This window comes from Tyto alba, unplaced genomic scaffold (assembly GCF_018691265.1).
Source record: "Tyto alba isolate M040663 unplaced genomic scaffold, T.alba_DEE_v4.0 Super-Scaffold_7, whole genome shotgun sequence".
NCBI lineage: Eukaryota > Metazoa > Chordata > Aves > Strigiformes > Tytonidae > Tyto > Tyto alba.
Window position 1 is genome coordinate 23,443,017 of NW_024881328.1, and position 121,430 is coordinate 23,564,446.

The window sequence follows — 121,430 nt, forward strand, 5'->3', positions numbered from 1 at the left end:
ACTGAAATTTCTACTCTATAGAGGTAATTTTTTAAATTTACAAATTTTGAATTTTTAGTCATCTAAAATGTTTACTTCTAAATATTATTTGATATTTAAGAAAATTAGTATGTTCTCCTGAGTTGATCATGGAACTAGGAGTTGGAAGGGCAATTTTTAACTGTCATTTGAACATCTGTGACTGATTTTGAGTTCACTCTTGTAAAACTCTGGATAATATTTGTTACCTGTACTTTATACCTGTTGTCATGAGGGCAAATGTCAGCTTATGAATGTGGCAGCAGGAAAAGCTTAGGAGTCATGCAGGTATGATTCAGTTGTTGATTTCTTTGTTAGTAAAGAAGTTATGATCTATGCCATGCAGATATGATTTTAATAACACTCAAAATTATATATGTTGCCTTCCATTCAAAAAGCTTCCTTTCAAATATCAATGCACATAGCTTTGGTTGTAAGAAATATTGTTATTGAAATAAAGATGGTTAATCTGACACATTGAGAAACTGAGACTAAGAGAAAATAAAGATATGTCTGTAACCTAGGAACCAGTGGCAAAAACTACTGGTGGAAAAACAGTACTTTTCCTCTTTTGATATCAGAGTTAAAAAGACATGACTTAAGTCACTCGCCCCCACAATTCCAGAGCAAGGACAACAGCTGGGAAAATGGTTCCTTTTAAGATGAATTGTTCTATGTACTAGCCACAAGCTCCTTTCTCTCAGAGAAAGAAATTCTACAAAATGCTTGACTTGAGCTAATGCATCTGTATTTTTTACTTCACCTTGAACTCTAAATGGCTGTTGTAAATATATCACAACAGTTGGACAGTAACTGTCTGTGAACATATACAATGAATTAAGCAAGCATTTATAATGGATTTTTTCCTCACTCCTGAACTGCAGCCACCATTAGGGTAATGAATAACAAGACAAGATAGAATACTTTATAACTACAGTGAAATGAAAAATAATTTTCCTGATTAATGAGGATATTGTTTAAATATCACATATATCCACTGACTTTAAAAACAGCGGTTAAATTTTGCTCCTACATACATATCTAAATATTTGTTGGAGCTTGCTAGCATTACTGCATACAAAATACTAACAAAAATAATGATGTTTAATTTTTGTCATAGCATTATAAAAAATTAAGATTTAATGGGCTAGACACTGTTTTATATACATAATGCAGAACAAAAACTGCCAAATCATACATGTAGATTTTCTTCAAGAATATCTGAATGTATTCTATTTTCTGTAAAAATAAATGCAAGTCCCCAGCTAAAAACATATATTTAATAATTTATTATAATTAAATTAAATTTAAATTTTATAAAAATATTTTTCTGCAATTATAATGTAGTTGAAGAACATATTTTTTTCAAATTTTTTAATTTTTGCAAAGAAGCAGAGTTTGATTGTAAATTGCTAGAGCTGCATAAGATTCCAGATTACTGTTTCACAAGAAAGTGTGGCATGAGAAGATTTACATCAGTTTTTTTCTTTCTTCCTGTACTCACAGCATGGGGAACAGACTTGGAAACAGGAACACGGACTTGGAAAGGACATCCAGAGATTTAGTCCCACCTGCTTTAGCAGAATCAGTGTACTTAAACATATAATAGCTGTCTAATCTCTTGTTAAAAATATCCAGAAGAGATTCCGGTAGCAAATTTAGGAAAACAAAAATATAAACTGCTTTCTCTGAGACAAACAGGCTCATATCTTATAAAACTTATTCTTACAGAAATGAGAGATTTGACTCCACAGAAAACTGAACGCCAACAGCCATCAAGATCTGTGATGATGATGTATATGGTTAAAATCATTTATTGGATACAAATTTGCCAGCAATAGAGTATCCAATTATACACATGCATACCAGCAAAATACACTTTATTTGCAAGAAATTGTATACTTCTCTCAGACTTTAAAAAACTGAGAGCAGGAGCTGTTTAAATTTCTAACATTACATAATGTGCGTATTTCATTGTCTAGTGGTTTTCTTGAGTCTTAAAATCAGGTGTCATGGGAAAGATGTACATTTACTAAGTCTATAAAAGTTCACACATATATATTCCATATATATTCCAAAGGCTTTACAGAAGGCCTTTTGCAGTTTATTCCATTTTTCTGCCTTAATACAGATGCACGAATGTAATCAAGGGCATTGAATGATGTACTATTCAAACCTTAACAGATGACTTTTGTTCAAAATGGTTTTTTTTGAAACAAACTACTTGCACAGATCAGACTGTTTCACAAGAAAACATAATCCAAAACACTTGTCAAATAGACTAAATAACAGGATATTAATGTGGTCAAATTCTGTTCAAGCAAAGTAGATCAAATTTATCCTGATTTTAAAAACCCCAGCAAACAGGTTAAGACAATAGGATGTGTTTGTCTAGAACACCATCTATAAATAAAACAAAGGAAATCCTGTTTGTTTAGAGTATACAAAATTAAACTAACGTTAGCCCAAAACAAGCAAGTAGATGGGTTTAGCTATTCAAAACATGTTTATTAATGTTATATGTGGTTTGAATTTAAAACTTTTTTCTATTTTTTTTTCATATGAATTCACACAATTCTTGCACATTCTCAGTGACTGATTTTAACATTTTTGAAATGCAATAAAAATCTGAATAAAATTCAAATACAGTTTAGTGGCAACAGTCTTCATTGACAGCCAACCAGATTTTCAAAATAGAAATTTTCTTGCATAAAAACTCTTGCAAGATCCACAGGAAATCCCCTTACAAACATTCCAAATGATACAAGAATTAAACACCACTGTTGGCACATTACCTCTGTGAACAAGGAGGATGAAGTTCTCTCATACTCTGGTAAATATTCAGTCAGAGAAGGGCTACTTCCAGTTTGGACCAAGTCTCTACAGATTCGTTTGGAACATGGAACACATTCCTGTTTTCTTGTCCCTTCTCATAGCATTAGCTCTGCCACTTGTGATATGTTACAGCAGGACGCTTACTATAAACCAGATGGTTGCAGTAATTGTTACAGATTTACTACACCATCTCCTTTCTGCTCAGGTGTTTTACAAATATGGCCTAGGAGCCTGGGTTCTGCTAGTAATAAATACATTTCCAACTATTGACTGCCTTGCAACTTAAGTTAAAAGTAAAGATTTATTTAAGTTAAAAAGGAGGAGGTATTCTGAGAAGATTCTTATATTGAAAACTGCTGTTTATGTGTTTGCTCTATAGTAATTCCATGCAATTTTTCAGACCTTCTTCTAACACATTAGCAAGTTTCTTATTAAAGACCCAAAAAGGAACAAACTTCATATTTATTTACGTTGCTGTCAGTGGTGGAATGGTTCAATGGCACCAGTCTTTATTGAAGACAACTGACTCATGCAGTGAGTCAGTGACTCAACTAATTCTCAAAAGAGTGTAAAACACAAAAAGTTAACTGTTACAGTTAACAGTTACAGAAGAATAAATATTACTTTGTGGTAGGAATAGAAGTCTGGAACCTAGGAATCCTAAATTCTAATCCCTCTAGTCTTGTCGCTTAGTCTTTTTAACTCTCTTACTTAATTTGTAAATAATTATGAAGTACTTGATATAGGTAATTTTTTAACATTTTAAGAATGAGATAATTTGATGTTGCTGGATGAAAAGTGCATTCATTTTTAGTAAAACTTAGTATTTTACTGTGCCTTTGTTCCTATTAATTCTAGTCTAAAATATACTTTAGGATTATGTAAGATACCCCTTTTACTTCCATACAGAAAAATAATTTATATTCTTAATGAAAAGTTAACGAAAGTCCCTGGAAAAAAAGCAAACACTTTCCCTCTCCTTATTTATCCTGTTATCTTTTTGGCTAATAATGCTAACATAATACATACAAAAGGAACTCTGATATCGTCTTAACCAATATTCAAACACAGTCTCCCTTTGATGAATACACAAAACTTCCATAAAGGTTAATGGGAGATAGGTGCAAAAACTGAAGGTAGAATATAGCCTGGCATACAACATATCTGAAAATAGTTCCTTTTGGCTGATCTCTTGGCAGTTTTCATACTTTCTCTTAAAACCATTAGAACTAGTGCAGGTTTTGGTGCATTACAGGGCCCCTTAAGAAGCTCCCATTATCTCCTCTCTTCTTAACCACATAATAGAAAAAAAATGAGAGTACCGTACACAGACTGCACAGAGGAAGGAGAACTTGCCTTGGAATTTTTCAACTGGTAAACCTATTTTCTATAATGCTTAGTAGTGAATCACTCTTAAGTGCTGGACCATTCACTAGTGTATGTGTTTTGTGCCAAAGGTTACCAGATTGCAAAAGTGTTCTCATCTCAGAAAGGACCCATCATTCACCATCACCTTATTTTGACACAACAGAAAAAAAAAAAAAAAAAGTCCATCTAGCAGGAATAGGAACGGGGGGAGAAGGACAGAGAAAAACCTGTATTAGCAATGCAGCAAATTTTCTAAGTGAAAAGCAGACTATTAAATGATACTAGAAAAGTTGTATCTTTACATTATGGGATGAGATCTTCCTGATTATTTCAATTCCAGTAAGTCTGTAAGACTGACTTTTAACTTTCCTGAAATATGAGAAGAAAAGAAAATTAAAATGGACCCTTACTGAAGAAAAGTAGGCCAGCTGGCCTTTTCCCAGTCTCTTGTACTGCTAGAGAGGACAGTGCAGCAGTGGCAGTTACTTGAGGGGGAAACTACCCTTTCCAGCACAGATCTTGGGCTCATGCTCCAGAGCAAGTCACTGTTCTCCAGCAGCACAACAAGGTGACAAAGCAAGGTGAGGGCCCACTTGCCTTTGCTACCTACCCTTCTTCTGATTCAGGCAGTATGGAAGTCTAATGTTTTCCAAAAGACAAAAGTAGAGGCTATTCTGAATCGAATTATATCTTCTTGTGTTTAGCTTGGATCCCATCTGCAGCAGAGACCTGATTTCTCTTTATCATTCTTTTACATGTCTCAGAATAACTTCTTTGATTCTGTTTTGTGGGCACAACTACTGCTAAATCTGGTGTTCACATCTTAACCAAGCTGTGTTCATCCTAGACCCAATGCATAGGATGGGTGCATAAAATCCCCTACAAGCAGTTTTCCCGGACCTAGATACAGAAAGGGTCCAACTCACCATCTTATGTCTCCACATTCTTAGAAACCATTATAAAATTGGGGTTCACTATATCAAAAAATACTGTCACCAGGAAGCTGAGGCTAGATGAAAATACTCACTTGTAAACATCTACAACCAGTACGCTTTCTCAAACCTGTCCTCCCACCATATATATACCTCATGAGCCTTCCAGCTGATGAAAAATGTATCAGATCATTTAAATTTAAACTGCTATTACTTGTGAGATCAATGACTGCTAAAAAATCACAAATGTATTTGTATAGAGTTAGCATTCTGTCAGTGTGTCACTGCTAAACTGACCCTGATAGAGCTATCTGGAAACTATAGCTGTCATTTAGAAAGAAAAAGGGGGGACATCAGTGCTGCAAAAATTATTGTGTTCTAAAATGAAAGACTAATATAAAAAATAATAACATGACCTTCAGCAAATACATGTAGGTTCAGGACCAAGAAATACACGTCAGTGTTGAAGATCAATTACCAAAAATCAATTGTCTAAGTTAATTACAAATGTGAAATATCTGGCTCCTACATTCATAATTTTAAATGTAAACATGAAAAATATTATTGGAAAGCTTCAAATACAAAATTAGTATTTTACAGCCAAACAAGAAGCATATGTAAAACACAGAAATAAAACATATTCCCGTTCTCAGGTGCATACATTATTGTACGTGATATTAGAAAATCCTGGCAAATAAATTCAAAGACGACAGCTGTTTGTGGAAGTTCATTACTATCATCTTCATATTTCCATCTCGGAAGAAAAATGCAACCCCTTCTCTTGCACATCATACAATTTTCTTTGACAGTTTCACTTACAGTTTTTCTGAATGGTAACACCCATACTGTTAGGAAATGCATGGGGGTTATTCAATGATCAGAAGCCATCTAAACAACAGACAGTTTTTCAAATTTTTCTTAAGGTGCAGTAGGAACCCTGACTCACATGCAAGACTACAGAGGAGTAAGTAATCACCACTGATTCCTGCAGCAATTGAAGTTCTCCTGGGAGCTATCCCAGCAAAGTACCAACCAACCTATTCAGTTTATTATACATAACAGGATTGCAGCCTGACAGAGCTTGACTGCAAATGCAGTCTTTTTCCAGTGCCTGTCAGCAGGAGTTCAGAAGATGTACTCACCAGACATAAATGTTTGTAGATCCAGTGATTTTAAATAAATTATTCCAATCTGTAATAGCAGAAAATTTAACCCTCTCTGAGCTGATAGTTATTGCCTCTAAAAATTTCATTTCATAGAGTGTTGTGAAAACATGCTCCCCTTGAACTATACAAGTTGTCCATATTAATTCTGCTTGGGTAAACGCAGTTTTGGAAGATCAGCAGTCTGCGGAATGAAGTACTTCACTGAGATAGTAGTCAGTAGCACTAGCTCAGCAGTTGGGAAAAAAAGGCAGAAAAACTTGTCATGTTTCCACATGATACAAGTGGCAATATACTTATTAATTTAGGACAGCTGGGGAACAGCAAAGTCACCTACTACTGGCTGGCACTTGTATCAAAACGAACTGTGTAACTTCATCCCTGCGTGATGCTCATTGATGCAGCTCGGGTTTGTCACAGCGTTACCCGGCTGGACACACACAGTGAAGCAGTCTGCCAACGTATAACGCCTCATCAACCTGACAAGAGTAGCTCCACTTGCCGACATCCACGCGAAGCGGGTTTGGCGTGGGTGATTTCGTCCCTAGCCTGACGCTCGCAGCAAACCAGGCTTTTATATAGTCTCTCCTCAGGTCACTGAAGCGACCATGGCTACCAGCCCGCCTAGCCAACGGCTGAAACCACACAGTTCTACCAATGCCCGCATCGGGCTGACTCGTTTCACTGCCGTCACGGCGGTGGCTACCGCGGGCCCTCACTCCCCGGGCAGCCAAGCCAGCGGAGAACGCGAAGCCCCGCACAGGCTCCCCACAGGGCCGCCGCCCGCCGCCCCGGGGACGAGTCACCGAGGCGACACCGCCGGGCCCTGCCCTCGCGCTCCTCCCGCCGCGCGAGCCCCCACAGCGGCGCGCGCGCCCCCCCGCCAGCCCACCCCCTGGCACGCGGTGGCGCTCGCTGCCCGGACGCCGCGGCCGTCGCCACTGTTGCCACCCGCTAACCCCCTAAAGACTACAGCTCCCATCACGCAACGCGCGGCCACGCCTCACTCCCGCCGTTGGGGCGCGGAGGGCGCGGCCCACCCAGCGCGGCGCGTTGCATGCTGGGTGTCGTTGTTCTCCAAGTCGTTTTGCCAGCCCTCCGCGGGAGGGGCTTGGCCTCTGACTCAGCTCATCCCCGCGTCAATTCCTTCCAGTCCGCCGCCCCTGACCGTGAGGACGAGCGAGGTGCGGGTGTCTGGGCGTACCTGCGGCCCTGTACAAGGCTTCATCTCCTCCCGCAGTGCCTGTAAGATCCTGCGCGTCGCGCAACGCTTCCGCAGCCGGTTTGGTCCCCGGCGCCCGCCGTAGCCTGCTGCCTGTCAGCTGCCGGCGCCTTTGTGGAGCGGCGGAAGCGGAGCGCGGTGCTGGGGCGGCGGCGGCCGGAGCAGGAGGAGGCCCCGCTGCCAGGTGCGCGGGGGTCCCGCGGCGGCCGAGCTGCGCCTGGCACCGCCGCCCCTCCCGGCGGGGACTCGCCTTCTTTCGGCCTCGCTCTGTGGGGTGAAGGGCGCGGCAGCAGCGGGGGGCTTGGTAGTGCTGCCTTCTGGGCCTTGGGTTGGGGTCTGGGGGCGGTCCTGTCAGGGCGGGGGTGCGCTGCCAGCCCCCTGCCCCGGTACAGGCCCATGGGGGATTCGGGAGGGGCACCCGGTTCGTTCCGCGGTCATACTGAGGTGGGGCGGGGTGGGCGCTGCTCTCCTCGGGGCGGGCTCGGTCTGTGCCGCTTTGCTTCCCTGGCGCGGCGTTGGGAAGGCGGGCGGGGGCAGGAATTCGTGGTGCGGTGACAAAGCGCCGTCCTAGTGCTGTTTTAAAGCGCCACGGGAATGCCATTTGAAAATGCCGACGGTAGATTTAAAAATTTATTTATTAGCACTTAAATGTTTGCAGACAACATGAAGGAATGCGTACATTTACCCCAGTATGCATACTGCTGAGTATATGGGGGTGGTTATACGAAGCTTGCATCACTTTGAATCCTTTTCTGTGCTTAGATGTGATATGCAAACACTTGCAGGTATTAATTTTGAATTACTGAATAGTTATATTACTAATGCTTAATCTAGTATCTTTGTTATCCAACTTAGTGTAAAGGCATTTATAGATCCCTCATCTGTTGTAGGACCATTTCTGCACCTTACTGACTTGGATTTGCCTAAAACCAGTAAAATTCAGCCTTTATTCACTCGGCCCATTCACACAGTTTTTTTCATACCTGTGTTCTAAATCTCTTAAATTCTGAAGTGATTTTTTTTCACCTTTTGTTTATTGCTGATGTTCTTGTCAGTATTTCATTTAATTAGTTATGTAGCAAAGCTTTTTGTAGAATTTTTGTCTTTAAAAGATCCCCCCATTTCTTAGCAGTGTACAAAAAGTTTAGGGAAAAAAAATTGATAATGTACCTATTTTACAGGGTTTTTTGACCATTACACTTGTACATGCTTTACCTTGAAATTTGCAGTAATCCTACTAAATTTTTTAATAAACCCATATTTTGAATCCTACAACTGTGCTTAGAAGGATAGCCTACATAACTGCTGAGTTACAGCATGCAAATATTTAAGCTGTTGAACTGAAAAGTAGAAGACAGATACTGTGTTGGTACCCTTCTGTCTCATAATTGGCTCAATCCCTTTACTATCAAGAACGTATTAAGCAAAAGAAATGTGGAAATAGGAATGTGATTTTTTTTTTAATTATTATTTTAAGACTTTTCACATTTCTGGTGTTAGTAAGCTAGTGTAGTTCCTTTAATTATAGATTATTTCAAGGAAAGCTGCTATCTTAAAAAAAAAAAAAAAACAGAACCAAAAAATCCAGACCAAAACCAAACAGTGGTATGATTTCTGTTGATCAGTGTTTCAGCCATGTCTGACAAAAGTGAACTGAAGGCAGAGTTGGAGCGCAAGAAACAACGATTAGCTCAAATCAGAGAGGAGAAGAAAAGAAAGGAAGAAGAAAGAAAGAAAAAAGAAGTAAGAAGTAGTTTTCTCTTTGAAATTCGACTGTTCTTGCATATGTAACTTGTCCAAAATTTAAGGATGACTTCCTTGGACATTTGCTACGTGTTATCCAGGGAGTGTCTATTTAATGGTTGGTTGCCGATGCAAATGGAGCACTTTCATTTTCTGGTAAGAGCAAACACCTGTTGTTTTTTTTAGAATTATCCATATGGTAAGTTAGATTTTTTTTTTTTTTTTTTAAATCCTACACTTGCATAAAGCTTGGATTTCTAATGCTGTGTGCATGAGACATCATTAATCAAATCACTGTTGAAGTACTGCACAAAAGTTCTGCTTCATGAGTTGTGATGGTGTTATTTAGAGAACTGAAGTGGAGTTCCAAAGATGTCCATATGAATTGTCTGACTGTCAGTATTATTATTGTATGAACAATGTGCTACATTCTTCTGTTCTTTGACTTATCCTGAATTTTGAAATCATGATACTTGTATGTTAGACTTGGTTTGTTAAGTCTTCTGGATTTCTCTCTGCCAAAGTATGTGACAATCAGTGATTTATTACTGCGTTTCTCCTGAATGCAGATTATACCTCACAAATTAAACTTTTGCTGCGATATTTTCGTGGTTTGGTGTACTTTTTCAAGACTTCCATGTGTTTTAGTTGAGATCATGTAGATGTTCTAAATTAGTATATGACTGAAGACTGGGCAGCTGCCTGGTAATTTTTGTTCTTTTTTTTTTTTTGTGAAATCTATCAGATAATAACACAATTCAAAGAAAACTACTTAAATACCTTGTAAATTTGAAGTTACTGCAAAGGGTGTTTTTTTTTTTTTTTAAGACTTTCTATTATTTTTTTTATAAAAACCTGAGGTCCAAAAGAAAGCTATTTCACTAAAGAGTTTGTTGATGGTTGTCTTTTAAAAAATAGCATAAAATGCACACACAGACAATCAGCATTTTTACATCTTACACATTTTCTTAATTGCTACACACTTTATCTTGTGTTCTATGTAGCCAAGTGTCCTAATACTTTCTTTACTAAAGAGCTGTGTCTCTTATTGTCATTCTAATCCTATAGTGTTTTTTTTGACAGTTATCGTATCGACTCTGTCTTTAAAGTACTTTTATAGACAGATATATAATGTGGTGAGGTTTTTTTCAGTTTTTGAATATTACAATGCTTAGCATTAGTGTAAAAAAAGTATTCTTGGTCTTACGAAATGTCAGTCATTTTGGCAAATGAGAACTCACTTTTTGCATGTTATATATATCTTTTAAAGACAGTACCAAAGGTACAAAATTTTAATTACTGTCTGTTTATTTAATCTAGAGAAAGGACCATCAGCATTACTAGTAAATATCTAACCTATATGATAGGTTTCAGTAGTATATAATACCTATGAGATCTCAAAAAATAAATGAAACCGTTTTTAGTACCTGTTAAATGCTATAACTTAATTATTGAATTATTTTTAGACTGATCAGAAGAAAGAAGTTCTTCCTGTACAAGAAGAATCTGATCTTGAAAAGAAGAGGAGAGAAGCTGAAGCATTACTTCAGAGCATGGGGTTGACACCTGAGTCTCCAGTTGGTAGGAACATTAATACTAGTTTGAGATAAATGTTTGAGAGGGGGGTTGTTTGGTTTCTTGGGGCAGGTGGTGGGTTTGGTTTTGGTGGGGATGGGGTTTTTGTTTCTTTTTGTTAGAGTTGTGGTACTTACCTATAACTAGCATGAAAATTCTCTGACTACTATTTTTTGGGTTATACCTGTCTGTCTTTTGTACTATTTTGTCCTGCATGATCTCAGTTATAAATGTCAAACGATGTGCTTCAGTACACATTACTAGTATTATTTTATAAAAGATATATTTTATACTTAGTCGATTATTTGGAGTCTTTTAGTTAAAAATATATAATGTCTTTGCTCTTTTTTTTTTTTTCCCCTGTTTCCCCTGCACATTATTCTTCTGTACCTTTTTTTCCTTAATGCCAAATTTTGATTCTGATATTTTTGTGTGGAGTTAGTGTGTTTCATTTCTGCGTCTTTACACCCTAATTTTCCTCATCTCAACTACCTGACTAACTTTGGAGTAATAGCAAGGCTAAGTATAAAATTTAACTATCATGGATAATGATTTGTATCTGTGCCACTTTTGGATGGGTTAGAATATTAATTGTTGCTTTTTGCCTTTACATAGCCACATATCTCTGGAAGATGACAGTGAACAGGGTGATAATTCAACTCCGCTCTTTGTCTCTAGCTCTGAAATCTAAGGGGCTTAAAACTTACTTTTCAGTTTGGCTCAATGGCAAGGGTCTATTTCACCTGCATTTTCAAATTAATAATAATTTGTTACGGATATAGTGTATCTGTGACTATATCTTCATAATTGCTTTTGCATAGTCCTCGAGTGTTCGAAAGTGAACATGGAATAAGCACCATTATAGCTGCTCCCATTCCACTGGCCCCAGCAGTCATTTTCAGTAGTTTGAACTGCTCTCACAGTTTAGAGTCTGCATTTGGGCTACATTATTAGCACTAGTGTACAGCGCTTTAAGTAATCAGTTCTTACCTATTACAGATTTTGTTCGGCAGACTAATAGTGGAACACTTTCTTGTGTGAGGTTTTGCTAAGACAGCTGATGAGACTCTTGCAGAAATGCTTATGGTGGTGGTTGTTTTTTTAAAATCTGTGAGAGAATCTAAAAGCCACGGAATAGTCCTCAAAACAAATCATTGCACAGACTTAGAGTAGCTGTTCATGAAAAGCTCTTCAGGTGCTAGCGTGTAAGAGGGGGGACACCTCTGCAAGAATTGTGTTTAATTCCATTGAGCATCTACTTAACCACAACCTTCAACATACACAGATTTGCAGGGAATTCATTCAGTTCCCTTTCAGTATACCCAGATTTGATCTGAATCCTAAATCAAGCTAAGATTGGCTAGCTTGTGGTAGCATGCCTGAGACCCAGGCTGGGTCTGCTGACCGGGTGATGGCAAAGTATGATACTACAATGGTTGTATGCCTGAACTGAAGCTAACTTACAGCTGACCAGCTTGGTGTGCAGTTAGCTTGAGCTTACATTGTCGTTGTAGGTGGATAGCTTGAGAGTAGTTTCTTTCATAGAAAATTGTATTAAAAATTCTTAAGACAATTACTGTCCTCTGAACTGCCAGAGAGAGGTAGCTCTCTTATGGGAGAAAGGACCTTAACAATGTAAGTATGGTTTTGATTGATACCTACCATACTCATTATATAAGAAGCCATAAGTTAGCGAGCCAAAATAACTTTCAAGAAGGTATTATAGTTTCATCCTCTGTTGGGGTAGGTGAAATTTTACTTGGTCTTTTCCCAGGACGGTTGGTCTTTAAGTAAGTTTCACTTCGTGCATGGGAAGGCTTCCTCGGAAGCAGCTTGTCCCACAAGAGGGCACTGCAGCATCAGAGCTAGGCCAGGGGCTGACTCAATGGGAACAAGATACGTTTCTGATGTCACCCAGTCAGTTAAGAAAGGGTGACATTAAAATGTCATTGTTTCTGATAATGTGCAAAAATAATGTAGGAATATGAAGGCTTATGGGCATTTCCTTTAGTATAAGTTATTCAGTAGATGGCGATGAATATATATACTCTTCTATGTGCACATATACACCCGTATTTCTATACATATATGTATAAAGTCTGAGTGTGTATATGTATGAATTTATGAAGTATAACTCTAGACCTACATAGAAGTTTCTTCTGTAGGAGGAAGGAATTTTTAATAAACGGAAGTATTCACCACCATTTTGTAAGTTTAGGGTAGAATTTTTGTCAACCAGAGTCATGCCTCTGTTTTGACGTGGGATGGAAGCATTCTTCAGAATTTACAATATACTTGTAATTTCAGGAAATTCTCTAAGAATGTTGCAGACCTAAATTCAGAATTCTCCCTTGCCTGATCACTGACAGAGTAGATACCAATCTATTTGCATAACTTGTGTTCAGTTGGTTAAAGGTTCTTTTTAAGGGTTGCTAAGGAGTAAATATGTTCTATGAATGTTTTGCATATTGCTGAAAAATGAAGCATATAAGGACCTTCAACACACACCTCAATTCTAAAGCATAAACCTAAGTTTCATTAAATAATGAGTTTCACTATTTCTAAAAAGAAAAGTTAAAAGAAATACCGAGATACCTTTGTGTTTGTATGAGCCTGCATGGTATCATTCACTATTATGTATCAATTCCAAAAAACATGTTGCTTTTTAAACGGCAGTTTACAGTCTTTATCTACATGCAGAAAATGAACTGACTTTGACTTTTAAGAAAAAGTTTCAGTAAAACAGTACTAGACTGTCTTTCTTCTGTAAGAAGAAAGGAAACACAAAAATCCCCCAAAACCCAACACTAGAAACTTTTTTGTCATACATAGTATTTATGTTGATTTGATTCAAACTGGAACAAAAAACCCAGTATGCTGTATGACAAAGCTACTTTTTTTAGTCTATGCTTCAGTGATTATATGTTTTGAAACAAAATTACCAGCTAAATACATTCAATGTCTAATTTTCAGGAAAAACTGATGTCAAAGCTATCTTAACTATCTTCCTTTTATGTTTAAGCAACATGATTTAGTGGAAATATACCCTTTGAAGATTGATGCCATCATTTGTCAGAAGTTCAGTTTAAAAATATATTTTCAATTCATTTTCTCTTAAATGTCCTTCCCTCCATGTCTTTTTGTATGCTCCAGATGCACAAATACCAAACAATTGCATGAAAGTCCAGCATGAATTGTTAACATTGTCTTTTCCCCTCTCTTTCTACTGTTCATTTTCATCCATGTATTTTTTGTTTGCCATCACTTTTTTTTTTTGAATCTTCATGTTAAATTAATTTGAAAACATCCTAAGCTGTGCAACCTCTGCGAGTAGTAACAGCGGATACCTGTCTGTTTCACTATTTAGTCCCTCCTCCTACCTCCCCGTCTTCCAAATCTGTGAGTACGCCAAGTGAGGCTGGAAGCCAGGACTCTGGTGATGGTGCTGTTGGATCCAGGTATGATGCTTTCCTTGTCATATTCCTTTGCTTAATACTCATGCTCCGAACAATTAAACTTTAGAAGAAATCAAGGTTAATTACTTGATTGTAATATAATAATATGAGGTTACACTGTTATTGAATCTGTGAACAGTGCCTGTTTTACAGAATTACTTTACTTTTAAATTTTGAAATGCAACTACACTTCCTAATTTGAAATTGCTAGCATTAACGTGGAGTTCTTTAAACTTGCAAGTTTAAAGTAAAATGAGTCTGAATGTCTTGTGGTAATGTTCTTGTAAGCATGAATGTCTTTGGGCAATAGAAAACTGGAAAAGGCCACCTTCAGGGCTCTTCCCAGCTTTTTCTAAAGGAGAGTGTGCATGGATCATAGGCTATTTCTTTTTCCCTTCTATTCTCGTTGGTCTAATAAAAAATACTGTCTACAAACTTTGCCTTGTTTCTGATATAATTTTTTTTTTCCTTACTCAGAATAGTATTTCTCATTATTTCACTTTGCAGCCATCCCTGTAACACAGCTATACCACTCACATTCTCTCATTTGGCCAAAACATAGCACCATGTTAGTACAGCCACAGGGGTTTTTTTCAGTTCCAGTACTTGCCACAGCTATTTGACCATTTTTTTTTTTTTTTGTGCCTGACAGTTTGAGAAATGCTGCTCTAAAGAGTCAGATAAATATTTCTGTTAAACTAGGAATTCAGAGTGGCAATATATGGGTGTTAAGGTGGGAAACTACTTCCAAGGGGTATTTCTACTGTTTCTCATGCTCAGTCTGCAAATAAGAGCAGTGTTTGCCTAATTAACTTTACATATATTTTCTCAGCAAATTAATTTACTGAGTATATATTGTGGTGGAAATTTAGTTAAAGCACAGTTACTAAAGCAGTTATCAGTTACTTCTGTGCTTATATGAGTAGCTGTTTTGGAGAAAGTGTGAACACTTATACTGCTTTGAAACATCTTTTAAAATGACTGCAGTAATATCTTGTATTGTACAGATTTTGCATGCATAACTATATACAATCTTAGTCTGAAAATCTTCAAGATTTTAATGACCTGAACAAAGGCTACAACATGCCTATTTGTAAGTACCAACCATTAAGTTAAAACAGGGAATACATCAGTCAGCAGTTATGAAACCAAACTTTTTTTTTATAACAGAGCCCAGCTGTGATCCTGTGCATAGTTTATTCACTATGCAATTGAAGTTCACCTGTGATGTTGATGAAGAATTAATATAGTTGTTCCTTAACTGAGTAACAAGCAAATTTTAAATTATGTGAGATCTGTGATTGTTGCTTATTAAATTGTCATTTTATATTTAAATTCACTGCCTAGAAGAAAAAAAAATATTTAATTTGAACTTTTTTAAAAAAATATATATGTTCTTTGCTTTCATATGTAATTTAAGTTCAGTATAAAGCAGTATGTATAGGCCACATATCTGTAACTGAACACAATGTTGTGTACTGAATTTATCTCCACCTCATAGGTGTACCATGCTCTCTGACTGTAGATACCTCAGACATAGTAACACAATGTTGTATGCATAAATTTTCTTAGGAAGCCTTGAGAAGATTTGTATCCTAAGCCTCTATAGCTTCATACGTTTATGAACTTTAAAACTAAATCTGTCTCTTGACAATTTCCCAGATGTGGAAGCATAAAAAGGTTGTGGTCTTGAAGGCATGGAGGTATGAATGTATAGCTAAATTGAAGCCTATATAGCCCCTGTTAGAGTCCCCTTGCTCATTCTCTGACCACTGGGTAACATTCTTCTCCCCCCACTAAGCAGTTGTCTATATCCTAGTCTACTTGTACAAGTTTGTACAGCATTCCTACTGTGCACATGCACTTGAATCTGAAAGTTAAGGGGAACAGTTGGACTGTGTGTTATCCCTTAGTGTTATACCTGGCATTTCACGGTGACTTTCATATCAACGTGAGATGTGTTAGAAAGCCCATGTTGTTCCACTATGCTTGATAATCTTAAAACAAATCCTTTCATACTAGTGTTTTATTTCAGTTTGGTTTTTTTTTTTTTTTGTTTGTGGCCATTTGTTCTATGGTCATGCTGCAGCTGTACTTTACAAAGATGATCTACTTTGTTAGTTTAGTATTTTCTCCTCTATGATGCTGAATCTTGCCAGTAACTTCACTTATTTAGTAATTAGTAGAGCAGTGTCCAAGCTGTGTTCCTGCTGTTACTTCCAGCTGTCTTGCTTTATTTTCATCAGTAAAGAGTTTTGGTTCCCAGTTTGATGCTGTTCTTCCTGTCTTTTCCTCAGTTAAGAGTATAAATTCAAGACTGGAAATTAATACAGCTTAATGTTGGTGGATGCTTCATAGATTTAATTCAAATGCAGAAAATACTTTTTTGAGATATAGGAAGAATTAGGAATATGCCTGGATACAGAGATGTTTGGGCATATGTGGAAGAATAGGAACTTCTGTTCACTGAAACTTGTAGATAAATTTATTTAACTTAAGGCATAACAAACATATGGAAAGCAGAAGGAATGGTATTTTACATCCTTTCGATACACATGAAATAGGTGAATTTTATCTCAGAATGTTACCTTTATTTTAAAAGAATATCTCTGAGGAAGATTTAACTGTATATCCTGTACTGCTTGTTGACTTGAGCTGTTTTAAAAGGCAGACTGTTGCTGCTACCAATGCAAGGGTTGTTGAAAGTTAAAAGAATGCTTTGAAAGCAGGAAAGCAACCTCAGTAAGGCTAGGTGTTAAGCAGGCACAGAAGCTGGAACCTTATAAACTCATAGCCATTTCCCCAAGTTCCTCTGAAGTGGGATTGAAAAAGTTGAGAAAATGCTTGACAAGTATGTTGTAAGGCAGCATTTGGATCTATAGATAATTCATCCTTTGCAGAAGTGACGTGAAGGTTGGGATGATGGTGCTTTGGTTTTGCTTTTTTCCGATTTTTTTTTTTTTTTTTTTTTTTTTTTTTTTAAATGCATGATTGAACAGTATATGAGCAATATTCAGCTTGAAGTGTCAGGCAACAAATTAAAATCCAAGTTTAAATCTATTTGGTCAAGAAAAACAGTGGAGACTTAATTACTTTGAGTCTACTTTTTTTTAAACTTTATGGTAAAATGGTATGTTTTCTGATCCACAGAAGATATGGAAATGTTTTAAAGATTTAGGTATTAAGCTACTGCTGTGGATGCAATAGCAGTTATGTAGAATGCTTTGCTAAATATGAAGACAGTGGATTTGTAATTCTTCATTAAACTAGAAGTAATTATTCTTGTAATGCATATTTTCTACAAGAACAAGGTAGTACCTGACACACCCATATTTATGAGGTTTTATGGCATTGCCTGTACACTTTTGAGATCAACTCTGCTTTTAGGAATTCTGCACCTGGTTTATAAGAACATTACCATATATGGGATTGAAATGGAAAATTACCCTTTATTGACTTATAGTAAAATATTACATATTATTTATATTTTTTTATTTGTTACAAAAAAATGAATTAAAAAAATATATAAGAGCATCTAAGAACTTCAGGATGCATGTTCATCTGTTAATCTCTCTTATAAGTTTGTTTTAAAATTCTCCCTAAGCCTGAAAGCAGGCAGTAGACTAAAGGCAAATTTGTGAAGGAGGGATGAAGGCTAAAAATGATGGGAGAAGAAAGATGTATTTCTCCCTTCGTATTTCTTCTGATACAGAAGTGACTTGAAATAGATCTATTCTGTTCATTATTCCACATGTCTTTGAAATGTGTTATTATTATAAAGCCCGCTATTTCAAAGAAATTTAAATATCTTAAATGGAGTTGGCTCTAAATCAGATGACACTTATAAGCCCAAGGCAGTGCTTAACCCATAATTACTGCAATGTCACATCTTGGAAACTCTAGCAGTTGTCTATCCCAGTGGAAATGCATTTTTGCCCCTCTACCAAAAGGCTTATGTGTTGACTCATTTCCTTTACCACTGTGACAGTTTCCTCCACATATTTACTGCTCTAGGCAAGATTGCATTACGTTAACAAATCTGTCTTCCTATGACATGAACAAATCTGAACAGATTTTAAAAGGAATTTTGTTTTTAATGGTTGTTGTCAGTATGTAAACTATTTTTATTTGCCTCTTAAAGGCTACATTTGTTTGCAGGTCTTTAACTTTCAATCTTTAAAATAATTCTTTTCTAAAAGCTCTGAAATCTGTGTTAGCTTTTTAACTTTTGTATTTACTGCATGTATTATTGCACTGAATGTTTGCTGAATTTCCCTTAGCTGATGTTACATTGCTTTGTTTCTTGTGAACAATGAAATAACTATAAGCTTACTGTAACTCTAGCATTTCATAGTGTGTATTTGCTTCACTAATCTCTGGCCTTTTTTGCTAATGCTGCATGATTGTTCAACCTGGGGTATCAGGACGCTGCATTGGGATACTGATCCGTCAGTTCTTCAGCTCCACTCTGATTCCGATCTGGGGTATTGCATAGATTTCTTATATTCCCTCTTTCATGTGCTTACGGATAATAAGTCTGAGATATTATTTTTATTTTAAGATTTGAAGTTGTTGTTAAGAGACTGTTCTGTAAGTAACAGAAATTCACTATCCCTAGACTTAGTGCAGTTTGCTTGCAATGGGAAATTTTTATATTATTTAATACATATAAGATGCATATTGCTAATAACAAAACTTACTTACTCATGTTTTTCTTTGAGTCTCTTTGGCAAAATGTAAAGTTTAAAAAGTCATTTTTTTTAAAATAAAAAGCTTAGAATAATTGTATTTGAAAACAGAGTGGCTCCCATCTTATAAATATGTTTATAAAAGCTGTAGCTCGTCGGAAGCATTTACTAAAACCCATATCGTGCTATAAGAATTATGATTCTGCCCATCAAAACCTTTCAAAAGGGGTTACTTTTTTTTTTCTTTTATCCTTTGAGTGGGGTGGATAATAAACTAAATTTTCTGAAGGTAAACTGTCATTGGATCATTGTAGTATTACTACAATACGTACTGAAATTAGCTTTTATATGAAGTTACAGTGACTGAATTAATGTTGTGTGGTTTTGGGAAGTCATTATGCATTGTAGTTTGATACTGGCTATATCTGCATTTATGGGATCTTCCATAAGATAAAGTCAGAAAGCTCAGAGGTTTTCAGTATCATATTCTGAAGTAATGTATTATGGATAAATGACTTGTCAGTGTGGAGCTTCAGATTTGTCTTGTAGTTCTGCATTCTAAATAGTATCTTAGAGGTAGACAAAAAAGGGCATCAAAGTTAAAAGGACTAGGAAATGCTTTTTCCTTCAGAATAACTAATCTGGTTTTCAAGCTTTAAAATCCTAGAACCATTGCTGTACAAACCTGACTCATGTGAGCAGATCTGTTCCACTGAAAATAGGGATGTGTCATATATGTAGCAGTGTGCTAGTCAACCACAAAGATCAAAACTTTAAAATTATTTTTTATAATCCACATATATATATTTGCACATCTTTCTTTGTGTTGCAGATGTATAAATAGCTGTTGATTTAAAATAATATTTAGAGTAAAATATTAGTCATAATCATGTGACTTCTTCAGAGTTAAGTTTCCACTGGATTTAAGTTTGACTTAACAGTGCTGTGACATGATGACTTGGGTATTATTCTACATAAAATGTGAAGTAATTCATGAAGTTAAATATTTTTTTCTGATTTATCCATTAATTTTATTTAGACGTGGACCTGTTAAACTTGGAATGGCCAAAATTACTCAAGTCGACTTTCCTCCTCGAGAAATTGTTACATATACAAAGGAGACGCAAACACCTGTTGTGACTCAGCCAAAGGAAGGTGAATGGTTAACTAGTTACTACCTAAATTGTTTTTCTTTTCTTTTATTGTAATAATGACTGACTGAATTAGAACCAGCACTTGTGATCTTGAAACTGAGTAAGGTAGAATGAAGGTTGATCTGTGAGATAATTGATATAAATTCTATTATTAAATTTATATAGGTCTTGTTTAGGAGAGTTACTGTCATTCCACATCTTGTTTAATATTACTCTGATTACTAATACATGATATTTTCTCACTCCTAGTAAATGTTCAGTTTAGACACAGAGTTGCTTAATTAGCTGGCAACTGATAAATAAAAGCGTGATATATCTTGCATTTATGATGTTTAAGAATCTACACACAGCTTATTTGAAGGGTGTGTACCTTTACAACAAACAATTAAACCTCGCAGCTTTTTAAGAATTTGAATTTTTATATGTGGAGCTTACACATTGAGTTTTAAAAGAAAGAACTGATTTCTTCATTAACTCATGCAGGTCTTGTTCTCAGCAATTGAACATACGCTTTGTTTCAGTCATGACTTGATGCTTTTCAGAAAATAAATTTTTCCAAAGAAAACGTAGTTGGCTAATAAACTTGCTTTTCAGTGTTGAAACACTTGAATTTAGCTGCAAATGAAAGTACTAATTTTGACCTAGTTTGTATGTAGTTCCACAACAAAATCTCTTAGATCTTCAATATCACTAACTTTGAGTATGTGTCTTTGCTAACAATTTTAGGACCTAATTATACATTCATAATTTTTCATTTTCCTGTTCTTTGGTATGTGAACTTCTGAGTGTTTATGCAAGGAGCTAAAAGCACTTTTTAAAACCTGAAGAGAATACTCAACTGAAATCTTACACTGGTGTTTTCAGAAACTGTATAATTTACCTGAAGGTGTAATACATGTGATGTAGAGTGTGAAGTGTAATGCAAGTGATCCAGAGTTGTTGGTTTTGCTCCAGTCTAATCCATATGCTGCTCTTGCCTGGAGTGTGTCTTGAAGTCACTTTGGCAAGTTTTAACTAGATGCAAATAACACTGTGAAGGAGTTTAAGTGGGGAGAAAAAGGGAGGGCAAAGAAAAGGAGAAATTGCAACAATACTTTCTGTTGAGAAGTTTCTTCCCTTCTTACCTTTGGGTATGCAGTATAAGCGATCGTTGTGTCTTCAGAACACAAACCAGATCCTTCATTATTCAATGAGCCAGAATATCAGAGAACATGCTTTCTCTCTAAACTGTGTTTCTTTCCCATTCTTCATTTTATCTGTATCTCTGCACAGACCCTGTGTTTTGGGGTTTCCTGCTTTCATTTCTCTTATATCCTTACCTTTTCCTTCCTCTAATCTCTTAGTTTTTTTTTTTCCTCTCCTCTGTCAGTTTCACAGTATCTAAAGACTTAGGTCATAGTTTGTGTGCTTGAAAAGTTTTACTTCTGCTGCCTGCTGTCAGTGGAAATTGCCTGGGATCGTATGATCTTGGCTTCACAGTCAGTGGATAGGCTGTAGCTGAGGTTTACGGTAGTGGAGCTAGGAAGATGGGTTATCTGTATTTCTGCATCTACAAGAAAGCTCTCTATATACAGATGTTGTCTCCTGATCTATTCCACCTTAAAAATAATACTGTTTTCTTGAGGGCTGTCATCGTTATTTTAGGTATGTGTACTTCACAAAAGTCACTTACAGATGTTTTGTCATCATTTCTGTGTCGAGGAACTTTTTAAGGTCTTAAGATTGCCTAAATACCTTCATAAGTAAGTTCTCTAGGATTTATGTTGACATCTGAATTAGGACATATGTTTAAAAAAAAAAAAAATCACACTGTCTCCAAAAAGAGGAGTGTCTAGGTGAGATATTTTGATGATGATTCTAATTTTAATTTATCTCAATGATTCTTATTTCTTCTCGCAGTCTGAGTTTTTGTGGCTTATTTAGTGACTATACCGTAAATTAAAGATAATCTTACAAAGTATACTTGAAAGTTGAACTTGCAACTGAATTTACACATACAGATAATGTTCAGTAGCTCCCTTGTACAGCAGCAAGTTGCATCTCAGCTAGGTTAGATCCAGTGTTCACACTTTCTTATAAAACGAGGTAGACTGGTCCTTTCGTATCTTGAGAATTTAAAATGCTGTTAGGGTTGTGCTTCTGAACAAAGGAAAATAGAAGCAGTTTTATTAGATATGCTGTGCAGTCATTCTGCATGTTTAGGTCCACTTGTGCTGTAGGTTGAATTATGCTAACACTGATTTTAAGGAAAAAACAAAGAAAAAAACCCAATAAAGTCCTCTGTGTTCTGCTTCTGTGTGCCACAATAGTTATGTAGTTACATTGTAACCTGAATTGGGAAACAATCAACCTAAAAGTAATCTGTCTGGTGGAACAGATAGGAAGTAGGGGAAAACTAGTTTTAAACTAAAACAGTTAATAATTGTCATGGAAATACTTATGACAACACAAATGAAATGACAGTTACATGGGGGAGACTCATGTCCTCAACTTAAAGCTGGCCTTTGGAGATGTCCATTTTGGGATTCAGTGTAAGAAACAGTTACATGTAAATAATGAGTACCTTTCACCTAAACAGTTTTGGTTTTAAAATGTGAAGATCACTTACCTCAGAAGTTGCTAGAAAAGACTGCATTCAGTAGTTGAGAAATCCAAACCAGGAAAATTTCATAGGTAGAGAAGGGAGGTAAATGAAGTTTGTGTTCATGCTTCTGTATAGTGCAGACATGTACCATCCTAGATAATACTGAGATGTGAAGTAACTCCCTCCCTGCTGTCTTGCAGATGCCAGGCTTATTGGCTGCAACTCCTTTGAGCCAGTGATCCTCTCCATTTGTTATGAAAGAATGACCAATTTGCATGCTGCCCTAGATGCTAGAGCTAGAACATGACAGTGCTAGTGGCACCATAGCCTCTTTGTGCTAAGAAAGAAAGTACCACTGCTGGAATTACAACTTTTCCACATTTCTTCACCTGCACCCCTTTGAAGTGTTGTATCCAAAATAGTAGATAGCCTTGTCTTTCTCTTATGCAATGCCTAGCTCTCAATTTTGAAATGTGACAGCTTCCTTAGGAGGTGGAGGCATTTAGTGTGCTAACAGGTCTCACAACTGCTGTTATTTATTGCAGTACTAATACGTTGATATGACCTTGAAGTATTTGAGAAACTGCCTCTCTTAGGAGGATTGATTCTTTTTATATTGTAAAACAGTAAAATCAGGAGATCTCCTAGAAATTGGTTTCACTCTGATTAGAGATTGTCATCTTTAGAGTGCTACATTTTCATTGTATTCTGAACAGTATGAAATACTAAATTTCCCCATTAATTGAAATTAATAAACATGTCTCATAGTTCTTATAGGAAGATGCCCACATCCAAAGTTAACTTAGAAGGTAAATCTGCAATAATTGTTTTATGGGCCTTTCATATGATAGGTGTAACCTACAGCTGCTCTTTCCTCAACGTCCCATGTATACAAATGACTAAGGATACAGAAAAAAAACGCGGTATGAAATGGTGTTGGGGTGGCAGCCTTGGTGTGCGCGAATTCTTGCTTTGATGAAAATACTGATGCGTGTCTGTTTTCAGTACTTTTTTTTTTTTTCTCCATACACTTTTGTTTTCTTCTTTTCTCCAGAATTTTCAGTAGTGTTAGTCTTCTAACCCTACTGTTTCTGTAGCAGCTGTATTTATTATGTAAAAGAAATTAACTTAAATCATTAAATGGGTCACTGTTTGGAGGAATATAGCAGAAAAAATACGCCTTTTTTTTTTTTTTTTTTTTTTCCCCCCTCTTGTTCCGTTGACACATCCTGTTCCTGTGTTTTGGAGTTTTGTCATTCTGATACAGTAATGATGGCCATCTTTTTTGTTTAGGGACCAAATAAATTTATTTTGGCTTGGTAAGTGTTGTGCCAGACTTAGTGCTGTTCTCCCTTACTTAATAACTAATAAGCTTAAGCTTCTACATCTCTATGCTATTACTACACTTCAGTAACTTTTGTCACCATTATAACATGAACATCCTGTGTTAAGGCTGCTCCATTCCCCAGCATCCTTGTGTTCTGCTATCCCCTTTTCTACTGTCTAAATCCATTTCTCACTTCCTGTGATGCTGTGTATAACACTCCTGCCTGATTCCCTCATTGTCCAATTTTGGTGGATGTGTTTTTTAGCTAGTGTGGTCAACTGGTTATTAGGGCTATTATTTAGCCTCTATTTGGCATGCTTTTTCAGGCAGCAAATTTTCAGATCTACTCTCTGAAAATACATTTGAAACTGTGTTCCCTTCATACACTCATTTATTTCTAGCAGGCAGCAGAAGCAGTTTCAGCAACAGAGATGCAATTCAGATGCAAACTCTGGTATATGTCTTAAGGTTCTGCAGGTTCCATGTTGGCCACCATACCGAGTACTGTAATCATTGGTGCTAAATTTTTTTTTTATCTGTACTTCTTGCAACACTGCTCTCTACTATACCATTTGATCTCTTCCTTTGTGATTTGCTAACATACTCTTCAAATTTGCATGGAAAGAAATTAGTCACCATTACACCAATAAAGATGTGTTATGAGTCCTTGAAATAGTTAATCTAAAAAAAGATGGGCCTGCAGGGCTATATGATTCTGCTTAGCTGTCACAATTAAAGCTTTTCCTGGGCTAACAGGATACTTGTTATTTAGTGCTGCTGTACAACATTGAGCATGTGCAATCCCAACTAACTGTAGACGATATTATTGTATTAGCTCCACTCTTTGAGGAATTATTGTCTGGTAAAGTCTCCAAGACACAGAATGCTTAAGTCAGAATTAAATGGACAAAAATGCTTGATGTTTTCAGAGTTATAACAATTTGGTGCATCGGACTGGCTTCTTGGATGCTGTTACAGCGAATGTAGTATTTTTACACTTTACTGTTTTAAAAAATAATGGACCCTTATATATTCAGGTATTATCCTGTGCATGCCTTAAATGTACGGTGAAATATAGGTGGGAAAACTTGATATGAAGACATTCGGCTTAACAAAAGCCACCCATTTCACAGATGATTTAACTTTGATTAACCTACTCTGCAGCAACAGATTACTCAGACAACTGGAACTTCACTCTATTCTGTTATTGCTAGGTGCAGCCTAATTTACAGCACCACATTTCTTTCTGTCTTGCCAAAATACATCACAATCTTGATGTTAACTCAAAGTAAAAATTCAGTGGCTCATTAAGCCTGTTTCTGGCATTCGTTGACAAGAAATTTGTGGCTATTAAAGTAGCTGCTACTTTCATGCAATCTTTACTGCTTAGTTTGTAACCTTAGATCCCCTGTTTGACTGTCAGAAATAATATGGAGTTAACCCTTAGAATATTCATCAGTATGTTGATGTGACACACAGTCCCATTTCCTGTCTTCCTAGCCCTATGACTTTTCTAAGTCTTAGCAGCCTTTTTTAAATGCAAAATTGTATTTGGTATACTGACAATTGAAGTGGCATAAAATGCTAGTAGGTGCAGTCAATAATGAATAAGGAAGATGAAGTTAGGCGGTGCCTTTAAGGTTTCCAAATTTATGTAGCTGACTTGAAATAAATGCAGTACACCACTGTATCATGGGTTCTTGACTTACTAGATGTAGAGCTTTTTCAGAAATAGTATGTCTAATCTTTCAGTGTTTGCTGGGTAAAATGTTATTGTGGTGCCAATTCCTTGCAAATAACAACACCTGGCCTGTTATTAAATAAATTTAAGATCAAGGAGAGACAGGAGAAGTAATTAAAACAAAAATTTTTTTATCTCTGGTTGTCCAACAGCTTCATACTGCCTCTTTTTGATTGTAAACTTCTGTGAGAAAGCGTCCTAGTTTCAGATAAGAAAGCATCCTAGTTTGGGATAATACGGTCAAGAACTTGTATGTGTTGGGGTTGAGGTTTATTTTTCCAGATCCCTTAATGAGAAAGTTTGCATGTGACTTTTCTTTAGAGGGGTTTTAGATTTATGTAGTTACAGATAAATCGCAGTGAGATGACATGTTCAATTTCATGTCTGATACTTTGAGAATATTAAAATAAGTGCTGTATCCTGCATTTAAATGCAGTACTATCAGCTGGCTGTATACCGTGAAAGTACTATGAAGGAATTTAGATCTCTGTATAATATATGCCATTTATGTTTCAAACATTAAAAGGCAGGAGCAATCAACTATATGATCTTTTGAATAAAATATGTAGATTAGAAGGTCACTTAGCACTAAGGGGTTGACCATCTGCATTTGACAAGAATTTGACTCCTGTCACTGAAAATGGTACTTAGAATCAGTGTAGTATGACTAATGCGGGGTTGGGCTGAAATTTCTAATTTGGGACTTTCAAAGCTAGAATAATGTATCCAGGGTGACCCAAAACCAAATTTCTAAATTTGAAGGCATCATTTAAATGTGCAAGATTGATTGGCAGGATGAACAAGAGGGAGACTTTTATCCAAATGGCTGTAATGTGAATATGGGGTCCTGTATTTGTTGTTCTCAAAATCATGTGTGTTAACTTGCATTGCATTTTTTAATTAATCAGTGTTCACACCTATAGTGATTTGACACTAAGAATTCCATTCTTTAGAGTCACTATAAGTTATACAGTTTTCAGATTACTAGTCCGCTGTACGTGCGAATCTGTCTAAAAAGGAGCAGTGTCTTTCTGTTTCTCTGCATGATTATTTTGCCCAAAAAAGCTTTCATTTTTTTTAAGTAGCACAAAAGCTGTAATTGGCATGCTTTGTAAGGAAGTGTCAATGTGCAAGAGAGTGGAGATCACCAAGAATTCTTTTACGCGTTCTTTCCCCTTTGCACCACCGCCTCCTCAGCAGGGTCACTGAGATCACTAGCTTTTCTTGAAATGGCCATTTTCACTGGCAGGTGCATTATACCCTGTATTTTCAGATTGTTTTTCCATTCTGAATGTTTGGCAGGTTGATTGCTCTGGCTGCATTGACGGAGAAAGGGCTGACAAATGCGGTTGGGCTGGCTGAAAAGACAGTGATTACTGTTTTCCTTTGTGGCTGATTGAGGCCCTTGAAAGGAAAGATTTTAACCTTCACCATTTGGTTCAAAAGTATGAGCATATATTGAAATCATTCATGCCATTTATCCTAGTTCTGTAAACTTGTCAGAACGTAAAAATCGCTCAATTTCAAGTAATGTAGGATTGGCATACGTCATTATCATTTTGATTAAGTTGGAGTTTGTATTATTGTGTGCATTATACAGTGTCATTTAAAGCTTTCTTTCCTGCAGGTACAGTTATATTTTTATTGCCTATACTATGGAGTTAGAAAGATTTTCAGACCTCTTTAAACCTATCACTATGTGTGTGGTTTGGCAGCTGGTATGGCCTACAAGCTGTATTTTGTTTGCAGGGTAAAGGCTTGTCTGTAGACCTCCTGGAGTGCTGGTAATTGCACAGGCTTGCCATTGGGGAAAGACATGATTGGAAGCAGTCAGGCAGAAAAATGTTGTGCCATCCCATTGCCACCTCATAGCTGAGAGACAATCCTAGCAGTACCATCTGGTTGTTGCTATCTAGTCAGCTGGCCTAGCTGCTGGGACCATGGCTTGGCAGCTGGTTCCCATCCCTTGACCACACTTTCTTTCTCTCTCTCTTTTTTTTTTTTTTTTGTGTGGGTGTGTGCATGTGGACTTTTCTTTCCTTTTTTTTTTGTTAGATAACTTTGAACATGGGTCAGGGAGATGGCTGCAACAAACAAGCCTAGTCCCTGTTGAATACTGTCTCATTACTTGTGATGAGGCATGCAGCAGACTCCTGCTGCCATTCCCTTATAAACAGATGACATAGCTGTTTAATCAATAAAAATAGTCTTTTCAGAAGCTTATTCTAGAAAGTGGATGAAGAAAAGCCAGGAAACACATATTCCATAACACTAAGTAATTCAAAGTTATTTTCTGGTTTACAGTATTCAAAGAATAAAATGTAGAAATGCAGAAAGTTCTGTAAAGCTTGTCAGTATTCCTGAACATTAACATTTTATGTTATTCATTGCAATTAGGGAAAACACATTTTGCTGTAAAGTTCTCATTGCCAAACATGATACAGATAATGAGACTTGCATTTAGAATGACAGAAAAAATGTAATCTCCCTGCCATTATCTTTAGCAAAATTTGCCTCTCAGAATAGCAACCTGAAAGCTAATGTAAGCCATCTTCATGCCATGTGAAGACCCATTAAACTCTGATGGTTTCAGATCACAAGTAAGCAGCTGCTCTGTAGACTATTTTAGCCATTTGATTTTTCTTTATTCTGCAGCATTAATGTGTCAGCATATTACACAGAACATGCATCCACCACATGGTTTTGTGTGGAATCATAAATGCTTCTAAGAGAGATTTCCACTTTGGATTCTTTACAATTTCTTATGTGTCTTATTTCAGTTTATACAACTACATAATTCAGTGCAGCTAAAATTCAGGTGTAGACAGTGTTCCAATGATCTTTTGGTTTGAGATAGTGTTATCCTGGGGACTACATTTTACAAATATAACCATTTAAAGCTAAACAATACTATTTTACATCAGCTCCTTTGAGATTCATCTGCAATGTTATTGTTCCTCTTTAAAACATTGACAGTCTCACCATAATGTTTCTCCTTAGATGAGGAAGATGAAGATGATGTGGTTGTACCAAAACCGTTAGTTGAGCCTGAGGAAGAAAAAACATTGAAAAAAGAGGAGGAGGAAGAAGGTACAGTTCACCTCACGACATTCTGAATGTGCTGTAAAGAAAGGCATCAATAAATTTTTAAGCTGAAATTAGTTTGATTTATGTTTTAACAATCATCAAGCAAAACATAAAATTCAAAAATGTTTTTAGGATCTATGGATGTTAGGAAACATTTTCCAACATCATAATAAATAATCTGTTTTTCTTTCTTGGAAAGAATTGGTGTAAGTATGCGGTCCAGAGACTGTATGTATAATTCTTTTCCAGCTGCCCCTCATGAACTTACAGAAGAGGAAAAACAACAGATTTTGCATTCTGAAGAATTTTTAAGTTTCTTTGACCACTCCACAAGGATTGTCGAAAGAGCCCTTTCTGAGCAAATCAACATTTTCTTTGACTACAGTGGAAGAGACTTAGAAGACAAAGAAGGGTAACATGAACATTGAATTACTTTACTGTGAATGTGCAACATTTGTAATTGAAAAAGTGATCTAAGATTAATATCTGCTAATTGCCTTTATAGAGAGATTCAAGCAGGAGCAAAACTGTCGTTAAATAGGCAGTTTTTTGATGAACGTTGGTCAAAGCATCGTGTTGTCAGTTGTTTGGACTGGTCATCTCAGGTAAAAAAGAATACTTATATTAAGCAGTTATCTTTGTAAATGCTTCTAGTTCTATGCGCTTGACCCTTCTGTAAGTACAGTTGATACAAGCTGTACTTCTAAATGCATTCCTTATGTGCTCTGTAGTTTGCAAAAAGTAAACAGAGCTGTTAACCTGTGAAAAGTGACTTATGAAGAAAGTCTTTGGCATATTTGTTTCTGTTTTGTGGACTATTTTGTAGAAGTAACTGTTAGCTTCGCTTAAAAGTACTGGGTTTTACATTTAAAAGCAAGTTATGATGAAAAACAGAACTAGACTTTCGTGTGTATGTTAAGGCTGGGTTTTGAGCTAGTTTTGAAACCATTACAGTTTTGGCAATTTCTCATTTATATATAATGTAAGGTGGCTTTTGTTTTTTTTGGTAGGGTGTTTGTGTTTCCTTTAACCCTATTTTGGTGAAAGATAACAAAGATTCTAGGATTGTCTGGATGCTTAGCTAGTCATCATGCTTACTTTGAGTCTTTTTCACTTATTGTACAGTACCCAGAATTACTTGTAGCCTCGTACAACAACAATGAGGATGCACCTCATGAGCCTGATGGGGTGGCCCTTGTGTGGAATATGAAGTACAAGAAAACTACCCCAGAGTATGTCTTTCACTGCCAGGTATGATTCTGTCTTGGGAGGCCAAAGATTTTATGTTGATGAATTTGAACAAGTACCTTCCTTATGCTTATCAACATAATGATTTCATTGGCCTGGCATTCACTTTAACCACATGTATTTGCAAACAGATGTTGATGGCTAGAGATTTCAGTTTAGAAACATTCTGCTTCAGAACTTCTGACATCATTCAGATTCATTCTTGTTTGAAAACTCATTTTCTTATTTTATTAAAACTAATAAACCTCCTTGTGCATTGGTTGAGCTACATAGAAGGTTTGTATGTAAGGGGATTGAGTTGGATTGTGTGCTACTAGAGTTTGGTTTACAGAAAAAAGAAGATGGCCTGAGGAGATGGAGCAAGGCTGAAAACTAGAAACATGTGTGTCAAGAAAAATGCAGATGGAGGTTTTCTAGTAGTTTTCTGAAATATAAAAACATGCAAGTCTCTTCCATTAAGCCAAGCTTGGGATAGCCACTTTATTTTCAAAATGCCATAATTCTGAAAAATTACCTACTTGAGTCAAAATTTAATCTTGTGTTGTCAGATTACTGTCAAAGCCCAGATTGTAAACTTAACTTTATTGTATCAAAATGGATTTGTACATTCTCTAAGAAAATGACCCCCCCAGGATGGCAAAACATTATTAGAATCTTGTGTATAACTGGGAATTTCCTTGCTAACAGACTATGCTAGGAGGAATACAGATGTATACATACGAAAGAAAATAGGAATACTTCATTTTCTGAATACAAATTAAAGCTAAGAGACTACTGATTCACAAACCCTTTGTGAACCCTCCTTACGTAATTGGACAGTGAAATAGTGTATTGAATAAATCTAGGCAAAGAACTTACTTTGGTATTTGGTCCCATTTTCTTTAGTTTTAGACTTGGCATTTTTGAATTATAATTTGTGCATTTTGTTGTTTGGGTTTTTTTGGTTTGTTTGTTTGTTTGTTTTTTTTTTTTTTCCAGTCAGCAGTGATGTCAGCTACATTTGCAAAATTTCATCCCAATCTGGTAGTTGGTGGCACGTACTCAGGCCAAATAGTGCTATGGGATAATCGCAGCAATAAGAGAACTCCAGTGCAGAGAACTCCACTTTCAGCTGCTGCTCACACGGTAGGGGGTGAAATATCTTCAAGGACTGTTCCCTGTTGAGATATATTTAACCTCTAGGAAACTCTGTCCAGTGCACTTGATTGGTAATGCTTAAATGTTTATGTCCATATTTTGCCAATGCTGTCACTGAAGAACCAGGCTTTTAATAAAAATCAGTGTCAGAAAAACAAGTATTGGTTTTGTAGGGTAGTATTCTGTGTACCGTACTATGATCAGTCTTTGATGCTTTGTTAAATGCTGAAGTTCTATATTTTGCTGAATATTAATTATACCAGCATTGGTTGTTACTTGGAAATTCCTTCTTCTGATACTATTTTACATTTCTTAGCACCCAGTGTATTGTGTAAATGTTGTTGGGACCCAGAATGCTCATAATTTGATTAGTATCTCAACTGATGGGAAAATATGCTCGTGGAGTCTGGACATGCTTTCCCAACCACAGGTAAGATAACTTTGGATATGTATAGAATCTATTCCAGATTAATATTTTGTAAAAACTTAGTGAATCTAAAGAGCATTAATAAACATTTCCCAACACACAGAATTATACTTGATAGCTTTGATAAAATTATTACCCGACTTGTGGAATCAAAGTATTGTCTGTTGGTACGTTTGTATATTTTTGTTGCACCTGTATTATAGCGGTGAACACAGTTTTAACAAGAAATAACTTTCTTATTCCTGCCCAATTCTGTACAAGTAAAACCCCCTCCTATTAAGAAGTCTAAATTACTTTGTAGATGTTAATATTTTAATTTTTTTGAAGTAAGTTGCTGGTATTTTCACTACAGGATAGCATGGAGCTGGTTCACAAACAGTCCAAGGCTGTGGCTGTTACCTGCATGTCCTTCCCCATTGGAGATGTCAACAACTTTGTTGTTGGCAGTGAAGAAGGCTCAGTGTACACTGCATGCCGTCATGGCAGGTGAATACAAACTTTAATTATTTAAAGGAAATAAAAATAGTGAAAGGATGAGTCCCTGCATGTTTTGCACTCATAAAATTATTTATAGTGCCTATTTACTCTTTTGTCTTGAAGGAGTTCAGAATAGCTGTATATGAATTCCAGTGTGCACTTTTTCTGAGTAAGAGCTTTATTAAAAACAGAAGAAGTTGGAATATTGAATTGGTACTCTGCTGCCTTCAGTGACGAGGAGTTTGTGTTGATGAGAGCAGTGTAGGTCACTGGTTTTATTCATTTGAATTGTAGCAGAACATTCCAAACTTTGTATCGGTTCTGTAGATAATTGTACAGTAACATCACGCACAAATCTTAAATTGGCTAGCTTTTCTCCTGCTGTTCAATCTATTTTGAAATTGTCTGACTGTATCTTATCAATTGCTTTCTTAAATATAATTGAGTGTCCAGGTTTCATCTCAAATACACATCACCCTTGCTGCACAGCTTTTTGGTTCCAAAATACCCCAAATTGTATCACTTTTGTGTAACATCCTTCCCATCTGTTCCCCCCTTCTTTTTCATGGCTTCTGATAGGAGGCTATCAGGGATATACTGTTACTGTTTTATGTCTGAACCCTGGGTCCACAGGGTACATGCAACTTCCCTTAAGTGAGTGGGAGTTTCGTGCTCATTCCTAAGGACCGGATTTTGTTCTTTGTATGAATGGAAGTTTTAGCTACTGCTTGGAGAACAGCATAGTTAAATGTGTAGACTGCTACCTATTGAATGAGTCTCTTCACCCTGTGGTATATTTAAGCACTTAAGGTTAGCAGAAAATAGATGTTGAAGTCAAGTTCCATATTCAAGCCTGGTCTTCTGTGATCCTCTTGTGATGAAGCCTTTGGCAGTGGGGTAACATCCATACAAAGCAGCAAAATCTTCTTGTGGCTATATTGCAGTTGCATTTCAGTGCTATCTCTGTCTGCAGATGTATGGCTTTCAGATAAATTAACCTTGGTTATATATTCTAAAACAGCAAAGCTGGAATCAGTGAGATGTTTGAAGGACACCAGGGACCAATCACAGGTATCAACTGCCATGCAGCAGTTGGACCTGTAGACTTCTCACATCTTTTTGTCACCTCTTCTTTTGACTGGACAGTAAAGCTTTGGACAACTAAGGTAACTTAAATAGATAGTTCAGTGGTTTTCTTTGTAGTCCTTGACACAAGGTGGTGCTATAATGTAAGCTACTTAAGAAACCAGTAAACTGAAGTCAAATCATGTGAAGTTCTCTAGGTACCTAGCAGCAGTCCTGCAAAGAGGAGACAGCTGATGAACAAAACTACAGCTAACATAAAGCTTTGCTTTCAGACTGTACATCATTTGTATACTTCTGATCCATTCTGTTCATCCTTTTGCTCTTTGTTATCAACATCAACTACAATGTAATCAAATGTAAATCATGTTACTTCATATTATGCATAAGGCAAATGTTTTGCTACAATTTTGTGGAGGGCTAAGGAACAGCACCAAAACCGATGTCAGTTAAACTCCATGAGGATCACAGTTGAAATATCTATCATTCCCATTGCCAGTTTTACCTCTTTCTGTGTTAGTTTGGTGCCCTGAGGAATGTAAAGCAAAGGAATTAGAGTTAGAATCTCCCAGTAACAGTCTGAAGTGCTGCCACTAAATTACCACTGGCTTGATTTACAAGATTCTTCATGCATTAAATTTACAATCCCTTACAATATTGGCTTGCTACTGATTTGTTTTATAGTAAGTAGCAGCCAGCAAAAAGGCTGCATGCTTTGGAACGCATCCCTTTAATAATAGCATTAATTTTTGCTGCTTTTTGCAGAGGCATTTCTTTAAGTCAAAATGGGAATCACTTTTTAGTTATTGCTGATAATGCTGTTGAGAAGTTCTGTATTTTGCTTTACCTGTTAGCTTTATAATTTTGAAGTACAGAGTTGGGTGTGGCTATTGCACTGTTATGTTTGCTTTTTTTCAGAATAACAAACCTCTCTACTCCTTTGAAGACAACTCAGATTATGTTTATGACGTGATGTGGTCTCCAACTCACCCTGCCTTGTTTGCATGTGTGGATGGGATGGGCAGGCTTGACCTGTGGAATCTCAACAATGATACTGAGGTGAGGCAGTCAGGTTAACAGACCAATGTAGCCGGAAAAGTGTTTGTACATTAATAAAAAAACAAACAAACAAAACAAAAATAAAAACAAAACGAAAAAACAACAACAACAAAACAACAAAAAAAAAAAAAACAGGAGTTTACCATAGTGTTTTGATTTGGGTTTTTGTTGTTAAATACTCTGTAGTTCCAGTAGTTTCTGTGTAATAGATATCATTCTTTGATTACAGGGTTGTAACTCAAATGACTCCTCATAATGAGTAACAATGGTAATTAAATTGTTTTATCTTTAACAAGAGTGCAGAACATCTGTCGGTGTAACACTCATCCATGTTGTGAAAGTGATTATAGACCTCCCCCAATATGGCCTTGGCAGCCTATAGCTTAACAGTGGGAACAAACCTGTTGCCCACCCACTACCGTTGTTCCCATTGCCATGTTACTATTGCTATAGTAACACTGCAGTGAAATGGTAATTTATTTCTAAACTTAGAGAATTGATTATTTGTGTTTTCTGGTGTGAGTTACAAACTTAATCATAGTATAAATCTTTTTTATGAGACTTAAACTTACCAGAGGTAGGTGAAAGCAAGAACCTGACAGATATTCAGTACTTAAAATCTACCTTCTCAAAACTGCATATAGAAGAAAGAGCAGTTCTGTAGGAGCATATGCCAGCTTTATGGCTTCAAATCGGCATTACTCAGTTTCTAGGCTTTGGACAGGATTTGACCTGCCCAGGCAGCTGATTTCGCCTCCTTGCTGTCTGACTGAATGCATGTCTGTGCCTCCTGTCTTATGACAAGAGTGCAGATGTACTTTTTGATAGAGGATGTTTGTACTTTGGCCAAGGGACAGATGATGTCTTCTTTTGGTCGTGTCACTGGTGTTGGCTTAAGGCCACTGAGAGCCTTTGAGATCTACCTACTCTGCATCCATTGAAATGTTTGACAGTTCTTTTGATAAAACACCAGGGGTCTGGGCGTGTTCTGTAATCTGTAGCTTATGGAATCCTCGTGCATTTTTAGCAATGTGTTTTAAATGGATATAGGTGCCAACTGCAAGCATTACTGTGGAGGGCAATCCTGCTCTGAACCGTGTGAGATGGACACATTCTGGGAGAGAGATTGCTGTGGGTGATTCAGAGGGACAAATAGTTATATATGACGTGGGAGAGGTATGTATAGCATGTATTGTGCAAAGTACATTACAAAACACTTGAGTTTCTTTGACTTTTATTTAGCAATTTGCTTTTAACTTTTTTGCCCTGTGATTAGAGGGATAAGGTTAAATTTTTATTTTCAAATTAATGTTTCCTTTTTGTGTCTATTTCAAATATTCTAGCACAACTTTCTAGCATGCTACCTAGCAGCCAATCAAAAAGTAAAAACATTATTGTAAGGCTGGTGAAATAAGATGAAAAAATCGATGGTTTTGTTTGTAGACATTTTGTCATCTTTGTACCTGTGACACGTGTGAATTCTGACCATAGCTTGAGAAGTACTGAACAAAATATTTTGCAGTGAAGCAGTCTTGACTTCGTTCCTCCAGGAAAGCTGTTGCTGCCACAGGAATGTGTACTGCAGTAGTATGTATCTAATTGATTGGATGAGTGAGGATATGGCATTAGTATTCCCCTTTGGAGGCAGTCTCTCAGATGGAGATGTAGCATGCAAGCTTGTAGTAGCATCATTACATACTTAAATACAGGATTCTCAAATTCTGCTTCTTTTATTAGTTAGAGCTTTTGATGTTCAGACTATTTTAAAAGTTACACTAAATAAAGGTAAGCTTTTCTATCAGAACCTCTTCTGAATACTACTTAAGCACTTTGCTGTTTAAAATCAGCTGGTTTTATTTGTCAGTATGTTTAAATAATGTTCTCTTTGTCAACAGCAAATTGCCGTTCCTCGCAGTGACGAGTGGACTCGATTTGGTCGAACACTGGCAGAAATAAATGCTAACAGAGCTGACGCAGAAGAGGAAGCTGCAACCCGCATACCTGCGTAGATCTTTAAAAATAGGCAGCAGTGGTAGACTTGTGAATGATTTGATGCAAATCTAAAAAGTGTAAGCATGCGTCTGTTCAAATAATAGCTTAAGGGAGAAATACATGGATACAACTATGGACTTTGAAAATGTATTAAGATCACTGAAAATCAGATCTTGCATTGTCACTTTTTATATATAAAATTACAAGCACATTCTTGGATTTGTGTAACTTTTAATACAGTTAACTTTGACTTTGCAGGGAACTTCTTTTGCTGAAATACTAACCTGGTGTAAATTTGCTTTTGGGCTTCTGAAATTTCCACTTTGTAACAGTATCTCTTTCTGAAAAGTAAAAGTTCTGTTTCTAAACTAAACTTTCTATATTACACAGACAAACCTTCATTAGATAGTAAATCTCTAAGCGTTCTTTAATTTGAACTCTTCAAATTACCCATGGATATGCATGCGTATGTTCCAAGTAAGTTTCATTGTTTATATATAGGTAAGCCTCAGGCTCTGGTAGTGGGTAATCTATGTGAATAAAAATCTGTCTGTAGTTACAAACTTATTTGATAACTGGACCTGAATTAATGAAATACATATTTAATACCAAGTTCCTTTGTTTGAATTAGTGCATTAAAAGGTGAGACTGATTCATAAATAAAATATTATATGAGCACTTACCAGCTGCCCTGACCCCTAAACTGTGTCCCTTCAGTAGTTTAAAGTTCATGGGAGCTGCTGCTTTCATTTTACCATGTGCATCACAGAGTTGTTTTCTACCCCAACCTCCACTTCCTACTACGGCAATCAGCCAAAAGGAAGAAAGGCTACTATTGTCATTTTCTTCTTTTCCAAAGGATAAGGAACTAGATTTTGACTTAATTTCTATAGCATGATGATTTGTGTTCTGTTAAATAGAGATTTGCTACTAATTTTCAGTATTAAAGATGTTTTCATTGCTTTAACATTTTTATTGAAAAACCCCTCAATGGCCTGAAACAGAATGGTTGGAACTTTTGTTAAAGGTTAAATTTTTTAATTACAGCTTTCTTGAGACATTATAAAGTTTCCCATTGAGACGGGGTTTAGGGTGGGGGGGGGGTTTACCTTTTTCAGGGTTTTTTCTATTTCTCCTTGTCTCAGTTTTGTTATGAGCAGCTCATAGATATAGGCAGCAGTGGCAGCAGTTCCGTCTTCAGGAGGTTCTCTTTCTCAGGAAGTTCGAAAGGGAAATGTATTTAGGTTTATATTGGTGTTGGCTTGTCAAAAGTCCCCCCCCCCTTTTCAATGCAAAGTCATGCCGTTCAGTTTGACCTTTTCCTTGAAGGTTTTCCTCAAACTTACAACAGCAGCTATCTGTTCAGTTGAGAAACGTGTGATCTACAGATCATGTGATGATTTTTACCCTTCAGGCACAAGAATTCTTAGTGAACAGAATGTTCTGTTGTCTTGCTGGGTTTGGGGGTTTTTTGTTTTGTTTTGTTTTTTTTTCCAGAGATTGTCCCTTCTCATTTAATAATACGTTACAGAAATCCAGTAGGTAAGGCTTTCTTTCAGTGGATTGTGACATAAACATACAGGTCATCTGGTATTAATTTTGTGTAATTTCAGCCTTTTAATAATTTTCAACAAAACTATTCTGTACTCATTCCTGTTTGGATTCTTCCTTCACGGAGTAGTTAAAAATGGTGTAACAGTGATACTGCATCATGTAACATGCTGCTAGAATACTGTAAATGATCCTCCTGGGAAGCCACACTGTCCAGTTGTGGAACTGTAAGAAACAGAAATGCTATCTTGCTTTGTAAAGTCTCCCAAGGCCTTGATCAAGTCCGTCAGCAAGCTGTGACTAAGATTAAATGCCAGTGGGTACCTACCATTTTTGTGTGTATTTAGAAAAGCGCAGAACAAAATATGAAGATATGGGAGAAAGTTCCTGGGAAGCCTGTCTCTAGAAAACTGCATCGAACAGGTAATTTTTTAAATGGAAAAAAAAGAAAGAAAACAGGAGGCCTTCTAGTGGGGTTATATGCATGTTGCAGAATAGTGATCAAACTCCCAGGTTCCATGTATTCTAACCTCTAACTCACTAGGTGTTACTCAACACCAAAAGATTTTGCATGTTGCTTAGATGCTAGAACTGAAGTATGGCTTGTCAGTGCTTGTCGTGTTCAGTTTTTAAGAAGCCATTTCTTCATAATCTGACTAAAACTCTTCATATTGGCCTGCTGTCACCCGAGCAAGAAAATAACAGAACCTCAAATGAGTTTATTGTGTTGGGATACACTGTTCTCCAGGGTGCTTAACCTGAAAGAAAAATGTAAAACTAGACTGGAAGTTGTCATTCGTACTGCAGTAAGCAAGGCTGGAAACCCACCCATCTCATCTCTGGCTGTATAGTTAGTATAACCAACCACTTTTCCTCTAGGACTGTAGAAATCTAGACCCCTATTTTCTCTGACATTTTTGCATTTAAAAAGCATACCAGATAAACTTCTGGCAGACATTGAGCCAGAAGTAGTTCAAGCTTTTCCTCTCCCCTCTCCTTTTACTTAGCATTCCACTCAACTGAAAGTGTAAACAATCAGTTTTGCATAGAAAAAGAATATAAAAAGTAAGTTGCTTTTTTTTCCCATAATAATCTAATCTTTCAATGGTAAAACAATCTAGAAATAAAGAGAATACCTTCACTTTTTTATTAAGTTTTCCATTCTGGGAAATCAGCACTGAGTAATAAATCCTGTAAAAATTCTAGAGTCGGCTAATAACTGACAAATATCTCATTGTGTTTCAAGTATGTTACTGTAGAGGTAAGATCAATTACACATTTAGTATTACCATGTATTTCGAGGGAATGCTTTGTTGCAAGGTAATGTTGTGAAATAAAATACTCAATCATAGAATACCAGGTTGGAAGGGACCTCAAAGATCATCTGGTCCAAACTTCCTTGGCAAAAAAAATTGCATGTGCTCATCTAATTACTGTGTCTTTCTGCACTTACAAGCCAGCACATTGCATTTTATTACCTTTGCTGGAACTAGCAGTAAAATGCATTCCTTCACAGACTAGGTCCTGTACTGCACATTTATTAAATGGTTGCATCTAATCTTTAATCTGTGGGGGGGAAAAAAAACATCACACTGAACAACATTCTATAAGCACAAAAAAAAGTGAACTGAAATAAGTCTTTCTAAATATTTTATTGTCATGATTGTTAACAAAACACCTTCAAAACATTCTGTACATTTCAAACTATTCTGAACTGCAATACCCATTATATAAATGTATGTATATAGATGCCATGATGTCTCTGTACAAAGATGTACAATATGTACAGTAACATTGAATGCAAGCTGTGCAAGGCAAAGTCTAGGCTACAGATTCATGCCACTTGTTAAAACAAGGCATAGAAACTACAGCTTCAATCAGTTCCTTGTGTGCAAATAAACAAATAAATGCAAGTATGTATTAATATTAGAAAGGAGTAATTAGATTTGCAAGCTCAGTTCAGCTCGAACAACATGCAGCTGACTGGAAAAAAATACAGTACTACTCTTGTGAACCTCTTCCACTGCATCAGTTAGAAACATCTTTTCAGGATTCAGGTGCTACTTTTTGGTTGCGCTGAGGTGATACCAGGAGATCGAAACTTTGGAAGATACAAACCAAATTTATTTTCTATACCAGCAAACGTAGCTGTAGCCAGTCTGTAGCCACCTATGTGCTCAGGGTTAACAGGAGGAAGATCTGAAATTCGAGTTTTTGGCATAGGTTCTGATCCAGAAGGCTTGCTGTTTGAAGAAAGAAAAAGAAAAGAAGCCTTTCCTTTATTTAAGTGTTTCCTTAAGCCTGAATACGAAATCTAGACTAAATACTTACGGCTTTTGGGTGAATATGAAAACTTTTAAAGCTGAACTTAATTAATTCAATTCTATGGTCAAGTTCAGAGTACTACTTAATGGGAAATCAAGGCCAAAAGTGAAGTTACATTTTTACTGATAGCTTTGTAAATTCTTTTTTAACTTCCAGCGACACAGGGAAAATGGACAAAATATCTTGCTACAATGGAAATAAAAATTTTATGTAGGTTATTAAAATAAACATGAGTATGAAATGGCTTTTTATCTCATCTGTTTAGAAGTAGCATGCAAGTTTCAACTATATAAGGATGTGGGAATATTTTTTTGCATACTGATATTTTAATTACAGGCGTTCAAAGTCACCAAGCTTAAGTGGTCCCATGCATGAAAAAAAGTTGTTTTTTTTTTTTAATTTGGCAAGTATTTTTGTGCAAGCTAAAAAGCAAATATTTGACTTACAGGCCTCCAAAATCGACATAAAACCATCTTTGCAGAAGTTCATAAGTGACCAAAGTAACACCAAACTGGGGTGAAGATCTGAACACACGAGCTGTTAAATATTACAAATCATAGTGTCAATTTCTCATAAGCTAAACATTTTTAGTAAGATGTTATGTTTTTCAGACTTGGACCTTGTAAATACTGCTCTGAGTCCTTAACAAAGCAAGTGCTAACTTGCAGATTTGGGGTCAGCCTTAATATTCAGAGTGCATTTCTCACCTGCAGCTCCCTTCCAAAAAGCCGAAGGGCCTTCTTCCCTTAGAATCTTTCCGAAGCAGTCAATAACTCCACTGTATGTTGTCTGACCAGCGCGAGCTGCCACTTGCAGTCTTGTCTTGATGACATCAGCAGGGGTTACCAAAGAAGCAGCAGGCACACCTTTTAGAAGAAAACGACATTTAATTTGCACAAAGAATCTTGTAAAAGATGAAACAATTCTTACTGAAAAATACAACTGCAAACTTCAACATTTTTGCAAGGATTAGACATTACTAAAAATGCTAGTTCTTACACATGATGCTAATATAAACTGTTGTGCTTGGTATAGTCATTTTGAGTCTCTTCTAAATTTAAAGGCTATAACTGATAGTAATGAAACTAGTAAACTATCAACAGCAGTTCTCTCAACATCTTCTAGTGGTATGTCATCAACAGTAGTTTCAAAAAGGTAAGAGGCGTTTTTAAATTCACACATATGCTATATGTGTAGTAAGAGATATCCATGACAAAAATTAGTTGTGCAACCTTACTGTTTTTGCTAATACTCTACAACAGATTTTGCAAATTACACAAATGATTTGATTTGGGAACTTGAATCCTGCACATCCATTTGTTAAAGGTGTCAATAAGAAAGCTACTATTTAAGACACCCATTCTACAGAAATAGTTCTGTACTGCTGTTTGGAATATTCTGCAGGAGAATAGATGCTGCTTACTTAATAGGCAAGCCATAAAAAGACTGAGGGTGATGAAGGTGTTTTACAAGTCTGCTTAGTACCAACAGCATAGTATTAGCCAACAGTGATGCACGAACAAGCCTCCACTTCTAAGGCACTACTCTCATCTTTCGAGTCAAAGGAAAGGAGAAAATTTTCAGAAATGTACTCCACAGTATATAACTGTGTTATCTGAGATATTTCTGAATACTGTAAAAATTCCGTCCTCTTAAAAAGAGGAACCATCTTCTGACTTAGAATTTTGGCATTTATTTTTACTTCTGTTGAACTTTTACAATTGGTTAAGATTGAATTAAAAATTTAATAGTCACTGATTTGTATATGTGTTTATAAACTCTAGAGTGTCACTGATCAATTCAGGAGGTTTTAAAGAAAAACAGAAGCTGTGTAGTTAAGCCTACAAGCATACACTAGTAGCAACCATATGCAGATTTTCCTTTACAGGCAGATGCATTCAGGCTGTATTCCTCCCTGCTGCACATGCGTAACAGGAATAGATCACGTAATTGCACATTTGAAATTTACAATTCAAAAAGGCAGATTCCTATACATGCTATAAAACTAGGCCTACAAGATTTATACACATTTTTAATAGGGTTCATCACTTAGTATGAGTGACCCAGAAACACTAATCAAACAAATGAAGAGAAGCTGTGAAGTTTGCGATCTAAAAACTAAAACAGTGAGTCTTTATATGAGATGCAAGTTAAATAATTTTTTATATATATATATATATATATATATATATATATATATGCTTCTATGAGTACGGTAAGCTAAGTAATTTTCCATTTTTGGCAGCTCTGCAAAATTTGGGAATAAACGGGGCCACAACCCTGTTACTAGTTTCCTAGCTGGTCTGTCTCTCCCTTCTGGCACGAGGAATGTACCAAGTGGCAAACAGCGCATGCAGCCAAGCTCTGTATTCAGTCCACTATGGGAAACTGCTCTTTACACACCAACAGCTCATGACTGATGTATATATAGTGATTCCTTACGACGGTATCAACTAACAAAAAGTCTTTTCAGCCCAATGATGTTTCTAAACTGCACATATTCCAACACTGAATCATTCACGACTGAGAGGCTGCAGAGAGCTGGTTTTCATCCTAGTGAAATCCTCGGCAGTGCAGAATCTGGCCTTCTGTATCCACATTTTTCAATATCTACCACTGCAGTTCTTACATCTACCTATTTTTATACCACTTGCCATTTATAAAAAACAACTTTTTATCACAGCTGTGTATTCTCTTTATAGTAAGCATTTTTGAGAAGCCTTAAAATATTTTACATTTTTGAGTATGGTACTTTTAACTTCAGCTTCTTTATTAACTGATGCCCTATTTTTAGCAATTATATGTGAACAAAGTTTCTTCTCAGTTATTCAGGAATCCAAAACTAGGCAAGTCATTTTCTTCTTAGCTCTTACGATCTCTCATTTTGTGTTCATCAAAGATTCAAATTAGCCTTCAACTCTGAGAGCACAGTAACAAGTAAAACCCCATCGAGACAGACAGATCAAATTTGACTACAAGTTGCTGAGCTGCATTACGCTGTTTATCCACATTATGCAAATGTAATTAGCTCTCATCAAAATTACATCGCCTCCTACTAAGGATAACAGTGATCAAATTTAGATTAAATCAGATACAATGGTACAATACCCTTCCTTTATATAGGGCTACTGAATGAATATTAAATATTACTCACTGAAAGAAAAAAAAAATTACTTTAGAAAATATTCTGTGAAATTACCTGCAATGGCTCCAGCTATAAGGAGATTAAGCCCTCCCACATGGCCATTTTCATCAGCAAGCATCAGTTTACTATGAGCATAAACAGGAAAGTAGATTGCAGAAAAGGGAATGTCTCTGAGGAAACATGCTTTGGCACCCTGTCACACAGAAAAGAGACATAATACAAATAAATTCTGTAAATAAGGTTAAAATTGATATCCAGCAAGCAGCCTGAGCCCAGGAAGTACCAACTCTTGATGTACCAGGTAAAGAACAGAAAATAAAATGTCTCAGGAAACAGAAGATGTAGGGTTGAACTTGAAAAACTAATAAAGCACATCTAAAGTAAGTTTCTAGAATGACAAAGAGTCAAGGTTCATATCTAATTTCAGTCAGCAATACGTGACATCAATCCTGACATCAGTACCTGGGATAAATACCTTTTACATATGTGTCCAAATGTGATGAAGAAAGTGACAAAGGTCTGTCCTTACATCTTGCTGACAACAACCCACAACCACGGAAGCAGCAAGACACGTCCCTGCATGCCACTGTTTCCACCAAACACAAAAGCACTACTAAAATATCAGTGAGGACTGTAAGACCTCACACTGATCTCCACTGATTGTCATCGGGTTGACTGAAGAAGCTGCACTGGAAGGTTAGGGAAAAGAGGAAATCACCACAAAATGGGAGCTGTTTAGTAAAGGGAAGATACGGAGGCAAAACTAGCAGCCTATGATAATACTGCAAGGAGTAGCTTCTGGCTACAAACTGACATTAAAGAGTTCCTTAACAGAACTCAGCATACTGTAAGAACAGTGGAATACTCGTAATAAAATATATCTAACATTCTTTTAGTAACTTCAGTCATCTGTCTGCTACCAACTAAAATAGCTCCTTCTGTACAATGCTCAGATAAGCCCTTATATGTCCAAATTTCTCATTTGCATACCCTGAAAGCATGCACATTACAAAAACACCACTCCTTGCATAAATACCCAACTGGTATATTCCAAGCCAGCAGCTTCCACACAGTGGAGTCATCTGAGGCCGGTCACCCAGTAGTTACATTAACAGACAGTACACATTACAAACCCTACATGGCTTAAGCAGAAGACCTGATAAATTCATTCCTTCAATTATTTTCATGCAGATACTTTATGCTCTAAGATGAATTCTTACAGTTATCCACAAATGATAATGCAATTCTAAAGAACAGCAGAATTTTTAGTAAGCTCAGTTGCTTAATTACTGCAAACAGAAATGGCAAGTTTGTCCCATCTATCAAAACACTCATGATCTTTAGGAAATATAATGGTTGTGAATCTCATCTACCAAATTCAAAACAAAAGCTTCAGCTCTAAAACTGTATTTCCACGTTTTTTATAGTATTATTGCAGGTTTATGGACAAATCACGTAAAACAGTGTTTTCTAAGTGCACAGCTACTATAACTGCTGAATTTACGTATTACCCCTTGGACTGGCAGACGATACAGGAAGAAATACTCTTCCTTGTTTAAGAAAACTAATAGCTTCTGCTCCATTACATCTGATCTGTAATGACGGTAGTAAGTATACCTGCAGGGAAGGAATCTGTTGACTGGCATTCTGCTGAAGTACAGTATAGTAGGGGCTTTTTTTTTTTAGCAGAATTTGTTATTGACAAATCCCACCACTTAACTTCTTAAAAATCTGAATCCTACTAAACTCCACTACTGTTTCACTGCCATCAAATTATTAAGACAAAGAGAACACCCTGCTGCAAAGATAACAATAGAGATAACAGAGATTCAAAATAAACGTAAGGAAAACACACAGGGAAAGCTAAAGAAACTTTTCACAAAACCCCACCAAATGAAATGATCAGTGCTAGAAGCCAGCAGGTCTGCAATACAGGACTCCCTGTAGCTTGGCATAAAAGCCCAAAGGATAGAATGGGGGAGTATTTTTCTGTATCCCACTGCCATTAATATAGAAGTGGGTTTTCTTCAGTTTTCCACTGTGGGGCTGCCCTGCAGGAAGAGATTGGTTTTAAATTTAAGAGACGTCTTTGTTTTTAACAGGTTTTGTTTCAACAATGTGAAAGTTTAGCATCAAACATAAAATGATGAAGCCACTCAAAGCAGAAATACATACCTTATAAAGACCAAGGAGGCCTAAATCTTTTATAACAGAAAGGGCACTGACTCTGGGTCCTGTAGTAATTTCCCCTGCTACCTGCAACCGAATCTTTACAATCTCCAGAGGATTAGTGAAGATGACCTGGGAAGCTCCTGCCTGCAAACCCGAAGAAAAAGAAAGTAAATTGCGTTACTAGAGCATGTGGTGACAGGTTGACTTTTGCAAGGTGCTGAGTGCCTCCACTTCCCACTGTAAATATGAGAGGTATTTAATAAAGCATCTGTCTGGAAGTTAAAAGTCCTGAATCAGAAATCATGGGTTTGTATGGATTAAATTCTTACACTTAAATGTCTATAGTCCACAGAGGTGGATTAATGCAGTTGTCTCTGCTTTTCTGCTTGACATCACTTTCTAGAAGTTGTGACTGTGCTTAAAAGTCTATCAGATATTACAAGAAATACTAAATTAAAATAATCGTTAGATTTTTGCTACTAGAGCATCAAACACATATAAAGAAGACCTTGTATTTATTCAATAATAATCCATCACCAATGTGTAGACATGTTATTTTCATTTAGTGGTGATGCTGTTTAAAAGGTAAATTTGCATTTAATGGTGTAATTTAAATTAATAGAAAAGGTGTTTGTAGTTTTGTCGCAGCCTTTAATTGTCCTAAGGGGAAACAAAATATAAAATTTAAATAGGAAAAGTAACATTTTGAAATATAATACTAGATAGAAACAGGAGTCATATTTTTCTCTGAGCTGAGCACGACAGATATTGCATGCAGGAAATACTCTGTTATCAATGCTGAAGGACTATCTTGCAAACTTCCTAGCAAGTGTTACAGAGCTGCTTCAGATTCTGTATTTTAACAAAAGACTTTCAAAGAACTATGTTTCAGATTTGAAAGAGATTCAATCTGACAGTTCAGTTTCAGAAGCAGGGAAACCTGTTTGAACGGACATGGTTAGCTTTCTCCTTGGTTTGCTGTAGTTACTACCATTCACTTCTGGAGAAGTGTGTGGTTCATCACAAAACAGCTGAATTTTACTAAGCTTTCTTTTTCCCCTCTTTCCAAGCTACCTTTTTTCATTTAAAAATTAAAACCACTTTCTTAAAATTTATGGCATATAACCACTTGAATACAGCCAACTTTATAAAGCATTTCTTCCACAATCTAAAAACTCCTCTTAATCCTGATCTATTTCTCCAACCCACCAAATTTTAGTGAAGGAAAAAGATGCAGAACATCTGCAATTAAAGCTTTTTTCCTCTTCTAAATTGCCTAGGTAATAAACTCTCTTTGTGATGCTGAGGGTTTATGTGTGTGAAGTAAAAACTTTAGTCTGCTACAGCACCTCCTGGACACCGTTCATGGTGTGCTCTGCTAACTGATTCAGCACTAAGGAACACTAATCCTTTCTGACTATAGCATGGTCTTCCTCTCTCCAGCAGCAGGCAGAATAAATTTGAGATTAGCCCTGAAGCATGCCTTAGAAGTTGGTAACTTGAATTATTCTAGACAAGAAACAAAAGAGCATTGCAAACCTCAACAGCTCTTACTGAGAATGACCGAGCACTGGGCTAGTCTCTATGGGATGGGGGATATGAAGCATCAACATCTACACTGAGCAAGCAACCAATACTTCAACTGAACCTTCACTGGGCACACTGCCATCCTTTTATTGAAAGCCCCATTTATTACTTCACTCAATATTGACATTTAAAATTATCATTGTTAGGTCTTTACTAAAGCACCTTGACCCAAACACTGGGAGATCAATCTCTGCTTTTGATTAATTATCTCTATTCTAGCAGTTACTGTCTTTAGCACTTCCCACTCAAATGATCAGTCTTGGTTGTTAATCTTCCTTTTATTCCCTTACTTCATCTCCTCTCTGAAAGAAAAGCAAAGTCTGTATTTTTGTGGGCATTTATTGCAAACATCACAAAGGTCACCAGAACTCCCAGACCAGATAAACTGATCCCATCTTCTATGTTCCTTGGGCCTACTGGACTGTGTTTACTCCGTTACTTGACACCACTCGCATCTCACCTTTTCCTTCACAGTTCATATACACCTATGCATGCAAGATGAAATGGCTGTCCCTGCTAGGCAAAGTTCCAATCTAAATGAAATTCATAAAACTCACATCTGGCAAGTTCTATTAAACAATAACTGACTTTTTTGTTCATATTGCATTAAACAGAAAACCAATTTCAAATGCTTATAATTTCCTTACATCGTTTTTGAAAATAATTTTGGTAGATAAAACATTAAGCAGAATGCTCTTACTACATAATACAATGCAACACACAAAAAATTCAAAAAACTTTAAATTTAGACACTAAGCTAGAAATTCACTCCTTCTAGACAATTACCAGCTACCTTCTTATTAAATATGCATTCTTTGTCTACATACATATCTGTGAAATTCCATTTTTTATTTTTAATGTTAGAAATTAGCACATCCTGCAGAGCAGCCAAAATAACTCTTCCTATTTGCCTAGCACCCACCACAGAAACACAAATAGGCTAAGTCATAAACATTTCTATTTTCTACCCTGAATTCAATCTTCCTGCAATTAACATTCTTTTCTCCTAGGTGCACAACTGCCTACCTTTCTGTTAAAATCAGCAACAACCCTTTTCTGGTACAGAAATGAAAAAAGAAGACTCTAAACACAACACGTTTTAATAATTCAGTAGCAATACTAATCAGATATATATATAATGTTACAAATTGTACATAGTTAATACAGAATTATATATTATGCCAATATTAATATTAAAATATGAGTTGATGATCAGGTTATTGAGCAAAATAAAACCCTAACATGATTATATTAACAGTAGAGAACCATTTGAAAAGCTCTTTAATTACATTAACACTTTGAACATTGAGTATTTACAGTGTTGACAAACTTCTCAACAGACAGATTTCTCAAAAAGCTGTAGCTGTCAAGGTACTCAGTTAAATACTCTATTAGCAATATGTACTTCTATCTAAGTCTTGACTTTTCATGCTGTTATACTTGGAGCTTGGCAAACTTTTTTGCACAGCAGTGATCTGATTCACATGAAGAGGAGCACTGAATTCACTGGAGTTGCATGAATGTGTTAGCTCCTTAGACATGTCACAATACAGGTAAAACAAACTTTGCCTTTAATACAGAACATGTAACACAAGAAAACTCACATTTTCATTGCATATTTTTTTTAAAAATGAATGCAAGAGTTACTTTCTGTTTGGTTGTTTTTTTCAAGTAAATGGTTGCCTATCTATCTGAGGAAGAATGTGTGAGGTGGAGAAGAGTGCTGCCCAGGGAGCAGAGGAAGAGCACTCCCCAGGAGAGGGTGCAGAAGAGAATGACACAAAGGGTCCCCAAATAAAAATAAACTGGCAGTGTGCAGGGTTGCAATACAAGTCTCCACGCTTCTGTGCAAGTCACTGGCAATCATCATCATTCTTTTTCAAAATATCTGACTTCAGCTGTCAACTATGTATGTTAAATACACGTGCACATGTACATTGTACACACAGAGGTATATACTGCAGTCCCTGAATTTCCTTTGGAGAAGGTGTGCTAAATCTAGATTTCTCCCCATAAAAACCTCCCTTCACACATAAATTACAACAGACACTTTAAAAAAGGTTGACAAATTTGTTTCTGAATGGAGGTTATTCATACACATCAAAAATACCAGTAATAAAAGCTTCTACTTAACCTTAATGTCATGTAAAATAACTCTACAAGGAGCAAATAAAGGAACCAAATCTGACAGCAAAGGTTATGAGAGAAAATATGTAGTTTGAGATCCCTCAGCAAACGCCCCATGACATGCCAAAGGCTGAAGGAAATACACAAATGACCCTGCAACATGAGACCTCTTGCCCTTTCCAATTCCACCCGAGAGGCATATGCTACAAAGGGGGAGAGGCCTATTTCAAGCCCTTCCTTCCTTCCTTCCTTCCTTCCTTCCTTCCTTCCTTCCTTCCTTCCTTCCTTCCTTCCTTCCTTCCTTCCTTCCTTTTTGAAGCCACCACATCCTGGACCACAACCATGTACCATACAAGCAGCTAAAATAAGATGTTACTTAAAACGGTCTGGTTTAAAAACATCAAAAGAACTTGCACTTCTTTCTCAAGGCAAAGCTGTCATTGTTTGTGCACCTACAGTAAGCTTACTGTCTCTTTTAATAAAGAATAAATTTCTCCCTAACTTTAAATGTCTGCGGTTCAGCTCAAGATAAAGCAGTAAAGTTTAATTCTGTTTCTAACTTTATATGTTTAAAGTATATTAAAAGAAGTAGAATATCTTCAATATTTTGAAGGAAAAGTACTGACAGCTGTAATTCTTTATTTTTGTGATTGTTAAATAAAAACAGTATCATTTCAAATTACTTTTACAAAAATAAATATTTGACGTACTCCTATTTGCCTGAGAAGCCTATATATGTTTGCATGTTTAAAAAAATGTGAAAATTATTTTTAAAAATATACGAAGGTATTTAGACTATTACATTCAATGTTTAAATATGTAAGAGTTTTTAAAACAGTGGTAAATTTGGACTTCTATGTGTATGTATGCGCAAACACACCCCCCCACCCCCCCTAATCATCAACAGATGCTTTGCCTACACCTCCAAGAAGGGTTCTTAGACTCTTTCTGTCTGGCACCCCATATCCTCTTCCTCCCTGCAGCATGAATCGAAAACGTCTTTCTGATGAAACAGGATTGATTGATTCAAAATGCTACGCACCATGAACACTGCACTGATGGGGAGAATCCATTTTTTTCCCCCTGTGTAACTCACAGGAACTACAGCTTAAAATCACAACATCTTTGTCTACTGTAACAGTAGTTATGGATCATTTACACAGCATTAGATGTCTACTTCGATATCGCTTCCCAACTGAGGACCAACAGTTGCCCTACAGCACCCTGCCCTTCGCCGTGTACTCACATGCATCATGCGCGTAAGCTCCTTTGAGAAGCACTGTCCATATCAGGTATGCGCTCTCTGCTTCCCCAGCTGCTGTCGGGATACAGGAAAGCATTGCCGAAGCCTCACTCAGTCCCCCTGCAACTCAAAGCTAATTGTAGCTGAAAACTCCAAAGGCAGGAATACAGGCTAATCACTGAATTACAATGAAATGTAATTCAATTAATTACAGTAACAGTAGGGAAAGAAATTGTTTGCTCTGAACATGTGTAAGTGCGGATAGTGCTGTTGATGATTAACAAACCAGCATACTCTCGGGAAGGTGGGAAGATGAGATATCAGCTTCATCCATCAGGGAGCAGAGCCCTTTCATTGACAGATATGACCTGACCGCTGTAACTGAGCTGCCCCGTGTAGCTGTTCTGCAGATTTCAAATACAGCTACAGCCCAGGAGCAGCTGGGAATATTTGGGGTCTGACAGAGCAGACCCAGCACTTCCCAGTGACATTTACATTGCCCAGCAGCTAGCAGGTAGGTTTCAAGGAGCACAGGGCACGGGCTGCCTGCGGGAGGTCCCTGCCCTGCAGTAAGGAAGGAAAGACAACAGACAGGCCACTGCATGGGCGGGTGTCTGTGTTAATGGCTATGAGAATGAAAACGTTTCCTCGAATGGGAGTTTTTTCCATAACCTTACAGGAGCTGAGAGTAACTGAGAAGTAAAATTTTAGCCAAAGAGATCCAGTCTCTCGGAGTTACTGTTTCTGGAGGAGGCACATGCCTGTGGGCAGCCCCTTTGCTGGATGGTACAGCACTTCTTGCAGACACTCCAGAGCTGAGGATATGAACAGCCTACACAGGTTCTCTTGAATCACGCTGTCTTAATGTCGAAGGTTTCACCTATCCTCATGTGTGGGTCTTACAAGACTGTAACACCATACGTAGGCTTTGAGATCGCACTGCCATCCAGAGAGAATTTCCTAGGTCTGTTTGAGCCTTTCCCAAGCTGCCTCCACTTCCTCACAAGAATGTTTTTTGTTCCTGTCTGAGGACTGTGGCATGCACAATGTGCTTTTGTGCAACTCACAAGAGGGTGGGCCTCTGCTGAAAACTCTATAGAACAGCTGAAAACATGGCTTGCTCATCTTGCTCATCCACTACCAGTTCCATACCAGAAATGATGAAAAAGTGCATTATTCCTGTTAATCAGGAGAAGGTTCAACACTAAACACAGGCACATGATGGTCAGAGATAGTAGTAAGTGCATCTCTGAGAACTATATGCGGTCATAACACTGTTTCTTCTGATGTTATGACAAGGTGAAAAGCATGTTTTGAATTTAGCCTATATTTATAGTGTACTATTAGCAAAATATTTAAGTGCTGAACAATAAAGAAAAGCTACAAAAAAAGACAAGTTACCCAAATGCAGATGTTGAAAATAATTTTGGCATATATAAAACCTAAACAGTCCTGTGGTGATCCATCATTTTGTACTAACAGACAGCAAAGGAATAGAATAAAGGAAAAATGAAGAAAAGAGGTAGCATCACCCAAACAGTCTTACATGCCCCTGCAGATAGAAGGGGACTACGCTTACTTGCACTTCCTCAGATATAACTGTTGATTATGTCTTGTAATATTTTGTAGAAAAACAGTATACAAGGAACACCAGAAGTACGAGGATCAACACTATTTCCAAGCAAGTCAACAAAGCCAAGAGCTATCACAATGAGGACGAAAAGGACTGAGGATGAGAAAGACTAACGTATCAACTTGCTACTGCTTTAGTCAACTGAATCTTTCAGACTTTTACAATAAACTGTATAGGCTTGCTAATAAAGATTCTGGTATTTAGGATGAAGAGAAATTGCTAAAATGGAACTAAGCAGCAGTACAGACAGAAAAGTCATCAACTGGTTAGATATCAGATGACCCAGAGGACGCTACAAAGAAATTAATATCCCTGAGGCTTCTAAACTGTGGCCAGCTCCTCTCCTACAAAGGCCAACTTTGTTTAAAATTCTTCCAGATTGAGTGAGATAAGTATTACCTTGAGAAAGGAGATGAGAAGATCAGCTAAGACAGTCAGCTAGAAGAAAAGGTTGTGTTTGGACAGATTATAAATCTGCTCAGTTTCACAGAACCATCAAAATTTCTGCAAGTTTATCTGAAATTCAGATTTCTCCCCAATTTTTGCATGTTCACTACAGTAAGACAATCAAGTTATTTTGAAAAAGGAGTACCTACCAGGAAGTGGAGATGCCTCTAATGTAGATTGAATTTATTATTATACATTTCAGTATAAAAGTGTAAAATAATAAAACTTATTATCAGATGTTTGATTTTAATTATTAATTTAACCACAACACAGAGAAAAACACTAATGTATTATATTCACTTCTGTTATAAATGACCTGTATGTGCTTTTTGTGTTACTGAGCTTTCCAGAAAAAGGTTAGTCTTTTGCTAGCTACACATCACAGCTGCTTTCTCACATTTCTCAGAAAATAAACTTTGTACACTGACAGGTGAAGACTCAAGCATGTACCAGGATGCCAAATTCAATCAGGCAGAACTATAAGCAGCCTCCCTTCAGGGCTGCTTCTTTGAATTAAAAGTTTGCAGAGGTCAACAACCTTTCTGCCCCAGGTTTTGTTGTAAGCTGAGGAGGTTTTATACCAGCCTGTCAGCCTACTCAACTGGAAGTTATTAGTGTTCTCCACTACAAAAGAAACCTAACTCAACCCTTAAACATTCTATAGGGTTAACAACAGTTGTGAGTCCCACAAATTAAATTAGCCAATGTGCAAAACAACAACAACAAAAAAAATCTATCATCAATATCAATTCAAACTCCTTACTGATCGTTAAGAGATCCACTGAATTACAGCACTCAATCTCATCAAAAACACTATTTGTTTTTGAACTGTATTTAGATGATAGATGTAGTTAGTGTCTGGAGTAACGTAGCTACATTTTATATGAAGTCATTTAAACAGAAAATTCACTCACACCTATTATCTGAAAGGTAAGACTACACTGTTCAGTTTTCCCACATGTTCACAAACAGAAAAATGACACATATAGCAAGTGGAAGAGTGTATTTCTTTTCCTTCTTAAAATCTTGAGCAAGAAATAGATTTTTTTAAACGGTTCAAGCTCCCCACCCCCACCAAAGGAAACTCAAAACATGATCTCTATAATCCATTCTCAAGGACTACCTGTATCTTTCCAAACTAACCATGAACATCAACCCGAGCAAAAGTATGGAAGGGGAGAAAGGGCACCCTCTTTTTATCCTTTTGTGAATAAAACCAGTGCTGAAACTGAAAGTTTGAAACTCAGACAAAAGAAGTTGTTCAAGCACATAATTCCAAGGGAACTCAACTCAGAAGTATGCAAAGCAAAAATTACTTTTTTTAGTTCTTGTGAGTGGGAGAAAAAACAACAGTTCTGTTCAAATCAACAAACCGCACCCATTAACTATCATTCCAACTATACTGCACGTGACCAGGAATCAATTTTTCCTAGCAGTACAGGACAGATACTTACACAGCCTCCAGCAAGGACCTCTGCGGGGAGTGGAATGGAACCATCTTTCTTAGTAAATTTGTCTCTGACAAAGTCATTAACCTAATAAAGATACAATACATTACACATAATTTTATTTTTCCTCCTTATTAGCATATATCAAGTACATCTGAAACCATATATATTAGAGTGCTTGTAAGTGGTCATCTTTCACACATTTTAGGAAATAAATCCTGTGTATGTTAACAAACAAAAGGATGTCAGGAAAAAAAAAAAAAAGATACGTACAGTTAGCTTAATAGCCTTTTCTGGAGCAACACCTATCAGCTGTGGTAACAAGCCTATAGAAACAAAGACATCATAAGGCAACATTATCTTCCTAATACAGAAACTAGTATTTTATAAGAGCTCTACAGAAATGCCTTTCTGCACATGGGATATCCTTTGAGGTGGATGGCATTTAAGTATGTGATGCTGCTACAACACTGTATATTCATATCAATACAATTTTATATTAAGATTTCTGTTGAAAATGGTAATGAAAAGGATGACCAGATCCTCCTTCCACAACCAAGTCAAGCCTGATGCTCTTGCTGTACAGAAGGAAAAAAAGGGTAAAGACTGAACATTCACCTTGGATATGTCTACTACGTATGAGTTTGTTTGGCTTTTTTAGCCCCTTAATATAATTTTCCCATAAAGCTTGCAATTACTTTTTAAAATAGGAAAGTAATTGTGACCTATACACATGACCACGATAAATTATTAACTCACTTCTACTTGGCTCACTAATCTGAGTTTTCTCAAGTCTCCAGTCAACTAAGGATATAAAGGATTTTCTCTTGTTCAGTCCAATATGGTAGCATTAACTTCTTTAAACCCTATTGCTATTAAGGACTTTTTACTTCACCAAGAAGAAGCACCAGTGGGCAGAAACAGATTTTGAAAAGGCCCTCGCTCTTGGAAAATAGCTACTATCAAAATGAACTGCCATTTGACAAAAGCATATACACTTTTCCAGGCACTAATAGGTTTAAGAAAAAAATCAGTAGATGGCAGTCTTAACTTCCAAACATACAAGATTATAACAGTATCTGTTATTTTTAAATCCATTTTCTCCACAGTCTTTTGGCATATGTATAGGTTATAAAACTTAAAAGGCTTATTTTTATTAGAACGGTTAATTTCCTAATGTTATTTCATGGTTAGGGAATATCAGTTTGTCAAAAGCACTTGCCAGTTAACTAACAAAAAATCCCATGCTAATTATATCAGATAACAGCAATAGATTTCCACTATCCATTAAGGGAAAAGAATAATAGCTAAAAATTCATTTTAAAAGTTCAAAATTACCAGAAGTGCTCAGCCTGCAGATTTTTAATACTACTTCCTTAAAAGGAAGCTCAGAGCAAACACACCTAAATTGAAAATGAAGCAGGTAATATATGCACCGTAGTGTTTTCTTCCAACACAGTACTTTCTGTGCGATTTACAGACTTCCTACGCTGAGGAAAGGTAGTTATTAAATACAAATAAAGGCTGACAATAACAAAAAGAAATGCTGCCCTCCCAGCCTGAATCTCTGATCTACCATGAAAAGAAAATCCAGCTCTCCAGTGCCTAGACTTTAAAATCCCAAAACTACCAGACAAAACACCACAAGACAATCCCCCCCCACTCCCATTTATTCAGCTGAACTTAGTGGGCACACACATTTGGTGTGCCAGAGAACCTGGAACTCTGCATGGTCTAGTGAGGGACCTCAGAAGATACTTCATTAGTTCTGAAGTTGGATGCCAGGATTCAAAAGTGCCCTGATTTTCTGGACCAAAAATTATATGTTTTTATTTAAAAACATGAACTCTCCAGTTCATATTTTTTAAATTGCAGTAAATGACTACATTATACCATTATATTACAATACAATTAGGATAATCCAGTTTGGGAATACAAGAACCCTCTAACAGACCCACAGTCAACTACATAACTGTTTCTGTTGTTTAGTTTAATTTACTTACACAGAGCATCTAATTCTATGAGCCCAAGACCTTAGTAAAACGCTGACCATTAACTGTAACATTTTCAAAACAGCTACATGAATACCTTATACTAAACAATCTTAAAGACAGTTATTAAACAGACTACTAAAAAGTTTAACAAACTAATATTCTTTTAAAAACACATTTTTTCTCAAGTGTAAAGTGTTGCTTTTAACTATCAATTAAATCATCCTTGATTTCAAAGTGCTTGAGAAAGGTTAGTAAACAAAAATAAAAATAACAAATGTTCATTTTTAGAAGCTGATGTGCAAAACCATGTGGTGTGGGGGCAGGGCAGGAAGAGGAAGAAAACAGTACTGTAGAACAGCACTGTAGAAATAGTCTCATAACTGTAATTCAAGAACTGTTTGCTTTTGTGAAGGATTTAGCAACAAAAAAGGAAACCAGTTTACCAGTAAAACATGATTTACAGAGATTACAGCTATTTCATTAACATTTTCACTGATTTATTCCTCCCTGTGCTCACTCGCATAGCAAAATCTTGCAAGATTACAAAAAACTCTTTAGCCAGAATCCACAGACTTTCACATGCAGAAACTTAACAGATACTGTCCTTAAATGACACTGTTCAGCTTCTTCACTGACAGAACACATTGCAAAGCAGAAAAAAAGATTTTGACCATCACAGAAGTGACTTTGCTCCAACTAAAAAAAAGCATGCCAATTAATAAGTACCTTACTGATCCTTATGAAAATTGTTCATTTCACTAAGTTACATGAAATGACAATTAAAAATAGAGAATTCAACTAAGTATCAGTTTCAGAGGACTGGCTACAATACAACCTCTATGTAAACGACCTTAATTAAATAAATTAATAAAAACCCTTTCAGAATCTTCTAAGCTAAAACAAGATACAAGATAGCTTTCAATCTAACTGATAAAACTGATAAAAAGTTGCTTTGAATTCTTAACCTATATTATAGATGAGGTTTTTTTCTTTTTTTAAATTACAACTTATCTGAGTTCCACTGTTGATATTTTAAAGTAAAATAGAGCAACATAATACAACAACAGGATGCAATTACTTGTTCACACAATAAAATCATAAAACAAGTCCTACTACCTGCAAAAGTATAAGGCTTAAGATCTGGCATCCAGTTTAGCAGATACATTTCAAAATTACTGTCTTTTGCCTCTTAACAAAAAATATTTGCAGTAAAATGGATCTTTATTCCTCAGATGCTAATCTGTTCCTGGTGTTTTCCACCAGCCAAAAGTTACAATCCTCAGTTTATGAGATAATCATATCCACAACACTCACACCACAGAAATTAGGACTTTAAACAACCTAAACAGCAAGGAACAGATCAGTAACAACAAAAAAATGCAGTTTTTCCCAGCAATTGTTTATGATGGATGGTGCTCAAGGGAAGAGAAATCCTGAGCTCTATGAAACAAGCAAAATTGTATATGATATCAAGTTTCCTGGTTTTCCAATAAGAAACTAGTTGTTGAGGTATTAAAAAACAGGGCAGCAAATCCCCGACTTGATTTTTTTTTTATTCACTTACCTCTGTAAAGACCAAAAAAGCCTTCGAAACGCAAAACCTTTTTAAAGCAGTCAAAGCTGTTTTTATACATCAGCTCTCCTACGACTGAACCAGAAGAACGCTGATTCTGCATGCGAGTTTTCACCAGGTCTATGGGGTATACAGCAGTAGCACCAACAGCTGTAAGAAAGCATTTGGAGTATTATTTCTGCAACATCGTTGTTGTAGTAGTATATAATTATTATGATGATTTCCTACAATGTTTATTTAAACACAAAGAATATATAAGCTGGTAAGATCTCTGATACATTGGAAGTAAGAAAGGACAATACTGAAAGTCTAGAAAAAAGTTTCAAGGAGAATGAATTACGCTATTACATAAAACAAGGTGTGTAGAACAAATGAAACCAGTCTGAATTACCAGTAAGGAAATTCATTACTGGAGTAGAGTTTCAGAGGACTGTGGATGGATACTAGAACAGAAGTGATATGGAAAGAAAGGGAATGGCACAAACAAAAGTGGTTCCACCCTCGAATTCTTCACGTGTGTAACTAAAAAATGTACCTTAGATGTGACCACACAGTCTGGTAAGACAGTGTTAAACTAACCCAAGCTTGAAAAAAAAAACCCAGAAATATTACTCACCTCCAGCAATTGAGCCCAAAGTGAACCTGTAAGCTGACTCGGCTACCTGGAGCCAGATAGGCCTGCCTAACTCTCCAAAAGACTGCTGTGTGAGGAGAGAAGAAAGAAAAAGAAAAAAAAAAAAAAGGCTTTAAAATCTGCATGGGAAAACAAAGATGGCTGTGAATTGGCTTTTATAACATTACAGAAAGAATCTGATAAAAATTGGAAGCTTTACATTAAGGAGGGGGAAAAAAAAATTTACTATGTAACTTCCATTACACCTAATGAATGAAACACATTTCACATTTTTCAAATACTCTTTTCAGAAAATATTCTTCCTTACATATTCCTAGTACAACTGAAATAGCTATGGTCAAGAACATGTAGACAGAAACTCAAATCACCTTTGCTATTTTCCATTATGTTGCCTTTGAATTTGTAAGGCATGGAACCCCCTTTTGGCTCAAATAAAATTCAGTATCTCAAAAGGAATTCAGTATTTCACAGAGAACATCTATCAGCATGGGATATATTTTAAGATTACATATACATTAATACCTAGCATAAGCATGACATTTCATGTCTTCAAAACAAGCAAAAATTCAATGATTCCCTAAAGTATTCTCCACAGTTCTTTTTCAGGAAGTTGATAATTTACAGATACAATGAAGACCTCACTCACTTCAATCACATACACTACTATAAATACATTAATGTTCTAAATAAATACAAGTCTGCACAGAAAATACTTGCAGAGAATCGTAATCATATTAGAAACAAGGTAACTGATAAATAAGATGTAAGTGTCCACAAACTTGCACTAAAAAGTACACAAGATGGGTCAAATTTTCTTCCAAATATAAACAAAGGTATTACAGAAGAATTTATATTATGCAGTATAACTTGTCTGGGCTATATAAGTGGCCAAGATATTATCTGTTAAATTCCATGCTAAAGCAGATACTAAAACCCATCTCCCAAACATAAACTTGTTTTTCTTAAAAGCACCTTGTATTGTTAGCAGATGCGGCCCTGACAGCACAGCTGGAATGCATACAGACCTCAGACTGCTACAGGAGGCTCTGCTCTGATGCACATTATTAATTCTCCACAAAGATTACTGCATGCACATTTCACAGCTAACTCACCAAGGCTACTTAACTAAATTACGTTCAGCTCACAGGAGATCTGAAAAGTGGAGTACCCACAGAAAGACAGCATGTACCTCAGTGTAAACTACTCTGGACTGGTATTACATTGGATGTGCAAAAAACTGCCTTTATTGCGTAACGTTATACTGTATGTACACAATGTAGGACAAAAGTCCGTGAGATTAAGATGGTATTGTAATTATCTGTAAAGAAACATGAATTATATTTTATACAGTTTTTCCACAGAATAAAAAGATACAGCTACCACCATTTCCTTCCACAAGACATTTTCCTCCCCTGACAATACAGCTTAACAGAGAAGAACAGAGAAATTCTAGGTAGCACCAAAATTATAAACCGTACACGTGGACCAGCATAAAAAAAGCATAAATCAAACGTATTGCCTTTACAAGCAAAGAGAAGCAATAAATCTGAGGAATGTCCTCACTATTCTCAGAACACTGAATTTTCCTATCTAAAAAAAAGAAAAAAAAAATCACAATAAAACCAAAGTAACCACAAAAATAAATTCTAAAATACAGAGATGTTTCTTTTGATGTATGCAAATAAAAGACACATGCAATAATAATACCCCAAAAAGCCTTAGAAGCAGGACTGATTCTTCATTCCACAAAAATTTTCCCCTAGTTTAGCACACCTGCTTCCTCTGAGCTGTTTTTAAGGTTATTCTTTTTCTTCTAAGCTCCACACAGTCCTCATCAAAATCCAGTCATTACATTCAGACATTAATCTTAATGAATACATCACTGGATGTTAAAAATCAAATTCTTTCTGAAGGAAATGTCACTTTTATATTATTAAATAAGTGTTCAGAAAGTTTGCAGTTTACTTGTGTGTTCAGATGGATATGTAAATGAATGTAATTAATGCTATAGCTTTCAAATCATGAATATTTATAAACAGAAAATTACTCTATCTGTCATCCCCATAGGATATTCAGCTGCTAGGCTTTAGGAAAATCTTACACAATGAAAAAATTGACAATAAAGTAAACATGGTTGAAAGCAGGCTAATTTCCATTTCCACCAAATCTACATAGAGTGATTTTATGTAAAAATTTAGTTTTTCCTTTAAGAAGGAATTTTAAAATCATATAAAAGTGATTACAGACTTGTTTGACTTTTTCAGGAACAGCTGGACCTCACTGGGATGATAGTCTTTCTTCCATGAAGGGTTATCTTTCATTTTGTCAATACAGTTAAATAAGGTAATATAAAGTTCACTTAGGATAAGGTCCAGTAAAATACTGTTCCTTATAAATCAAAGAAAATCATACGACTTTACTTTCTGCTGTCCTCTCAACACAGAATGTAGAATAGGATGAAAATATAGTGTATTACTCCAAGAGCATGAAAAGAGTATATTCAATTCTAGTCATGACTGAAACTTTTATCAGTGAGCTCATTTTATGATAGTGCCAAGTTACAAAGGTAATTCTGAAGTATAAAATAAAACAGGTCAGTATTTTGTCTACTCAGAAAGGTGAGTGCCACAAAGACACTAATTAAAACCAAAATCGGCAGTTAGGAATGTAATTACAAAATTTCATCAAAAATATTTCTTATTAGTCTGGACAACCATTGTATATGCATTTCTGCAACGATCTATTCCATCGTCCTTGTCTTCAGGAATCCACAGGAACCCTGTTACCACTAAGTAGGTTCTGGACACTTTCACTGGCACAGATATGTCTAACCACCTAAGGACAACGGAGTGGTAACATTAAGAACAGACCAGATGCTGCGTTTCAGACCAATTTTTTTGAAAGAAAACTAAATGACCAAATCCATCTGTAATAACAGTAACCAAAATACACTCAAAAAGTGCTATATATGGAAGACTTGCTATATTCTGTATAGGACAATTTTTCAACCATAGCAGTTGAACTAATTCAAGATTCTCCTGTCACTGATATATATTCTAAGATTTTGTAGTGAATATAACTGTTTAATGGAACCTCTTTGCCATATGCATAAAAAGTGAGCTAAGAAATAAAAGGCTTTATAAATGCAAGCTTTCATTTTCAGATAAGACTCCTGGGACTCATCCACTGGCAAATACAGGACATTCATGTGGTGAACAAGGCACAGGTGATTTTGTCACCCTGCTGCCACTTTATCTCAGACCACCCTGCAACAGTACAATCTGTCACTGGCATTACCAGGGTAGAGAATCTGAATTTCACTTTATGGGAGACAGTGTAGCTTGGAATGGCTGACAAAGGTATTGCTGCCAGCTGCATGTCCTCCTGCCCCAACAGCCCAGATGGCTGAGCTACTTGGGAATCAGTTGCTGAATCAATGCAATTCAGGAGCAGCATTTTAACACAACTCATCACCAGCATCAGATTGCCATAAATGCTGAGCTGCAAGATGTGGCCGTTCAGCAGTTGATTCCCAAGAAGCTCAGCTGCCTGTGTACCAAGTGAGGTGTGGGCAGCTGGGAGCAGAATCAGAAATGGGAATCAGAGCCATCTGATGTCTTGATAGGCATCCCATAAACTCTTAACACAGACTGAAAGAGAGGATTGGAGTTGTTTAGACATTGTAAGAAAATGGGAACATTCAGGATGAAAAATTTTATTTATTTATTACTGAGTACACAAATATGTATTTAGTCAGAACTATGGGATATGCTCATACAAGACATTAAGAACTAGATATCCTATTTTCCTTTATATATTACAGAGGAAACGGGGATGTAGGGACATCCTTGGAGCAAAATAAACACTATTGTATTTTGTTGTAAAGCTTACTCAAAAATGTACCTGTGTGAAATTGAAATTTCTCATGAAGTTCTAACAGTAAAAAGAAGTAAAAGATTGAGCATCAGAAACTTTTAAGATCAGATCCTACTTTTTTTGTTTTGCATAAAACAAATAAACACCAACGTGCAACCGGCCTATGTATTTTATGATTATGCAACCATGTAAGTCACCACGTATGTATGTCTGTCTGAGTCTGCTGCGTAACAATTTCAGGGATTTTCTTTATTAAATAAAATTACTATCTTTACATTAGTAACAGTTGAGTTAATTCCCCCTGAATTACTCTAGTGAGAGCAGTCACCTACAAAATGCTTCAGAAAAAAAAGATTTCCCTAGAATATGAATGGAATAGGACAGAATATTTCTATTAGCAGCACAGCAGATGCCCCATTATGTTGCAAGCTTCAGTATCAGCAGTACTTCAGATTCAACCTTTGATGAAGGCTAAAGTAAAATTTAATTCACAACTTAATTAGCATTAGACAGATCTGCTTGCAAAAGAAAACCTCTCCGATTATATGCTGAACCAAAAATAAAGTGAAGATAAGCCCCCAAAATCTAGATTTATTTTTAACACAAACTTGAAACCTATACTCCTGGATGTGAGTAGCATGACACCCAGTAACTGTCTAAACATAAGCTGAACACCTGCATAATGTTTGGTCCCAAATCTTCAGTTTTTACAGTTGTAAAAGAGACACTGAAATAAGAAACAATTTATAATCAAAATCCTACTGCACAGCCTGGGACTCTTATGCTATACTATACATGTATATGTTTAATAAAGATACTAGCTTTGCTTTTGTCATAGTTAACATGAATGTGAAGTCTGGAGAAATAGAGGGTTAACATTCTACTCTGGTATTTTCCATCTTCTAATTCTACCCTTTTCATCAGTCCCAAGAAATTTTAATTCCCCTTCTACTGTCTAGGTCAGATGGCCAACAAGTACAGTAAAATTCAATTATCACTTCAGATAATAGTAAAGCCAATCATTTCATCCAATTTTTCAAAAAAGACCCATTTTTAAGCTTTTAATTTAATACTCATATTTTTTACTTTCTGTATTTGGCTTGCATGGCAAGGTTTTGGTAGCAGGGGGGGCTACAGGGGTGGCTTTTGTGAGGAGCTGCTAGAAGCTTCCCCCATGTCCGATAGAGCTGATGCAGCCGGCTCCAAGTCACACCTGCTGCTGGACAAGGCCGAGCCCCTCAGCGATGGTGGTAATGCCTCTGGGAATAACGTATTTAAGAAAGGAAAAAAAAAAAAACTGTGGGAAAGCAATTGCAGTCAGAGAAAGGAGTGAGAATATGTGAGAGAAACAACTCTGCAGGCACCGAGGCCAGTGAAGAAGGAGGGGAGGAGGTGCTCCAGGCGCTGGAGCAGAAATTCCCCTGCAGCCTGTGGTACAGACCATGGTGAGGCAGGCTCTCCCCTGCAGCCCATGGAGGTCCACGGTGGATAGATCTCCACCTGCAGCCCATGGGGGACCCCACATTGGAGCAGATGGATGTGCCTGAAGGAAGCTGTGACCCCATGGGAAGCCTGCGCCGGATCAGGCTCCCGGCAGGACCTGTGGGCCCGTGGAGAGAGGAGCCCACACTGGAGCAGGTTTGCTGGCAGGACCTGTGACCCCGTGAGGGACCCACGCTGGAACAGTCTGTTCCTGAAGGACTGCACCCCGTGGGAGGGACCCGCACTGGAACAGTTACTGAAGAGCTGCAGCTTGTGGGAAGGACTCACATTGGAAAAGTCCATGGAAGACTGTCTCCCATGGAAGGGACCCTATGCTAGAGCAGGGGAAGAGTGTGAGGAGTCCTCCCCATGAGGAGTAAGAAGCAGCAGAGAATGTGTGATAAACTGGCTGCAACCCCCATTCCCCATGCCCCTGCACTGCTGTGAGGGGAGAAAGTAGAGAATTCAGGAGTAAAGTTAAGTGCAGGAAGAAGTGAGGGTCTTTTAAGATTCAGTTTTTATTTTCTCATTATCCTACTCTGATTCAGATCAGTAATAAATGAGACTGATTGCTCCAAGTCAAGTCCGTTTCGCCCATGACAGTAATTACTGAGTGATCTCCCTGCTCTTACCTCAACCCATGAGCCTTTTGTTGTATTTTCTCTCTCCCGTCCAGCTGAGGAGGGAAGTGATATTGCTGCTTTGGTTGGCAGCCAGAGTCAACTCACCACACTATCTAACAATAATTTTATGATTACAGAGTTAGATTATTTAGTGAAGTAAAAGGCCTTTTCAGGAGTGAATAAATGTATTCACATTAAGGAATCCATCTATACATGCTCATATCTAAACAGGCCATCTTTCAATATGGCATCTAATATCTTGTTTAGACACATACTCAATAGTCTGCCCCATTTCTATCCTTATAGCAACATGTGCAGTATGTTTCATTTTTTAGGAATCTGTTTAAAGTGTATTATTATTATTTTTTGTATGCAATTACATGTAAACATTCACTTAACTTCAACAATTTTATTCTTCTACCTACCTGTTTCTGGAGTTCTGCCAAGTTGTAAGGTAATGCACCTTCTGCCAGTGGTGCTATTCTCTCAACATCTGCCAAAGTTAAGCGCCTTTACACAAGGCAGAGAAAAGCAAATTACTGTTAGATAAAACATCAATCATATTCAATACAGTATTCCTGGACACACCCCACAGAATATGTCCTGAGTTTAAAAATAACACCTGTCACATTTGAATGCACATCTAAGAAGTCTGCTATGCTGCAATAAATAATGCTTGGAGTTGGAAGGGCATTCTCTTCTTGTAGCTTGCGAGTGGAGATAAAGGGAGCTTGGATTATTCAGAAGCCAGTTCTTGATTACTAGTAATAAAGGATATAATACACAAATTAAACTATTTCTAAGCATTCCTACCTAAGATTTCACATGTGTTAATAGACCCACACAAAAACATCATCAATACTTAGTAATACCAGTGTATTGTAGCCTTTTGGGACTACTGTAATGTATTATTAATGCTATTTTAGTGTATATCAATAATACAACAATTAATAATTGTGCTTGATACACACAATTCACTTCCAAAACCCATGCATACACCAAAGTCAGTTTACATTGAATAAATTACTGTAATGAAATACAATGGAACACAAAACTTTTTAAAATTAAATGAAAATTAGTAGTTTTTACCCAGAAAACATCAAAATAATGATTGTAAAATTATAAAATTATTATGTTACCCAGTAACACTGTATAAATCTGCAAGTTGGTAGAGAATATCTATTTCCAGTGGTGTAACTTGTCCAAAGCGAATTGCAGAGTGGGTAAATTCCTCTGGATTTAAAAGGGAATGAGAAATAAAGCAATTGTGTTATTTGTCAAATTTCCTCTTTAAATGCTCACAAATAACTTTAATAGCATAAAAATGAAATCTAGCACTATCATTTTCAGAAGAAAAATCCATAATGCAAAGGGAAAAGATATCTTTAGAACATCTATCTTGAAACAGGCCTTTGTGACACAGAGCAAGTCTGACTCACAACTCCGATTTACAGTAAGAATTCATCAAAGTCAACAAAAATCTTCATATTAGCAACCTTAATAAAACCACACCCACAATTTGTGATTCTTGTTTCTGAAGTTCTGCAAAACAGAACAGAACAGAATAACGGTCCATTATTCACAGCTTTAAGGGCAACTGACTCATCTATTGCCATCATGTCCAGATTTCTTTCTCTGACAGTTCTAAATGACCCCAAGCTTAGATACTCATCTAGCCAAAATACACAACATGGTCATAACATAATTGGCAAGTCTGAGTAGTTAAAACACAGTAGTTTTTTTTCACAATACAAATCCAAGCAAGGTGTATTTACGCCTCTCCACCAAAAAACATTGCAAGGCTACTTGTTAGCACAATTTGGAGGATGAGAACAGGTGTTTTATGCTTTACTTTATGGATGAAAGGTATGCAGAGCATATGAACATAAGCCAAACAAAGAAGGAAAAATAAAATAAAATAAAATAAAATAAAATAAATAAATAAAAACAACTCCAAAGCAACAAACTTGGCATGCTTTTTACCACACACAGGCTTGGCTGGTCCCATCCATATAGGTAATAAAATCAGTGATCAAATCTGTCATAAAATGACTACAAAAGCAGTCCACCCATGCCTGTGGCAAGACTGAAATAAGGCAACCTTTCATATGCACAGGGATTAACTATGTCCTAATGGACAAAAACTATAGATAAAACCACTCAGGCAAGTAAGCACTAAGAAGTTATATATTATTACCATTTGTCAAAAACAGATTTAATCATGGATAAAGTAATTAGAGCTAAAACAACGTGGAGATTACTGATGATGGATTTTTAAACATAATCCATTCTATCACATTCCCTAGGTACTTTCTATCTCTAAGCAACCATGTATCCCTTTCAAGGAGTGGTAAAATCCTTAATAATATACTGACTTGCAGTTATCCATTCAAACTAATAAGGCCTACACAGCTCCTGCCAGAATCCCAATTCTTCTCCTTGATGAGCTAGCCAGAAATCATTACCAACATGTGAGGATGAAAATCACCCTTTAAACACCTTCACAGTAGCCCTAACCTTGCATACTATTGCAGCTTCCGACTTGCCTTAACCCATATCCAACATCAGATTACAACACGGACAGAACTAAAAATTAATAAAATGTTAATAAAATGGAATCTTAATAAAAAGGAAATATACTTTACCTTTTGTGACTTCAACATCTTTTCTTGTACCTGCTATATTACTGTATATCTTCCTAACAAGATCCATGTTATTCAGAAGGGCATTAAATGCATTGAAATAGGAGAAGCTGACCTGATGTGAAACAGTTCCGCCAGCTACCTTTAAAAATGAAATGAATGCAGTTAAGTGCCTTAAGCCCTTTTATGACATCTTATTACAAACTACAGAAACATCCATTTGGGCAAATAAGGAAAGAACTAAAGATATCTTTCTATTCCTGTAGTTTTAAGATATTTTTAATACAAACATGAGGGGAAAATTATTAGACAAGATACTATTTTTTGGTAAAAACTGGACATTAGGAAATGATCAGAAGATGATAATTTAAGTAGATTATTATTCAATTTATCTGATACACACACTAAATGTGTCACTGAATATTTCTCTAATACTCTCTATTTCTAATAGTGAAATGCATCTAAATGCTACTTTATCTAAACGCACTGACTCCTTGCATCGAATACCACAGTGTCCATTTATTTCAAAGTCTAAAGTTAGTAGATAATATATATTTTACAGAAGATGGTAGGCCTTATTAGTTAGGCAAGGCAAGATTTATAGGTAAAATAGTAAGATAAAAGTTATTACTTTGTATTTTATATAACTTTCATACTTGCATACTTTTTTATACTATATACTTTCAGTTTATAACTTTTATGCCATTACTTTACCTACAGATCTTCCCAGACCATCACAGCTGTAACCATTCTGCCTCTAGAATCTACAATTGATTTTCCAATTTCTGATCTGGAAAAGACTATAAGAGTATATGAAAGGGTAAAACTGTAAGTAGTCTCCACCTTTTGAGATCTGTCATATACTTAAATATAAAAATTAGATTCTTTTGTCCTAAATGAATGTTCTTTTTGTGCGACGTACAGTTTGACCTGCTTTAGTGGAAAGCACAGTAGACTAACTCAAACTGTTTCCAACAGCACTTTAAGCATGTAGACTGGACTGCCAGACTTTTCTACTACTTCTGACATGTTTCACCCTGCCCACTGTTCATCTCTAGCACCAAGGCAGTGATAAACAGGTAGGAGATGATAAAGTGGGAGAGAAGCAGTAACATCTTAAAACTGTACAGCTATTAAACACTGAATTCAAGGCACTTTTCTTTACACTTACTGAAACTAAATTTTCTTCCACAAATGGAGTTAGCATATGTGAACGAAGGGTAACCATGATGTCACTGAAGTCCAGCCCAGTTATCATACCACTTTTATTTTTGTCCTTCAATGCAAAGGCTTGTCTTGCGTGTTCTGACTGCAGCTCCTAGAATGTTCAGAAATAGTAGATTAGAAGCAAATTCTGTAACTCATTGTTCACAAAACTCTCACTAATCTCATATTCTTACAGCATGCCTCAATACATCTGTGCACGTAGACCACTGCACAGCTGCAGTTTAAACTTGCAAGGCCAGCTCAACAAGAAGTCTGCATACTGATTCTATCCACAGATTCATTTTTCTGTCAAAGAAAAGCTTCAATTCAACTGTAAGGAAATATGCACGCTCACTAAACTTCACATACCCATGTCCTGTCTGCTTTCTATTCCTTTATTAAATACTTAACTGCTGGAGAAACTTCTGATACTGATCTTAAAGACTCAAAGTGAGCTGATCTCTTACACTTCCAAGATGAAATATGACTGGGCTATTATAAACTAACTCATTGAAAAATACTTGAAAATAAACAGGACAACAGTGAAAATTATATAATATAGATTTAGACTGCCCCCAACAGCTACCTCCCATAATGTCAGAAATGGCCACTCATTTCAGGTAATTTAAAACTCCTATACAATCTGTAAAAACCTTCATAAAAAGCACACTGCAGTAACCTAACCTCAAGATAATAATGATGGTTCTAAATTCTGTGTCCAGAAAAAGTTGTTTCCTTCTATTCAAGCAAACAATAAAGCACTTTCAGCTGTCATTCAGACCTCTAGAAGCAGCTAAAATAATAACCATGTTCTGACAGACAATAAGAGGACAAACTATGTAGCTTGTATCACCTTTACAGTAATTTCTCAAGTCTTATAACCTCAAGATCAAGGTTTTCTAGATCACGGTGCAACAAGCCAGCTCTTATCCAAGTCCCAAACCCCACAAGATCCTGTTAAACCAAATAAGAAAAACAACCTGATATAAAAGGAGGGACAACAGTATCCATCTTGTGTACAGATTCAAATTACCACACTCCATACCACCCTTCCCTATCAAGGGTTTTTATTATATGATGACAGTAAGATGTTACTGTATCTTACATGACAGTATCTTGGAACAATAAAAACAGAACAGATATTTATAATTTTGCTCTGGGTTCACAACAAAGATTCTTCTCACTAGAGCTGTGATTTTTTTTCTGCACTAGTGTTCCAAATTCATTCCTGGAATCACTTAAAATATGCAGTATCAAATACAGGACACAGTTTATTCCTTGAAAGTAACACCACATTATACTGCAACCTTGAAAGACTGTGCCAAACACCAATATGTCCATTTACAATATAGACCTCAGATCCTATTTAGTTAGACATGTTTTGCTAGAATCTGCTCTAGATCTATTTTTGTCCTGGACAATAATTACAGATTATATCAAAGAACATCTATCACTCCCTACTTTTAAGACAGAATCTCCACAACTATTTTGTACTAAAGGCCAGCTATGAAAGTGCATAATCTATTTTTCTTCAGGTCTCCTAATATCATGAGATGATCACTGCATGTTAATTCATGGAATTCAGTGCAATTGCCTACAATTCTGCAAACTCCTTTCTCATTAATTATAGCGTACAATTTTCTTACTTTCCTCTTCCTACATCCTTCATAACTGATGTCTTCCTTTACTTCCTTCTAGTATAATGTTCAATTCATAACGTTTTTAACTTTTTGGCTTAGCAAAGTCCAGTTCTAGAAGTGAGATCCTGTAAAGCCTTTACATAGGAGGTTACATTGTTAGTAACAACTAATAATAACAAGTATTTAGGGTGCAATCTTTCTCTGGTAAAGGTTAGTTTTGCTATTAAATTCCTGTGACAGAAAAACTAGACCCTCAATCCAGTTTAACAACAATCAGTAAAATGGTTCATTTCAAATCCAGTATATTTAGTCCCATTCTTTTACAGGAAGATATTCAATTTAAAGCACAATGAGTACACACTCCTTACACAACTGCGGTGGAGAAGTAACAGTTCGTAACTGTCAGGATTAGTATCAGATAATCATTATCACTAACAGATTAAGCTCAGAAATTATAATGGTATTAGTGTATTATTAGAAATGAAAATAAATTAGTTCTACTTTGAAAGGAGTTAATAACTGACCTGAAGAAACTGAGTGAACTCGGAATAGTTAAGATGCTTCTTCTTGTTATGCCCAAAATGCAGTCGAATGAACTCACAGTCCCAGTTGAAGGGGATTTGGAGATGAATAATAGTTTGTTCAAATATTTCTTTGACATTTGCTTTGGGAGAGGGAAAAACAACAAGTGAGCTTTGGGATACAGTAAATCTACAAACATTCCAGGACGAATACAAACAAATGAGGTTTTAAGAAGCTGTTTAAGAAGTGGTTTAGTTTGTTAACAATAATTGCTAAGCAAACCTTTACAGACCTGTATAAGAACACATTTGTGACACAATGTGATACTTCTTGTATTACTGCATAAAATCTTGGAGTGAGTGTTTTATTTAGTTTTAATTAAGAAGCAATTTTCCTCATACATGACAAATAAGAGCTATTTTGCATTCTGATATAAAAATGAATAGTAGTTCTCCATCTCTGCTAGGAGTCAAATTAAGCCCTTTATCAAGAGCACGAATACCTGCATTACAATCACATGCAATATTTGTCATACTAAGTATGGTTTGATTGAAACTTGATTATTACAATCACACTGTCTGAATATGTCTATTGAAGATAGGTATAAGAAATGCCATCTAAAACATATCATTAACTCAGCAGAAAGCACCTTATTAAAAGCTTTTGATAAGGCCTTAGCACAAAAATCAAATCCTATAAAACATAATTGGCAGTCTCAGTTATTAAAATGTTTTAAGATAAGTGAAGATAGAGATGTCCTCTTTTAAATGAGGTAAAGAAAAAAAACCTGTCATTTCAGAATATGGAATTCTCTGTATGTATACTGTACAACTGAAATCTCAATGCCAAATATATTATCTGAATTCAGTCAAAAACTTCATCTGAAAAAAAAAGCATGTTTTATTCATATACAGCATTGACATGATGCAAAGCAAGCCTGTTCTTTGTCCACATTATCCAACCACATAAACAGTATAACTGGACATCTATCCATACCACATGAACATTTTTCAAAATCTACCTCAAAGTATCTGCATTTATCAACTAACCTAGACCCTCCTAATAACCAAAATAAAATGTGACATATATCTTAAATTTAAAACAAAGCACAAAATAGTTTAGCTGAAAACACGCTTCTTTTATGCGTTTAGAATAAACAGTTCTGCTAAAAGACAAAATGCAATAAGAGTAACTTCCATTTCATTTGATAATTCCATCAAGAGCTATTTACTTGGAGTAAATGTGTTGCTTTCTCTATGCTAAAGGACTACTTGATTAATCATTGTTTCAGTTCTATAGTTCTAGATCAAATTTAGGCAAACCACTATATGGCTTTATCTTTTCAGTGAGGAAAGGAAGGGGAATGTTCATAACAAACCTGTCTCAGAACAATGACATACAAAGTAGGATTCCTTGGCCAGATCACCTACTTCACAGTTAGTTCGGGATTACATATTCAAAGGGCAGATTATGGCTAGTAAGTGATTTAAATGTAATTTAGCCCTTACTTAAAAGTCAAACATAGAATATAGTAAAAAACCATGCAATTTAAACTATAGTTTCTATTGCAAGATAGGCTAAAGGAGTAGTTCAGGTAAACAAGAAACTTAAAAAACTATCCTGACTACTTGTAACTGTCCACTCACACCTTTTCACTGCAATCAATATGCAAGGTGAGAGTTAAAAAAAAAAGAGAGATAAAGCATCCAATACATAGGGCTAAACTATTTTATTTTGCCAATCTTCCTTTGAAAGTTTTGTCTGTGGTAGATTTACTCATCATTGCTAGCAATCAAGGAACCAGGAGATGTAAATATAAATTCCCCATCTACCACTGATTCACTGCAGCTTGTGATCAAGCTACCTAGTTAGTCTTCATGTACTACAAACACAAACAGATCAGTGCAGCTCACTACTGAGCCTGCAAAATGGCACTGAACTTTGAACAGAACACAAAACAGGCCTGATTAATTGCATCTATTGGTTTGGCTACTAACTAGTGACTACTTACACATCTGTAAAACTGACTTCTAATATATATTGAGTTCTCCTAATAAAAATTTAGGGAAGAACGTGATGAAGCAGTCAGAAATTTTAAATTATATTTTCAATTGTTTCCAATTATTGCTTCTCTTAACCTTAGAGAAAGGTTAAAAAAGTATCTTTTTTTTTTTTCTTACAAAAAAATATTCACACATATTCATATAGACAGATCTTCTAATTATTTTTAATGAGACTTAAGCCCCTGGTCTTTTCATAACTCTCATTCAAGCATTTACTTGTACACCACTTAAACAACCAAGAATCCATTTCCTACACTACTGATTTTTCCTTCTTAAAAATGTTTACAACTAGTCATCAACATATCACAAGTCAAGATTCTTCAGCACATAAAAATAATACTGGTAAATGAATTCATAAATTTACATTCAATAGTTGAGTGTATTGGTACTTGAAAAATCCCAGTAGTGGCTAATTAGCTTTAAAAAATGGTATCCAGATTAGCATGTTGCTTTGCTGAAAACTGAGGTGCCTTACCCATTTTTCTTCCACAGGCAATCACTCACAATCTGTAATGTATATTGCACGTATTACTGCAGTCTGCGTTTAAGGATATGATGTTGTATCTGATGCTTAATTAATTCCACGTTGGCATTGTTTATGAAACATTTGGGGTACAAGAGCAAAACCATGTACCTGTTGTGAATAACTGGCAGTTAAAACCATTGAAACTCTAAATACAATTTTCCAAAGCCATTTGGGATTCTCAAACATCTCTAGATAAACACTAAAATTTACTACTTCTATCCTAGAGTAGTGATGCTTTCTTCACAGTATTTCAAGAATACCTTTTTAATCCAATTTTGCTGGCTATTCTCTTATATTAAAGGGAATAGCCATCACCACAACCAACAACTCATGTGATGAGAAGCAGCAGACAACCACATTTCAAAAATTGTATGTAATATGATCATCACCAACACTTCCACTGCTTTGAATTATGATCAAATGTCTTATTTTTAATTTACTTTTTTTCACAGCAGAAGCAAAGCACTGACAACAAAGAAAACAGGTAACATTAAGGTACAGATGCTGCAGGGCTTTTGCCTTTTTTTTTTTATCTCCCTCAGTCAAAACCCAGTAATGCTTCTAAATTAAGATAAACTACAAGTACTTCAAATTTCCAACAGAGCTGTTCTGCAGGGGGCAAACAGCAAATTATTTTTAAACCCTTTCATTTTTGTATGACATTTTACAGAACTCATTCATTGTCCCTGTCAATACATGTTGCTCATTTACTAATGTCTTCTCCTACTCTTTGCTCACCTTTCTGCAGTGGAATTCTTTCCTACTGAGCTGATAACTTTCTTTCCAGGCTTATAGCAATGCATTTTCTTCTCAGATAGGCATACAAGTCAGCAGCCTGATGACATACTCAACTAACCATCAGCCCCACAAACAATAAATCTACTACTCTATTGCACTAGTACATTACCTCCAAGGCAACACACATTCTCTCAAGATTGCTTTGGAACTTCCCCACCCAATCATTTTAAACAAATTACAGATGCCTGGAACAGCTATCTGCAGGCAGCATATACATGACTGGCTCAACCTCCATCAAACACTGCTACCTATCAGGCTCAGAAAAACAAAGTTTTTAGGCAATACTGAATTTCACAGAAGGAGGAAGAACACTTTTAAGTTATAAACACTATGATGTTTTGTTGATGGCCCATAGTGGGGATGAGCTTCAGTATCCCAAATAAGCCTTGAGGTAGTACCTATTACTTATTTTGACTTATGAGCTCCCCAAGAAGCAGAGTGGAAACCTCACACAATTCCAGTGCCATCAACTTGTTAATGGAGTTTGCCACTCCCTCTCGTCAGTGATGGAACATCAATCATGCTTGTTAGAGACACAAAGATATAAATCTGATAGTTTTAAGTACAAACATAAGTATGCTGTTTGTTGTTTAATAGTTTTGTGTATGGTTTTGTTGTTTTTTTGGTTGTGGTTTTGTTTTTTTTTTTTTAATGTCTACTCAGGCGTCCACAGTCCCATTTATAAACATTTCAGTCTTAATGTACATAATACATTTTAACATAATCTATGTTGCTGTTTTTCACTATTTCTGCTAACAGCAAATTTTACATATTTTCACTTTCAAGTATAAAATTAAAAATCACAGTTAAAGGCAAAGACTTTTTCAGTAGCACCTGATGCAACAGAAGTATATTAAGAGTGATCCAAATGTAAATAATACAATTACTTTGACATGAGAGCAAAATGACTGGTGGCAGTAAAAGTGAGAAAGCTAAACTAGAAATAGTTACCTTGTATTTCTACTCTTAAAAGGATTAGTTATTTTGTTTAAGGTTAAGATCAGTGACAGCCCTAACAACACATTGTCAATATATCTAATTTTAACATGGACTTCTTTTCTGCTCCCTCTTGCTGAACTATGGTTTTGAACTTAATACTATAGTATTATTATAAAAAATATGGAGGTGCTCCCATCCTGCACTGCTCACCAGTGTTTAAAACTGTGGTTTAAACCTGAAAGAATCATACAACAGGAAAGAAGCAAACAAAATAAATAAAAAAAAAAAAAACAAAACACGAGGACAAAAGAAAATCATAACATACAGTGATGTTTTCTACATTATCTGCATGTGGTAAGCAAAAGATACCTTGAAAACAGGCAACTAACGTATGACTACCAAGAAGCCAAGAAAAATAACAGTTCTAGTTTACAGCACACTTGATAAAAACATGGTGTTTTTTCTTATATACTCAGATCTTTAGCCAAGTTATTATGAGATTTTTTTCTGTTTATATTTTTAAAGGTTTCCAGCCTTTATGGTTGAAAATAATATTTTATAAGAAGAACTCCTCAGGTTAAATCCAAATCCTAGTATTTTCAATCCAACCAGTCTTTTGGAAATGGGGGAGGAGCAAGTTCTAGGAATGATCTGTGTTTCCTGAAAAGTACTACTCAAAAGCGAAGAACTATAACAACATATATTCAACTCCTTTCTCTTGTTCTTCTCACTCACTTTCTTCCAGTGTTCTCAAATTCTATGTCCTGATTAAGGGGAATATGAACTTTCTCTCCCAGATTAAAATTTGCTTAAGAAAATAGATGGACAAGATTTCAGTATCACTGTATACTTAACTTCTGAAACTATTACATTGATGTTTATTATTTCTGCTGACCAATATCATGGTAATTTTCACATTCCTAAGTATCTAATCCCCTCACTTCCCCCAGTGCCTTTAAAGAAGACACCATTATACTCTGAAAAATATTTTTAATTAGATTTTGGTCTGCAGGATGTTTTTAAAAGCCTTATGTTCAGTTCCATAAATGTTTTCCGATTATCTCCAAAATAATGTACAAATTCTGAATATAGAAGAATCACAAAGATGAAGACAGTAACATTGTTTCAAAATCTCATTATTTTAGCTCTATCTTTCTATCCATACCAGCATGGTTATTTAACTAAAAAAGTGTCTCTGAAATTCTCCAGTTTATCAGAGAATGGGTCTCTCTGTGGTGACTCTACAAGGAAGAACAGCTGCAAAAAGCCTTGAAATTGTACTTTCCAATTAAAAATGATACAGTTCAGATCACTGAATAGTTTGCCAACAAGATAAATTACAAAGAAACCTTTTACTTCCAGTTAGACAACCTATTTTTGAGAGATGTTTCAGTGATAATCATAGACTTCACCATTTAACCACAGTAAGGATTATCTGCTTCTACACTGAAGCAAACCAAATACCTTGAGCAGATTTAATATTTAGGTTTGCTTAAACCTGAATTCGGGTCAAAGGACTTGCAGAGAACAGCAATAAAAAGAAGTTTCCTTTGTACAATAGCATTAATTTTATGGAGTGGTTTTAAATATTTCACTTATGTTAAGTAGCTTAGTCAGTTACATCCCATGATCAAAAGAGCAAAGTGGTTGTCAGTCTTCTCTGGCTATAGACAGTAACCCAAACCAAAAAAGACAATGCATGAGAAAAAAGATATAAATTTTCTTTATAAGCTTTAGCTGTTAACTTTAAATATTTTATGGTTAAAGCAACACTTTAAGGGCTTATCAGAAGCACATTTCCCATAAAATATTCACCAAGGAATAATTTATGAAGACATAGAGGCATTTGATCAGGAAAAGAAATTCTTTTTTTCTATTTCTCCATGATTAAAAAGTAATTTAAACTACAATCACTTGTATCAATGGATTATTAAAACAGTAATTTTATTGCTTTTTATTCACTAAGATGACAGCAAGTCCAGTTCAGCTGAAGTATGTACAGTACTGAGCATGCTGCATAGTTTGCTCATACAAAGTAGGTCCAATTTCATAGTCTTGCAATGGACCTACTATACAAATACTGTAGCATACTACCTGAACATCTATGGCAGTCACTCATACAGGATTTCTAGATGTCCAGAACTCCTGGAAAAAATGTCCCTAAGCAACAGAAAGTAGATGACTAACATTAAAGTAACAGAAGGCTTCCTGTTTCAACAATCCCAATTAACATATGGTATTGCACAGAGACACTGATTAGCATAGCATAGCTGACAAGTATTTCTACCAAATAGTTTCTAAAGAATCACAAACTCTTTGTCGTCCTTTTACACTTCTCTACTCGTAAGACAAAAGTTCGTCTGTAATACAATTTAATTAATAGTTTCCTCATTGGAGATTTGGAAGCTAAACTTTTGAAGAGACAAGTGGCAGACTGAGGCTCAGGAGGACTGCAAGAAGCTAAAGAGCTCAAGTATGGACTGAGTCCATGTCCATTAATAAATCCTAAAGAGATGTGAACCTGACTGGAGCAACTTCCTTTCAAATACAGAGCCAGCTCTAAAAATCAGCAAGTACACTTTCTCCAGGTAACTGAAAATTTTATTAGATCAAGATATTTTTTGCAAATGACATACAGTCATACCCAAATGATTTTGAGACATTATCTCACGTCCAGCAAGGTCAATGTTGGGTTCAAATTACTGGCCTAACAGACCCAAATTGATTCAGTGTTCCGCTCTCCAGCACCCGCTCCCCTTGTTCCAGACACACAGTGCAAAAAAAACTCAGTAAATCCATATTACTTCTGGCAGGACTTACTGCCTTGAGTTAGCTTTGGAATTGGTGCAATCACCTCCACATAGCATTACATCCAAGCTAGCAAATCTTGGCTCATGTTTGCTCTCGTAACCAACACGGTTTATCTGCAGACATTATACACTCATAAAAGAGAGCCGACTCGTCTAATAGCAATTCTCACACCAACTGCCTAAACTTACTCCATTTCAGTATATTTCTAATAATCTATTAGAACTTTTAACTTTATGACCTAATTTTATATATTCTTCTGTTTTTACATGAAACTAAACTCTGTGCCTTTCCGTTTATGTGATGTGAAAATGAAAGAGTGCAGGACTTGTTTATAAAACAGCCTCTATAGGCCACAAGACTGACTTGGAAACTGACTGCAGTTACCAAATTCTGAACATGTCATATATCATTATTCACATTTTTCCCACATGCATTAATTTGTATGATCTGCTTATGAAGTAGCCCACGTTACAAACAACAACAAAAAAGCAAAAAAGCAGCAGTAAACATAGGAACTGTAACACAAAAATACGTACTGATAATGTTACAACATGCTATTAAATACAGTAATAATTACAATATAAATAATTTTGTAAAAAAAAAAAAAAAGTAAATTTTAAATTCCCTAAAAGCTTCTATTCATCAGCCTTATAAAAAAAAATCAGCAAGAAAAATTTGGAAAAAATAATGCAATTTTCTGGTTTGCAGTTTCTCTTGTGTTGTTCTTTTAGCCTTTAATATAATGATGTGCTCATAAAAATAACAATCCTCAGTCTGATTGAGGAATCCGTATACAACCTGAAATTACTTTTTGTTTGTAGAACCAGCTATTTCAAGTGTGTTCATGAGAGCTACAAAGTGCATATCCTTCTTTTGTGAGATTATTAAATATACCATCATTAGCATGGTCACACTGATTGTAGTAGTTTGTCTTCTTCCTAAATGACTGCATTTACTGACTTCACCTTTACTTAAGTTCTAAAAGATTTTCTTCTCAAGATGTTGTGTATCCAAATTGCTTAGTATTTGACCCTTCAGTTAACGATGTAATTTAATAGACTTTGTAAGTCAAGCAGTTTTTCTCCATAAAAAGACCCTTGCATTTTTTTTTTTCAACAAGTTGCAACAATTTTTATAAGAATGAAATAGTACAAACAGCAGGTGGTTACAAATCCAAGCATAGTTTGTATTTTCTTTATTGAGAGCTTTATTCTTTTGGATAGAAATAACACTTAATTCTCATTCCATTTTATTAAAGTTCTTAACATTGATTTATCTAATTTTCATAAGCATATTAAGTTTTAAAAATAAAACCTAGTCCTCCTTAAACTTCAATGTTAGTAACAGTTATTTAGCAACATCATAAAGCAGTATAGTTAGCCAAAAGAACCTTGTCCAATTACTAATTATGTGATTAGGAAAAAAAAAAAGTAACAAAACTTAAAGGCCATATTTTCTTCCTAATTTTTCAAATATATGATCTAGTTGGAAGTTACACTCATAACATTAAAGTAGGATTTGCTCCTCAAGAAAAGGAACACTAAACTAGAAATTCAAAAGATGAGACCACCTTCATTTCTGTACTGAGCTTTATCTAATCACAATTTTTCAAAGGTAATGGGGAGATCCAGAACATATTTTAAAAATCGCTTATCACTGAAGGAGTTTGAACAACGAACTTTACTTAGGATAACACTGAACAAAACAGCATTGTACTAACTACTTCAGGATCATGAAAAATGTTGACTCAAGAAGACAGAGCAAAATATATTTTGTTGCTGTGTATTTAAGCTTGTATTGCTTGAAAGAAAAAAAAAATGTTTTACTCATGCAAACTCTTAGGAAAACAGCATAGTACTGCACAATATGCATTTCTATGCACCCATGGTGATGAGCCATAATTACAATTTATACTATTATAATCACTTTCTTAAGCTGTTTTTCTTTAGATATTCTTACCAAATGTTACTTCTCCATTGCCACTCTTGTCAAATAACTGAAAAGCAACAATGAATATTGCATCTGGAGTACACAGAACAGATTCAAAAGCCAAAAATTCTTGATAGGAAATCAACCTACAAAGGAAAATAACAGAAGTTATAAAGATTTCAAAAAAATTATTCACAGTATCAGTGATATTTTGTGTTTGATGCTCTAGAAAACTGTACAATCCAATTATTAAAATAAAATTCTACTATGAAAAAGGTTAAGACTCTACACTGGAAATTGAAAAAGTATTTGTTACATTTTAGTAGTTACTGAACATTTATGCAACTCAGTTTCTTCCTCTATAAAACAACTGAACTCTTCATATCCATCAACAACACAATATAATCAATTCTCAGTGAACACCTACAATTTATTACCTTGTAATTATAAATGTAAGCAGAGAGCACTTAAAAATTAAGACAAAAAAAACACAGAAATTCTACCACCATGAAATTTACAGGGCTGTCATTGTATTACTAATTTACATATATATTTCTACTGAGAAAGAAAAGATATTTTAATGCAAATATAGAAATATACTGTATGTATTTTCTTAAAACATGTAACATTCATAAAAAGCAAACAGGTTCAGAAAAAGTTATACTTTATGATGTATACAGAAAAAATATTACACTTCAAATATAACATGAACTGCAAAGTCATGTATTTGAGGACAAGAAAGAAAGAAAAACTACAAGAACATTCAGACATAAGGACAGTTAGACATGACCAAGGCAAGGGAGGATTTCAGAGTAACAGCAGATCACAAGATTCTGAGCTGTGTATGCAAGACCATATAGAAAAATGCAACTCCGGATGCATTAGGAAAGCACTTTCTGTGTGAGATTAGGAAGCAGTGGTATCCCCAGATAGGGTTCCCACATCTCTGGAATGCTGCACGGAAATCCAAGTCCTTGTATTCAACACATATAAACTCAGACTTGAATGTATTCACAGGTAACTCACTAGGATAATCATTAATAACTTTTCTAGAGGAACTCAGTTTATTCTGACTAACAAAAAAAACAAGGTGATGTGTTAACATTCTTGCATATATACAATATATGAAAATACAGAAAAAAAATCAGTGATTATGAAAGGAATTGAGATATGGCAAATACACAATTATGGTATTAATTTGTCACACTTTAGCCACAAAAATAAGAGTTGTGAGAACGGTTCTTCAGATGCAAAGTCAATTTCATCCAAAGGATAATCTTGATAAAGATAAGGGTTTAGTGTCAGAGAAACAGAATATCCTTTAAAATAATTGTAAGCACTATAATTTTGAAATATACCTCACATACATGCGTAAACCTGACATATAAATTAATTCCTAACCAGGAAGCTTTATAACTGACAGAATCAAGTGACGATCTCTGTAGAATGCATTTGTAGAAGCCTGAACCTGAAAGAAGCTGTCTTCAGAGGTCTCACTTTAACAGTGCCTACAGCAAAAGGAGATAGACACATTCAATTTCCTTTCCACATATTCAACTTGCAATGCCTAAGAGCAGGGATATCCCCTGTGATCCTCCATTATCCATTAGGGCGGAGATAACAGGAGCTGGATTAAACAGAATGATGAAGCTTCCCACCCAATCGCTACTCAAGTATCATTCAGTGAACCCGTTGCATTACAGAGTCCATAACAGTATCAAATCACTCACCTTTCATTTTATCTGTAACATTTTAAAAAAAAATTCCTTTCCTCTTATTTCTTCCATACCATTACCCTTCAAAAGCACACAAAGTAGGCTACGTGTTTACAATTCTTCTCTATCTTTCCTTTTTTCCTACTACAACTCCTTTCTCTTTTTTTCCCCACACAACATAGCTTTCAGACATTATGTATAGCTCTGTTGTGACTCTCCATTATGCGAAACATCAACTCTTTCTTCAGGACTGAGTTTAAGAACACATTTCCAAGTTTTAAGAAAGATATGCTGATAAAGAGCGCCCAAACCCAAGCAATTACAATGAAGAATTTTAAAGACTACTGTGAAATTTTGAAGGTTTGAAGGGGGAAGAAAATCTTTGATTTTAAAACTGCAATATCTACTAATGTTAATTGACTCATGTAATTGGGAAGCTGGTTTTACTGCACTTATGTAAGTATATTATTCAGAGAGGATATTTACAGAATTTCAAAACTAGTGCCTGCAGACCTGAAGACACAGGAATGCTTACAGCATCAGTGAAATCCCATTGTATTAGGCTGAGAGCAGACAAGGCATTTTAGGCCAAATTCTAAGAACATGCATTTGTAACAATGAGGAATAAACACTTTGAAAGTGAACAATCACTTGTTTTAAGAACCACCTTACAGTGTTCCACTAAAGCAAACAAGTCTTGTACTGTAGTAATGGGAGAAGGCAAGAGCATTCCAGAACAGTTAAGTAAGGATCAAGTTACCATCAGAAAAAAAGTAAAAACCAATTTTTTAAAACATATGCCCACAGACAGCCAGTTCCAAAATGTGCTTTTTTTTTTTTTTTCTAAAGTGCCAAACTTAAACCTAAATGAAATTTTAAAAACATTAACATAGAAAAGTTACCATAAACACTTTGAGTATTTATTTGAAGGGAAAGCAAGACTAAGAGAATACGATGGCAGATACAGGAATGAAATTTTGTAACAGAACCCAAAGCTTCTCAGCAACTTGCTGAGTGATGTTGGGCTGTTATTTAGTTTACAAATGTACGTATGGAATAGGACTACCGATACTTTCTTGGACTTCATAAAGTAGCTTTACGTCCTTGAAAAATTTAATGCATTCCAGAATTCGGTTGAAGATTACAATAATTATTCATGCTACAGATTAAACTCTCTATGCAGATGATACAGTTATGAGAGACTGGATTATTATGACTCCCAACTAATGGAAGGAAGAATGCGAATGTAAAAGTAAATAAGTAAATGATGATGGGGGTATAAAAAATTCTTCACATGAAATACAGATTAGAGATAAATATAGATTAAAACATTTAGGAAGGTAAGTTTCAGACAAGTATTCAGACAAACATTTTGCACTGCAGACCATATGGTAATAATTCCCATTCCCACTGTTCCCATACAGAAGTAGATAAAACACACTTACCCATATTTTATTATCTCACTTCAAATACTACCCAAATTTTAAAACAAATAAACAAAAAAAAAAAAACAATAGAAACTTATATTCACAGGGTAGGCAACAAAAAAGTGATGTCTTAATGTGAATTTCTGTTGTAGCAATAAAACAAATTATTGATTTGTTACTACAAGAAAGATCCTTTCATAAGACATTTTCTGAAAAAATGCACACCGTAAAACATAACCAACAGCTTTCAGAGAAACGAGATACTCAACACGTTGTTTTACTAGTCATCAATGAGACTATTATTTCAACAGATACATACAAAATAGCCTTTTCAATCCATAACAATGCAACAAGCTGCAGCTACATATTGCAGAGACAGGTTATTTGAATGTATCACATATATATATATATGTATCAAATGCATTATCAAAATGCTGCAGCTCTATAAAAAAAAAAATCATGTAACATTACATCAAACAGGAGATCCTGAATTTGTCATTTAAGGTAAAATGTATACAGCATACACAATTTAATTTGTAAAGCACAGACACTGTGCAAGCTGCTCAGGATACTATGCAAACTAATAAAATATTCTAAAGCAGAACACAGGAAAACAAAAACATTTAAATGATGTCAAAGGTCAGATTTAGACTCACAAATCCAAGGAAGGTAAGGGTCTTACAATTTAAACTGTTACAACTATATATTTATAAACATACTGTATACTATTTTAAACAGCGACTTTCTCTCTCTTCTCTACAAAATATCCACTCCCTTCTGCATTCTTGACCTGTTTTCCGATCCATTCTACCCTTCTCATTTGACTTCAACAATGTCCACTCTTCTACAATCCAAGGCCAAAATTAGAAACCTACATACAACCAGAGAAGACTCCTTTGAAGATGAGTGAGTTAGAGGGTACTACCTCAGTGGAGTGAACATTTTGTAAATTAGTTTCAGAGAACTGTCTAAAAGTAAGCAATATCATCTGTAAGCAGAGTTGGAAAACCTTTATGTGGTGTGACTTTATCTTGATTAGGCAAACACCTTCTTCCTTCACAGAATCATTAGTGTCTCTTTCCTTATAGTCAGCACTTTAAAAAATACTTGTGGTTTGATTTGAATTGCACACTAGAGAAATAAGAAAGCTTTTCCATATTTCCATGTTTAATTACAGGTACTAAAGACTCTACATAATATCTAATCATGGTCATGAGTATACAGAAACAAATTTTCCAAAGCAATCATACCACATTAAACTTGCAGTTCCACTTCTGCATTTGTAGTAATTGTTAAAACCCTATTAAAACAAAACTTAAAAAATGCATGTTAAACGCTGTATTTTTTCCCAATTCTCACAAATTTATAGTCTATTGTGCTTGAGAAAAAACTCATAATCTAAATAAGCTTAAACTGTAATAAAATCATTAAAGTATTTTAGAAGATTAATTTGTCAAACTTGTTCACTCATGCATTTACCAATGCATTACAAGCTTCTAATGGAAAGCAAAATTCTCACCCATCCTTAGTTTGATCTGCCACTCCAGCCAACAGCTGCACAGTTTTAGGATTGTAACGCAGATCTGTATAAAGTCCTAGGTATTTTTGCACAAAATCTTCTGGGGTCATGTAACGCTCTCCATCTTTCTCAACACTGGCATACTAAAGTAAAAATAAAAAACAAAACCACACAAACAGAAATGAATCAATTTAGATGCTAATTATCAGTGATTACCAAACCAGTATCTTTACTGAGTATCACTTAAAATGGTGCACAATTGTCTGCACATAACTGCTGTGAAATTAAAGGGCTTGATTAAAGTAATAGCGTTACTATACCAGTTGCATCCCACCAACAATCAGATTATCCCTGTAGAATAGATGTGTTCACATAATGACCAATATCTTCTAATAAAAAGAAAATTACATATTTTCAGAAACTGTCAGGTAATTGCATAATTTTATTAAAATTGCAGCCATGCTGGAGCTTTCCATTTGCAGCTACACTGTGAAAACATACCACATAATTTTTCTTACAATTTCTAGTAGCAGATATCTTCTGAATAATTGTTCCTGATCATCATTATAATTAGTTTGGAAAACACATATTGTTTCTCTTTTAGTGAGAAATAAATCTTCAGATTAATTTTTATCCTGAAACTAATAGTTTGGCATTTTTAATGTAAGTAAAAATTCACACACAGACAAAAATTATTTGAGTCAATTGAAATGTTTTAATTTTATTTTGATTTTTTATTTTATTAACAATAAATTTTCATATAATAATCACAGGCAAGTTTTAAATTATAGAATTTAAATATTAATAAAACTAACTAACGTAAAATAACCAAGTACATCTTTATTACTTGTACACCAAGACAACTGCCACATGTCTGTATTGGTATTCTTACTGATCACTTTTCTGTTTCAAATAATTATTCACTGGTTCTTATCTACAGGTCAACTTTAAATTAAAAGTGAACTTTTTAGCATAAAGCAAATTCCATGCCCTCAGCTATCCAGTTACAGTGGGTAACATCAATCTTGAACTAAGAACATGGGGAGGCAAGAGTAAAAAGCATTACAAACAAAGAATAAAAGGGAAATACATTATCACAGTCCATACCCCTCAGATCTTGTTTCAAGATGTCAGTATAGTTGCAGGAAAAAAATCTTGTAGCTTATTTATGATATGACAATAATCTTTAGAAACAAAACCTAAATTTTCAGGTTGCAAAATTAAGCAATGTTTGCATCCATCCTGGAACACAGGAAAGTAGTTCACAAAAGAGTTCTAGTTCCCTAAACTACTGTGACCCAATCCAGTTTCATGACTTTCTCAGCATTTTTGCTCACAAAACCTGTAAGCAAGCTTATTTAAAAGTTTAAAATCCATCTCTTCTGTTCATTTGCTATCATACAGTGTATTTGTACACACAATGATTTAGATGCAGACCTTCGAACATATACATAGAACTGTGTTTGTTCTGAGAAAGTGAAGTTACAAAACTGTGCAGCTGTTTCATTAGAATTTTGTTTTGCTATCAAAGTAGTGATTTGTAATTCATTTGTAAAAATCTAATTAATCTTTCTAGGTTCTAGTCACTAAAAGATGACTACATAAGCATTCTCTGCAGAAAAAGAAATGGCAATGCCCCCCAAGACCTATAGTGCAACATGTATGCTAGCTAATTCAAACTTCAATTAACAGACTTATCTGTAACTTTTCCACTATCTACTGCAGTATCTTGATTCAGTTGACACAGCTTTATGTGAAAGAGTAACAAAATGGACCCTTACTCTGCCAAGGACCCACAGGAATTAGAATATTAACAATATGACCTACACACAATACCTCTTAAGGTGCAACACTCCATTACCATAGAGGGGATCATTGACATGTCTCACACTTGTTTCAGCTGTATGCAACCCAACCAATTCAGTCAGGACACTATTTCAGTGTAGAGGAGCTTGCATCAGCATCAATGCCTGCTGAAGCATCTCCTGTATCTCTCCATGATACCAGCCCCTCACATCACCTCATCACCTCTCCCTCTTCCACCCGATATGTGCCATGACAGCTGTTTGCCAGGCTGCACTGTAAACCAGATTACTGAACTAATGCAGAATTAAAAGAGTTAATTCCCACAAAAATAGGAACACAAAGCAGTGGACAGGAATCCTTTAATTCAGCACTGCTGCCAACAAGGCAATATAATGAAACTGTGGCTTCATTGAATCAACTCGGAAAGGTTTTCTTCCCAGCCATATACACAAGTGACCAAAAAATAAAGCACAATTCTGCTGCAAGACATGCAATCCAAAGAAAGTTTTATGTATGAAGGACCATCAAACATACAGAGTATTAAACCTATCTTCAGGAATAATGGAATTCAACTGTATGACAGTAGAGTGCATACCATCAAAATCTAAATGCAATCATCTTTTTTCTTCAGAGACCAATTTATCTGATTTTACTACAAGTATTGTATTGTTTTACAATAAAAACTAAGGGAGGGGGAAGTTTTGTTAAAAATTTTTGAGACAAAAATAATTAATTGACAGGTACATTGAGCTGCATATGAGAAGGTCATGGTATTTTGAAAGATCTTGGCAGTGAGCCAATAAATTAAGGGCTGACAAAGTAGCTAGGCTGTTCCCTTTTGGTATTTACATTTGTCCTCAAGTTATCTTTTCACTACATAACTTAAGTCAAGAATCTTTTAAAACAAAATAAGCAATTGTAAATTATATCTTAATTTGCATATAAAACATAACACATCAATTAAATCTGTATTTTCCTTCAGTCTTGAATTATATTACTTTAGAACACAAAATTCTTACATTTATAGACTGTCTCAGGTAAGCACTTGATGAAATTGCATGAGATTTTTTTTAACCGTCATCACATAATATGAATACACAAAATCCCTACTCTAGTTGTACAATAGTGCTAGGTATCACCACACTTCCAGAACAATGCTTTCTTTGAAAAATTGATTAGTTTTCACTTTCAACAGGTTTTCTATCCCAATGATTTTATCTGGGCAGAGGAGAAATCAGTTCCAAAACAAGAGACCTCTGAGTACCCTTACCTTTTTTTTTTTTTTCTTTGTAATTAAGCTAAGCTATGACCAAGAGATTCAGGACATTTGGGGAAGGAAGTTTCCTGTATTAAAATTTGAAATTTGTTTTTGTTTCTCTCTCCATCTTGCTGGAACAGGCTCCACTTGCATTCAGCAGACAGGGAATAATTCAACTATATTCCTCAAGGACTGACTGTATCTTGCCTAAGAAAAATGAATGAAGGCTCCCTAGGAAATCTGATAAACGTTGTTCTACATAACTCTTTTATCCTACAGTGAATTTTGATTTTGTTCTTTTATGGTTGCTACTTAAGTCAGTGGTTAGAAAACACCTGAGAGGTAACTTATTTGATGGTGCACAAACATGAAATTTCAATGCCTGCATTTCATAGTTACAGGATTACAGAGAAATAATAGCACATCTTTTTAATACAAGTCAAACTTGAGATTTGTTGCAGTTTAGGACAGTAAAAAGCAATATATAGCAAGCTTCAGATATTTTAAGAGAAAGGTAGGAATCAAGCATCCATTAAGATACAACTTAAATTGGATGGACAGAGGGCACATATCACATTAGAGGATACGCATGAACAGAAGGAAATTTAAGCACACTTTCTATGAATAAGGTGGATGACGAAGAGGCCTAGAGTTCATATCTTCCCTTCTGCCCACTTCCAAGGGAAGCCAAATTTAGGATGGAATGCACGACCTTTAGCTGAGGCTCACAGAACAGGCGCCAGCTCTCTCAGCAAAGAACACAACGTATCTGACCCCTGATGTGTGCAACACCAGCAATATTTCATAACAAGGCTCTCTGCAACTTAGTCCTGGAAAGAGTGGGTTCTTTTTTGATTTTTTTAAAGTTTTCAAATAAGTTTGCTTGCTACTTATCAGACAAAACCCACAATTTCAAACTCAATTTTAATCAAATATAATCCAAAGGAAATATAAACTTTCTTTATATGCCAGAGGGGTTTGTGTTGTTTATCTTTTTTTTACTGCAAATCTCAGATATTCAAGAGGAGACAGAACTTTCATATTTTTCATTCCTCAGAGCACAAAACAATCCACAACTTAATATGCGTGTTTCTTTGAAGATTGCAAGATAAACACGGAGAAGACCGAAGAGCTGTTTTAAAACCAGACTGTCTGCTTTCTGGGTCAGTAAGACATGTATTGTCAGAGAGACAATTTCAAGACCCAGTCGAATAATGTTGTTCTTCTTCACTTTTCCCTGTCTGGACAAAATCAAGGACTTCAAACAATTACTTATTTCCAGAAACAAGCACTTCTACTGACTGGAAGTCAAGAATCATAAAAAGTCTACATTTTTAAGTAGAATAGAGTATTTTGACACCATCTTTGACACTAATCAAACATGCAAAAGTGTCTTGCAAAAGTTGGAAAAGAGTTCTAGAACCACACATTTTTATACTGTATTAATATGTATGTAAAAAATCACATTCCCATGTTGCTTATTTTATGAACATACTCTCCTGTATTCCATACCTACAAAAGTTCAATGTCATGTCAACAATAAATGAATGTGTGATGGAGGATTTTTTTTCCATGAACTAAATGGTGGGCTTTCACAGTTCAATTCCAGCATTCTAGGTTTCAGCACTCCCCAGCAACATTACCAGGGTAATCCAGTATGCAAAAGCAAAAATCCACCAAAATTATGGTTGGACTCTCTCAGGCAAAAAGTTCTGTCTACTTATCATATGTGGAAACTGTCAGATAATACAGCAGGACCAAAAGATATGTGTCAAAGATGAAATAACAGATTGTGTTATTTACAGCATTTGCTATAATACTCCATTTTATATTCCTTCCTTTTTCATAGAGGAAATCTTCTTGAATATACTGTGTAATACTCAACATAAAGGGAAAATAAAAAAAGGTATTTTATTGATTTTGGAAATACCTGTGGCCCAACTATGGACCTAAACCATAGCTGTTCTTCTCATTCCACCTGCTTGATTCAAACCTTATTATCAAAGTTTTAGGATTGACTAGATTTTCCTTTCACAGGTTGTTCTTCACTGTAACTAAGGGGAGTGGAAAAAGCTTCATGCTGTTATCTATATATGTCAATTCTAAGGCCCTGCAAGGGATAATATTATGAAATACATCAATCTTAAGGAATCAATTTTAAGTTCTAAAAACACTGCCAGTCATCCACCCATTTGTAAGAGGAACAACTATAAACCTCAAAACATACGGCCATGGAAAAAGAGGTTTCCAGAATCTTGCAAAAGTATATTTAAAAAATACCAATAGTTACAGTTATAATGATTTTCTTTGTAGATTAGAAAATACTTCAGAAAATTATTTAAAATTATCGTCGGTAAACGGTTAATCACGACTTGCGTCAGGAGCAGTTTCTCCTCAACGCATGACGGCCCTTACAACACACTGAACTTTTAAGCGTCCCACAAGCACGACACGCACATGATGCCGCGGCAAGCTGCTGAAAGGGCAAAAAAACATAAAAGTCTGTCAACCAAACAACACACCACAGATCTTTTTACCTGCAAAAAAATATTTCGTAGTTCAGCGGGATCCGCTCTTTTGGTTGACTGCACCTGTAAACACAAGCAGGTGAGTGCCTCGCTCGGCGGGCTACTGACAGCGCGCCGGGAAGAGCCGCCCGGCGCCCCGGTAAGGGCGGCGGCGGCAGGTCCCACATCCAGCCGACGCGCCCCGCGGGCTGCCGGCGGGGCCCTGCGGGAGCGCGGTGCCGGTGCCAGCCGTCAGGCTCGGGGCTGCCCGGCAGGAGCCGCGGCTTCCACCGGGCCCCACCCGCCCCGGGGCCTCGCCGCTGCACCTCGGGAGGCGGAGGCAAGGCAGGCTGCGCTGCCCCTTCCCCGGGGCCGCCCCGCCATCACCGCCCCCGCCGGCGGCTTCCCCTGGACCCCCGCGGGGCTCCGCCGCCGCCGCCGCCGCCACTGCCTCCCCCCGCCGCCCGCCTCCCGTCCGGCCTCCCCGCGTGGGCAGGCAGGGTGGGGGTCCGCCCGTCTCCTCCTACGGCGAGCGACGGAGGGGGGAGAGTCACCTTGACCGCCATGCTGCGCCCGCCGAGAAGGAGGAGGAGCCGCCCGCCGCTACCCACCCGCCGCGCCGCCGCAACAGCCGCCGCCTCAGCGCAGCGCTGTGGTAACGAGCGCCCTGCCCTGCCCCGCCCTGCCCTGCCCCGCCGGGCACGGCCCGGCCCGGCCCGCTGCCGCCGGCGGGCTCCCCTCAGCGGCCGCCGCAGCTCCCCGGGAGCGAGCGGCCCGACGCGGAGCCCACCGGCACCAGCCACGGCCCTGCGTCCTGCCCCGCCTGCTCTCGGCCGGCGCCCCGGGCAGCGGTGGTGTCGCCACCGCCCCGCCCCGCCTTAGCCGCCCCACGGGCCCTCCGCGACCCTTACCGTGGGTCGGACGGCGTGTCACCCGCCCCGCCACCGGGAGCGCGGCCGTGGGTCCTTGCTGGGGGGCCGCTGGTAAGCACCTCCACGGTGCAAAACTGAACTTCGAAAATTCCGCTGAAACTCACTTCTGGCTTAAGACGTGCAGCCGTTTCCTTGAGGGTCAGCAAAGCTCGACCTGTTGATACCAAGTGCTTGGAACTGCTTTACGCACCGGTGGTCTGGCACCACGGCTGCCAAGTTGTAGCAGCCCCATATTTCAAAGAAAGAAGCAGAAAGTAATCAATTCTCTCTGGAATTTAGTGGCTTCTGGCAGGCTCTTGTAATACATTTAGTGGTAGAGTAGACTGACTTGCTTTATACCTCAAAATGAAAAACATGAAGGCCACAGCTTCAAGAAAGGAGAAATTTGTACTTTGGACAGTTCAATCACAGTACGTGCTTATAAAACCTTACTTAAATAATCATGTTCTGTCTTGCTGTATTCTTCAAGGGCCCTGCAAGATAGTCTTATTACATGTCACTGGAAAATGAGGACAGCTGCTGTTATACCTCAGGTAACACAGTGAAATATAAAACTACAATATAGTAGTTGGGAGTTTATAATGGTAGTTGTGAAACAATGGGTCATATCTCTTAAGTTAAAACAACCAATTTGCTCTATAAAGCAGAACTTTTTGGCTCCTGGTCAACAAACACTTCCTGAAGATAGCTTGGAATTCACATAATGTGTCTATATACCAGCTGATGGCAGAAACAGTTTCACTAGAAATCTGCCTATTTGGTATTTAACTGCTAAGCCATCTTGTTCATCAAGTCCACATATGCGCTAGTTGCAGGCGAAGTGTGCCTCAGAAAACAGACCCTTAGAAGAAAATCATGGAAATCTTCCAGCAGTAGCTGTAACAAGTGGTTCAGCACATGGCCTTTTTTTTCACTAATAATAAAGCTCTATTTTTTTCCTCGGTGGGAGTCTGACAGCAGCACTGAGCCATGTGCTCTGTATGTGAAGGGAGCATGGCAGTAAGAGGCTGCACTGCCCGCCCCAAAGCAGGCAGATGGCGTATTGTGGGCCTCTTCACGATGGGTTAACGTTCGTTGTTGGGGCCATGTGGAGCCACCCGCAGCCAGCGCAGACGCCGCTCCCGCAGCCGGGAAACGCCGGGGGTTGCCGAGGGACACCCCGGGGGAGACCGGGGACCCCAACGACCGCCGCAGGTGCGAGGCCGCGGAGGGGCGCGCTGCGCATGCGCGCCGGCCAGGCCGCCCCCTGCGCGGGCCCCCGGGGGCAGGGCTATGCAAACGAGCCGTCGCGCGGACGCGCGTCTTAAAGGCGCCCGCCAGGCCGGGGCGGTGCGCGAGTCACGCGTGCGGGTCACGCGCCGCGCACAGCGCGGTTATTGGCTCCTCGCCGCGCTTCGGTGGGCGGAAGCGGAAGCGCGTGTGCTCATTTCCGCCGAGTGGGTGCGCGGGTTGATTCGTTCTGCCCGGGTGATTCGGTCGCCGCCTCCGCCGCTCTTCGAAATGGCGGGTGAGTCCGCGGGCCCGCTCCGCCCTGACTGCCGGGGGGAGCAGGTCTGTGCGCTGCTGGTGCCTCCCCGGGAGGGGGAGCGGGTCTGCGGGGTGGCCGCGGCGGGGCCGGCGGGTGAGGGTGCCAGTGAAGGCTGGCTGCTCTGGGCTCGGTCGGCCGGCGGGAATTGGGGTGCGGGGCGCTGCTGCCTCTCCGTCCCCTGCTGCCCGGGACAGGGCGCCCACGGGCTCGCGGCCCCCGCCTTTAGCCGCAGGAAGATGGAGTGTACCGCCGTGTCCGCTGGTTCGGTGGGGATCAAAAACCCAAGCTTGCTCTTACTTAAAAGTTGATTATCTGAAGCGATAGGAAGGAACTTTCTGATGAGATTGCTGGAATGAAGTGGGGGCTGGATTTGTAAGGCACTTGAAAAATGCCATAAGTGAAACACGTCTTCTGTGCTGGGTTATGCTTTGAAAAACAGGCTTAGGTGTAATTTGTTTGTTACATCCTTCTGCATCATCTCTGGAAGAGAAGTAGTAGCTAGATAATTGCTGGTGGTGTACATGCCACTGTGGCTCGTGAACACCTGTTTATGGAAAAGACTTAGTAGAAACGCTTGTAATGCCCTGGAACATATTACTTAACATGTTCTTTAAAAGAAGCTTACTTAAAGCTTTAAAATGTGTTTTCTTGGTAATAACTTAGAACAATTAAATGCTTTTAATGTAATGCCCTTCATTCTCAGAAAGTAAGTAGAGAGATACTTGTGGTCTGTTTTCTAGTTCCAGAAAAAGCGTTTGAGATAAGTTTATGTTTCTTTTACACATTGTAGCATGCTGTAGCTCTATTAACCTACTTGTTCAATATTTTTGGTGGTTTTGTGTTGTGTGTGTTTTCGGGTTTTGAGAACCTTTTTCTAAACATGTCCATTGAGTAATATTGACATGTAGATTGTATACCTCTTAACTCTTTTGTGAAAAAACTTTTCTTCAGGACTCACTGCTATGGAGAAGAAGCTGGCTGAATACAAGTGTAATACAAATGAAGCAATTCAGCTGAAACTAGGTAATGTGACTTTTTAAATATAGTGCATTTGATACTGGAATACTTTAGTTCCTTCTTAAGAAACTTCCTTATACTTAAATCCACCTAGGTTTTAATATGTACATATTAATGTAAATATACAAACTCAAGTATAAGAATACATAGTCTAGTTTTGTTCCTACAGTTAAAGTACAGCTGTAGGAAACCAGTCCTGTCTGCATAATAATGTCATCAGCAATTTATTAGCATGTTACCAGAGTGCATTGGAATTACCTCTTGTCCTATTTTCTTGAAGTATTCAGTATGTTCTTTTGGTTTCTCTTTTCTGTAATCCTTATGCTATGGGGCAGTCTGAAGTATGTGTCGTCTTCATGGTGACCACAGCAACAGAACAAATTTCTTCAGGGCTGCAAATATCTATTTTTTTTTTTTAACATCTTTCACTTTTGTCTCTTTGAGGGGAAAAGTAAAAAATAAAAGCAAGAAAGAAGACTGGGAAGTGGTGTTGGGTTAGGGGTTTTGCTGCCTTCCTCTTCCCCTTCCTCCCCCCCATCCCCCCCAACATCTGGATTACACAAGACATTTTAATGAATAATGTTTAAAAATCAGACTAGAAAAAAAAGTCAGTCTTTCAAGAACTGCTTATTGGTCTCTCTAGGTAACTTACTTCCTGGGGTACCCAGAATACAAACAGAATTATTGATCTCTTGGTGGACTTGCTTATATATCTCAGACTGATGTGAAGCAGTAATAACTTGAAGAATAAGGCATACCTATCTAAATTCTAATCTTTCCAGCCCTTCAGCATTTTGTTCCCTTGAGCAGTACAAATACTATAATTTATTAAGAAAATAAAAGTAATGAACCTGTTAAGCACTCTTTAGAACTACTCCTAGCAATCTGTTCCATATAGTTTAGTAACATTTTTAATACACAGTCACCTTTGGCTTGTGAGCCAAAATGTCGTTATAACCAGAATACTGAAGTTTTTCAGCCATTGTAATTGTGAAGTATTTCTATTCATCTTAAACATTATTTCAAATAATGGTTTTATGACTAGATCTAACGTTTTATTTTTCACTTCCACCTTTCTAAAACCAAAGGAAAGAATGAGACATCATGACATCTGAGTGAATTTTGTTTAGAAATCTGAGGAGCTACTATATCAGGTTTCAGGATGACTGCAAGAGGGGTTTTAATTAAGGTACCATCTCAGCTAATATTTTTAGCTTCCTTTTTTTTTTCAGAGAGTGTAGATGTTCCACATTAAAATTATACTAGGAGAAAGGATGAGAAGCTACAAAGTGGTACCATTTTAAAAAAATATATATATTTTCCACGTGCATATAAAGGCAGTCATACGCTGTCCCTTTCAGGATCCAGATTTCTTCCATGGTGACAGTTCAGAATTGCTCTTTGGGTTTTGTTTCGTTTTGTTTCTTTTTTGTGTTGTTTTTTTAACACTGCTACTTTACTTCAAATCTGTTGTTCTCTGAGTTAAACCTATGAAGACAAGAGCAACCATTCTCTTGCTTTCAAGAGGGCCAAACTTTTATCTTGTCACTAGGACACTCCTCATTTGCATTTTTCTCTTTGAATAATTCCTTTCCAATGTTATCAGGAAAAACCTCTTTTTTTTCATCTCTGCTTTTACTGGAGTAAAGTGGCAATGAAGCTGTAGTTCAGTATTCCACATGCTCTAAAAACAAAAGCTTTAATAGCAACGTTAACTCCTACAACATTGCATACTTATGCTAATGCAGTATTAATTCATTCAGTGTGTTGTCTTGAGCTCTTTGTGCCTTGTTAATGTGGCTGAATTATCACTTTAGTGCCTAAGTTAGGAGTTGAATCCCTTCCAACTATAGGTAACTTTTTTTAACTGCAAATACGCAGAGGATGTTTGGGAACCAAGTTTCTCAGTCTACTAAAATTTTTCCTAGAAAATCATACTTCAATCTCTAATTTCATCCACTAAACACAAAACATATATTTTATGATGGAAGAACTCCTGTCGCAATTGCTGTGAAGCAACTGCTGTAACTCTATAAGTGTGAACAAAATGCTTATTGAGTAAGTTACTGAGTTTGAGTAGATTCTGTTATAGTGAATATTTTTACATTACCAGAAAAGACCTTGTTTAATACTAAGCTTTGAGGAAAGGTAAAGAGTTGGGGGGGGGGGGGAGGAAGAGGGGCAGAAATCACTGTTTTGGTAATATGGGTACAAGTACCAGTATAGTATTGGTGCAGCTGTTCCGTATGTATCCATGCTGATTCTCCAGAACCTTGACATGAACATAAATGTACCTAAACATTTATTTCCATTCATCATACCGTGAAAACCCACTACAGTGAAGTTTTCTCACCTGCATGTTGGAAAAGAATGGCAGAATGAGAAGGCAATGTTGATTACATGATCGATATGGCTTACTGTGGAAATATCCTAGGCTAGGCAGTGTCCTCAGTGTACAAGATGAAGTTAAAGCCAGTAACATTCAGGAGATGTATACATATATACATCTGTGTCAGTTTCTCTGATTTATTCTTTATTATGCTTATTGATTTGATCTCCTCAGATCAAATAACATGCATCTAAATTGCACAAGATGCCTTTATTTCATTTGTATGCCAGCCTAACATAGGTTCATAATTCAAGTCATCTGACTCTGTAGTAGAAGAATGCGTTAACATCTAGCAGGGCATCTGTGGATAAACAAACTGAAGCTCATGACTTGGTTATGCACTTTTTCTTTTTTCCTTTTTTCCCCCCAGTTCGCTTTCCTGAGGATTTGGAGGATGACAACACAACATTTAATCCCGAGTATAGCCATCAAGTGTTTGGAGATGAGTAAGTTAAAGTATCCAGAATCAAATTAATAGGTCTGGAATAGAAAAGTTGCTTCAAAGTTGTTAGAAAGCGAAAAATCTTGCCATACCAAGTTATTTTAAATGATACAGCAATTCAATTTTATGACTCTATCTCATGAACAGTGGCCTTGGTGCCTAGCTCGTAGAGTTTGAGCCTGTAGTAATTTTATGTGCTATTTTTAAGGTAGATTAGCAGAGAATTAAATACCTGATTTTGCAGTCAGAATTACTTGTTTAAGTTGACGTTGTGTTCATGGTATTTTTCTAAGATTAAGAAAGACTTATAAATTCTTGCTAATAACTCTCATGGTAATGTGTACCAAAAAAAACCCAATATCTAGCAATGGTATATCAATTTATTTTTTATTTTTAGATGGGATTTTTAGTGAATAAAACATCACAGTCAAGTATTAGCATAAACTCACATTGTTGCCTGTTCACTGAATCAGATTATTGAATGTTAGTTGTATTGAATCCAGGGGTTTATTTTGTCTAATACGTACCCTTGTAGCCGGCTAGACGTGCAGAGGATACAGAGACTATAGAAGAGTGCTGTTTCTCTTTTTTCAAGTATGCTGACTTTCATTAGTATTGTAGGGAAGTTAGCCACTCTGACCCTAGCGCTAAAGTGTTCTCATTAGAGTAATATTCAACAGTCTGGCCATAGTTTAAAAACAAAACAAAAACACACAAAAAACCCCTCCACGCACAACAACAAAAAAAAAAAAAAAAACACAACAAAACAAACTGAAACAAACAAAACCGCAAAAAACTCAAGCAACCCACACACCACTAAGGAAAATCCACATGCACATAACTTGGCTTCTTGAAGTAGTTAAGTTTCTTAATTTCCAATCCCTTGAAAAAGCATTCTAAGTACTCCAGGTAGGATGAACTACTTGTATTAATTGTGATAAAATTAATTACAATATTGCACATCTACTGCAGCTATCACTGACAATAATTACACTTTTAGCAATGGGAGAACTCTCCAGTCTGTCAGTATAACTAACAGGCAAATTCTTGTTCTGGCACTTATAATTTAAAATAATTAGAAGTATAAATGTGCTACCATAAAAGAAAAATATCAGTAAAAAAAAATTAGCTGTGCATTAAAACAATGAAAAATGAACATGTTTCACCGTCCTCTGCAGTTCCATTTTTTTCTTGAAAATAAATTCTCTGTACTTCACAACAGTATAGTGTTCATGTTCAGGCAACTCATACTTTCAAAGTATAAAAAAGGATTTTGTATTCCATACTTTTTTGCATTTACTCAATTTCAGTTAGATTGGATAACTATATAGAAACTGTCCACCAGAAATACACTTACTGCTATGACTGGCTACCTATCTATGTTTTATACAGTTTAAATTGCAGTAGTGTATTCCAAAATACTATACTACACTGCAAAGTAGGTTGCAATAAATGTTATTGATCAATCACTATAAATAAATTTTAATGAGTTTAAGATACTGAAAAACATAAGTGCTGTATAGGCTATTTCAGGTATTCTTGAGTTGTCACAGTAAGGGCACAGACACTGCCATACTGCATGCAGAAACATCCTCTATTTTTCCACTAGAGGAGCAAAATAACTAGTAGAAATAGTATAAGGCATTATCTCTGTCTAGACAGTGCACATCCAGTTTGATTCCCTTTTCTTATTAGGAAGCTTAGTACACCTTACTGGGAAAGACGATGTGAACTTCAGAGTGTGTTAAATGAAAGCCCTGTAATGTGAATGTTTTGCTCTGTATGGTGTTCCTGATTGTTCTTTTCTCCTTCCTTAGTGAAGTTGCTTTTGGCTACAAGGGACTGAAGATCCTCTTATACTATATTGCTGGTAACCTGACAACGCTCTTTCGCATCGAATATACATCTAAAGTTAATGAAAAGTTTGACTGTGTGGAGGTAAAGACAGAACCAGACCTGCACTTAAAATATTGAGAAGGTTTAGTTCGGATATGGAAAGGAATACAATTACCTGCAAGAGGTTTTGTTTGGTTTGGTGGTTTTGGTTTTTTGGATTTTTACTTTTTTCTCCTCTTGCCTACGAGCTTCTAGAATACTTGTAGAAAAGCTTTTTTCTTTTTTGTTTCCCTCCTTCTGCCTCTATGCTCTCAGAATATATTTGAGATACACCCACAAAAGCTAAGTTAATCATCCTTTCAGCCAACTGAAGAAAGGTATATGGAACTTAGAAATAGGAATAAAATATCTTCTTAACAATGTTTTTAACTGTTAAATGCTTACATAAGTACCTGTATGGTTATTTAGAAAAACTCAGTTTTCAGAGTGGTCCCTGATGCATTAAGAACACGTAGTATCATCAGAGGTTTAATTAGTTATAAAGAAGAAAAAGATGAGCTTATTTCTTTCCAAAAGAGCTATTGATATGGTTATTGATGAATCTTCATAATACTTGGTAGTATGAAATGACTATATATTTGTACTGGCTTCAAATTACCTGAGAAAAGCTTCCTTTTTTTAAAAAAAAAAAAAAAAGCATCTTTATGACTTTAAGCCGTATTTAAGTTCCTAATTTGAAATTCATCAGAATGTATTTAAGTATTTGCAATGGAAGGCCTATTGTAAAGGAAAAAAACACTCAAATGGTTGGTTTTGATTTTTAAAGATTTGACCTTCCTTGCTCTGAAGTTGTATTAGAATATACTTAGTTCAACAGGCTGTGTCTGGACATGTCTGAAATATTTTTGAGGCTAGGGCAACGTATCTTAGGAGCAAAAGGTCATGCTCTTCAATCTTCAGAAGTTTTTTTTTAAATAAGGACAGAAGGAAAGCCTGTTGGCAAAGTAGTAATCATATTAAAATCCAACAGTCCAGCCTTTCAGCAATATCATTTCAAAATCATGTCACAACAGGAATCCACACCACAGCACCTTTTTACTCACAATCTATTTTCTGTACCAATGGCAAAGCCACTTTACTTCTCTCGTGGTACAAGCAAGGTAAACAAGGTCTGTCTTGCCCTGAGCATACCCTGCAACTTTGCTAAATTAACTTTTGGTTTGTTAGCTGTGTAGTTGCTAATTTCAGCTGATTCAGGATAATCATACTAAGATGCAGACTATCTGCCATACATGACAGATAATCTTTGTGCTGTGAATAGGTGCTGTTTAGGAAAGGACAGTAGTTTCTGCCTTTAACATAACTGGTTAAAACTAAAATCTCACTTGTAATGCTCTGTGAAGTTATTCAGAATTTAGGGTTTTATATTCAAATACCCACACAAGCCCATTCATCAGCCGGTGGTTTTAGTCTGTGATACTGTTTGGTTTCATTATTGCTAAAGCAGCTGCTACAGTCTCTGCTAGGTATAGACAGAAATATTCATCCCGATACCACTATTTTTTTTTTTTCTCCAAGGTCATTTCAAACATGAGATAAAATATAAGATCCCGAAATGTCAAGAGCTAGAACTTCTGTCGTATTTATGAATCTTAATATCATCTCTCTAAAGATGGATCTAAACCATGTTAGTGAGGAAGGCTCAGCAAAGTATGATTGTTTTGAACAGAAGTTGACACTTAATTTAATGAAAATAGACAGAATTTGTCCCTTGGGTGGAGTTGATTCTTTCAAATATCTGAAGAGAGGCTGCTTTCTTCTAGTGTAAGTATTAATAGCATTGACCTCCAAATTGCTTGCTGCTTTGAGATTTGCAGCTGTTCAGTATCTTCCTTTTCATCTGCATTTTATGATGGGGTGGGGAAAAGTATTTCACTAACCTCTAAAACGGTCTTTACTATAAATATATTTATCTTGCTTTGCAGCTGGTCTAATACATTTGCTTTACACAAAAGTTAATGAAAAAGGGTGATTTTAATATTGTGCATCCTTTTTTAAGTAACACTACCGATCACTCCATTGCTCCCTGTGATATAATACATATAATTGTTAGAGAAATTCAGCTTTCAAATATGTTTCTATAATTATTTTAAGTCACTTTGAAACAGCATCTACATGGTATACAAATGTTGTAACTGTCTGCTAGTACAAGAATAATCTCTATATTAAAATTATCCAGAGTCAAATGCAACGTACAAAGGCACACTGCCTACTTAAGTAGACCTACTACAAATCAAGTTTAGTTACAAGCCTATGCCAAATTCCCCATCATCACCTCGCATGATTCTGATTATGAAGGTAATACCTTATAGGCAGTACTTCCATCAGCTGAACTCTTGACTGGCTTCATTCAGGGTTTTGCACGCTTCGTTGTAAGTGGCTTTGCCTCTGTTTAACACTGCTGCTGTAGTCAGCTGGATTATTTTCCTGAACAGAAACTTGTGTGTCATCGTGTGCATACATGCCAGTTGGTAAGATACGAGTGTCTTGCTCTGATAAAAGAAATAAACCTCTCACCAATATGAAATGAATACTCAAGGGAAAGGCAGTAAACAAATTTTGGTAACTCCTTGAGTTATGAGCACCTCAGAGAGAAGTGTTTGGAAAGGGCCTACTAAGTAATGGATGTTTCCATTAAAAAGTACAGGTATTAATGAAACAGATTATTTGTGTGCTGTTGATATTTCAAGATTACAGCATTCCAGGACTTACTAACTGAAAATGGATCACTTAAACTCAGGCTACCACTCAAACTGAAGATTCTGGGATTTTCTCTGTAAAAAAAGGGAGATCTTATTAACCCTAAAAGTAACAGAGGAATATAATTTAAGAAAATAAACTGTATCAGGCCCTATTTCAAAGGGAGAGAAATTTTAAGAGGCAGTAGGTGAAAGTATGTTGTCATATAGAACTAAGAAGGATTATCTACTGCTTTATCTGCTAAACCTCTGTTCTCATGATTTATTTCATTCTGTTTCATGGAAAACAAGTTTTTTCTGTGATGGCAGCCAGTGATGGATGCCTTATGCTACATGCTTTTAGCAGGTGAAAGTTTCTCTTCCTTCTTGCCACTAATGAAGAAACTTACATATGTGAGGGGAGCAAAATTACTTAAACATTATTTATATAATACTTGTTACTGCACATTCACCCTTTTTAAATATTCCCACATAACCTGAGTTATTGAACTGATGCTTGGAAGTATTGTTTAATTCTAGATTATTTTTACATGCCTTTTTCAGGTATGTAAAATGAAAGTTGTTGCAGTTTCCTACAGCTTTGTCAGCAGTGCAGACTTAAGATCTGCGCAAACAGTGCACTTGCACAGTTTAAAAAAAACCAAGCATTTCTAAAATGTTCCATACAAACACTTTTTCTTTCTATAATTAATTGAATCTGGAAAAAATGACTGATTTTGTGTAATGCCGTTAAATCGGTAAGTGTTAAGAAAATGTTTAGTATTGCTTTAAGAAGAATAACAGAAGTTCTGATAAATGCATCTCCTTTGTTTTGAGAATGAAATGGATGTAAAGACTGTACACAACTGGGTTCTTAAACCAAGCATTGTAGAGCTATATTTTAACCGCTTAATAGCGCTCTCTACAAATATAAATATAAATGTTGGTAGTACCAAACCATTAAGAATAAAACTTGTTTGTGCTGAACTACATCCATCTTTCTCTACACTAAAAATGTAACTGAATGATAAAGTGCTATTCATTTGCAGGTGCATTGCTTCTACTTAAGGGACTGTGGTTGAAAGGACAGGAATTAGTAGCATGTTGTATTAGCCTTTTGTAGTGTATTTTGTTCTAAGCATCTTAATTTCCCTGTTTTGAATGCTAAGTAGCAAGGGTCTTGGTTTTGAACTAATACCCATCATGCATGTAAACGGTGTGAAAGAGCTTCTTAGTAAGTTAACACAAAGTGTTCTTGTGTCAGTCCTTGTGGAAATAGATACAATACAAACATTACAGCTGAACTCACGGCAAACTCCATTAAGTAAAAACCTGGATTCATTGTCCGGAGGAAAGTTTGAATTGAATGTAAGCTCATTTTATTGAATGTAATGTCAGGCTTTTAGGGGCTGTATTGAGGAGTACGGTTTTGTTAAGTTGAGACCAATTCATTAAGTTTTATTGCCTGGTGAGAAGCAGTAATACGTTATTGTGAAACTTCATCAAATATTCATGGTTAAAAAGAAGTAGTAAATGTATTCAATCAAGTGGTCTTTTGGGGGTCTGAAAAGGATTATGAAGTCTGCTCAGCTGATAGACTCTAACTTTCATTCTGATTATCTGAAAAGAGTAATTTTAATGTCTGAATTTAATTTTGGTGTCAGAATATTTTGTCTTCCCCAGTATGTAATACTACAGGTCAGATTTGCTGGCAGCATCCTTAAATTATACATTATTTTAATTATTTTATGTCAAACTTTTCAAAATGTTATTTGATTAGCATGCAGGATGTTCTCTTGTGAGTTTGTAATGTGTTTTGCAGCTGATCCTACAGGCAGGCATTTCAAGCAGGGAGATGTAAGAATGCAAGAGTATGCTAGCTGTCGCTTCCTGTTCAGGAGCTACCATTTTTGGTCTTTGTCCTTTTTCCTCCACTTAATTCTGCACCAGCTAATACCTCTTGTAAGCTGCTTGTTTGGGAACCTGAGTTTCACAAGGCTGTGTAGCATAGCCTTGGAGGATTGCTGCTGGGAAAGTCTTAGCTTCTGTATATGCTGCACTTTCAGAACAGCTATCAACACTTTTAGGTTTTACATGAACAAATGTAACAGGCTCTAAACATTTGTGTTCATGAACGTAGGCTGTAACTATGAGCTTTTTGATGCTTACAGTGGCTGGATTGTGACTTTTCTGGATCTTGTCAGTGCAGATCCTTTACTTAGTGGAAGTTCACTACTGAATAACAGGAACACTTGCTTTTGTTTTTTTGTGGGGGGGTTTTTTGTGTTGTTGTTGTTTTGGTGGTTTTTTATTTTGTTGTTAATTACTCTTAGGCCATAGCATCACTATATTCATTTCTTATACCACAGTAGTGACATCAATGCTATCTTTTTCTAACCTTCCACTGATCCTGCCCCCTTTTGTAATCTCCAGGCAGATGATGTTGAAAGTAAAATTAGAGAAATCATTCCTCCTGGTTTTTGCACAAACACAGATGACTTTGTTTCTCTGCTGGAGAAGGAGGTCAACTTTAAGCCCTTTGGAATGCTTCTACACACATATTCTGTCCATAATGAGGAAGCTGGTGAAGATATAACATATCAGATATACAAGGTATGAAAAATAAATTAAACTTCTGCTTTTGAGCAACCAAATTAAATTTTGTTTTGCAGTGATGCACTTTCAGTAATGTTTCAACTATAACGTAAATACTATAATTTCACCAGTTTATTAATAATTATAAACATTCTTTTTTACCTTGGAGAATTTAATTAGGTTTTGCATATTTTTTCCCCTCTTACATCTGTGATAGGTTTCACCTGACTTCTCCTGGCTTTTTCCCTAGGCTGACATGACATGTCCAGGCTTTCGAGAATATCATGAAAGGCTTCAGACATTCTTGATGTGGTTTATTGAAACTGCAAGCTTTATTGATGTAGATGATGAAAGATGGAACTACTTTCTAGTGTAAGTACAGTTCTAAAGCAACAGTGGACCTTATTACCTCCACAAAGCCTGCATTTTAATTGTGGCTAGCCAATTATTGGAACAGTATAATGATATTTTTCCCAGAAAAGAAAAACTATTGTTTATGAGGCTTGAGTTTGCCTCCATTATGCTTTGGGAAAGCTTGAGAATAGAGCTGAATTAAATGCTGTTGTCCGTTAGAGCCCTGAATGTAGGCTTAAACAGTAAAATGAGCTTTGCCTGTGTTTTCTTTTACTTGCCACCTATTCATCTTTATAATAGGCAAGTGCACTGAAGTGCTGTAAAGAGGCCTGATTTATCCAAGTTGCTGCACACCAATTAAGTGAATTGTACATTCAGAACGTAGCAGGTGTACCCATTGGGCCCTCGCAGAGTAGCTTGCTGACACTGAAAATTCAGTTGGAGAATGGAAAAGAAAATGGACACTGCATGGGAGCGCGACTGTAATTGACCTGCTTGGCTTTCTGTTTTATCTGCAGATTTGAGAAGTATAATAAGGATGGAGCTACGCTCTTTGCGACCGTAGGCTACATGACAGTCTATAATTACTATGTGTACCCAGACAAAACCCGGCCACGTGTAAGGTAATTGGTGGTGTAACTCGTGCCTTGCCTTTTATTTCAGAAGAGGGAACTGCTGAAGTTCCCAATACTTGTTTATAATGGTGTTGATTTGTTTAAAAAAATCCCCATTATTAGCTGGCTATGCACTGATTTATTTCATTGTTCCCTTCTTGAAGCGGAGGGAATCTCAAACAGGTTTTGAATATTTAGTAATTTTAAGATGCTGCTAAAAATGACATTTTAACATGAAGATTGCTACATGTACTTTAATCTAAAAGGAAATGCCATTTTGTTTTTAAGCGTTTACATTATAATGTTTGCAAATGCATGCATTTGAACTGAAAATACATTCCTTTGTCTGTAGCCAGATGCTGATCTTGCCACCATTCCAAGGAGAAGGCCATGGTGCTCAGCTGCTTGAAACAGTTCATAGATATTATATGTCCTCTGCCACAGTACTTGATATAACAGGTTTGTGTTAAATTTCTAACTTGGTTCACCTGTTTAATAAGCAACTTGGTAACATTCACAGGTTGTTAGCCTGCAAACTTCCACGTTTGTTTGTCAGAATTAAATGGCCTTTTGAAGATTTAGCTTCAGCTCAGTTCAGGATTAATAGTGCCCTGGTTTACAGAAGAATTGTATATAATGTAGCTCCTTAAATCCTTTACTTAGAGAACAGCACACCAGGAAAATTCAATCCCTAGCATGAACGGATTACCAGCTAATTAGCCATTTTATTGTGAGATACACAGCTGAGTTTGCCAAGAGATCAAGCTTTGTCAAAATCCTTGTTCAACTTACTCCTATTAGCTGAAACTCAAAATTGGAGGAGGGGACCAAAATAAAATAGGATATTAATATTAATGTGCAAGCCAAAATTTTACAGACAGTAAAAATCTGTAGAGAGTTTATGTTCCAGGAACATGCATTGCAGGCTGAAGGCATTCATGATACTAGAGGTGTGTGCATAAATACCTAAAAATAAAAAAAATATTGAGGAAGTGGCAGAGCGGAAAAAGGGTATGTGTGTATAAGAAATATCATACAAAAAATTACTGCAAACATGACATCTCTCCTGTGGTTTTAAGTCCAATATAGGAAGAAATGCAGTTCAGACATACGACTTGACTATTCATTTCTAGGTGCTGTCTCAGACCTCATCTTAGTTAGAAATAACTCCCCCATTCCAATTAAAATACAACAGAACACTTGCTTTTATAACGCACTGCTGCAAGGATAATCCTGACATAAAGTAATCCACCTCATGATTTTAATCCAGTTCATAGGAACCTAAGAAAGTATAACTTCATTTATGCAACAGGAAATCATGTGCATCATGCATTTACTATCTTCCATTTTCCTTATAATAGTACAAAGCTTTACATAGCTTTTATAGCGGAGGATAAACAAAGTCTTAGCATGGTACTGCATAAATCATATGACATGTCAGTGGCATAGTGCCTTAAACACAGGTTTGTAGCAAACAGCAAATGTGCACTAAAACAGATTATGGAATAAACCAGGGGGAAGCTTGCAGTATTCTACATGGCACTTAAGTTATGGAAATTAAGGCTTTTATGAAACTATTTATTGTCCTTTTTAAGGGGAAGATCAGGCTGGACAATCTTGATACGGCCAGTATATTTAGTTACATAGCATCTAAAATTGTGAAGTAAAGACTTTAACCTTTCTGAAAAGAAAGGTTAAGATCTACTTACCTCTTTGAAAGAGTTAACACTTTTTTAAAATAAACACTTTGGAGTTTCACATTTCCAACAGATATTTTGTTGTCCTTATAATTTGTTGTCCTGACACAAGCAAAATATATGCTGCAAGTGCTTACTGTACAGAAACTGCCTTGTCTTTCTTGTAACTAATCTGAGCGAAAAGGAATGGAATCAATTAATTTTAGCACAGCTTTTCCAATCTCTTTTGCAGAATAGGTGCTGTAAGACTTGCAATACAATATTAGGCCACTCATGCACAAAACATTTTAGCTGATAAAATAATCATAAGCATTCTCCAACACAAGAAATAAATTGCCAGTTGTGCAGTGCTGCATATACACAGCAAAAACTTCTATCCCAGTCCTCCTCCTTGGTAACTTACTAGCTGTTGATCATCTTTAACTGCAGATTTCAACTATTTACAGTCATCCTCAAAACTAAAGAAAAACACAGCTGGCATATAAACTGTTTAGCCATAAATTCCACAATGCTAGTCCATGGAAAAATGAGTGGTGTGAGGGAAATGTGACCCTGCTACCTATTTGTAGTAAGTCTGTCTAAACAATGAAGTAAGGACGAAATAAATGTATTCACAATGTTGTAGGCATTTTCCTTCTGCATGGTTCATAAGTAGGAATAAATTTGCATATGGGACCATGGTGATGTTCACAAAAACTAGTTCTCAACTTTGGTGTTTTTTCTAAAGTGACAGTTTTGATAGTTATGCTACCATTTTATGTCAAATGGAAGTAACTTGAAATTGTAACCATCTTTCGCTGAGGTGCATCCTTTTAATTTTGGATAAGATTGTCCTTTGGGTCTTTGTACCTTTCCGTATCTTCCTTGCTAGCAAAGACTGTAACTCGTGGTCAATATATATCTTCAGCTAGTTTAGCTGTATACATTAGGATAGCTTCACCAATTTTTTTTCCACTTAATTCGTGTTCTAGTAGCTGTACCACTTTGTCAAATACAGAATAGATGGAACATGCAAGAAAAAGGCTTTATACATAGAGTAATTTTTTTTTCCCAAGGAGTTAAACTGGATTAACATGTATATTGTTAGTCTTAGAAATGCGTATATAATATTGTGTACAGAAAACAGTAGAAGTTTTCACTTCTGCAAGCTCTTTAACATCTACTGTCAAACATCTAAAACTTTGATAGCAGTACTTACAATTAAGCACATTTTATATAATGATGAATACTGTATCTGCTTTTGTGTTCCATAGTTCTTTGTAAGTACATACCAGAGATGAAGAATCAAATAAGGCTAATATTAACTATTTTTTTTAACTCTTTCTAGCTGAAGATCCATCTGAAAACTACGTGAAGCTGAGAGACTTTGTTCTTGTAAAGCTCTGTCAAGATTTGCCTTGCTTTTCCCCAGGAAAGTTAATGCAAGGTTTCAGTCAAGAAATGGTGATGGAAGCTCAACAAAAACTGAAAATAAATAAGGTATTAAATCAGAACAGTTGTAGTTGGGCACGTTATTATCAAACTAGTAGAATAACAGTTTAAACATAGAGGTAGAGACTTGGAATTTACACACTTTGGCTTATTTCAACAGATTTTTAGGATGTGTCTGGAAGGGAAATACCTAGCTTGTGGTTTTAGATAAATGCTATTTTTACCTGCTAATTCTGCTGATGTAATAAAATTTGACATGGTTTCCATTTCTTTGAAGTATATTTATACAAATAACAAGTGTTGTTTTGGGAATGCAGAACACAACAGCTACTAAGGCAGCTATAAACACTTGGAGAACTAAACCGTTAAACTGAACAGTTAAATTTGCTGGTAAACTTAGTAAGTGATTAAACTCATTAGTGAGTATGGTAGTGAAGAGACAGAGTTGCTTAATTAAAAATGTATTTGCATGTGGTTTAATGAAAACTTTGAGGCTTGAAGGATGGAGGATGTGAAGCCATATTCAAATGTGTTCATGAAAGTAGTATAGCTTGTATACAGAAACTACGTCTGTAGCTTTCTTTATATGTCTGGTATCTTAAACCTGAAAGGGTAAATAAGTTGGGTCTGAGTTTAACAGTATCTAAACATGTGCTAGTGTAGCAAACAAACCATCTAATTATTTTCTATTACTCAGCAAAAGAATTCTTGGTCTTAAATTCTGTGTTCATACAGATGCAACAGTTAATAATAATATAGTAGCAGTATTATATTTTTTTCTTCACAGGTGTGATGCTAGCTGATCCTGGCTCCAAAAACACTTGAATTTTTCCATTCTTTCATTTTCTTCCCTTGTAAACAGAAACCTTTAAATATTGTTGTTTCATTCTCATATTTAGAACTTCCAGGGGGACTTATGCAGGGTGGTAGGTATATGGAGATTACTAAAATTGGTAAAGTAGATAATGTTTAGTAAAATATTGCTTTATGTCACTCTAGTTCCAATCCTTTTGTTGTTTGAAGTATTTTTAGACTCTGGCTTCTGGACTTTCTCTGCTCATTTACAATAGATCCTTGAAGCACTTCTACAGCTGTTGCAACGCTTTGAGAGATCAGACACTGGCTGCATGGAAGAAGATGGTTTTGAAAGAAAAATAAGAATGTTTATTCATTTAACCCACCAGATAGGATAGGTTTGACAGAGGCTTTGTCCATGCTGCTGTCTTCCAATAAGCTGAGGAACTACTCTAATATTTCAATATTTCTCCATTTTGGGTTGTATTGAGTGACCTCTTTATTCAGACATGTTTTTTATTCTCCTTTCTGTTCGTTAGCAACACACAAGACGAGTTTATGAAATTCTCCGATTGCGTGCAACAGATATGGGTGATGCAGAACAGTCCAGAAGCTACCGGTTGGACATTAAAAGAAGACTGATTGGCCCCTATAAGGTGTATATGACTTAAGTATCATTTAAAACTTATTTCAAGGCTAATTATACTTGATTCTACTTTCATTTCCATAAATGCAGTTGATGCCAATTATGTTGCCAATCAACTACTCTTAGTTCAGCAGTTTTTAACTGACATGTATACAGGTGCAGAGAACATCCATGCAAAGCAGTGCTGAAAGTCCTGTGTTTTGGCTCCTGGCTGCTTCCTGCCCATTTCCAGCAGGAGGTTACTACTAAGCTTATGTTACCTAGCTACAAGTGGCATTATGGCCAGGTAGGCTTAAGTTGGGGGAAAAAAAAAATCAGTTTCTTGAAAAGTTTAAAAATGCCTTAAATAGGCAAGCCAAAAATTTAGAGATAGATGCTGTAATAAATTTACACTGCAGACTAGGTATAGTTTAGATTCCTGTTTTAATTTTTAGTTAGCTCTTTACTTCTAGCAAGCTGTTTTGTTATCAGCTGTGTCAACATAGAACTCTGCAGATGGAATATAAAATAATTTCAGCAGTTCAAGCAAGTACTAAACTTAGTATAAAGTAATTTTCTTAGTTCCTATTAAGTATACTTCTTAGGATCTGCAGTGTAGTTGGTTTGTGTTGCATAAACTGACCCTTTGAGATACAGATTTAAAAAAAAAAAATCCTAGTTGCTAATGGCATCAATCTCAATATTAAGAGTCAAAAGACGACAAGTAAATCTAGGTTTATTGCTATAACTAGTATGGTAACTGCTCTCTCCAATTAAGTACTTGCTAAGCAGACTAAAATCCTGTTGGAAAAGTCTCACAAAGTATGAGAAGTACTTTGATTAGCATGCAAGCCTTCCTAAAGCAGCACGTACCCTATTACACTGAAATAGCAAAACTTTGATTGTACTCATGTTGGACTTATTGGGGCTGCTAGCAGAAAGGAGAACCCAGCACTGTATTGAATACTTGCCTCATCTGAAGATAACACCATGTCATGCTGAGTGGCAGGACCTTAATCAAAACGCTTTCTATTCTTTTCCATGAGTGTCTTGTCTTATTTGCTAAATCTTACTCGGTGTCCCCTACAGATAAGGCTGTGATTTTTCAGCTAACAGGACTGTTACATGGTGTCAGTTCCTTCACTCAGCACTGAAGTGAATTCAAAATTCTGTAAGCAGATTCAATTCTAGTGCTTATAGCAGTTGTTTCCACTTCGGTCTTTGCATGCAATAAATGCATTAATAATGAATGGGTTTTGTGTTGCTGGATATGCAAGATTGCCAATTCAGAATATTGCATTTTTAAATTTTTCAATTACTTCAGTGAGGATTCAGAGGAATCCTTAAAGCAGCTAACACTTTTTCCCTGATTTTAAGTTTCATGTTCTGACATACAGCCATCTTGTTTACAGTAGTTCTGCAAGTTTTACTCATACACTCATTTTAAGCAATATTTCTAATATATTTTAGTCCTGGCACTGTTTTCAGAAGCTTCTCAGAACTGCAGTTAACTAACTTTGAATATATACATATAATAATTTGTAGGGAGGTAGAAGCAAATTCTAATAAAAAATTGGGAATATTACTGCATACTCTAATGTTGATATAATTTTTTCCTGTAAAGCACTTGATAGCTTTGTTTGAACAGTGCTGTACAGATGTAGGATAATTCTAAATTGCCACTACCTTAATTTTAGTAAAAATAGTATTGCATCTTACAGCTATTTCCTGGCTAACATTAGCATAAGTAAAACTGTATGCAGAAACCCCAGATGAAAAAACCTGTAATACATCTATTCCCCTTGAAGTCTTCACATTAACAAGAAGGCTCTTACATAAAGATCTCAGTATTTTTACCATATGGCACCACTATATTGGAATGACTGATACAGCCAACTATGATCTCTGTGTAAGTACTACTGATACAGGAAATAAAAGATTTGGTATCTTAGTGAAAACGGCACCACTGTAAGGTAGCTCAAAGGGTGAGCAGCTTGTGAAATTTCAGTTTCACTGTGGCTTCTCTAGTTCTGAAGCGCTGTGCTTTTTATGCTCAATAGTGGACTGTGCTGGTAGACGTGTCTCCTTGATAATGTCTGCATTCTTCATGTCATCCCTTTTGGAAGTAAACACTGCTGTGCTGCTGTTCGTAATCACAATACTTTGTTTGGTTTTGCTGCTTGAACAGAATATCCTTTTCTACCCAACCCAATAACTTGCTCCTGAAGAATCCTCTTGAAAGTGCTCAGGTAAAATATCACTGATTGCAGGTCTCAGTCTTGTGTACCTGGGTATGCTGGTAGTAAATTTGTGGGGAAATTGATACTGAAACAGGTGGTTATCTGGAACATGCAGAGAGAGTTTGCTTTTTACCTGGAATCTGGAACTTGCAGATCACCTAACACTACAGTATCAGATGTAATGGGCATTTAAAAGCCAACACCTTTTTTCAGAGCTAGTATTTATAATCTTAACATAGTCCTGTTAATTAAGCAGACCGAGTTCTAGAATAAGGAGGTTTTTGTTTTTCTGATGACTAAGCTTGCTCAGAAGGTATTCATCTCTGTTTTCATTTTGGCTACTCAACACGTCTTGAGTATCTTACGTGTTTTGACTAGAAAGAGCTAACATGGATCTAAAATTTGAACAGCTATGCTGCTTTTGACATCTTTCTATAAGGAAATATTTCTTGATTATTAGTCTGAAATGTGCCTGGAGGTGTTAACAGGATGCCTATACTGAACCTCCTTTTCTGAACCAAGCTTTGCATATCTGTGAGAGGTTATGAAAGGTTTCAAGATCTTACAGTTTACTGTGAACTCCATTCCTTCCTCCTGACCCTCAGCATCAATCATAGAAAGAAAACAAGTTTTCCTTCGGGAGAAAAGTGTAAAATTAGAGTACAGAAGGGCTTTAATTTTTGAGACCAATGGTAGAAGTGTAATAGTTTGGGAAAATTTTGTTGTTTTAACAAACTCAGTGATTCCATAGGCATTGCAAAGATTTATTGATAAGATGCCAGGCATATCTAATCCATATATTTCTTTTTTTGTTTAATGAAATGCTGAATGACATGTTGCTTTTAAAAAGTGAGGGAAGATTGAAAAATAGAAAGTAACTAAGGAACTGAGCAGCTCAGAAATAGGTATCAGCTGTATGAAAATGTATCTGGGAAAAGGAAAAACACCTCAAAATACTTTTGTATTTAAGAAACAAGTAAAAACATCACATATGTGACACAGCAAGGGGAACTCATCTCCTTGCTGTACAAATATGTTTATGCTTGTAAATAATCTTGCTGCATTTCAGTGCTGTTACTGCTAATCCCTGGTAATTTTGAACAGGGACAAGTTCATTAAATGTTTTCTGTGTGCAGGAGGCTTAAAATTATTTTTTGATAGTTAATTATAGGGAAATTAGTTTACTGAACAGCCATATAATAGGACACCAGTGTGATTAATGTCAGCATAAAACTAAATATCCTGTTCAATTTTCTACACTCTAGTTTTTCATGTCATATGTTTTCAGTAGTAGACGTACCATTAGACCTAATCTATTTGGTTAAGGAAAAACTTTGAAACTGTTTTTCAGTTCACTAGTTCATTGGTAATAGAGAAACTATGAGCCTTTAACAGAAAAGATGTCCTAATCAAACACCGTTAACTGTTTTTTTCCTAGGATTGGCAACATCTTAAAGAACTAGATACTAAAATTGAGTAAATTTAATGAAATACTGCATTTTTGATGATTGGTTGTGTTCAAACTACTGTTTGTTTGATTGCTTAGAAAAAGCAGAGAGAACTTGCCAAGATGAGGAGGTGTCTAAGACCAGAGGAGCTGACGAATCAGTTGAACCAAATAGACCTAAACATGCAACATGAACAGTTAGAAGAGAGCTTCCAACAACTTGTTTCAGATTACCGAAGAGTCCTAGAACGACTTGCACAAGCATAAGGATCCTGCCTGTACAGGAAACCTGCAAATTTCTATACAGTGTTGTAAAGCACATCCTTAATTGCCACTTAACTGCAAAAAAATCTCATGTGACGTTTTAATCACATTAAAGGTGACTTGTGTTTCTGTGCATTTTGAATATTTTCTATTTTTGTGTTGTAGATTTTTAAGTGTTGTACTTCAGGTTTGGGGGCACTTATTGCTGAAATAAACAATGTAGATTCTCAGATACAGTATCACTTTAATTGTATGAATTTACTTTTACCTTTCTGTTTTGCCTAAAGACTTAATAGATACCTGAATAGCAAATCAGTACCTAAATCTAAGCCATATAAATATCGCATCTCTCTTAAATTTCTCTGAACTTGACCTGCCTCAGGCTGTTCTATTTGGATCCTGTTGTACTGTGTAGGGCCCGTGCACTCTTTGGCTTAATGTCCCATGAGCAGGTTACAAGACTGGTTCTGTGGTCTGGCTGGCATGCTTCCTGAGTACAGGTGCTTTACCCTTTTTTAAAAGTGGATCCTGCTCCCATAAGCTATCAGCCCCATTCTACCTAAGCCTCTACAGGGCCTTGAGCATATTCTTCTTCAAACCCTCAAGTTTTCAGGTGATTGATTTCAGGAAAATACTTCACAGTTGGTAAACAGCCAAAACATTGTAAGAACTCCAAAAGCACTTCTACCAATGTAAGAAACACAAATCTGTAGGAAGTAAGTGCCTTTATATAGTTTCTTGACTGTATTCTGATATATATTACTTCTCAGACTTGAGGTTAGTTCTTAAATATCCTATCTCTCCTCCCTCAGAGGAATAAATGATGCTATGTTTTCTTTTAGAACTGTTGTCTCGGTTTGTAATCAAGAGGATTTAATCTGAATAAGGATCATGAAAAGGTATTAACCATGTTTCATGGTCCTAGTGGGATTCAGGTCTAGTCTTCAAAACTGGAGTTTGTTGCTTGATAGTTCTCTCCTACCATCTGATATGGAGAAAAGTAATGTTTTCCAAATGTTTCCAACCTCCCGTGGATTTTTTTTGTGTGTTTTCTATTAAATTCTTTTTAGAAATTTTAGTTCTTCTGGCTAGGATATCTTGTCTGTATGACATGTTACTAATCTACTATGGTATCCAAATATATTACACTCATTAGTAATAATTTTTTTAAAGACCTCTGATTGTAGTAGTAAGCCTGAAGGTAAATTGTGGGATTTGAGGGGTTAGGGTGAGGTTTTTTTCTGGTTGGTTGGTTTTGGTTTCTTATTGAACATGTTCAGGTGTTGGTGATAGGCCCAAATAGGGGAAATCTGAACTGAAGAACTATGCTCAAATTTGGTTTCTACATAGAAGTCCAGGATACTACTTGTGCTTTTGAGGAAACCTACAGTAACGCTGCCTGAGCTTTTGCATTACTAAGGCTGAAGCCACTCATGAAGGACCTTTTAAGAAACTAGGAATGTCAAGAAAAAACACTGCCTTATGGGCTGTTTGCCTACTTAGAGAGGTTGAACATTGTTTTCTCCTTTACAAGCTGTTTTTCTTGAGCCTGGGGGAAAAGGGAGAGGAGCATAAAGGCATATCTCTTCCTTTCATCCTAGTACCTAATGTGGGAAGAGAAAGGAGGTTTGTCTGCTCTCACCCCCAGGTTGTATGAATGTTCCAAAAGGGCTGAGAAATGCCACGTAATGTAGGCTTGATGCTAGAGGTAGTGATGGCTGCCATATTCAATTGATGGTGCGGGATGGATATGAAATAAACTACTGAGCTAAAAGGACAAAATCATTTTCCTTATACAAATAGTGAAACTTTTCTCACATAGTGATTAGGGCAGATTAATCTTTTCATAACCTATCACAATACTTTTTTTACCTTTTACGTTGACACTGTTGAAAGAGGTGAGCTAGTGTTTCCAGTCCCTAAGTGGTAAGGGTGCAGTCTTAGGTTGAGCACAGTCTATCGTTCCAGTATGGTCTGGGAATGTTCTGAACTGTTGCGATGTGCCTCTAAACAGCAAAACTTAAGAGCTGGTCTACAGGAACTATTTTGTTACTAATTCTTGGCACCAAAGATCTGAATAAGCAGCCTCTTGGAGATCTAGAAACTTTGAATTCTGCCATCCTGCAGCAGATCTCAGCTTCTGCAGCAGTGTTGCCAGGAAAGACCATGTGAGTACTCCCTAATCCATTACAGTTAATTAAGCCAATTATCTGAAACAACCTTCATCAGCAAGTTAAACTAGCCCTGTTGACTTCGCCTGAAATGGTCTAAAAAGTGTCTTCACTATCCTTTTCCTTGGCAGAGAGAAAGAGGCGATAATCTCTTGTATAACAACCAGAAAACAGTGATAGTTGTAGTGACGCTACTGCTTGGGCAGCAGATGCCAGTTTAGTTCAGTAGGCTTCTGGGGCGCATCTATGCGAACTAATATTTTAGAGACAAAGCATTAACAGTAAAGCTGACTAAACCCTCAGGCTTCAGTGGATGCTACTAGACAAATTCCTAGTTTTCTGGCTTGCCAGTCTGGTTATGTTGTTCCATGGTTTTCCATAGGATAACAGATTTCACCTACAAGTGAGCTGCAGGATTCTTGTCTCTGAAGTACGCACAGCAGGAACTCCAGCTGTTCAGCAAGTCATATTTATGAAATAAAGTTGAATACTGTTTGTAAAAGTTTAAGTTTAGTGTAACTCCTGTTTACATTCTCGTATTAACGTAATTAAGAACAGGGGTCTCCTACGATATTTGCACAAACAGCAGTGTAGTATAGAAAACAGCATAGCTATCGCTAGTATTGTCTGACTTTTGCATGTTGAGAGAGGACCTGTGAACTAATAACAGTTGTCTATATAGAATTGCAATTAGATACTGGAGGGATGCAGTTTTGTGGAGTTGTGAGCTGACAAATGAACATCGAGGCTTAGTAGCAACTTTTCAACTCCAGATGTTAGAAGTGTAGGAACTGGATAGCTGAATGCTATTAGAGCCCTCTACTATTCTGGGCACAATATGACACTAAAGTAATTCTGGATAGAAATAATTTTTGTTCAAATATATAATCTGTTATCCTAGGTTTTCTATCTTAAGCTGCTATTGTTCTTCTTTTGAGTTATTACATACTAACAGGAACTTAGAGCAAACACTAATAATAGGTTTTTGTGATTTAATTTACTCTGACTTTTTTTCTGTATTTTAATTAAATCCTGATTCTTCAGTCACTTCACTCAAATATCAAGTGAAAATTTGCACAATATACTGATAGAGCATTTAAAAGTTTTGTGCATTTGAATATTCTTTTCAGAATGTACATAAGATCTGTAAGTATATTTAAAGTTTTTCATTGTGGACACTGCTGGCATCAGGCTGCTGGTTTACCCTTCTATCACTTACAAATCCAGTCACAGCGACAGTGAAACTACCTCAAGAAAATTCAGTGGAGTATCTAAAATGGTAAACTTTGTTCAACTGGTAGAGACACATTTTTTTTCCATGTAAAGTTATTGTCAATAGCGCTAATCCAAGATTTTGTCCTAAGAGGTAAATCAAGCTCTAAAAAAATGTTTATGTTTAGAAACCTGGGTCAAACTATTCCTTTTCATGTGTTTTGAAACATAAAAGTTACCTACTGTAGATACTAGGAAATTACTTCTAGCTCAACAACTAATAACCCGAAGAAATATGACAGAATACCTATAGTTTCAGAACTGAGAAAGCAAGCTACCTGAAGCTGCAGGGTTTGAAGGATACTTTAACTGCTGTCGTAGCAGGAATAAAGGTCTATGTAGGTGAAGCAGTATCTTGGGCAGTAAATGTTTGTGCCTCCTATGAACAAACACACAAAGCTGCTATGTGGCAGTTTAGGCAATTCAAGACTGACCTATTGTCTCTCTCTGCAATGTCAGCAGGAGGGTAAGCAGCCCATAACGTCTATACGAAGGATTTTCATCTCCTTATATAGATAATTTTTTCAATTCCTTTTTGTCTCTCACTGAGACTTTGTTGCTCTTTGTGCTTTTCCTTTATCGTATGGCATGCTTGTCAGATGCTAGAAGGCTTGAAAATCTTATGTTGCATATTTTGCCATTTTACCTTTTCTCCCCTTGTCAGTTCTGACCTGATTTCATCAGTATCAAACTGTTAGAGCTAGAAATACCTGTTATATTTGTAAGCCTATCACCTAAAAGCTTGGATCTCAGCTTTCAAATTGAAAAATATTATTCTCTAGTGCTACTGCTTTGTGAAACATTGCTTGCTAGGATAATTTGGACTTGAAGTTGACAAAAAGACAGCATGGTAAAATATTAAAATCTGTGTCTTGTAAGCAAGTATCTGTTGCATGTATTTCCCTTTTCTCAAAAAAAAAAAACCCAACTTAAAGTCATGAGGAACATTTTTCCTCATGCCATTAGTATTTCCAGCCGTTTTACACTGCTAGCTCTTACTCCAATGATCAAAAAGATTTCAATTGAACCCTGAGTTCTATCTGTTAAAATGTTTCATTTACAAAAGGCTATTAACCACACCAGTGGCAGTATTTGGAATTGTAAGGCTAAAAATTTAGTGCAACCAGAAAAAAATGGAAGGCTATTACACAAAGCAATACAAATAGATGCCATGATACTGACTTATAACTACGGAGGGAAAATTGTAGGAATGGCTTTGCCTCCCTATCACTCAAATCTTTTTTACAACGTAAAAAGAAAAAAATGCAAATACCAGTTTCTACTCCAAACTACTCATTCAAATACATGTTTACTATGTTCTTTGTTCCTTATGCTAGAGCCTTCAGTAGCAGGCACTGCAAGAAATGAGACCACAGATGATGTATATGAGCTTCCTTTTAGACCTATAATGGTACAAGCTAGTGTAAGAAGGATCATTAATCTAAAAATTTCCATATTTACATGCTCAAAATATTTTTAATTCTCTGGACTAGAGAAGCAAAGAGAAAAGGGGAAAAAATGTCCTCCTTCCACTCTTCAAAGCTCATTTCAAGTATAAGGCTCCCACCCAAATTAAAGGAATCTCAGGTAATGACACGATGAAGACAAAGCCTTGGGAAGAGCATTTCAGAATTCCCTCTTTGATGTTATAAAAAAATCTGTATAGCAGGAGCAGTACTGTGCACTGTTTTTTTCCAAGAGTAGTACTAGCTTCTTTCTTTAGTAAATAAAGAACATGTAATGCTGTAAACACTTCTCATATAGGAGGTATATGCTTCGTTTATGGTTGTTGCACAGTTTGAGCTGAAGAGATAAAACATAAAGGAAATCCAGATCAATGGGAAGAGCTTGACATCCTCTTTTTTTGTTTCTAAATGGTATGGCAATAAGGGAGGTGTTCCATGTTCAATAGCTGCTATTTTTAGATGCTTGTCAGTCTTCCAGTTAAGCCTTCCTCAGAGCTGTATGAGGCATTCATGTTTTTAAAACTTTAATAGTTTCACAGAAAAGAGATAAACTCTGCCTAGAATGAATTTAATATGATAGGGACTGTGAATATGTCATTTGCTTTCCCTAGAGCTGTGATGTAACAGTTTGGTGTAGCTTTATCTGATTATATATATTTTGTATCACTGGTAAGGAGGCTTTTGGTTTTTTTCAAGTTCAGGACTCCAAACTATCTCACTGTGGATCAGATGAACACCAGTGCTGAAAAACAAGACACCTATTTGTGACAAAGCAGGATCCAAACTGCACTAGCCTCATCAGCAAAAACTGCTGTGGAACTAAATCATCTTTTAAGACAATTTTATATAGGAAAGTCTGAGCAGTCTAAGCTTAACCCCAGAAGTATCCAGCTGCTATACTTAAAGTAGAAACATATTTCTGTGTTGCTCTATTTAAGATTTCAAGTATACATAAGGCATAACTGTTGTTTTATAGGCTGTTACAGACTGCTTTCGGACTTGCATTTAAAAGCATAGCTTTATGTCTTCCTAGCACACCTTTTGCTTATTTTAATATCAGCCTACCCAGTCTTGGGAGGAAATTGAGATTCCACATTTAGAACATGCTGACTCTGAGAGCACAGAGCCAATCTAAGTGAGATGGGATGTGAAAGGCTGTCCTTGAAGAACATAACACACAAATATGTTCAAAAGACCCTGGGCTGAAAAGTGATTTCTCCAAAGCTGCCTCTCAACCTGAAGCTCAGGACAGCTTGAGACATCACACTCCATCTTAAACATTTCAGAGGATTTGCCAAATGTAAACAGAAGACAACTATATACATGAGGAAAAGTGATGTATTTTCTTTTGTTGACAGAACTTGAACTTGGCAGAATATGATTTTTCAGGTTTGCTGTGTTAGGATATGGCATATCTCTCCTTTTGTGGGATATTAATTCCCATTTTTCTGGTATAAAGCTCCTAGGAAACCTATATCTGTTATTTTTATTTCATAGTAAAAGAATAAAACCTTCATCTAAGCATAAATTAGAGACTACCGAATGATGACTGTTGTTAGGCTTAAGATTAATCCAGAGACTGCAAAAATTACACAGTTCTCTTGGAATATAATAGATTGTAATTCTTGGTTTCTGATATGCAAAAGGAATTGGTCCAGTCTAACCACTAGCATGTACCTACAAGTAAAATAACCTGACACTTTTAAGGACAAGGTGATAGCAGCATAACTAGTATTGTCTCCAGTTCCCGCATCAACCAATTTTCAGGCTGTTACAATATGGAATTTTGGTCTCATGGCTGCAGACAAAAGCCGAGCATTCACTTAATTTTCTTTAACAGTGGCCTCATTCCACTGAGTAGGAAATACCTACTGACTCACATAAGAAAGGTGAGACTAGGCTACCTCGGCACTTCGTTTCTCTCCTTCAGTGCCAGTTCAGGAAAAGATGGTGAATTACTCATCGTACATGGCTACTTTCATGTGAAACGTGCTGTTCTCTTTAGGCACACACAAGCACACCCACTCCAGCATACATGTAGTTACTTCTGCTAAGCAGAATAGTGTGTGATTGCTTTACACTGTAAATCCTTGTTGATAGAACCAGTGGTTAGATATCTGCATTCCTAAGGCCTTGCCAAGATAGAAAATAAAATGATGCCTGACAAGATTCAAACTCCTGAAAGACCATGCTATGTTGCAGAATTAGGAACAAGATGAAGACATGCACATTTCTGCCCTGCAAATTAAATGTGTGCATACCTCTCACCAGTGTGCATTCGGTAATGATGTTCACAAGGTGTAACTGGGCAGCTTAGCAGTGTTATTTCTTCATTTATTTCTAGCTCTGTTTTTCTTCTGTTAAAATCCTATCATTCTGTCCTCATTGAAAAAAATATGATGAAACATGTCAGTCAGTGCAGGATGTGGCTATAAGAAGTGGATTGTTTTATTTTTTAGAGGAAGTGCAAGATATTGATCTTTAAACTACTATGTGATCTAGATATAAGCTACGTGATTGGCTGCCTATTGCGCTGTGCCAGCTGATTAAGTGATGCACTTTTGCTAGCGAAGTCTGTATAGGACCACTGATCATAGCACATTTTTTTGATCAGAGAATGCTTGGAATTTGCTCCTAAAAGGCAGAAATACTAGCAGTGTAATTTTTAAGTTCATACATTTTTGGGGATTTTTCCAGAGTAAACAGCATTCCAATTCCCATCTGCCATGGGCTTTGAGTCTATTCTTGTTAACTACATTATAAACTACATTTAGCTTGGGATAAAGCCCTGGAGGGAAGAGGGGCTCAAGAAACCTGGTTAATATTCACGGACCATCTCCTCCAAGCTTGAAACTGATGCATCCCGACAAAGAGGAAGTCAGGCAAGGCTGCCAGGAGGCCGGCATGGATGAACAAGGAGCTCCTGGACAAGCTCAAGCATAAAAAGGAAGCCTACAGAGGGTGGAAGCAAGGACAGATAGCCTGGGAGGAATACAGAGAAAATGTCTGGGCAGCCAGGGATCAGTTTAGGAAGGCCAAAGCCCTGATAGAATTAAATCTGGCAGAGAACATCAAGGGCAACAAGAAAAGCTTCTATAGGTATGTCAGTGACAAAAGGAAAATTAGGGAAAATGTGGGCCCTCTCCAGAAGGATATGGGAGACCTGATTACGCAGGATATGAAGAAGGCTGAGGTACTCTGACATTTTTGCTTCAGTCTTCACCGGCAAGTGCTTCAGCGACACCTTACAAGACACAGAAGGCAAAGGTGGGGACTGAGAGAATTAAGAATGGCTCACTGTAAGAGAAGGTCAGGTTTGAGACCATTTAAGGAACATGAAGATGCAAAGGTCCATGGAACCGGATGATGTGCATCCATAGGAACTAATGGATGAAGTGGCTAAGCCACTATCCATCACATTTGAGAAGCTGTGGCAGTCTGGTGAAGTTTCTGCTGACTCAAAAGGGGGAAACATAGCCCACATTTTTAAAAACAGAAGAAAAAAGAAGACCCAGGGAACTACAGGCCAGTCAGTCTCACCTCTGTGCCTGGCAAGATCATGGAGTGGATCCTCCTGGAAACTGTGCTAAGGCACATGGAAAATAAGGAGGTGATTGGTGACAGCCAACATGGCTTCACTAAGGGCAAATTGTGCCCGATGAATTCAGTGGCCTTCTGTGATGGTGTTATAGCATTGGTGGATAAGGGAGTGTCATCTACCTGTACTTGTACAAATCATTTGACACTGTCCCACATGACATCCTTGTCTCTAAATCAGAGAGTCATGGATTTGATGGATGGACCACTTAGTGGATAAGGAATTGGCTGGATGGTCACACTCAAACAGTTGTGGTCAACAGCTCTATGTCCAAGTGGAGAGCAGTGACGAGTGGCGTTCCTCAGGGGTCAGTGTTGGGCCCAGTGCTTGTTTAACATCTTTGTCAGCAACGTGGACAGTGGGACTGAGCACACCCTCAGCAGGTTTGCTGATGACACCAAGCTGTGTGGTGCAGTCAACACACAGGAGGGAAGGGATGGCATCCAGAGGGACCTGGGCAGGCTGGAGAGGTGGGACTGTGCAAATCTCATGAAGT

The 121,430-nt window shown here is 36.6% G+C and overlaps 3 protein-coding genes across 11 annotated transcripts; 2 read left to right on the forward strand and 1 right to left on the reverse strand.

Moving 5' to 3' along the window:
• Positions 1-7,367: 7,367 nt before the first annotated feature.
• DYNC1I2 (dynein cytoplasmic 1 intermediate chain 2) lies at positions 7,368-37,018 on the forward strand. 6 transcript variants are annotated; one of them, XM_032989764.2, is made up of 17 exons: positions 7,368-7,561; positions 9,164-9,281; positions 10,748-10,862; positions 14,170-14,314; positions 18,736-18,795; positions 20,039-20,154; positions 28,806-28,895; positions 29,142-29,304; positions 29,398-29,497; positions 30,018-30,143; positions 31,119-31,265; positions 31,594-31,707; positions 32,057-32,190; positions 33,203-33,347; positions 34,183-34,323; positions 35,374-35,499; positions 36,219-37,018. In XM_032989764.2, the coding sequence occupies exons 1-17, from the start codon at positions 7,374-7,376 to the stop codon at positions 36,330-36,332; spliced, it is 2,142 nt and encodes a 713-aa protein (XP_032845655.2). In that variant the 5' UTR covers positions 7,368-7,373; the 3' UTR covers positions 36,333-37,018. The 6 variants fall into 6 exon arrangements, with proteins under 6 accessions (XP_032845655.2, XP_032845656.2, XP_032845659.2 ...); XM_032989765.2 differs by having other exon boundaries at positions 7,369-7,561; positions 14,224-14,314; XM_032989766.2 differs by lacking the exon at positions 7,368-7,561 and adding an exon at positions 7,589-7,722.
• A 781-nt stretch (positions 37,019-37,799) lies between these two features.
• On the reverse strand, positions 37,800-90,295 carry SLC25A12 (solute carrier family 25 member 12). Of its 4 annotated transcripts, none has more exons than XM_032989773.2 (18): positions 90,274-90,295; positions 89,514-89,567; positions 83,913-84,055; positions 79,282-79,397; positions 70,188-70,327; positions 67,989-68,135; positions 66,821-66,959; positions 65,315-65,408; positions 64,601-64,685; positions 58,177-58,261; positions 57,552-57,710; positions 54,267-54,319; positions 54,000-54,080; positions 45,512-45,652; positions 43,391-43,529; positions 40,899-41,057; positions 40,638-40,728; positions 37,800-40,109 (listed from the first exon to the last, which is right to left on the reverse strand). In XM_032989773.2, the coding sequence occupies exons 3-18, from the start codon at positions 84,020-84,022 to the stop codon at positions 39,920-39,922; spliced, it is 1,929 nt and encodes a 642-aa protein (XP_032845664.1). In that variant the 5' UTR covers positions 84,023-84,055; positions 89,514-89,567; positions 90,274-90,295; the 3' UTR covers positions 37,800-39,919. The 4 variants fall into 4 exon arrangements, with proteins under 4 accessions (XP_032845664.1, XP_032845662.2, XP_032845661.2 ...); XM_032989771.2 differs by lacking the exon at positions 90,274-90,295 and adding an exon at positions 90,038-90,248 and having other exon boundaries at positions 58,177-58,258; XM_032989770.2 differs by lacking the exon at positions 90,274-90,295 and adding an exon at positions 90,038-90,248.
• Positions 90,296-91,826: 1,531 nt separating this feature from the next.
• Positions 91,827-112,666, forward strand: HAT1 (histone acetyltransferase 1). The gene is made up of 11 exons (XM_032989763.2): positions 91,827-91,922; positions 92,895-92,966; positions 95,720-95,795; positions 97,609-97,729; positions 102,799-102,978; positions 103,211-103,332; positions 103,833-103,937; positions 104,281-104,387; positions 106,953-107,104; positions 108,391-108,507; positions 112,263-112,666. The coding sequence occupies exons 1-11, from the start codon at positions 91,916-91,918 to the stop codon at positions 112,428-112,430; spliced, it is 1,227 nt and encodes a 408-aa protein (XP_032845654.1). The 5' UTR covers positions 91,827-91,915; the 3' UTR covers positions 112,431-112,666.
• The last annotated feature ends 8,764 nt before the right edge of the window (positions 112,667-121,430 follow it).

What these genes read in the sequence shown, in the direction of transcription:
- DYNC1I2 (XM_032989764.2), top strand. Translation starts at nt 7,374, where the DNA reads ATGCTGGGTGTCGTTGTTCTCCAAGTCGTTTTGCCAGCCCTCCGCGGG. An exon ending in TTTCAGCTGCTGCTCACACG is followed by an intron (nt 31,266 to 31,593) that starts GTAGGGGGTGAA and finishes TACATTTCTTAG; the next exon opens with CACCCAGTGTATTGTGTAAA. An exon ending in TTATATATGACGTGGGAGAG is followed by an intron (nt 35,500 to 36,218) that starts GTATGTATAGCA and finishes CTTTGTCAACAG; the next exon opens with CAAATTGCCGTTCCTCGCAG.
- SLC25A12 (XM_032989770.2), bottom strand. An exon ending in TGGAAGAAAATTTAGTTTCA is followed by an intron (nt 66,960 to 67,988) that starts GTAAGTGTAAAG and finishes TCATTTTTAAAG; the next exon opens with GTAGCTGGCGGAACTGTTTC. An exon ending in TTTTTGGAAGGGAGCTGCAG is followed by an intron (nt 40,729 to 40,898) that starts GTGAGAAATGCA and finishes AATATTTAACAG; the next exon opens with CTCGTGTGTTCAGATCTTCA.
- HAT1 (XM_032989763.2), top strand. An exon ending in TAACATATCAGATATACAAG is followed by an intron (nt 102,979 to 103,210) that starts GTATGAAAAATA and finishes CTTTTTCCCTAG; the next exon opens with GCTGACATGACATGTCCAGG. An exon ending in CACAGTACTTGATATAACAG is followed by an intron (nt 104,388 to 106,952) that starts GTTTGTGTTAAA and finishes AACTCTTTCTAG; the next exon opens with CTGAAGATCCATCTGAAAAC.